Consider the following 117,598-nt stretch of genomic DNA (forward strand, 5'->3'; position numbering starts at 1 on the left):
CACGTTGGCGCTGCTGCTATTGTGCAACTCTTTGATGGAGGATCATAAAATAATTTTGAAAATTCATAAGCAGCATGTAGGAATTTATCTATTAAAACCAGGGCTGCATTGCTTAAGGCATTCCCCATATAGGCGGTCACCATATGGCGCCACCTCCCAGAATTTTTTTTTTTTAAATGCCGGTGGTAAATTTATCTATTTATGAAAATTAAAATCATAATTTATGTCTTAAAACCATTGTCTGATGTGTGTTGCGGTTTACGGGTTTACGAGGCTAAGGGTTAAACCTGGTTTATGGTCGCCGTAGTGATGCTGGCGCGAGGTGTGTGCACCAGAAAATGACTTCATCTCGGCTTTTGCTTATCCACAGATTATTTTGTTTATACGCCTCCTGGCGTTTCGGAGCATATTGCAACAAACAATGCGTTGAGCATAAATGTCTCTGTGCATGCTCGTAGTGTGTGCCATCTACAGAGGCCCGCACCACGGCGGCTCACGCGAGTATAAACAGAGCTTTACGGTTGTGGGGGGGTCGAACCCTTAACCTAACCTTAGAGCAGTGGGGAGCCTTTTGCCTAGGGCACCAAAATGGCTAGAGTCAGACCTAATTAAAACATTTCATAGATGCTCCCACTGTTCCTGCAGAACTAGCTGTCGTGGTTCATGACATATTCAACATATATGTACTGTACTCCAGAGCTCATCATTGTAATTCAGATAGAAAGAAACACAATGATGCTCCTGTCTTTTGCATTGGCTCTCTTTGCCATCATCTGAAAGCGCAGGCAGTAATGCCAAGTAGGTTAATAACATGCAGTGGATTAAGGTTTTAGTATTAGCTCTGCAATGCTGCTATACTAAAGAACCGGGAATAAAATAAACCAACGTATTTCCCCGACCTGAATCCCCGTCAAAACACAGTGACACACTCATTTCTGTCTGCGGCGCACAAAGCGAGCGAAGACGCCTTCGAATGACTTCAGAAGGTCCGCTATATTACATGAGTTAGTCATGGCTCATACTGAATTAAACATGGGAAGAAGAGTTCCTTTTTATCTGCAGCCAAAGTGCTAAATCTGACCACAGCAACTGATGCTCGCCCACTTCAAATCCCCCCTTTGATAGTGAAAGCGTAGGAGCTTCAAATGCATCAGTTTGTCCTCATTTTTTTAATGGGTTTTAGTCTCAAACGCAGGTTGACGTTTGCAGCTGAAGACAAAATTATACAAAAGAACTGTTGTTCCCTGCAGGGCAGGCGTGTCACATTTACGTTTGGGTTGCTCTTTCATAATTCTGTGTTTCCTGCACAGGTAGATTTAATCACCCAACAGCAGGGTTTCCCTCCAAATCATCTCTGTTGTTAAGGTGAAATATTAATTACAGTGGACACGAGGAGAGTGATGTCCCACTGTTCTTTGGAGTTGGATGATAGTTAGATAATAATGCTCTGTTCAGCCCAGAGATGTCACAGACGTGTGTCTTGGTTGACTCATCTTTGCTGGTGTGGAGTTGTGATATTTTTGGACAAGCCAGGATGAAAGCCCGGGGTCCCGTGGCTAATGAGATACCGAGGCAGTGGGAATGATGGTTTTAATTACTGCCCAGGACTGGTCTTAAAGGGGGTGGTTGCTGAAGAGCATGCTGAGTGTCCTAGGTTGGGAGTTCAGACCGATGCCAGTCATGCTGTGCCTGGCTGCCTTTGATGCTCGCTCCCCCTCTGCTTTATTCCCACATTGTGCTTATTAGATTCTTTTGCTGCTGATGCTTCACTGCACCTTTGTTCAAGCCAACGCTTCGGACAAAGAGAGGCATAACCACTGAGATTTCAACTTCAAAACCCCCAGAAAGTTCCAGTGATGCAGAAGGCAACTTAATCTTTTGTGGAAATTAAATGTGCAGGTCTCCCATTGTGCGGTGGCTCTCTGGCACACTGAGGAGACGGATGGTGAGTTTGCTTGGTGCGATATGTATTGTTGAAGAATCTAAAAGGGTTCGTATCCAACCATAAACTAAAACTAAAAATTGCTTCTGAAATGATGCAAAGTGAACTGGGGGGAGGATTCCTCCCCGCTGTCCACTCCCATTTCAGGGGAAGAGCTCGGCAGTAGATTCACAGGCATGGCTGCGAGTCCTCCGTCTCCTCGGCTGCTCCCAGCAGGAGGGTGTTGCTACGTGTCTGCTCTCTGTTCTCCTGCAGCCCAGCTGTGGACCAACCCTTGTTGACTTTTCGGAGATCACATGGCATCCTCGCTGTGGTCGGCTCCTGAGGGGGCTCTGCCTCTGCAGGACTCTGCTATGGTCAGCACCACCAGGGCCTCCTCCTTCTCCTCTTCTTCCTCCTGCTGCTGTCTTTACCCCCCCGCCTCTCCGAGGAAAAGGTTGGGCTGGCTGTTGTTTGGACACACCATGTATATTCACAAGCACAACATTTTAAAAATGCTTTCATGCAACAGTCAAAATGTTGCCATTACTTCCTCTTTCAGCAAACTGACAAATGATTGTTTTAAAGCTTCAGTAGGGAGAATATTTTTGGCATCATCGGGCAAAAATGCCGTAATAATCTTTCAGCACATTGTAATTCAAGTGTTCTGAGAGCTACAAGATGTTTATGAAAACATTTGAGGCGAGAAATAGGCATTACAGTAACAGAATATTGATTCATATTTGATCAGCGCTGCCTAGTTTGACCGTTTGATCAGAGTTTGCGAGTGATTGACAGCTGCTCAGAGACGGCAAGGCTCCAGCTCGGCTCTGATTGGTTGTTTACCTCCGGTCTGAAATCTTGCAGATGCCATTAGGAGAGTCTCGTGCACTACTGTCACGATATAGTGACTGTTTTATAAAAATAACTTTTTTTTAATCATATTTGCTCCATGTCTACCCACTGCTGCTTTAACTTGACTTTTTTAATTGTTTACTTTCTACCTTTACTTTATTCTGTGGACAAATCTAATGGTATCAATTCTTATTCTACCCACATTTCCTGTATCTGTATACACAAACAATCTTCAAACAAGTCAAGGCCACCAGAGGTTTTTCTTATCAAATGAACAGGAAACTATATTTGCCAAATAAATGGAAGCTGAATGGGATGTGTCCTTGAGGCTTGGGCTTGCAGGAAGTGTAGATAAGGGGTTGAATCGTCTATGAGAAAAAGTGCTCTGTGTTTGGAGAGCTGTGGTGATGATAATGTGTGAATACTTATAGTAGCAAAGTGTGTGTGCTTTCTTGAAGGATTGTTTTTATAGCTGTCTGGTTTGCTAGAAAGTGTTACTGAAAGGCATGGATGAGAAAGTGTTAAGGGTCGTATGTGATGGGCAAAAACAGCAGCAGTGTTACTTTAGGTCAGCCGAAAATGAAACATAAATATTAACAAGGCTAATAATGCTGCAACTTAACGTTACTCAATACTGAGCCACCCCACTCACCACCCCGGGGCATCACAAAGAATTGTTCAGCGGAAGCAGTGGAACCATGAGCCAGGGTCAGGTAAGTGTCACATGGTAAAAGCTAAAACCAAAACAGTAAAGATCTCACTAAACGCATGATTTAAAAGATAAACTACAGTATGAAACGGCGGTTTCACATACCTGCAGCAACACCAACACTACAACAGCATGCCAGGCAGAAGCAAGAGGACTGAACAGCAGTGTTGCCAGATCTCGCGAGAGAAACAAGCAACCATGTCTATAGAAACAAGCCCAAAAGAAGCAAAACTCCCCCTAAAAAAGCCCAGAACAAGCAAACTTACCTTCCTACCACAATATGAGAGAGAGAGGCGGCCACTTGATCACTTCATGTATGTATGTATGAATGAATATACTTTGGATTGCATGCATTTCATTTCATTTTTGCATACATTTGTAGCTTGTAACTTTGCATTTTTTGCATTTCACCAGATCGGCATGATGTGCTCGTATATCACACTTACAAAAATGGCAAACTGCCTTCGAATTGTCCTCCACTTGTGGGCAAATCCAATCTTTAAGTCCACTCTCTTTTTCACAGTCTTTTTTGCCATATTTCGCCCACTTAGTGCCTGGCATTGTTAGCTAAACTCCATCAACCCCGCGAAGATTTGTCTCACAACAACAGTGGCGGCAGTGCCGGTGAGCGACTGTAACAGGACACACTAGACCGGTATAGAGGAGAGAGACAAGAGCCCAAATTAGCAACTACACTTTAAACAAGCCCAAAAAAAAACACGACCACCAATATTTATAAGCGACTTTTCAGAAAAACAAAGATGCTCATAATAAGCAGACTTGGCAACTCTGCTTAACAGGCCCCAGTCTCCCCAGATATAACCTGGCCTGATTAGTGGGTTGGTGGAGGAGGAGTCAGATAAGGAGCTGCGTTCAAAAACTGCACACACTATTATTGGAACCAAATCATGAAAAAAATAGTTCCTTATCATAATCTATCCCTGGGTTTTAAATCGTCGACCTGACGATTTACACTTACTGCCAAGGCCTAAAAGTAGCAGATACAATAGGCACAGGTACCTGAGAGTTGGTAGCCCCTGAGGTAGGTGATGAAGGTTTGAGTGTTGTCCAGCGTTGGTACGGGTGGTCCCTCTCAGGGACGCCTCGCTGTTGCCAGGGGGAGCATGATCTGTACAATGTAGTTGACTTGCCTGGTATAGCTTCCATGTCTCTGACGTAGACAAACTGACCTTTTTTTAGGGGAATATCTTGCATTTAAAAGAAAAACTACAGTTTAAAATGATGGTTTCACATACCTACAGCAACACCAACACTACAACAGCATGCCAGGCTGAAGCAAAAGGACTCAACAGGCCCAGGTGCTTTATATAACCTGGCCTGATTAGTGGGTTGGTGGAGGAGGAGTCAGGTAAGGGGCTGCGTTCAAAAACTGCACACACTATTAGGGGAACCAAAAAAATGCATAGTGATCGTGAAAAAAATGGTTTCTTACCACATATTTATAATGGAGACAGAAACATGATTTCCGGCTTTGTTAGCGATGGAGCACATGTTGTCAAAATCACTGAGGTTCACCTCCGACAGCAGTCCTCCATCAGAAGGAGGAGATCACTTCCAAGCAGATTCTGAATGAAAAGGCCATAAAAGACGGTTTCATTGAAGTTTCTCCTACATTTATAGATGAAAACGTTTGTTGCCCTAAATAATTGATAAGCCATAATATGTACTCTATCTACATTGAATACAAAACAAGACAACTGAATTAAGAGATAGCTTTTCTTGCAGCAAGGACACCTAATGTGTGAATACGTGTTCCAACCATACAATACCTGCACTACCTGTCTGTTGATTCATGGGAAACCAAAGAATGTGGACAAACTTTTTTTGTTGACTATTTTCTTTCATCTTAAAAAAGTAGAATAATAATCACCCTCCCCTCCCTTCCCACAATAGTCCTACATTGCATAGTACAAAGATTCATCATTTTACAACAATACAGCAGAGTGCACTTATATACATTGCAATGCCATACTTGTATATTCAAGCCAGCAGCTGTTTCACATCTGCCTATCTCCAGCCCTGTGTATTCTAGCTAAAGATCGTTCCACGTACAGTATGTTCAGAAAAGACATCAACCACTGTGTACGGATGAGTGGACTAAGATTAAGAGATGCTTGCGTTTTTATTGAATAATACTGTACTTTTGAAATATGAAATATTATTAAAAGTGAAATAGTATTAAGTGAATACATCTGATACAGTCAACAGATGATAACTGACTCATCTCATCTTAGCTGCAGAATCTCTTGTTGCCGCCATCTTCACCTCCAGTGCGAACAAGAAACATCAGCTAAATCGCATTGATTAAAATTGAGTACATTGTACTATTTTTCTGCAGAAAACGGACAGATTCTGTTAAATTTGTTGTTTTTAATCTCATCTCACTGTGTTCCTTTACGTGATAGAACGCTGCGATCACCGACACGTATATAATAGGGCTGTCAAAGTTAATGCAATAATAACACGTTAACTCAAATTCTCTTAAGCGGGCTCAAAAATGTTAAAGGTTTTAAAGCCTGAGTGATGATGCTGGTATCATATGAAAGTAGAAAACCCTAAGGAATCCATCGGTATCAACCATGTAGCGAAGGAGGGTAAATAACGCTCCAAACTTGCACAAAATTTTGGCTAGGAAAAACGGTCATGGCCATTTTCAAAGGGGTCCCTTGACCTCTGACCTTAAGATATGTGAATGAAAATGGGTTCTATGGGTACCCACGAGTCTCCCCTTTACAGACATGCCCATTTATGATAATCACATGCAGTTTGGGGCAAGTCATAGTCAAGTCAGCACACTGACACACTGACAGCTGTTGTTGCCTGTTGGGCTGCAGTTTGCCGTGTTATGATTTGAGCATATTTTATCATATCTTATTTAGTGCTTATTCTTTGATCAATTCCAATAAAATATTTGACTTTTTTTGCAAACGCATCTCTGCCTCACCAGAAACGAATCTGTGTGCCTTATCCCTTTTATTCAAGGTGTTGTTGAGTATTTCCTGGGGTGCAAGTCCCCAGGTGGCGTTGTCGACTAGTCTACTTCCAACTTCCTGTCCCCACCACTCTTGCCACAAATAGAGCACCAGTTTGTTTTAGATTCAACTCACTGTTTGACTGCTTATTCTGCACGGGCTTAGAAACCCACGGTGCAAGTGTTTGTGTGTGTGATGCAGTCGGTGCCTGCGTCTTTTTAAGGGGGAGCACAGTGATGCAGAGCAGATTAGGTTCCACGGCAGGCAAGCGAATAATCTAATTTTGCTAACCCGCTTACTGATATCATGGCACCGTAGATCCTTATTATCCAGAATCCCCTCTTGTTCTGCTTTTGCAATCAGGAGCTCGAGCTTAATGGGACCACTGTGATTTTTGTCGAAACCGAAGCTTTGATCCTGTTTTGTTTTGAACGTTTGACACAGGAAGTGAATGCTATGAATATCATAATACAGATGACAGGGATGGTGATGGTGATGGTGGCATCCTCGGTTTGTGGTGATAATAAAGAAATGAATGAAGGGAGTGTGTTTTTTTGTGAAAGTGCAGCCAGTTTGATATACTAACCGTGTTGCATGTTTCCTTTCATCAGCTTTGGGGCCGTAGTATCTCACAGAGCGTGATTAGCGTACGCGTGGAATCCACACTGCTGGGGGGTTGCAGGGCAAAGCTTGAAGCCTGAAGCGCGTTCATAAACGTCCCTGGCAGGGTGCACCTTCCTCAGACCCACACCGCTCGACTCGCAGCCCCACACACTGGCCACGTTTTCCTCTTTTTTCTTTCATTCTGACTCTTTTTTTCAGTGGCCTTTGTTGTTTTTTAAGAGATTTTTTTTTCTATTTTACCAAAGCTTTTACAGTACTGGATGTCAGGTTCATATTGTTAAGCATTTGACAACATCGTGTGTAGTGTCGAATTGCATCTGTAACTGTTCATATGCTCATAGACACATACACCCGAGTGGATTTCTGTGTTTTACGTGGCTCTCAGTGTGACTTACTTCCCCTTTTTTTAACCACACAATCAGGCTTGATGATTCTAATGCCCCTTTCCCCTCCCAGGCTGGTCCATCAGGTGTGAATCTGTAATCACTCTTAGATCTCAGACATGAAAGACCTGCGTACTTCTTCCTAAAAATGCCCTCTGAGGTGCTGAAGTTCAGCTTCAAATGGTAGAATATGGAGAGGAGAAGAAAAGGTTGGTAGAGAAATAACAGCTTGTGATCAGGTACCTTTTGTAAAAGTATTCTCAACACTTGCATATCTGAATCATTTTTCATTATAGTCACAAGTTAAACTTCACAGGAAAGAAGATGACAACTTCATAAACAAGGCCTTCTTAGTCTTCTTTGGAGACATCATCATAAATGTGTCTCAATGCTTCATTCAACATTCAATACTTTTAGGAAAAATCATGGCCATAGTTTATTTTCATTCATACCCTCAGTCTGAATCCATCGAGGTCTTATTTACATGCCCCCTTATGGCTAATTTATTCAGCATTTATATAGTAAAAGGTTGAATCAACCATCACACTGTTTACCCACTAAGTGTTTAAACCTGACATTATGTAAAAGTACCATATCATATTAGAGTTTGTTTTATAATGTTGAACTGGACGTTATACAGTGTAGGCTACTATATACAGTAGGCTACTGGAAGTCAATGTGACATGTTGGGTAAATATTCTTACTATTATTGTGGTTCACACTGAGCTATGACTTCAAAGCTCAACTGGATATTTGTCAGTTTGTTGCTGATTTATAAAACATCAACAGTATCAGAGCCCTGAGTTTCATCAGAGACTCAGTGAAGTAGGTTTTGGAGTCTGTATAGATACTGTGCGGGCTTTGCTGACATCTAGTGGTCACAGTTGAGATTGTACTTTAAAAAAAAATCCACACACAACAGCACTGGGCTTAAAAAAGTAGACCATATGCTTTTCTGATTAATTATTTCAGCAACCCTTCAGTAATGTCAGTAACAGAAATGCACTAAAGTAGATGATTGTTCAGAGCAAAATGTCACAAGTAACTTGATCTGTGAGAGTTAAAGCAAGCCGATCCTGAAATGAGAAATATTTCAAAGATTACATGTCATTATTGTATTCACTTAGAACTTAATTACCAATGTAAGTTGATGTTGGCTTTTGTCTTTTTGAGTACAGAAAAATATGTAAGCAAAGTTTTGTGAGTCTCGTGGTGATTTGTAGCGATGGCTGTCCTCCATATTGGGGAGTAAAAGTGGGCTAAAATGTCACATTTTGGTTAGTAATAAGATTCATATGGGTCAACATCTTGGTACTGTTATTAACAACGGAGTATTAGGGCCATATTGAGGAAAAAAAAAAAATCTTAGATTTCAAGAATAAAGTCATAATATTAAAAGAATAAAGATATTATCAGAATAAAGTCATAAGTTTACGAGAAAAAGTTGTAATATTATGAGAATAAAGTCAAAAGTTTAAGGGAAAAAGTCATAAATTTACGAGAAAAAGTCGTAATATAAGAATAAAGTCATAGGTTCACAAAAAAAAGTTATAATTAATTATGAGAATAAAGTCTTAGGTTTACAAGAAACAAATCGTAATATGAGAATAAAGTCAGAGGTTTACGAGAAAAAAGTCAGAATATTATGAGAATAAAGTCATAAATTTACAAGAAAAAAGTCATAATATGAGAACAAAGTCATAAGCTTAAGAGAAAAAAAGTCGTAGTATTATGAGAATAATGTCATAATATTATAAAGTAGTATTTTATGAGTGTTATTATTTTAGAGCGGAAATAGAGCAGCCTGTGTGAAAATGAGGAACGTGGAGCATCTTGTGAAGTTATACTTTAGTATAGGTTTCAGAAATAACAAAATACTTATCTTTATCTTTATTTTTATCTTTTTGCAGCACCATATTATCATAAGTATCAGGACCTTGAAAAGATTGTGCAAGAAACTGCGTTTATTCCGAAAAAAAAAACACAAGAACCCGGGGGAAACTGACTCTTTTGTGGAGGAGGAAATTATTTTTTTTCTCGTAAATTTATGACTTTATTCTCGTAATATTAGTGTGTAGTATGTAGTACATATTATAATTTGACTTTATTCTTATTAAATTACAACTTTTTTCTCGTAATATTATGACTTTATTCTCAAAATCTCAGGTTTTTTTTCCCTCAATGTGGCCCTAATACTCTGTCATAGTTATTGCTGTTCCGAATGGTTCTAATAAACATTTGTTTATGTGGTACGTCATTTCGTTTTAAGTTAAATCACACATGCAAACATTACAAAATATCAAATTTATTTAGATTTCTTTTTTTTTTAGAAAAGATTGCACATGCACACCCACACAATAATTTGTAACCATCAATATAGGCTGATAATTCTTATCATAAAGCTAGCACACAATTGCAGACTTTTAAACGATATGGTCTTCAAGACACCATGGGGAAAGCTTGCACTGTTTGATTATAAAGTTAAATGTACAAAAAAGGCAGTTTGAAAATCAAGTATAAACATTTAAAAACAATTTTACAAATGGACAAAGTACAAAAAGAGCAACAGTCACTCAAAAATGAACAGAAGCAATGTCTGAAGACATGGTCCATAAATAGGAACAGGTGTACATCAGTTTACCGCAGGTCAACATGGCTGTTCGGCCGAGAATTGTACAGAAAGTATTACAGAATGTTTTGCATACATTCTTTTTTGGCAGTTTCAGTTCAACTCTTTGTGTGTAGAAAAAATAGGCTCGATTTTTCAGATACATGAGGATGAAATGGAAAACAAGAATGGTGTGAGGAAATAAAGGTGGACTGTTTCATTTCACGCACAAAGACGGGACATCTGCACAATCCTTTTGGGCAGCTTTGAAAATACATTGGCTTTCAATTCATCATACATTCACTACTCTACATTAAGGTGTAGATATATATATAGATATTGATATACAGTACTTGTATCCTGCACCAACCTAACTCGGGACACACTGAACAGGCATCGATGACAGATTGGCTTGAATAAACAGATCTAATAGATTTTGGGGTGGAGGGGCAGCGTAGAGGTAGCCTTGTGTCTCGCCGTCAACTACTGTGACCTTTAGTCTTCTAGTGAAGCCCAAAAGTGTTGCATGTTATGAATCAAATGCAGTACAATAACTGGACTTGCTGATGCTATATCACTTATATTTGTTCTGTTTACGTAACATGGTTTCCTTTGTAGAGTAGTCATTGTTTTAAATCAGATGTGCATCAGTGTGGCATCAAAAACAGTGAACTCAAATAAAAAAAAAAAGTCCCTTCATTCACTCCTCAAAAATTAGTACGCCCTTTTTCATTATCTATCTTCTAAGATAAAAAATATTTTCTTTTTTTGGGCTTGACTATAGATGATAGACTGTCAACAACAGGAGTCTTGGACGGCTATATGTAATATCTCTGGAAATCAAGACAGTCACACAATACCCTGCACGTCACAAGTCAGGATCTGCAAACAGATTTTGATGAAGTAGCAACAATAAAATGAATAGTAGGGCATGGAAGTGCACTACTGCTCTACTGGGCAAAGTACTAACCGTTGTGCGATTATAAGGCAAATACATGGAGGTTGGATCGACTATGCATTTCCATTCAGGCTGATTTTTAATGCAGAGACCCTGTAGTAGGTACAGTATGTGCTTGTTTTAGTAGGTGTCTGACATGTTTGTGAGGGGGGAACACTTGCCTCTATCACATAGACAAGGAGTTAATTCTGCTGATTTGTCACAGTATAGGCTACTGTGCAGCCGTTAAAGTACTGCATGCTCCAGGTCCTATCACATTGCATGCACTCTCATGGGGGTCAGGAGGGAATGTGCTGAAGTAAAGCATGCAAACCTCTCGTACAGTTTACTGTACGTGACTGGCTGTTTTGAACAAGTCCATCTTCGGATTCAAAAATGGACTCTCAATGTTTAATTGATCCCTCAGTGTTTGAATGACATTCTGATGTCCGTACACAGAGACAATGGTCAGACTCGTAATGGCGGCGGCGTATTAAGTGCCATCGGATTTGACCAGGTGCAAAAATGGAGAATGCCCCGGGGCCCTGTCTCTGTCTACAGCAAAACATCAGTCAGAGACTTGGAGGTAAGATACTCAATACTCGGCCGACACCACGACGTCTCGGGATCATAATATGAAATGCGTTATTGAAAATATGTAGTTGATACTGTTAACAAAATACAAATATCCTAGTATACAACAGATGTACAAGAATAAAGCATTTGCTAAGCTCACAAATGCCACCTGTCCACTGTGTTCCATTTTTTTTTGTAACACTACAAGGAGTCGAGAAGTTATTTTACAGCGCCAAGTCTTTGCAATAGTGTCTTCCCTTTGGAGAGCAGTCCCTTTTTCTTTTTGGAAGAGGAGTACATGTCCAGTGGGGCCCTGATGGGACTGCCGGGCCCCACGGTGGCCGGGCCGGAGCCAGGGATGCGTGGACGCACTGTGGGAGAGCCTGCTCTTCTGGGCGGACCCGATTTTTCCAGCGGAACCTAATGGGAGACCCGTAAGGGACAGTTGAGGGTGTTAAAAAGCCAGCCGTCTCTCACACCTCAGTCACTACTCCCCTCCTCCTCTTAAGTCCTTTCTGTCTCTTGGGGGCCACCATAGCTCTGAAGTCTATGGATATACACACTCCCTCCATCCCCCTCCCACTGTCACGTAGAAACAGTGTTTTTTGTTTTTTTATGAAGCTGCTAGGGATAAGCTACAACAACACAGAATTTTAAGCAATGACATTGACTAACTTCCACATCAATGTAAGGTGACACAACAATCCCCAACAATGGATATCAAGGGGCAGGGCAGTTCCTCTCACATCAACAGATACATTTGCATTTTGGGACAAGTGGGACATATTTATATCACATTCACTTTCCTTCCCCCTTAAATATATATATATATATAGAGATATTTACTGATACAACTGGGTTACAGAGAACTACTAGTCACTATTCCTTTTCTGTAATCATGAGCTAAAAGGCTCCTTTAAATTGCACTTTGGGAAGACAGATGGTCAAAGATTCCATTTATGTGATATCTGTATTTAACTATAGAATATGTGTGTTAAACACCAGAACATGTGACATATCAAAATCATTCTGCTTTGTTCAGTGTTTTATTATACTGAGTTTAAAGTGAGACGGTGTAACTTTTGAGAAAAGACACTTATAAATGAAAAGTTCTTCAGAAAAAAACGCGCCATCGCCCAATTCAACACACTCAGGGGTTTTTTTTTCTGCTACAGCGCTACTTGGTCTGGTATGACTAGTAGCTTATGGTGGCTAGTGTTAGCAAACATTTAGCAAACTTTCAGGTGGATATTGCTGTATAATGGACATTAATGTGTCAGTTTTCTGACTTCATGACTCTCCACCACTACGGCGCTACTGTTACGATAACTTAGCATTTTAGCGAAATGCTACAAAGTAGCGTAGCATTCGGTGCCTTCGAATGAAACTCGTGAGCTCGTGTTTAGTCGTGTACACGATACGCTTAGCGTTCAAGTGGCTAAGTCGTGAGAAGCAACGGCAATATTAACGTTACTGTCATTGTCTAGAAGCCACAGAGGCTAACAATTTAGCGGTTATAATAACATAACGACGGAGGAAAAAGAAGATTAGACTGTTGGGAATATCAACATTTTCCTCCGAAAAACAATGTACGACTAAAATTAGAATATATTAAGTAATTATGCACTGAAAAATTAACTTCATGGCTTTTCGACATTTCTGGCAACGTCAACAAACACGTCACAACTCGTGAACTCGGAGCTTTCACAAACTTTCCACTTCAGAGGTTGTGAATACCACAAGAGGGTTCATATGGACTCTTCTCGTGAACGCGGTAAACACGAGCCCATTTGAAGGCAGCTAAAATCTCATAATCGTCATTCGTAGAAGCCGCTCAGCAAAAGTCCGATAGTCTCACTTTAAACCAATAACTATCACTGTAGTTGGCAATCTAATTGATAGTTCATCTTCAAAATGAGCACTGATTTGAAAACCAAAATGCTAACTGATTTGATACAAATTGAATGAAAGATTTTTATGTTTCTCTTTGGGTTTTTTGCATAGAATTTTCTGGTTTTCTTTCTAGAATGCAGCATGCCACACTGCACTGAGAGTAGTGTAAATGTTAGTACCATTAATCAACAGTTAATTTAACTGAACGTTTTTGAAGGTACAGTAATTGTACAACAATGGCCTTTTAGCTTACCATGAGTTACAGCAGGAGACTTATTGCAGGAGACGGACATTGTCATGTACAACACTCAGAGAAACAACTGAAGATACCATACTTCTTGTCTAATGCATTGGCTGGGGTCACAATCTCCTACCAACAAACAGTACTGAGTGTTTTGGTGGAACAAAGAGGAAACTACCTAAAGGCATAGCAGCACTAAAGGAATGTCATATATAAAGTATACATGTTGCATACCAGAAGCTAAGGGTACCCATGTCATCTGCATTAGACGAGGGGAGCGTAATCGTGGTATCCTCAGTTGCTCACTTACGTGACGGAAACAGAGCCTTTAAGGTGTGAAATGAACACTCTTCTTCTGTTTTGCCAAGCGGGTGAGGAAAAGAAATAAAAAAAAAATATATGGTGATGGCATTTCAATAGTTTGCAATATGACAAAATGGCAAATTAGAACACAAGGAAAGAAATATCTGATGACACCTATTTATATTTCAACAATTTGCATTATTTGTTAAACACAAAAATAACATCACATATTTACAGTTAGTAAATAATTACTTCTGAAATTATTCTCTGATGGCAACATAGGCTAAGTGACCCTTTGCGTGCTACTTTACAAGAAAGCAATATACAAAACAAGGCGTTCAGGAGCAGATACAAAAGTTGTACTACACTAGACTTAATCTTTATATAAAATGTTCAAGAATTCATGCATCTGGACTATAGAACATGCTGCGCTACAGACTACATAGTTCATCTTTCAGTACAACAAAACTATTTTACTCTATTAGAAATTATTTGAGATCAAACACAGAATATATTCATAAAGCATCTGTTAGAATGCTAAATATGCATGTGCAAAAAAGTGTTAACTGCTGTTTTTTCAAGACATGACAACATGTAAAAAGTCACAGGAGCGTCCCACCCGCCCCCCTCCCCATTTTACTCTCATTGAGAATGCTTTATGAATACAGTAGATCCATGTATTATACAATGCACAACTTCCCCCCTTTCACAGCAGTAAACATGAAAAATAAAAGTACCTCTGTCAAGTATTAGTCTTAAAGTTTTATTTTTTTCATAGATCTTAGACATCTATTTATTTACAGTGTTAATGCTCCAAAGTCAGAAATCCCATTGTACTTCAATGAGACACGCACACACACACATACACGCACGCACACACACACACACACGCACGCACACACACACACACACGCACGCACAGACACGGTACTAAAGGAGATAGAGGGAACTGAAAGGAGTAAATGGATGACAGAGGGCTAGTACTGCGAAGGAGCATGTACCCTTTTGGTCTTTATCCGTGCAGGAGTGTCCTGGGGGTATCGAGATGGTGAGTCAGTGAGAAAAACCTCTACATCATCAGGCACTTCTTCTAGAAAGTTGGAAGGAACAAGTCCCTTGTGTCCATTGAGCTCGCCCTGAGGAGTACACAAGGACAGTGAGACCTCTGCTGGATTTGACTTTAGGTGTTACCCAACAGTTTAACAGTTTCTCCTCAGACTTTGAGGAGGTGCATAGAAGATGTCAAATTAAAGCGGTGATAGAGTTGAGAGATGGGAGGAACTGCTGACGCGAGAAGTCTTCATGTACACAAGCTTGTACGGTCGCCTTTTTATCAAAGAACCAGATATTTTCCAATGCAGTTGATGCTAGTGCTCCAACCGTGAGTCACATAACATTGTCTATGGGAAAAATTAATACTTCCAGAACCAGGGGCGCCCAAAATAACTCCTCCCGCTTCCTAACTCTACTGACCATTTGCTTCCTGGATAGTTTCACAATATATTAAAGGGGACCTATTATGCTTTTTTGCTTTCCTTCAATGGGTTATATAATTTTTGGTGCATAAGTTACAAAGCCCAAAGTCCACGCCAAAGGGAGCTACTCTCCCACAGAAACACTGCTCCTGAACTGCCTGAAACGCCTCGCTTGAAGTCCCGCCTTTTCTTCCATGACGTGATGATGTCACCAAGTAACACATTTAGAAAAAACGGCTAATTTGGAACGCCCTCAAACAAAGCTAGTTCATGCGGAGATGGAGCGGAGCCCAAAGAGTTTGGTTCGGTTGACCAATCACAACAGTGGGCCAGCTGACCAATCAGAGCAGACTGGGCTTTTTAACAGCGTTTTTTCATGTAAACATGTTCTAATAAAAACCCAAAACACAAGTATGCACCTGGAAATAAGCATAATATGTCCTATTTTAAACAATTTATTTATTTTTTTTTTAAATCATTTATATAGGTTTAAGTTATTGCCACAAGTTTAAATTAGTTCTACTTTGTTTCTGATATCCAAAGAAGTGTCACAAACTCCAGTCAGGGGCGTGAATCAGAGGTTTGTCATTGCAAAACATGCTATTACCTACGCCTTTGTCTTTTTATCAATGAACTATATTCTTTCTTGAAACCTCTTAAGATCCACACAGGTGTTTTCAGTTATTATGGCTGTTATACCTCTGCTCAGGGTGAAAGTGGGCCGGAGCTTTTTTGGTTATGTATTAAGTCACTAATCTTCATCTACCAACAAGAATAATAAAGGTGTAATTTGTCCCGCCCTAACAGACTCAGGAATCTGTCAATCAATTACTGTCTATACACGCCCACACAGCCCTGAGCAGAGCTCTAATCAGCCAGAAATAATCAACTGAAATCACCTGTGTGGGTGTTCAGAGGCTTTAAGCATTTGCTCCTCTTTTATACAGATGATTCAACAGGGAGAATTTCATGCATTACCCAAGCCCTGGAAGTGCTTAAACTAAATTTTTGTCGAAACAGAAAATGAACAACACTTTTACTGTACCTTAAATGAGTCCTCCCACTTCACAACGCTATGTTTGCACAGATGTGTTTTATGTAAAACTGTACCTACTGTAGTACATCTATAAGGATGTATTGAGCACTAAATAGTCAGGGGAAAAGAACAGAAACAGATGCTAAACAGACGTGGAAATAGAAGCGTTTAGCACTCACATAGTAAAAGCCATCTTCATCTATTTCACCAAAAACTGTGATGACGTCACCGGCACAGAAAGTCAGTTCAGCCTGCCAAAGAAGAAAGAGCCTTGAGATACGTTTGGCTTGTTGTACTTCTCTTGTTGTTTACAGCAGTAGAAGACTTTCTAAAACATCAAATGTACTGGGGTTTGATGAGTTTGAAATGCTGTGCTTCCTTCTCCAAATCAATGTGATGCATCTTGTCAATTCAGTCTCGGCGGACGGACTGTTGCAACTGTAAATGCATCAAATGTTGGAACTTTGAAGACAGGATTGCAACACACTGGGCACATCTGTCCTACGGGATTTTTTTTTCGAGAACAGACAAACCAAACATAGCGTATGTACAGTATGTAGGAGACAGGTCGACACAAAGGACCAAACCAAGGAGGGGAGATGCTGGCTCAGGCGATGCATGAGGGGCTGTATTCATGACCACCAGGGACAGAGGGCCGCGGCCCGTCATCTGAAGCCCACCTCCTCGTTTGCACTCCAACAAACGGGGGAGGAAACACACACAGAGCAGACAGTACCGTACCCTCCTCACCCTCACTCACCTCTTCATTCAGTCTGTTGCCCTCATACTGTGTCGGTGGCAGTGCCAATAGAAAGGTGAGAGTAAGTGAACGGGGGGGGATGGGGCAAAAAAAAACAGCACGGGAAAGTAATTCAATCCTCTAGCTCACACAATGCTAACTCCTCATTCAACCTCGCCTGTGTACATATTGCCCTGAATCGCACTTAAAGGAATAGTTTGACATCATCTTGCCAAGCGTTAGATAAGAAGATTGATACCACTCGTATGAAGCTAGGAGATGGTTAGCTTAGCTTGACATAAAGGCTGGAAGCAGGCAGAAACAGCGAGCTTGGTTCTGTCTGAAGGTAACACAATCTGCCAACAGCACCTCTAAAACTAAACTAATTAACACGTGCCATGTGCCAGACTATTTCTTAGCAGGGGGCAATTCTTGTTGTCAGCGTGTTGACGTCGGTGGTTGGCATGTATGCCGGAGTCAGCAGTGAATTAAGAGTGTTTACTGCAGTAGTACTGAGCTGTAGATTTAAGTTGCGCTTTCTGTTAGAAAGTAGTTTTAAGTTGGTTTTTGTACACTTTCCATTCATTGTTAATACAATTTTAGTTTTTGTTTGCACACATCCGTCGCCCGTCTCTCCTTCCTGGGTACATTTTATTGTTACTACCTCTATCCTGGACGAGCCCCCAATTGTTACGTTCCCCCGTTTACCATAGGAATAACATGTATGAATTTTGAAAATGGATGTAGTTCCTCTTTAAGCTTGCTAATTCCACTTTCATGTTATACTGGTTGAGAACACATGGGAGAAGTTTGCCTTCAGGTCTTTCTGCCAGAAGTCTCCTTAGGTTTAGGCAACAAACCTACTCGGTTGAGTTTAGGGGGAATCAATCTTCTCATCTAGCTCAGCAACAGAGTGAATAAACCTATTTTGCCAAAATGTCAAACTATTCCTTTAAATTCTGAATTGACTAACATAAACAAAACATTGAATATCCTCATCTTTGTGCCTTTGCACCTCACAATATGTTGTGCGTTGACAGCTTTTATGCATTTCTTAACATGATGGTGGTGACAGAGAATGAAGAAGACAGTGTGAACAGCTGTGAGCCACAAGAGGACAGACAGTACCTCTACATCAACGTTAGGGGAGCTCTCTCGGGGGTCGTAGTCGTACAGGGCCACCATTCTCCGCGTTGACATCGGATGTTGACGGCCACTCCGCCTGTTCCTCTCTACGGAGAGGAAAAGGAAGACAAGACAGAAAAGAAAAGAAAAAAATCAGTGGGAATAATGTGAAAACTTTACTGAACGATGTGATGACCAGTGACGATGCATAATGCAAGTCCAACAAGCTTTCCCATCTGATCATCTGGCTTAAGGTGAACTAATCCTATGTTTATAGTTAGGGAAAGCTTAGCGACAGGAAATATAGTGTAAATTAGCTAAAAGCAGTTCACAGATGAATAAGGATGGTGAGAGGTGAATAAAAGCAGTAAAGATGAAGCAGAAGAGCATCTCAGTGGACACAGACCTCTCTTGGACTTTCTGGACCTGCGATTTATTGAGCGGCCATCTTTGAAACGGTCACAGTTCACTTTACAGGAAAGCAGAAAAACAAGACGGAAGAGTATAGGAAAGGAGACGTGTGTCAGTAAAAGGCAGTTCAGTAGAGCATTCAGACACAGAGGGTAAAAGGGCAAAAAAAAACGATGTCTCACCTAACTTCTCCACAGGAGTGTTGAGTGGCAGGAAGCCCTGTTTAAGGAGCTGGTCCATCATGTCGTCATCCTCCGTTTGGATCTCAGAGACCATGTTACAGGGGATCAGACCCACGCGGTCTCGGACCTCCGCCCTGTAGAAGCCATCTGTGTCTTTATGCCCAAAGACCTAAAGGGACAACAAAGTGTCAGGGGACAGGATGGACACCATAATACCTGCAATTTGGATTGGCATTACTACTACTACAATCTACAAGTAATTCTGAAGGTACAAGCTAAGACCAGAGATGGGACCAAGTCATTGTTTTACAAGTCACAAGTAGGTCTCAAGTCTTTGCCCTCAAGTCCCAAATCAAGACTGACCTTGATGATCTGGCCCTCCTTGAATGGCAGCTCCTCATCAGCAGCGTCGGGGTTGGGCGACATGGACATGGGGTCGTAGTCGAACAGAGCCACAAACACACGGGTCATCTCCTCCGGCTCCGACTCCTCGTAGTAATCCAGGGAGCGCCGTCCCCGCCCCTGCCTGCGCCCGCCAAAGCCGTCTGAAACATAGAGGAGGCCTCTGCTGCTACTACCAGCCTTATACAGCCACGCTGGCTGTAGAGGCAATGAGAGCAGAAGATGTCTCTTTGTTAGAGCTGACAGGGGAGAGGGCGATGAGATGCATGTGTGAAAAAAGAGCCAGAGATCGAATGCGATAATTACGCTTTTTAGTTTTAATCTCTTTGAAAAATGTTGTATTCACACACTAAGAAGCAAAAGGATGCTTTTTTTTTTTTTAAAAGGCTCAATCGAAGCACATCGGGGTTCTTCGTTCACACATCTCTGCTTGCTGGCGTGAGTCTCTAAACACACTGATAGCACAGTACAACACAGCACAGACGGGAAACACAAGCAGATTTTGGGGGTGCAAAAGGGGAAAACTGAATGACTGTGCACACCAGGAGGACACAAGTAACACTGCACTATTGTTCATTGCTGTTTCACTGCCTTATCTCACAGAGGCTGATCAACATGCATGCGTTCCCGGGGATTGGACATGATCAAATGCAGGTGCACGGTCATGCTTTTTAGGCCACATCTGGAAACAATGTGCAGCGAAAGAAAAGGGCAACGTTCTCAAGGGAGATGACACATCAAATGCCCCAGCAGTTCCTGGCAGCGCAGATATCAGTGAGGGAGGAAGGGATGAACCTGATATCCGATCCCCATGCTTCTCATGGATCACCATGTTGAATGTTTCAATGGCAGATTGTAAGTCTGAATGATGGCTCAGAGATTTTGCAACCAACGCTAACCAAGCAACTGAAATATGTTTTTTTGGAAGATGTCAAATGTGTTTCAATGGTGTGAAACGTGTTTGATGAATGTGCAACCAAGTGATTCCAACAAGGCAGTCTTTCCTTCTCACTGTATTGTTAAGGGGTCATGCAAAATTAAAGCAAACGGGGCTACTGGCTCCTGGAGGCGGGAGGAGAAGGAAAAGAGGAGGTGGCGGAGAAGATAAGGAAGAGGAGGACGGGTTAAGTTGCGGTGGATATGGAGGGTGAGCGGGAAGAGTAGGAGTGAGTTGGGGTTTCTTGGGATTGAGGGTGTAGGAGTACATACAGGGAAGGGATTTTCATTCTCCAAAAAACGGGGAAAAGTGGCCAGTCTTGTCTTCCCCCGTCAGCTTTATTCAGCTAAGCTAAAGCTAAGCTAAACAAAGCCCAGCACAGAACCACCATTATCACTGCATGTGTTCAAGAACGACTCTTTGGCCTTTGTCAAGGTGAATTGTCAGCTGCGCCACATACCAGATTGATCCTCTGAGGACATAGATCGCCATATCCTGCGCCGAGCTACACTGCCATAGTAAACATCCTCCTTGACGGGTGAGAGGTTCCCCTCACTCCCCTCACTGTTACTGTCCATGGTGATCTCTACAGAAGACACCAATCACAACGTTACGGTCAGAGATCCCCCGCACACACACACTCTGCTCTACCCCATGGCCCATTCACTCATGCTGAGAACAGTAGGATGATGAGGTTGCCCTGAGGTGTGGGGGGGGAGGTGGGTATACAAGGCAACAGGTTTTCACTCTGGAGTCACTGGGTGTAAAACAGCAATGCTTGCACTGTTGCGGGGGAGGTTCAAATTGCGTGGTAAACATGTTAACCCACAGTAAACACAGGCATAGGGAGTGTAACTTTCCTGCATGTGAACATTTTGGCGAATCCAGCTCGTGAGGATGGACAGCTACGAGGCGCGCAAACGCCCCACAAAATAAAGGTCTACGTGGTTGTTTTAAAGCTCTATGGGCAGAGATGTACAGCTCGGCTCACATGGGTTAAGGGAAACACATGGTATAAATAGCACAAACATCAGTGGCCCTGCAGGTGGGGGGATGACGCGTCTCCTCGTGTGGTGACCTCACTAACCAATGGATGGGATGGGCCGCTGCTGAGGGGGGTTGCCGATGTGAACCCTCCCCGACCTCCCCGAGTGGTCCAGGCGGTCAGCGTTTCCATGCGACGGTGAGTTCCCAATGATCTTTAGAGTAAAAAACAAAAGGCGAGAGGTTAGAGCAACAAACCGCCTGCATCGTGAAGATAACACTTAAAAGAATCCCACAATCCTGTTAAACCAAATAAAAAACCATAAGAGCAAATGACTTCCATTTGTCCTTAGGGAGGCAAAATAATAGTAAAACAAATCCATAAAACAATAATGAAACCCAACAAACCATCAAAACAAGTAAATCAAATCAACCCCCAACACAACAACATGGACTGAGGGGAGGGGGGGTCAGGAAGGGTCAGATGTTTAGCTAAAGACCATTTGTTTGGTTTGTTTTGTTCTGTGCATGTCAGCTCCTTGATGAGAAAAGAAAGCAAATGGCAGCACAAAGAGACAGAAATGATGAGTAAAGAATAAAGAAGAAAGAACGACTGTGATGAGCCAGCTGTGATGAGGAGAAACAAGAGAAAGTGGAGTGTGATCGAGAATGGATATATGTGGTTAGATGAGCAAAGCCATTATAGCTTCAGCCTGGGGCTTTGTATTACAACAATCAAAACATTTAATAGATGAAAAAATGATGAAGGACATTTTTTTTTTGCTGAAACAAGTGAAAGAGACAAGCAAGAGATGATGTGTATGGGTTGAAGGCTAAATGAATCCCCGCAGGGCTGCAGAAGTCTCGATCTGGCCTTGAAGCAATGAAGATGCTGAGATGAAGAAGCGCCAAGCACAAGGTGGAGCGACACAGCTGCAGCTCTAGAGGGCGACACATGGAGAGCAACAAATGGAGGCCGGCAGGGGAAGAGAAGACGGGAGCAGTGCGTCCCCCCTCCCCCATGCACCGCACAGAGACTGTCCTCTTAATGGAACCTTTCCCCTCAAAGACATGAGAAGTCAAAACTTCTTCAAAGTTAAATGGCCTTTAGGTAATTGAAAGCTTTACTTTAAAATCCACCTGACATTCTGAGTACAAGCACTCAAAATAAAACATCAAATCAGACCGAACGTGAACATGTGAGCACTTGTCAGAAAATGAAAATGCCAAATGAAAGAAAGAAAAGAGGGAGGGGAGGGATAACCGTAAAGAAAAACAGACAACATTAAGAAAACAGAATGGCTGCAGCTTGCTGATGGAAAGTACAGCAGAAAGTCTGAATCACACACCAGCGGCTGGTCCCGGTTGAGCCTGGACAAAGACTGGGCCCTAGCCTCCCTGTGGGGGCTGTAATAGACCCTGTCCAGCTCGTTCAGCCGGCCCTCGCTCAGGGCCCCCTCCCTGGAGTAGTTTCGCTGCCCGGCCTCCCGACCAGGCCCAAAGTGCTCCCTGTTCCTAAAGTCCCCCGTGTGTACCGACTTGGCTGAAGTCACTGGGAGGTCAGAGTACTCCTCCTCCATGCTGCACTGGCGAGTCAGAGTTCTCTTACGGCCCATAGCCAGCGCCCGCCTCTCTACCGGGCCTTCACAGTGAATGATGTGAACGGGCCCCCGCATGGGGCTCCCGTGAGCGTAGTACCCTCGATATCCCCGGCCCAGAGAGCCTTCTTCCTCACTGCCGCAGTCCAAACCGCTGTCAGGACTCTTGGTGTTCTGTCGGTTGGGTCGCACCAGGCTGCGCTCGTCCGCGGTGTAGCAGTAACGGCTGTCGGTGAAGCGAGGGGAGGAGCGTTGGCGCTGCAGGTGGCGGGAGTTCTTGCCGGGGGCGTGGTGGTTGTCCTGGGGGTACATCCTCCGCTGAGTGTGCGGCGTTCCAGGCCGCCCGCCGTCTTCGAAGCACAGGCGCTGGCCCATGCCGTCCACGCAGTCCGACTCTTCCTCGGCCACCTCGGGGATGCTGTGGAGACGCTTGCTGCGGAGCGACTTCTGCTTCACCACCTCCCTCTGGAGGTCCCAGCAGTCCCTCTCCTCGGCTAAGTCCTGACGCTTGTAATACGCCTTCAGTCGCGACCGGGAGGCAAAAGTTCCACAATTTCACAGTTCAGTTAGTCAGTTCAATTCAAAAAGGTTCAGTTTAGATTTTTTTTGTGCGGAGGGTTGAAAAGTGTTTTTTTTTCGGAGGTTTTAGAACAGGCAGGAAACAACACAGTATGTGAATAGAACAAATGGGGGGGAAAGACAAAATAAAGACAGAATTAGTTATTTGTGGCAATGTAGTAAGACATGCAGTCTCATTCCGTGAGGAGGAAATGACATGCTCTGAACAGGAATCTGTGAAGGCTCAAAATGTGGAGCAACAACTGATAAACGGAGCGTGTGCACGGAGGTTAAATGTGGGAAAGGGAATGTCGCTTGTGAGAAATTAGAAATATCCAAACAAAAAGTAATGGTACATGTCCACAGGGACGTTGTTTATCGCGAGGGATTGCCTTGCTTCTCAGCACTGGACGCTTGATGGGCTGCCAAAAGACACAAGACACTAGGGACCTGATTGGACGACACGCTACCATAATGCATTGCATGGCTTCTTACATAGACGTGTGCAAAGGATGGGGGCTATGGACATGTACCATAAGGGACAGGCTTAGTTAGTGCCACGGGTGAGGGATAAATGTAAACATCAACATGAATGAAATGAAGTAATAAAAAAAAAAATACAAAATAAAAACATGAAGCTGAGAGTGGCAGAATCAGCTGCTCAGGACATACTGGATTAGGACACTTCTTTAGCAACAAACGTAGTGAAACATACACAACTTCCTTCAATGTGCTCACAGAAAACAACAACAGAAGCAAATTTGACAATTCATCTTATTACCTTATTTCCTTAATATCTAATTAAAATGATTATATCACTACTATACATATTTTAAAATAATACTGTTTTTACAGAAATATAAAGGGGGGATGGATAATGTGCAACAGTGATTTACAAATAGATGGCGATGACAAAAAAGAGGTGCAGCATTGGTGTATTTAAATATACCTGAATATACCAATGATTACCCCTCATGAACACCACATTGCTGTACACATTGACACAGGGATTACCTGACTAAATTGGTATTGACTTCTGGTAGCAAGTCTACTTTAAAGCCTCTGAACAGCCACACTGGTGTTTTCAGTTAATCTGGCTGATTAGACCTCTGACTGTGTGGGCGTGTACAGACTGTAATTGAGGGACATCTTCCTGAGTCTCCTGTTAGCTTTGTTGCACTTGTTAGGGCGGGACTAATTACACCTCTATCACTCTTATTGGTTGATGAAGATTCGTGACCTCATAGATTACCATCAACCTGAGCAGAGGTCTAATCAGCCGGAGTAACTGAAAACACTTGTTTGGGTTTACAGAGGGTTTAATACAGAGGACCAATCAACCACTACGGCACCCCTCACTCTCATAATAGGCTCGTTGGAGATGAGCCGGGACTGCGCAGCATCGATCACCGGCGATCGCCGCGCAATGCATACGGGTTAGATTTGTGTCCGACTTGATGCCGACTTGCTCTGACGTCATGCACACGTGGGCAACGATGACCTCATGAGATCGAGGCGGCCGCAGTTTTTAGAGTCAGGCGCCGCAGTTGCTCTCCACCGACTGCAAGAGACAGGACATGATGGGAAACGCCTGGCTGTCGCCTGATCAAAGAGCTTATTGGCTCTTAGTTTTGACAGCAAACACCACGTGTTGTAGAAAGTCCGAACTTTCTGTGTAATTGTAATATTTAATGATAGATTGTAGGCTATTAGTCTCATGTTGTGTAATAAAGAAGTCATCTGTAAACAAATCTTGTGTGGTTGATAATAATCATAATAATAATTATGATAATGAAGGTTATTCATATAGCACTTATCAAATCGAGTGCTCATTAAAAAGTGCTTTACAAGGCAGACATAAAAATTAAACTTCCTGTAAATTCATTGAATGCTGCTAGAAACGGCTGGAAACTGTCCGACTTGACCGCAGCTTTTTGTCACCACCCGCCTGCTGCTGCCGCCTGACGTCGTCTATTTTACAGGCGAGGCACAGTTCATCTCAATCGAGCCTAATAATATGATGCTTTTGTATCATGGTGGCATATTTACACCTTTACATCCACACATCCCCGCTGACAGACCAAATGAAGACAGGATCACGTTAAACATTTACATCAACAATAGAGAAATTAAACATTAGGACATGACAGACATAAACAAGCGTGAATATTTCCATTTAAGTACTCACTTAAATGAGATTCCCATGTGCACTTGATATGCCATGACCCTTTGATACCGTACAGTATGTTAAAAATGTGCACTTCAATATCACAGTCTAACATTTGACTTGTAACACTCCTTTTGGTTGCAGAATAAAGAGCATCAAAATGCAATGCAAACCATCAGTTTACAGCCTTCCCCTCTGGCATGCGGTACAGTTACAGTTATGTATACAGAGCCATTCCCATGAGCTCAGCCGTGATTGACTAAAGCAGTGCTGGAGGAGTGGGGGGGTGTGTAGGAGCAGGCTGGGGTGGGGGAGGCTGATTCAGCTAACACAAGGCAGGGGAGCTCAGCCGAGCAAAGCCACGTCGGGCCTGGGTGTAGAGCCTGTGAGAGAGACCCTCCCTCCCTAAACCCCGTCCTCTCCACCACCCCATCTCCTCCCCCTGGCCGCTACAGACTGAAGGTGTGCAGTACCTACCTTAAGAGTGTTGTGAGAGTTGATGCTGCGCCTACGGCCCTCCTCCAGCTGCATCTCAGAGTAAAGATCTTCCTCGTCCTCCTCCATTATGTCGGACAGGTCCGAACCGCGGCTGCTCTCTGTGTGGTACTCCTCACTGTGGCTGTAGTGGTGATGATGTTGCTAAGGGAAAACCAGAGAGAGAGTTTAAAGGGAGCGTATTAGGTAGTCACTTTTAGATTCTTATGTTTCTATCTTGTGAGGAAATGCTTACGCACTACAGAGACTCAGAATACCACAATGTTGTCACCTAAAGACTCTGACACCTCCATAAAAGTGCAGAAGCAGCTATAAACTCCAATCGGCTGGCCAACATACAGAACTATCTTTAGCTTCCGATATTGATGTATGTAAACAAGTTTGGCTGATTTCCACTCAAAACCGGAATGCGGTGTTCACAAAGATGTGTGTGTTGGTGAAAACTCTTGTATAGCTACACATTAGGCCTCATGCAAGAACTTTCTCTTACTTTTTTCGTGGCGTGAACTCGTACGAGTGTGCCACGTCAGATTCAGCAAACGCTCCTAACTTCAGATAACTGTGTAAATGAGCTGTGTAAACATGATGAATGCCACCTGTGTGTAAATGAGCGCGCGTTCGTGAGAATTGTGAATTAGCATAATTAAGGCCTCAATGATACCATATAAGGCTACGCGTCCTGCCCCATTCGTCTGTCTCTGTGAATATATCAGCACGCTGTCCAAAGACACGCTCTCCTCCAAGGGCCTGACGCGCATCCTAAAGAAGTTAAGTCAGCCATGACGCATGGTTACACTCCCCGGTGGCCTCATTATTTACAGAGACAAATTAACCTTCAATTAGTGCATATTTTAAGTCGTTTTGCAGTTTGAGATGTTCATATTCATATATTGTAGTGTTATACAATAGCAAATGTAATGTGTTATACATTTAGAATTGTATTATAATTTGAATTGCCGAGTCAAACAGGATAATGTCAACATAATTATTTAGTTTAATTTATATAGGATTTTCAAATTCAAAATTGCTACTAATGAAACATACAATCCATTAGTGAAAAAGGTTTGGATAACAGCAGACTAATTGCACATGACTCCTACGACAGGTCTGGACCACTCATAAATTGTGTTCGTGCCTAAGAAGAAATTCAAGATACGAGAAAATTGGTGAATGCAAGTGCAAGTTCTCCTGAATCACTCGTACAAGCCACTTCAGAACAAATCTGTTCATATGAGTTATTCTCGCATCAGGCCCATCGTGCACTAAAATGATGCAAAAGTTTTGCCAAAGTAAAATTTCAGGTAACTGGTTTCGTTAACAATTTTCTTCCTTCCCTTAAAAGTATTTGTAAAAATGATACAAGATTCTAGAAAATACAATAATAATATTGATGCAATACAAATGCAGAATTACTCATTAAGAGGGGCTTCAATTTGATATGATGGGATTTGCCTACATGTGTCGTTACTGATTCCACATTTTTCCCAGAAACAAGTGATACACATCTTCTGATTGTCTGCTTGCTGTGTTTTCTGTAACGTACCTGTCTGCCCAACTCTGAGCCTCTGAGGAACTCATCCACCGAGGCTCCTCTCCTCCTCGCATGAGGAGAGTCGTAGCCGTCCTCCTCCTCGTCAGAGTTGACTGGATGCAAGGAGTTACCTCGCTCACTAAAGATGTTCCTTTTCTCAACCTGGTAAAAGAAATGTTATTAAGATCAAAATAATTTAGTGTAACATTCCTACAATCATAATTTTTTTTCTCAAACAAGTGGGTGAGCTATTTCAACTTTCCACTAATGTAGTTTCATTATAATTTTCATACAGTTCTATCTTGAAACCAATACTTGTTGTGATGATGGCTTTTAAAGCAGGCTGATTTTCAGAAACAAGCGAAGTCATCTTATCATCCTGACAAATATTTCCATTTGTCTCATGAAAAATCTGATTTAAAGGGGAACTACGCCTATTTTCAAAATTCACATGAATTTTGAAAATGAGCGTAGTTCCCCTTTAAAGGCTCAATGTTAGATTCTATCACATGAAGATGAATACTGTTATAATATATCGTTTTTATATTTGATATAATAAATTCGCCACGCACCCGGTTGCCCTCGGCAAACACTCTCTGGGCAGCTTCCCTGGCCATGGCCTTGGCGATGGTGTTGGTGATGGGGACTCCCTGAGGCTGTGGCAGGATCCTCTGAGGAGAGGGCGATCGCCGTGGCTGGAAGTGCGGCGGCTCCAGGTTGGGTCCACGCATGGGGGGCAGCGGAGACGGGGATCGCTCCCAGGGCTGGGCTTTCCGCATGCCCACCTCATGCTCTTTGGTTTCTGGCTCTCTGGCACTTACTAACGGTTTGGACGTGGGCATGGGGTGGCGCTGGAAATGAGGAGGAGGAGGAGGGGGCTGGCAGACGGGCTGCGAGTGCGGTTGTGCGTGGGGCAGCGTGTGGGGCTGGGATCGAGGCAGAGGCTGCACCTGGGGCTGGGGGTGATTCGGGGGGTACGTTGACGGGTAAGGAGGGTGGGTTTGCGAGTGCACCGGATGGGGCGGCGGGTGGGTCATAGGTGCAGTGGTTCGGTGGGAGAGGCGCGGGGAGCCCAGGAGATTGTTCGGGATAATGGCCACGGGCGAGTCTTGGGACTCTCCTTGTGTGGATAACGTCCTTACAATGATTTCCCTGGCCTCCAGACACTGGATCCTGTTTAACTCCACGGTCACATAGTCTGCTGTGGGGTATAAGACCTCTGCTATCTGTATTCACAAAGGAAGCAGAAAGTCCTTACCAAAGGGCAATTCAGAATGTCAGCATGCAAAATACTTACTCTGAAACCCTCCCATCATACAAACTTCATGCATTTCTAGCTCTCATACCTGTTAGCTGAAGAGAAATACCTCATTATTAAAGAGGACCTATTACGCTTTTATGCTTTTTCCCTTTCCTTTAGTGTGTTATATCGTTTTTGTGCATGTAAAAGGTCTGCAAAGTTACAAAGCTCAAAGTCCACGTCAAAGGGAGTAACTCTCCTCCACAGAAACGCTGCTCCTGAACTGCCGGAAACGCCTTGCTGAAGTCCCGCCTTTTCTTCCGTAACGTGGTGATGTCACCAAGTAACACATTTGCATAATACCTGCCTAGCAGCTAGTTTGGCGTGCCCTTAAACAAAGCTAGTTAGAGCGGAGTCTGAAGAGTTTGGTGTGGTTGACCAATCACAACAATGGGCCAGCTGACCAATCAGAGCAGACTAGGCTTGATGGGAGGAGGGAGAGGAGCTTAAACAGAGCGTTTCAGACAAAGGATGAAAAAAGGTGCTCAGAACAGTCGGTATGGGAAAACTAAAGCGTTTTTTTGAACATTAAAGCATGTAAACAAATTCTAGTAGTAACCCAAAATAAAAGTATGGACCTGAAAATAAGCATAATAGGTCCTCTTTAAAATTAAAAATCCCTAAAAAGCACACAGATTTGTAGATGAGCTACAGAACTGACCACGTTTAAACCATAGCACTCACTTCAGGCCTGTTGGAAAATGGTCACTTTTTCTCTCTATGCAGCATGCTGATTTTGGCTTAAAATGAAACTGGACACCATCATGGTTGATAGACACATTTGCACACAAACACACAACAAAAACAATAGCTCTCTGTGGGAAAGGGGTGTCATACTGATGCCTGTTACAGCTCTCTTTTTTGCTCTTCAGTGATGCTTATCCATGAGGGCTGGATAGCAGCATTATATCGTTTCTCCAGGAGATGGCAATAGAGCACTACTCATAGAAGTCACCGTTGAGGAAGGCAAAACCTTATTCTAAGAACATATTATAAGCCTCCAAAAAGGGACTTAATGTGACATTTGGTACCTTTTGTCCCTTTGTGCACACGGCGTAGCCAATCACGCTGGCCCCGTTGGAGGTGCCTGAAGACGTCAGAAGCGGCGGCTTCCACCTGACCTGCAGGACCCCCGGCGTCTGACCACATTGAACCTGCACCTCCTGGGGAGGGAGAGGGGGCCCTGAGGAGCACAACACACACACTGGATAAGGAGAGAAAGAAAGACAGCTCAACAGCGGCTGAACCATTTCTGCCTATCTGATCAAAAAATAACGTGCTGACGTCGGTACTATGGACTTTCCACAGTACTATTCAATAATCATTTCACAGTGGTATGAAATAAGGCAGTTCTCATTCTAGGGGAACTGTATTAGATGTAATGCGTACAGCCTAACCTCGTGGTATTATCAAGAACTGTATTAGAAACATAATGTATACTAAATGATTTTAAACGCATTTTCAATTTCACTGAAATGAACAGCTGGTTTGTGCTGTGATGCACTGAGTCAGTGACAGCTGAATGTAGTATTTATGATCTTCCAAAATCTTCTATCCCGATATAGGTAATTTGAAATCTGAATAACAATATATATCACGGTATAGCATATTTTCTGGTAATTCAATAAATAAATAGTCTATATGAAATAACCACATGGTTGTGTAAACTCCTGTGTGAATTAAATACTTGACAAATGAAAAGTACTTTGTATTTTCTCATTTAATAAAGAACTTCAGTGCAAACATTTCAGATTTTCTGAGAAATTTGATTTAGTATGTGCATGTTATTATCAATTTAGGTCACTGGTACTAAATTATTAAAGACTGGAGTATTGATAAGCTCAATCAGCTTCAATCTGCTCTGTCCGCAGTCTCTCATCCACCGCCACTATGTTTACACAAGCACAGCGCGCTAGCTCGGCTAACACCATTAATTAGCAGTCTGTACATAGTCTAACTGTTGAGCTTAGTTTGCCACGTGTCTTAAAATTCTTGTAAACTAACGTATCAGCTGGCTGAGACAAAGCAGCCCCTCCTGTCTCTACCAGCAGTACCTGCAGGCAGTGAATCACATCAGCAGAGGGAGGAGGACAGAGGACAGGAGGAATGACTGATACTGAGTTCACTCAGGAATAATATTTACATTATTAACATTTTAGATTAGTTTCCACTAAGATATTATTGAGTTTATATAGTAATTTGCTGTTGTAAACATTACTGTTGCTGCTCTTGAAATATTTAGTTATATTTAAAATATAAATTAATTCAATCCTGTTCTGAATTTATTCTTTTTTAAATAATATATTAAAAAACAATTATTTAGTAATGAAAAAGAACCAATAAGAGTATCAATAAAAACCCTAATGATACCCATCCCGAATCATGATATCTTGATATGATTCCATTGAAAGATGATAAATTATCATATTGAACAGCCCTAATTTATTATATTCAAATATTGTAATTTGTAGAATGATTGATGCTCGTCTCTGTATGGGTTCACGGTGTGTTTATTTCCAGATTCATTCACATGCCTATCGGGTGCAGGCGTTACGTCGGTTGCAAAAGCCAAGTTTGCCAACATGCGACCATCAGTGTATGTACAGCAGTATCCTGTTGCCAGATTCTCGCTGACAATATTCTATGGAGCATTAAAAAAAATAACACAGTTTGCTATTTCCACAATCTGTCAGCACTGCCTGCATACTAAACAACATACCCATCTGTGCAGTGCTGCTGCTCCCCTGCAGTCACACAGTGAGAGAGAGCGAGCAGATGCAGTCAGCACTCAGCAGCAACGTGCGGCCGCTTGTGTGTGTCCGAGAATCTCCATCAACACAACATTTCTACACTGAGCGTCAACACACACACACAGAGTCTTGGAATGGCAGCAGTGGTTGTTTGGAGATTTAATTTCCTCTTAAACACGCCTGTCATAAACAAGGAGCTCCTCTGAGAACTGAAAGGAGTGCATGAATGAATATTTCAGTGGAGCCACTTTCATTAATATCGGACACAAACAGCAGACACTGATTTCCAGGACTAATATTAATAAAAAATGCTGCATCTCTAAGAAGTAATGAAGTCGTGCTGAGTGCGAAAGCCTAATATAGAGCCTCCAGACAATGTCCTCCCTATTGACAGCCGTCCGCCACCGATACCGACACTATTTCAGACGCCTCTAATTAACATGTTCAATAGATGGATCATTTAATGAACTCGCAGCATGTTAGCTTGTCAGCTGCCAAAAGAAAATGTCAATTCAAACTTCAGCCTCACTCTCTCTCAGCACCTCCCTTTATTCACTCCCTTTCTGCCTTTCTTCTATTCATTACTTGACTTCATAATCTCTCTGTTATGTCCCATTTGTCTCTCGTGTTCTCAACGGCTTCCATCTTAACAATGGGAGTTTTGGTCTCCTTAAGTTCCCATGTTGAATAAAGGTTAAATAGCACTTACTCATATAAAAAGCACCAATATGACATGTCCTGAACTATATTTTATCTACACTGTGACACGAATGTAGCTGGCTGTGGAGACAATCCCGTTTTATAACATTCTCACTTTAAAAGATTCCCTGTAGCTAGACAGTCAGGCTGTGAGACCCAAGTTAACGCTGGCAACAGCAGAGCATCGCCGGGCCTCATGGGAGAAGAAATCCCAGAGATCTGCGCTCACTATTTACACTAATTTGGCTTCCCGAGACACTGTTTCCAGTGTTAAAGCTCCATTCAGCAAATGCTTCTTCCATTTTTTTCTCATTGCACTTTTCTTTTTTTTTCTTTTTTCTACCATGCATGTGTCTTATCGCAGAAGTGCACACACACAAATCCTGGAGGGCAATCTAAAAGCGGCTGGGGAAAAATGAAAATGTTTGAGATGTTTGTCAGGTTTGTAAATGTAATGAGCTCGAAGCGTGTGGCTGAGTAAATAAATAGACTGCTGTTGTTGGATGTAAATTATCAGACTGCTTTCATTTTGAAATATCAGATGACTTTGAAAGTGAATATTAGACTACAAGAACAGCAATCAGATGGACGAGGGGAGCAATGTTATACGCCTTTATCATAAATACACATTTTATACAAATTCTTACAAACTGACTGCATTTGAAGACACTAACAAAACTAAGCCTTTGGTTCAGTTTGAGTGCTCTCATCAACCTTGTTTCCAGCCACAACCGGCACTTTGTTTACAGTGCAAAGGCTCTGATAAACCCTCTGTACATTACCTTCCCAGCACTAAACAGCAGACACACAAAGTTAGCGAGTAGCTTGTAAACATAGTGGAGTATTTTGCTGCTAAAGAGACAAATATTTTTTCTCAGGTATTAAAGAGACATAAAAGAAGCTAAGGAATGTTTGACTCATATTTGACAGGTGACCAAAGCCACGTTTTAGACTCTGTGAGGCTGTACTTAGGTAGGGCACTGCTTTTTTGCTAAATGCCAACATCAACCTGCTGATGTTAAAGGTGCTAAATATGCAATTGGGAGCATTTCTATTGCCTCTAAACGACTCTCAACATGGCAACAGTGACCCGGCAGGCTCGCAGCCAATGGTGCTAACATTGCTAACAGTGCAAGCAACGGCAAAAGCCAGTGGGGCACGCTCACATGCAAGAACATGCACTAAAAGCATGCACGGCCGGTGTTGAATTTGATTCCCCCTGTCGTGTTTCCCTCCTGTTAAAATGATAGCGACCCCCTCGGTGGTTCGGTTTAGGGATAAGGGTTGCTTCAGGTTTAGGTAGGGGGAAACATATCGTCGGGGAAACAGTATTCAACACAACACCGGCCCGGCAATGTCATCAAAGCACTGAGAAGCAGGTATATTGTTAATCATGTTCGCCATCTTCGTTTTGTGGGATTAGCATGCTAACATTTGCTAATTAGCTCTAAATAAAAAGCATAGCTGAGGCTGATGGGAAAGTCATTAGTTTTGAAGGAGTTTGTCATAAACTAAAGTGTTGGAAAATAAAAAAATTGGGGATCACCATACTAGAAGGTATTAGAATTAACCTATGAATGTGTGCACCAAATTTCATGGCAATCCATCCAATAATTTTCAGATAATTCAAAATACACCACAAATGACAACCTCACTGTATCGCTAGAGACAAAGCCAGGGGATCCCCAGAGTCACTAGGACAGATTCTCTCTCATTGATATCTGTACGAATGGCAATATTTCAGTCTGGACCAAAGCAGCAACAGACCAACATTTCCATCCCATGCTAGTGTGGCTAAAAATATCCCAGTAGGTCTAGCCGTGACTATACAACCACATAGAGAAAAGTCCCTGCTTTACTGTGGTTTACTGAGCAGATAAACGTGCTAATGTGAGTAATGCTTTAGAGGCTGACCTGCAGGCTGAGTGCAGAACTCCACAGAGATTTCCTTCTTCTCCCTCTGATCCATCGGAAGCTGCCAAGGCACCTGATGCGGCTGCGCCACAACCTTCACCTTGTAAACTGTCATGGGTTTCAGGTTAAAGAACTTGTACTTATAGCCCCCCGCCTTGACCATGTCGTACTCTGCGCCATTGAGTATGATGGTGTGACTGTAGTTGCTGCTGCTGGGCATCCACGAGAGCTCAGCAGAGACCTGCGTGATGCTGTCCACCCGCAGGTAGTAAGGTGCCACCACCACGTCCTTCCCCACGAGCAGAGTGCACCGGAGCTCGTCCGACGGGCCCCGGTCGGTGATGCTCTGCACGGAGATCCGGTAGGTGTTGGTGGCCAGATTGAGCTTTTCAAGAAGAGACTTTGTCCTGCCCCCGTAGGGGACACTCATGCGCAACTCCTTATCCACCAAGACATTGTAGCCACTGATGGAGCCCCAGCCCGGCGGTACCACGGGAGGATCCCAGCCGATGATCACGCTCTTGGCCAGTTGTTTAATCAGGTTGATGCGGCGGGGATAAGGCACAATGTCTTCACCGACCTCGTCAGTGCTGACGTCCAAGGTTCCCGTCCCGTTGCTGGAGGAGCCCAGGAGGTCCATGCCCAAGCTGCTGGTGCTTAGTTTACTGTCAGACAGCAGGCTGCTTATGCCCGTTACCGTTCCTGTGCCGACTTTCAGTCTCTGAGACCCCAGGCTACTGTGGTTGAGGTAGCCAGGTTCTTTAGCCACTGTGTCCCTGTGTTGGACAGAGGTTGTCTCCCCATCTTGGATAAAATCCACAAAATTGGATGGGACGAGTCCCCGCTGTCCGTCCAGCAGCTCTCCTGAGAAACAAAAGCGCATAGTTGGTATTGTGGTGATATTAAGGATAGAAGATTAAACAACACTAATGCAGGTCAGACCTTCGTAAAAGCCGTCCTCATCCATCGTCCCGTAAACGTAGAGGTACTTCCCTGCCACCAGGGGGAGTTCTGCCTCAGGATGCTCATTAGGCCCGTCATAAGGATTGTAACTACAGCGAAAAACATAAATGCACAATTCATGATTTTTTTTATGTCAACCATTCCAGTTCTCTAATATGTATGTCAAGGGAAATGATTTGCTGTGTGCTGCTTTGAAAATATGAAGTTTGTTTCTGTTTTTCATCTATTTATTCTGTGTTTTTTTCTTTTATAAATACGAGCTGAGGAGGACATTGTGGGTTGAAAGCTCTGGCCCAGTTTCACACATTTGTGCTCTGAGGATTCCAATTATTTTTTTGTGCTGACAGGTAATTTTCTTGAGAGATAGAAACACTGAATCATCTTTAAGACCACAGCCTACAGCTCTGTGAGAGAAAGCAAATAATCTCTACTAGATTTGTCCACACTGAGCAGCCAGTTCAGTTTGCTGTAGAGAGGTATGTAAAGGTGTTTTGGCTACCTCTCTTGTTAATTATCACCGTCTCTTAGAGCGGTCAACTGTTCGGGGGTTTGTGTTATGTTAGCACAAAGCTCCTGTTAACACTGAATATACAAAAATGCACTGAAACCACTAGAAATATAAGTTAAAGCACTACAAGGACTTTAACGAACTCGTTGGAAACAGTAAAGGTCTCATCCCACACCGATCTGATTACAAATTGCAGGAAGAGGTTGTATTTTTTTGTCTGTGTTCAGTGTTTCAAATGAAACAAGTGAATAACAGGTGAATAAGTAATTGTATGTTGTGTGTACGTACCTGTACCGAGCGATACACAGACGAACCTTCCCCGTGAACCTCGGTTTGGACCTGGTAGTTGAGCTGAGCTCTTTGTCCATCTAGAAAAACACAGTGACACAAATGATCCTATTTTCAACACCTTTCACTTCATATTCAGAAAATCAGAGTGGCAAGCTTTCTAAGTTGAAATGATTTTGCATCTTATGGAGGAAGAAGCAGATAAACTCATTTGAGTATACAGTAGACGGTGTAAAAGCAAAAACACTGGGTCTATCAATCCCAGTGTCTGTGCTCTGTAGTTCACTGAAAGTCTTCCAAAAAAAAAAGCACACAATATACATATGGCATAATATACAGTGAGCCGGTCATTATTGTGAAATAAACCCAGACAAGGCGATGCGGCACATCGACAACAATGACTTACTATTCAGCTTATTACCTGGCTACTTACTGAAGAAGTCAATAACTTGAGCCAGAGCCCGAAATCAGAACTGCGCCCATAGCAACGGTCTATTATATATAGAAACGGTCCGCTATAATGACCCTAGAATACCGTGATTGACCAATCAGAATCTAGTATTCAACAAAGCTGTGTAATTAATATATTTAAATTGTTCCCCTGGTGTACACTGAAAATATCTTCTATCTATCCCAAACAGTTGGCCGGCTCAGTAAAGCCGGGAAGCCTCCTGCATCCTGCTGCATGGATTTTCTCTTGTTCAGCCCAAACACATTACTTAGATTAAAATGAAGCAGCACTTTTTCCCCAAATTGTTACAAACTGCTGCTTAAAGATAACAAAGGGCCGGAGGCGTGGACTCGAGTCACATGACTTGGACTCGAATCAGACTCAGAGTCAGACTTTAACCTTTTGACTTCAAAATATATAATACCCTCCACCAAGACCAAATATTAGTATGTATTTAAAAAGTGTGCCATGACTCAATTCATGATTTCCCTTCATTTCCTGAATCAACTAATGTAACACTATTCATTCCCAGCAAGTCAACACTTTGTTTGAACCAATCCGACAGCATCAAATCAAGTTGCAGGAGAGAACCATGAAGAACTAACATTGCGTTATCGAGCGCCAGTTGAAAAAAATTATACCAAAGATGATTTTGTTTGCGTACAAAAACTATGCGGTGGTCAACAGAAAACAAATTGCAGTATGCAAAATGTGCGGGTTGAAAATGGCATTACGTCTGGTGAAGAGTGCATTGTGACTTGTTTGGGATTCAAAGCTTAGGACTCGGGACTTGAGTGCAATGTCTTGAGACTTACTTGCAAAGGAATGACTTAGTCCCACCTCTGCAAAGGTGAAGTAACAGATTGAACATTGATTAGTTGAGCTCACTTAATGCTCTTTAGGACCCTTGAATTTGGTTTTGTCACTTGCTGTTAGTGAAAGCTCCCATACCTGACAACAGGATTTAATTTGGGTCAACATGGCAGCTAAGTTGTTGGGGATTCTTCTCTATTGTAGCCCCACATTGCCATTTCGGATGTTTAGATAGTCTTGCCTCGTGCAGCTTGAAGTTTGTTCGATGTCATGCAAAGTGTAAATGGAGAAACGTGCATTAAAGCCAAAGACATATGGGATAGAAACGGACACTATCAGGTACCTCAGGGAGGAAGCCCCGCGCCGGGCTGCTGACTCGACCGCGAGTGAGGAATGTTGGCTTGACAGAGAGGAGCTCGGGCTTGTCTCCACTGATCTGGAGCGGTCGGATGAACTCCGATATCAAAGATCTGCTTGTTGGAGCCTCATTGCCTGTGGAACAAACAGAACGTCTCTCATCAGATCTTCACATCTTCACATCAAACCAAAAGAGAGAGAGAGAAAGCTGGTGTCATTTAGGTTGATATCTCACAGTACTGTACTCTTCTGTTGCCAATCATTTGTAACAACTAGGGCTGTCAATCGCTTAAAATATTTAATCGCGATTAAACGCACATTTTTTTATCTGTTCAAACTGCACCTTGAGGGAGATTTGTCAAGTATTTACTTCTCTTATCAACATGGAAGTGCTGTTTTATGCAAATGTATGTATATATTTAATATTGGAAATCGATTAACAACACAAAACAATGACAAATATTGTCCATAAACCCTCACAGGTACTGCATTTAGCATAAGAAATATGCTCAAATCATAACATGGCAAACTCAAGCCCAACAGGCAATAACAGCTGTCAGTGTGTCAGTGTGCTGACTTGACTATGACTTTTTTGTTATTTAATAAATTTAAAAGTTGAATTGTTGAAGGATACACACTACTGTAATTAGTGAAGCATTTGTGTTTTCACAAAAACAAGTCAAAAAACAAACAGAGAACAAGTTTTTCCAGCTATAGGCTATTTCTCACTACGATTGATTATTTCATTAACAGTTTGTGTTTACTGCAGATTAAGTCAGAAGCCTCTCAGACTTCTAATTTCAGCTGCAATTTGTTCACCTCATTGTGAGTGAAACTGACTCCTCTTCCAGTGCGGAGTTACTGCCAGCAGCTCTCACATGACAGAAATGATACATTTAGTGAGCGTGGGCTACATCAAGCAAAACTCATTTGGTTTAATTGATTAACTTCAGTCGTAAATGAGAAGTGGTTTCAGCCACTTGAAATGATGACAATAAATCAATATTACCATTTTCTTTGCTGAAAATACTTATCAGAGTAAAAAAAATAATAACTTCATCACAGCATAACGGCATCAATAAGATCCTAGACGTACCTTTTCCTATGGGGGCAGCCAGTCCATTAAGGAGCTGTGAGAGGGATTTGTTGGGCGACCCGGGAGATTCACACACAGTCAACGGCTCAGTGCTGAGGATATCAAACTTCCCCGCCTGGATCCGGAACTTCTCCAGCTCTTTTGACAGGAGGTTGAACTGCTCACTCTGAGACCGGCATTTCTCCTCCAGCTCACGGACTTTGGCCTGACGATGGTGAGGGAGGAGAGTCATCAAGAGAGGAGTGAGAGACAGAGAGAGAGACAGACAGACAGACAGACAGACAGATGGGCAGGGAGAGAAAGGATAGGAAACAAAGGGGAAAACAACAAAAGAGAAAATAAGGAAACCACAGGATGCAGGACTGAACACTGTGCACACAGAAACACTAGAGTACACACAGTAGAGTAGGTACGTATATACGATGCTATACGTCTACTATCTACACACAAATAGAAGACGGAATAAGGTTTACTTTATAACATATGGATTGGTCATTACAGAGAAAAACGTCTTAAAATGACTTTAACTACTATTGACAGTATACAAATCACATGCACAACTACAGTTAAAGCTCCAGTAGGTAACTTTGAGCAAATGTAATAAATAGTTATTTTTATAAAACTGTTACTATATCCTGACAGTAGTGCATGAGACGGATAATCTGTGAAAAAAAATCATGTTCCTAGTGCTCCTAATGGCATTTTGCAAGTTTCTAGTGGCCGAACCAAAACAACCAATCATAGTCGAGCAGTCTCTGGGCAGCTGAATCATTATTCTGTTACTGTAATGCCTATTGCTCGCCTCAAATGTTTTCAGAAAAATTAGAAAGTTTGTGATCCGGCCACCATGTTGAAAACAGTCAAGCAAAAAACAAGCACCGCCCACCGACCAGAGCAAACTTTTTCATTTTACACCTAAACAGTACACTACAAGATGTTTCTGAAAACATTTGAGGAGAGAAATAGGCATTACAGTAACAGAATATTGATTCATATTTGATCAGCGCTGCCTAGTTTGACCGTTTGACCGGAGTTTGTGAGTTTCGCGAGCAGTGATTGACAGCTGCTGTAGAGACTCCTTGACTCTGATTGGTTACTTTCCTTTGGTGCTATGAAATCTTACAAAACTCATTAGGAGCACCGGAGGACACGGAAGAACATGATTTTTTTTACAGATTATCTGTCTCATGCACTACTGGCAGGATATAGTGACAGTTTTATAAAAAAAACTTTATTTTATCATATTTGCTCAAAGTTACCGACTTCAGCTTTAATGCTATTGATACTGAAAATAAAAAAAGCCTCTTGCATCAAGGCAGTATGCATACCCAAACGGCACAGTGTCTTAGAGGATGAAGCTGATGATGTTTTATATATTTTTCTTATTGTCAAGTTATCCCTTGAAAAGACCAGAACCAACCAAGTATTGTCTTATTCCTCTGTGCCGTAGAGCTCCTTTGTTGTCCAAAGACTATTAAAAAAACATCAATGAGCCACACTGTTGCACTGGGTAACATGTTCCTTCATAATGATCAACATGGGCATTGTGGTTTATTTGAAGTCAAGCCCACATACTGTACACTGTCCTGCTGCTGTAAATACTCAGCAGAGCACCAAATGTGTATTCATCCGTAGCTAAAAATAGTCCCCAGCAAAAATAGTCCCCAGCAAATGCACTATTTACTTCTATTTACTTCTCTTTGCTAAAAACTACAGTGCCCAGCTGTTTCGGGGAAGTACTACACAATTTACAAATGAAAATATATATTTGTGACAATAGAGTGCAGCAGGGATGATGTATTTTTGTAGGCCAACCAGGGAGTTAGCATCAGCCTGGTTCCCTCAACAAAAAGCCAATGTGATTTTTCCATTTGGTTTTGAATTATTGCAGAAAATAAGTTCTGTGGGAAACAAACGTTTTTGTTCAGCAAGATAATCATCACAAATGAACACCAATTTGATGATTATTGAAGCGTAAATTCAATTGCCAGAAGTACAAAGCTAAGGTTAGGCTATAAACAAACTACACCACAATCACATGAGTGCGAGTATGCACTACGAGGCTGTAAAGGCGGATGTGTCGGTGTGATGACGTCTAGTCGTCTCATTTAGCCACTTACAGCCTTTTTTAAGGCACATAAAGGCTTCAAAATTGACGAGTGGGATATTTACAGACATATTTTACATCGTAGAACAAAACATTTAAGCTTAAGCTTGTGTTAACCACAGACCTTATTTCAGGCATCTAACTAAAGACCCATTCAAAAAAAAAACATTGTTTTCCAGACGAGGGAACCAGAAGTGCTAAAATGCTAACAGATTTCCGGGTTTTAGGACTCATTCCTGTAGCACTCCATACAGAATATCTGTTTTTAAAGATTTACATTGTGATTGGGAATGAATGGACCTGGGGCTGAAAGCCACAAACAGGGTAGGGAAGTTAAGTAAATATAGTTGGTCTCTGTCTTTTCATGGGATTTGTTAACAACGACAAATATATTAAATAACACCAGCCGTATACTTTAAGAGCAGGAAACTTAAGTGCACAAACTAACACCGACAAACTGAGCATCATTGTTTGGGCAGGTATAATGGAAATTCCAGGCGCTAAAGCGTGATTTCTCAAGTTGGATGATTGATCATCAGCCTCAAACTGACAACAAGCTGACCCACAGATGCTCTGGAGGACACTGGAGCTACCATGGAATTTTATTTAGCGCTGCCCAACACACAGCAACGCCCCCCTGCTACTACAGCACTACATGCTGTTCTGTTCATTTCATGCACACAGATTGTTGCTGGATAAAACATGCTGTTAGCACACAGACAACGAAGGGATTCCTGCACTTGTGAAATAGAATTAGTAAATCAAGAGGGATTAGTTTTAATGGCAACATACAGTTTCTCAGCTGTATGGCAAGAGGACAGTTATTAAAACACATGCTGAATAACAGACATGCAATGCTACAACGAAAAAAGGATCAGATGCACCACTGTTTGGCGATGTGATCCTTTTGATAACAATATACACTCAGAAAGCTTAATATCTACAGTATGCATCAATATAGAGATGCATCGACTAATATTTATGTACTCTAGATGAAAAACTAAAATATCTGCAAAACATAAAGACTTCTTTTATTGCAATGTATTTTACCAATCAAAAAGATTTGCTTAGCCTGATATGTTTTAATTGTTCACATCTAAAACACACACTTTGAACACGTGTTTGGTCTTATAAAGTTAAATTTGCACACCTCGATGTGTCGATGGGCTTTGATTATGTGGGATTGAGGTCGGTCACTGAGGCCCCAGGCATCCCTCTTTAATTGAAGTCGATCCATATTCTGAATCTTTTCATCAATTGTTAAGCGAGTGTCGCTGAATTTTTCTTTATGATCAAGACCAGTTTATGCTGTCAGTCATGTTCCCGACTTTCAAAAAGCTCTCCGCTTGTGAGTTTGCTTTGATGGGGGAAATGTGAAACAGAGCTGAGTGGGTAGTAAAAAGCCCAAGAAAAGAAGCAGCCCTGAATATTTCTGAAAACCAAAAAGCAAAGAGCACACATCAGATTAGTTTTGAACTGATGTATGCTTTGTGTTACCTTTTACCCTGAGAGTACCACTTGTATAATTTATCGTGTTTATCATCAATACAAAACTCAGATGATGAATAATTTTGTCTGTAATGTGGCGTTACATCACCATACCTCCTGGGCCAAAGTAAACATATTGACTATACTGGGAAAGGTGTCAAAAAAGATCAAGTAAATAAATAAAAACAGTTCTGAAATACCTGCATGCTGTCCAAGTGGTTCTGTATAAGCATAAACACACACCCATTCAGTAAAAAGAGATGTAGGAAAGAAATAAAGCACAATTACACATGTGATCACTCATACACATCTGGAAATTTGAGACTCACACATACATACGCATCACCTTTTTACAATGCTAATAGAAAGATGAAATTATAGATAGATAGATAGATAAAACTCTTCAGTTAAAATGTGTACAAGTCAATTGAACAATATTGTGACAAGAACATCTATATACTCAGCCCAGGATTCATATCTTAAAACATGAGAACTAAAAAGAAAAAGAGCATAAAGGTTCAGGTAGTGAGGTGAAGAAGAGCAGGAAATGGCTCTAGATCTACACAGGTCTGCCCCGGGGCTGACTAGTCCCTCATCCTCCAACAGAAACCACAGAAACACACACAGTCACCCACCTCCCCCACCCCCAGCCCAGAGTCCAGACGCTCACCTCTAACAGATGGACAGCGCCTTCATGTTCCTTTTTTGCCTCAACCTGAGCCTGGGAAACACAGGGTGCAGTGTTTCAGTTCACTTTCATTTATATTGCATTTAAGTTTCAGTTTAAAAACGCCAATGAAAAGCCTTTACAGACAAATAGGAAACACCTTTTCATTCATTGGCGCTCGGGGGTGAAAATGGTTGAAAAGAAAGCCATCGTCTCCGTCAGCACTACAGTATGTGAGGCCACTATGAACACAGTTTATTTCTTGACCTCACATTGAACATTTTCCAACAGATTTGAGCAATTCTCTTCTTTTCAACCACAACCAGCTCAAGATATTGCGGCCTTTCTTGCACCATTTTCACCTTTTATGTTTTTTTTAAACGTATTTAATTGTCAACATGAAACAATTACATGCATGCAAGAAAGTGAATATAATGAAGGAAGCATTTATATAAGTCAGTTTGCCACACTTACCTGTGAAGACCACTTGCAAGAGAGCATCTAATCAACCAGAGGTCTCAAACTACCAGCCTGAGGGCCAGATCCAGCACATAATAGAATTTACATCCAGCCCACAAATAAATGTTTTGTTATTCATCACTTTGGTTTTCCCCCCCCGATAGGAATCGTAGAAATCATTTCATTTTCTAGCACGGCTCCTCATCCAGCTATAACACCACTTAAAGAGGACCTATTATGCTTTTGTGCTTTTTCCCTTTCCTTTACTGCGTTATATCGTTATTTGTGCATGTAAAAGGACTGCAAAGTTACAAAGTCCACGCCAAAGGGAGTTACTCTCCCACACAGAAACACTGCTCCAGAACTGCCTGAAACGCCTTGCTTGAAGTCATGCCTTTTCTTCCGTAACCTGGTGATGTCACCAAGTAATAGATTTGCATAATACCTGCTTAGCGGCTAGTTTGGCACGCCCTCAAACAAAGCTAGTTAGAGCGGAGCTGGAGCAGAGTCTAAGGGGGTTTGGTTCGGTTGACCAATCACAACAGTGGGCCAGCTGGCCAATGCTCTGATTGGTCTGACTGGGCTTTTCGGGAGGGGCGGGGCCGGAGCTCAAACAGAGCGTTTCAGACAGAGGGTGAAAAGAGGTGCTGCAGCTCAGCCGTTACGAGAAAAATAAAGTGTTTTTGGAACATTAAAGCATGTAAACATGTTCTAGTAGAAACCCAAAATACAAGTATGCACCTGAAAATAAGTATAATAGTTCCTCTTTAAAACACAGCAATAGAGCTGAAACTTAATTCATGTTTAAGGGAATAGTTCACATTGACATTTTGGGGAAATACGATTATCCACTTTCTGGCTGAGAAGATTGATACCACTCTCATGTCTGTCTGTTCAGCATGAAGCTACAGCCAGCAACTGTTTAGTTTAGCTTAGCACAAAGGCTGGGAACTAGTCTGCCTCCGTTCAAAGGTGACAAAAAATCCACCTATCAACACCTCTAAAGCTCACTACTTCACATTATATCTCAAAACAAAGTATAGAAACAACAGTTTGTCCTTTTATGGGGGTATTTTTTGGCCCTGAGTAGTTACTATGCAACCAGCGGAGACTTCAGGAAGTTACCGGTGCCAGCCAAGGCCAATGGCTCTTTCTAAACCTAAAAGACAGGCTGATGTGAAGCATCGACGGTTTCAAGAGAAGTGGACTTTTTTTTCATGCAACTGCTTCAAGCATCACCTACACGCATTCTCAAGGATTAAAGGGTGTTCAAGTACACCCACCAGGTCACTGGCCCACAGGTTTGAGACCCATCACATATGTAAATTGTCCTGACATTATAATCCCAGATATCTCATCCTTCGACTGAAACCAGATTTATTTGTTGCTACAATATATTGCAATGCAGGCTGGTTATTATTTCTTTTTAAATGAGGATACTGTAGATGGTGATTCAAACAATGAACACGTTGCCAGGGTGTATGTTTGAATGGTTTCTTAAGTTATATCTAAGAATGTGCAAACAAATATAATTTTGAACACATTTTTAATTACGTTCCATCAATACTAAACTAAGGAGGCTGATGCATTCAAGAGGAATGAGGTTTGGGTATTATAGAGGCATTGAACTGTATAGAAACGTAGCATAATACACGCCATTTTTCTTATGGGAACTAGAAACATCTGTTGAGGAAAAAACAAGTGTTCCACATGAATATTAGAGCATCTGTGGACATTACAATTTCATAAATCTACTTTGCAGGCAATTAATTTGGGAGAATGCAGAGAGAGCAGCAGCCAGTGTCTGAAGGAAGATAAGGCAGTAATGAGCTTCTGTTAATGAGAGAAAGAAGCTGAGAACTCTGCCTGTGAAAGGCTGACTGTGAAGTTAGAGCAACACTACAGCGGCAACATCAACACTGTGGGTACACACACACACACACACACTGTTTCCAGAGAAAGGCACTGGTGACAATTCCTATCACGTTCACACTACAGTATCAGCGATCTCTCAGCCATCGCTTTGACATTACAGTCAGCTCCAGTGCACAGAGGAGGAGGCCCAACCATCAAATGGCCTGGGCCAGCATTTCTAAAAAAGTGTCATATCTACTCTGGGGTTTGAATGTTTGATTTGCTTGCTTGTAACAAACAAGAGGAGTGCTGCTGAAATGTTGAGCACTCAGGGTTTGAAGACATACTTGCCAACGCTCCCGGTTTTCCCAGGAGGGTTTTCCATTGCCCTCTCCTGGTTTCCTCCCGGGGTCACAATTCTCCTGCATTTCTCCCGATTTATGGCAATTTTTCACCCCCACTTATTTTCTTTTTCGTCATCATCTCAACCCGTTTATGGCGCTGTAGGTTACAGCGTGTATAAGCCCTACTGTTTCCACCTGGATTACATTAGAGCTACACCAAATGTCTTTTCCCAGCAGAGGAGGGCTGCTCACGACATCGTGGCGCGGTTTGAGCTGTGCTTGCTGTGCCGCAAGCCGTTGGAAATAACATGTTTCAGAGCGCAGTGATGCCGTTGTCGTGTTGTGTCTGAAAGGGCCTTCAGTGAGTGAGAGAAGGAGAAAAATAAATACTCAAGCAGTGGCAAAAATTAAATGATTGAATGAATGAAAACTAGGGCTGTCAAAGTTAACGTGGCAATAACGCGTTAACGCAAAATCGTTTTAACGGCAATCATCTCTTTAAGGTGTTAACACAATCGATCTCTCAGAGATTGTAGCGGGCTGTACTGGTATCATGTGAAACTAAAAAACCTAAGGAATCCATTGGTACCAACCATGTCATAGTAGCTTGTCGCCAAGGAGGTTAAATAACGCTCCAAACTTGTGCTAAATTTTGGCGAGGAAAAACTGGCATGGCCATTTTCAAAGGGGTCCCTTGACCTCTGACCTCAAGATATGTGAATGAAAATGGGTTCTATGGGTACCCACGAGTCTCCCCTTTACAGACATGCCCACTTTATGATGGTATGATTTATGATTTGAGCATATTTTTATTCTAAATGCAGTACCTGTGAGGGTTTCTGGACAATATTTGTCATTGTTTTGTGTTGTTAATTGATTTCCATTAACAAATATATACATACATTTGCATAAAGCAAGCATGTTTGCCCACTCCCATGTTGATAAGAGTATTAAATACTTGACAAATCTCCCTTTAAGGTACATTTTGATCAGATAAAAAATGTGGGATTAATTTGCGATGAATCGTGATCAACTATGGACAATCATGTGATTAATCCCGAATAAATATTTTAAGCGATTGACAGCCCTAACAAAAAATGATGAATTTTAGCCTAGTTTATACCAGAGATTTACAGAAGTTCACGCCAGAGTGGCAAATTATTCAGTTTTCTTTCCTGAGAATTAAGTTTCCTTAAAGTAAAATTAAAAGTAGGCCTATTTAACAAAAAAATGCTGTTGCAGTGAACTTGCTATTTTGTTATTTTTCTTCTTTAAAAGTCACCAAAATGCAGGAAACAAAGTCTCTGAAAGTCAGATTTTTCTGGAGGAGGACCCCAACAACCCCCCGCTTTGGTTGGTTGAAATCCCCCCTATTTTTAGGATCTCAAGGTTGGCAAGTATTGGAGAGCTGCTAGACAGCTGAAGGATGCACTGGGAGATCTCTAGTAGTGCCAGTGATGAGAAGTGAGTGCTACATCCTCTTTGCTCTGCTCTCTATAATACAGTCTTTGAGTTGACTTTCACCTTTGTCGGGTTGCTCAACAAAAAGCTCTTTGACACATGCACAGGCTGAGCAAACACAAAAAGCCCAAAAACCTCTGGTGCTGCGAGCGTCGCTTACCTTCTGAAGAACTTCAATCTCCTGCTGCTTTGCAGTGAGTACAGCCAAGGCCTGCTCATGCTCCAACTCTAGCTGCTGCCTCCGCTCTGCAGCCTCGCGCATATGCTGTCCGCAGGGGGTGCAGGGGTGGAGAGCCGGTAGGGAGGATTGTGGAGGGAGAGGGTGGAAGGGGGGGAAGCATAGAGAGGGCTGCTGTTAGTGGAACTAAAATCCAACGGCACTGAACCAACACAAAAATGCATCTCCTGTCATCTACTCCACACTCAGAGAGACACAACACAGGTGTTACATGTGCACACACACACACATCACACATAACAGAGGCTTGTTAACAACAGTGTACTGACCTTTATTTAAACCCCTTAAAAACAAGAGAGACATAAACTACGCCACAGCAAACGTGAGGACAGTTTATGTCAAATGATCTGCGGGGAGATCAAATTCTGCACAAAAAGGTGCTTATGGAAGAGGACTAGAGATGCTTTGCTGTGTGAACAAAAAACAAAAAAAACATCAATCCACAGTGAGGTTTGCTGCCCCCTTTAGGTAACACAATACCTGTTGGAAGTCCGGGTTACTGGGACTGTTTGAAAAGCTGTCCTCAGCGGTGTTGTCTTTGCGTGATCAATACAGGGGTTTTACGTTACATGAAAAGGGTGAGCAAACTCCGTAGCGTGCTCACGTTGTCTGTGGTCATCCATAACAACAAAAGAAGCCATACAATACGAGGGACTGAATGCTAAGCTCTTCATAACACAATATATATACGCCTGTGTCATCCAGTCACATCACTGCTCCCGCTATTATATGAATACTTGCGACACTGTCAGGTGAAGGAAGCGAATGACATTTCCATGCCACTGAGGTCTGAGATAGGTAATGTCATCAGACTTGTAGGTGACATTATCATCATGAAGGGTGACTCTCTATCTCCTCTTCCTCCCCCCTCCCGTCGTCTCATAAAAGCCAAACTCTTTGTCCTGCCTCATGCAATAAAGAATCACATTCCACAGTGCTGTGGTCGTGTAGCCAGGTGACCATTCGTATGTCTGGTGAGCAGCCCACGGATAAAGGGAGAGAGAAAGCACAGCCGCTGAGGTGGACAGAAAAGCATTCAGAATGGGATTCTGCTCCCTGACAGATGGACATAGCAGTGATACCTTATAAATCTAGCAGGGGGAGAGGGGATGGGGAAGGCGGGGAGGGACAGGACAGGTTAGGGAGGGTAGGACAACATGAAAGGGTGGAATAGGAAAGGAAAGGAAAGGAAAGGAAAGGAAAGGAAAGGAAAGGAAAGGAAAGGAAAGGGGGGCAGACTGCTCCAAGCTTCTACTCTCTCACAGCTCCTGGTCAGACCTCCCAACACGACACTGGAAGGCAACAGACATGTCAGGGACATTAGACAGCATAGCGGAAGATAATGGAGGCAGTGTAGCACAGGTAGGAGAAGGGGGGTACTGGGCTCCATAAAAAAAAACACCTGAATTAGGATCCCCCGGATAGATGGACTACTAGGACTAGATAGAAATGCACACAGTACTGAGAGGTCAAGCGTGCCCTTGGAGCTGGCTTCCTCACCTTGAGCACCTGCTCTAGGTTCTCCAGTTTGCCTTGGAGCTGGTTCCTCTCCCACAGGGCTAAATCTCTCTCCTGCGTCACAGCACCAAGGGTCTCTTTGAGCTGGGCATACTCAGACTTCACCTGTGCAGACAGAACAAGCAAGGAGCAGAGAGACGGAGTTTGAGAGTGCTACAGTTTATTTTTCTTTTAGGGCAAAACCAGGCTGTTCAAGTTTTAATCATTGCATTATATTTGGTTTATATACTGCCCTTTTTAGGAATACTTAGTAGGTTCATGTCTTTCTTGTGGTCATTCTCTTGCTCCCCGAACGAAAGAGGTTACCCTTTCAAGTTTTCTGGTATGCCCATTATCTCCTGTCACCCTACATTTTAATGAGCAAATTATGATTATGGATATTGTGTACTTTTACTCCGCTCCTTTTCTTCAAAACAAGCAGTTTTCTTTCTGTTTTGGAGCCACTTTAAGTGCAGGTGTCCTACCTGGATTTTTGCTGCATGGAGAAATTATTAAAGGTACCCTGTGGGGTTTTCTTGTAAACAAACAAAGCTATGTTTACAGTCAGTCTCATCATAATGCACTGGGTGTATCCTTGAAGCCTGAGTACTTTTTGAATACCTTTTCTTCCTCATAAAACCTTTGCAAAGCCGACTTTTTAAAATAGTTATTTGAAATTGTTTACATCCATGGTAGCTTAGCATGTTAGCTTCCCTGCATTGTTACTTTTATTTGGCACATTGCTGCGACCCGACGGCCAGCGTAACTGTGTGAAACCATTAGTGGTGAAACTATCGTGCGCATGCTCGAGATACCAATAAAATGGGGGCCTACTCATCAAAACATTGTAACTAGTGGTCAAAAATAGGGATGTCACGATACCAGACATTTAGTAGTCGATACCAACATCAGAGAAATTCCACAATTCTCGATACCAATTCGATACCACAGTAAAAACAAAAGTAAAACAATAAATCCCATGTACTTCAACATCCACAACATTATTGTCGTTTGCATACTGTTTTTTGTTAAAGAGTTAAACAGGTTATAATTCCCTCTCTATTATCTATTTCATATTGCTGTGAAAACATCTCCTTCAATCAAACTGTATTTATTATAAGTTTCTCGCAAAAACATTTTACAAGATTACATTTGAACACATCATGATAACGTTAGAATTTACCTTTGCCCAATATTAATTTTACTGAATAGAGCCTGAACGCATCATAATGTAAATGAATGGCACCTCACTTGTTGAAATCGGCAGGACGAGAGCTAGTTAACGTTAGCTGTTACCAGCACAGTCCTGCACGGAGCTAACTGCTAACGTTAACTAGCTCTGGTCCTGCCGATTTCAACACAGATTTGTTGTTCGCAATGTAGCATTATCAGGGACAAAATAGGGTGTGTCCCCTGGACGCGTCGATAGTGAGTTTACTACGTCCAAAACACATTTTCTATCGTCCCTGGGACGCTGTTAGTCTCGAGCCCTCTAGAAAAACGAGTAGTATCACATATTCACAATATTGGCATTGACTTGGTACCGAAGTATCTGTTTACTCTAAGAAACTAAAGATGGAGGAGACAGTGTTACAGAGTCATCATCTCACAAACAAAGCAATATAACCAGCTGTCTTTATACTAAATATCTGCGTTATTTTGAATAAAATAATAAAGCTATTCAAGTTTCTCGCAAAAAAACTACATTTTACAAGATTACATTTGAACACTGAATGGAGCCTGAATGCATCATAATGTAATTTAATGGCAATGGCTTGTTGAAATCAGCAGGATGAGACAACCAGTGACAACGATATCTAAGCACTTGCAGCCGTGGCTCAATTAACGGTTTGCCGCCTGTTTCCTTTATTCAAGGCTGGACAAAATGTATGATCCAATTCAATAACACCACAAAGCCTCCCAATTGAGCTTTTTTTCTTTTAACCTCTTTTCATACTATATGAACAAAAACTGAACCTGATATGCCTCTTAAAAGGTAAAGCCGTCGCTTTGGACTGAATTCTATGGTAGAGCTGTTCCTATTTTTCTGGTAGTCGCTGCTGATTTTAAGCTACTATGCTGTAAAAAACGATTTGCTTTAATGCCACCTAAAGCATTCGAAGCATTTAAAACAGGCAGAAACCGTTACAGGCCAGATGTGGGAGCCGGCTGCTTTCGGTGATAAAAGCCTTTAAATATTATAATAATGCAGGAGAAACATAATTCAGTGGCCGTAGACCAAAACATTAATAAATTATTCATGCTTCATTGTTAACCAAGCACTAAGCATTCGATTGACTGAAGCAATTGCACATTATATTAACACTGTACACCAATTCAACACCAATGAGGTCTGTACTGCCATTATGAACAATATATGAAAAATGCCTATTTCTACATATTCTTCATAATCGGCCTCCCACAGACCAGTCCTATTGGTACTTAAGAGGCAGTATTTTTCAATCAGGTTTTTAAAGGCCCCTAATCGGCAGCGAGATGACTGGTTCCTGTAGTCGTAATGTGGCACAGCCCCTTCCTCAGAGCAGCCATGAATGACTAATGATTCCTTGAGGAGGGCGTTTCAACAAACACCAGCAAAGCAAAACACAAACAGAAACCAGCGAGTCTGCCTCTGAACCGCCCGCCTCTACACAGCAAAAACTATCTGCATGGATAGGAGCGACTGTCAGACTTAATGGAGACGGATCGAACGGAACTGTATTGGATTCAGGAGAAGCAGGTCAATAGTCTATTATGGGGAGAGGGAGGTGCCGCTTGTAGCCCCTCCTAGTTCATTCAGAGACGATAGGATCAGAACACGGGGGTGTAAGCGAGGGCTAATATCCGCACTGCCCTGCAGGCTGCTGCTCTCATATCCGTCAGTGTGATAACAGTTCAGGATAGCTGCTCCAAGAGCCACCCAAGACCCGATAAGACGTCAATAACCAGCAGCCCACCCTCCTTCACCCCGAAAGCAACTACCTGTCAATCAGCTCCTTCAGGAAATTGCCTTCCTGTCCTTAGAGAGAGGCCTGGTGCTCTCTGTTTGTTGATCTACTTTAGCTGCGTGTTATCAGCTCTGAAGGCCTTCAAGGTCTCGGGGCTAAAAGGAAGGTGAGGGTGTTTTAATAGAATCGGAGGCTCGTTGCTTTCATTTCTATGCTGAGAATTGGAGAAACGGCTCCATCTATCCGGCATCCTAGGGCAGTTTTGACTAAGTTTTAGCGTGACCCAGAAAGTCATCTGGCAGAGAGTTAATGTAAAGACCAGAGAGGCCGTGGCCTATGAAGAAACAAGACGGAGAGTCTACAGCCACGTTAGCAGCTCTGTGAGGTAGGGATGTGGCAGTGAGGAGATTTTCCCAGCGGTTAATAAACTTGTGACAACACCGGTGTTACCGATCACACCGCACATTTTACAAGAAAAGATGACGGTCAATATGTATAGCACGCTTACTTTGATCTTTAACGTCGGGTCACTGCGGGGCCGCAGGTTTCCACCCGGCGCTGCTCTGCCATGCACACCGGCTGTGACCGCTCCTGCTGGACTTTTTGTTAAGACTTTATACTATGTTGTGTTTATCTATTTAGTGGTTTATTAGTTCTGAATGGTCTAGAGGATTTTGGTTTCTAGGTTATGGGGGGTTCTGTTATATTCCTTGTTTCATTCGTTGAGTGTTTCCTGTTTTATTTATTTACTCACCGTGTGTGTCATGTCTGGTTTTACTTCCTGCCTTTGTGTTTTCCCGCCTTAGTGATTGTCTGCCGCGCCCTGATTTGTTCCACCTGTGCCTCATCATCCTGCTCTCCTTGTGTGTTTAGTCTGGTTTTCCCCTGCTTTATTGTCAGTTCGTCATTGCTCCTCATGTGTAGTGTTTCACCCTTGTCTGAGGGGTTTTCCAGTGTTTTATAGTTCAAGTTTTCTCCTTGTGACTTCACTTTTTGGATTGGCTTTTTGTAACCTGCCTGCCGGATCACTTGCATTTTTGTTCTACATAAGTTTTTCATTAACAAATCATTGAACTCTGCCTGCTGCCTCCTCGTCCTTATCTGCGTTTAGGTCCAATGCCATGAATGCCTGTACCACATTTCATGGCAATCCATTCAATAGTTGTCGACACACGTCACTCAAAACCTCTTCGTGGTGCTTGAGGAAAAAGTCAGGGGGTCACTAAAGTCATTAGGATCCATCCTCTGGGAACCATGAATATCTGTACCAAAATTCACAACAACTCATCCAATAGCTGTCATTCACTAAAAAAACTAAATGTCAACCTCATAGTGGCACTACAGGAAAAATCATTTGATCACCAAAATCACTAGGATTAATTTTCTGGTGACAATGAATGTCAATCCATCCAATAGTTGTGGTATTTCACTCTGGACAAAAGTGACTGACCGACTGACAGACCAACATTGTCATCCATAGAGCCACGCTGCCAGCATGGCTATAAACAGACTTTAAGTCTACTCACAGGACAGATACGAGCAATCATTACAAGTGTGAAAGGAGCAGTACTGAGATGAATACAGTGCATACTCAAGAAGTCAAAACCAAGGCCTTTTCGCCTCTTACCTTCTCATACTCAGATGTCTTGTGGCTATTGTTGAACAACTGGAGGTTCAAGTGTTTGTTCTCCTGGAGGAAATCTTGGAGCTCATTCTCCTAGACAAAAGAGGCAGAAAGAAAACAGTGTTTAGAACTCAAGAAGTCACCGTGATTAGACCGGAGCACAGCACTCAACCCGAGCACGTTGTCAGCGATAGCACATGCATTATTCATCTGAGGAGACTGCTCGAGGTTCTCCACGTTCTCGAAGCTGCCTGCCATTTTAGTCAGTACAGTGTAACAATAATAATAATAATAATGTCATAATACTAGCTTTTATGTCAATGTCTCAAACATACTGGAACAGATGTAATCAGACACCATGAAAGTGTTGTTCTTCACCGCTCTCTGAGAGTGGATGCAAATCAAACATGTATTCTGATACCTTCCTAACCACACACACACACACACACACACACAAAGAGCATCATTTCCCCACTCTCTCTCTTTCCAAGTGTGTTGAGCCGAGAGTGAAAAAAAAAAATCCCCTCATTGCAGAGGAGGAAAACGTAATTACATTCAATCAACAGTCGTGAGGCGTGCCGTGGATGCAATTTGCAGTGTCAACTGGAGAGTTCTCTGAGATGTGCAATCCACCGCAGCTACAGCAGCAGCAGCACGTAGGCCAAGTGTTGTTCTTGTGGGGAGCTAAGAAACCTACTGGCTCATGCATGATACATTTACTGTAAATATACAGTGTTGCTTAATGGCTGGCGATGGGGAGCCTGCTCCTTCCCCCCCTTATGTTTTACTTATGAAGGATGTTTCAGAGGGCAAATGGAGACAGGAGTAAAGATAAAAATCCATGCGAGGGTGCACATGTTAACAGACCAGTGATGTCCATAAAGCAGCATTGTAAAATATTTTCCCAGACCACATTTTGACATGTCACAGTGGGAGAATCACACAGTAAATAATAAAATAAATGATAGCTGAATTCCATGTATCTGCTTCAGTTTCAGGGTCCTGGTACTGTGCATGCGGGCTCACTGTCACACCGTCACTGGGACACTTGAATGCAACAGGGCCATTGTTAATATTATTAGTAGCACCTGTGCTTTTCCCGCCATAAGTCAAAATGTCTGCTGTGAAAAGGTCTATTGTTTGTGATGAAGTCATTTGCATTTATGCTGCATTCAAGACAACTCGGAACTTTGAATATTTCTGACCTCCTACTAGGAAAAGTACATAATATTCACACCAGATGAGGAGAAATACTGTCAAGGACGAGCAGTGATAAGTAAACAACAGCCTGAAGACCAAAGTCACAACTGAGATCTGCTGCTTTTCTATTCAATTCATTTCTGTCACGTCCCCCCCAAAAAATTATTGGCATTTCAACCTGCGTCAATTGTGTCCAGTCAATTTTAATGCTTCCCGTACAAGCACTAGATTGCATTGGCATTCCTATTCATATCCATTGATCCTTCAATTCGGAGCTAATGTGGGCTGGCTAAAGCCTCCAGGTGTTCATTCTGAAGGACAAACAGCTAGAGAGAGCTCCCATTTTACTGTGTGCACACTGATGAGCACTGTGGACTGAAATACTTTTGCTGTTGATTCAAGCATTTCAACACGACTGCCGTCCTCATTGAAAATCCTTTTTGGAATTTGGATGCGACAGCACACGCGTAGTGCTGCAAACCAAATTGTCTTGAGCACAGAGAATCAGCTGTTTCTTTGTCCTGCATTGTCGACGTGTTAACGCTTTAAACAGATCAGTGTACGTCATAATCCCTTGGCAAGACACATTTTTATGGAGAGCCTGTGAGCCCAGTGGTGGAGAGAATCCCATGCAGAATACACTGTGGCCTATATTGAGCTGCCTCCAACATTATTCAGCTGAGATTTTTTTGCTGAGGTGTGATTTGCCATTTGAGATTTGCTTTAAATACTAACACCAATGTACATATGCACGGCATAAAGTCAGTTTGATTAATGATTTGTAATACTTTAGAGACTGATTATTGTGTAGACACGAACAGTCTTTTTGGTGATTTGTGTGCCAGGATAGTTTCATGAATAACAACGCACTATTAGGCCTGGGGCAGCAGAGTACCTGGGTCACTCCTGTTTCTGAAAGCAGTGCTGAGGCAGTTGTGTTTGGTCCAGACTTGATCTGACTCAGCCTGGTGTGCCGGAGCTGTGTGTTTAATTTCGACAAGCCTGACAGATGAATCAACTCTGCCATTTAGCACAGGAGCGAAGCAAACATGTCACCCACTTACTCTCTGCTCTGTGGACTCAGTGTAAGCAGCAGCATTTGCTCTTGTTCAGTATAGACGACAGCCACTATCACTATTCCTTTTCAGCCTGACCCTTCCTCTGTTTCTTTATCCAGACCATCTGATCTACTGTGAGGACTAAATGTATATATATTGCATGGGGCTCTGAACTCGGCCCTCTTGACTACTGGCTGCTTGTAACATTTATGACATTGAGATAGGAATATTATAAGGTATAAACTAGAGCTGTCAAAGTTAACGTGATAATAATTTGAACGCCTCTAATTAACTTAACGTAACTTGCAATTGTGAAGGTTGTAGCGGGCTTTAAAGCTAGAGTGAAGATACTGGTATCATATGAAATTAAAAAAACCTAATGAATCCATTGGTACCAATCATGTCATACTAGCTTGTTGCAAAGGAGGCTAAATAACACTCCAAACTTATGCTAAATTTTGTCGAGGAAAAATTGCCATGGCCACTTTCTTAAAGGGGTCCCTTGACCTCTGACCTCAAGATATGTGAATGAAAATGGGTTCTATGAGTACCCACGAGTCTCCCCTTTACAGACATGCCCACTTTATGATAATCACATGCAGTTTAGGGCAAGTCATAGTCAAGTCAGCACACTGACACACTGACAGCTGTTGTTGTCTGTTGGGCTGCAGTTTGCCATGTTTTGATTTGAGCATATATTTTTTATGCTAAATGCAGTACGTGTGAGGGTTTCTGGACAATATTTGTCATTGTTTTGTGTTAATTGATTTCCAATAATAAATATATACATACATTTACATAAAGCAAGCATATTTGCCCACTCCCATGTTGATAAGGGTATTAAATACTTCACAAATCTCCCTTTAAGATACATTTTGAACAAATACAAAATGTGCAATTTATTTGCGATTGATAGCGATTAACTATGGACAATCATGCGATTAAATATTTTAATCGATTGACAGCCCTAGTATAAACCTTTTGCTGTATAAGTAAATTTGGGGACTTGGGGTTTTCAAGTGTAAAGTTGAACTGTACTGACTTCAGGTGCACAGTGTAAAAAAAGTATATATTGCATTTCCCTTACACAGGGCTGGTGGCCCTCTGCATACCGTTTATGTTTAAGTTTCTCTTAAGCATTGCACACTAGGGGTGTAAATCACCAGTTTCATCATGATACGATATTATATAGACACGTTGGACAACAGTATGATATTTGTCAATATCACAAAGTCTGCCACGATACGATTTCGTTTTGACTCCAATCAGGGGCCTGCGATCGATATGAGATGATGTCATATGCCCATTTAACACAATCAGTTACATTTATATCAACTCACAAAAAGCAGCTATGTTTTGACAATTTTATTACTGGGCTCTTTCAGACATTTAAAAGAAGAAACAATGTATTATTTTTAATAAAAACAATAAAAATAGACCTCCTGTTGGTCACTGTAAAGTGCCACATTTGTCATGTTTAAGCACTATTTGGACGCTGGACGGAAATGGTGACACAGACGTGCCATGGGAATTTCAAAATAAAGGCGTACCTTGATGTATCAATGTTTTCACTTTGTATCGATGTTATTGGATCGTTGATCATTGAATCGATAAATCAACCCATATCGATGTATCATTACACCTCTATTGCACACCATGGTGTACATAAATAAACGTACCACAAACACACAGTACAAAGCCATCTCAAAGATGTGCAACACATTTACAGGATGCATATCTGAATTTACTGTCCTGTGTAAAATGCAAAACAAAAATGCATGCCATGTGTCCAAGCAATAAGAGCTGCCAATCCCGCGTCTGACAGAAGGTGTTTGTGCTTACAAACAGCTCATAATGAAAGCTAAGCTGGCATTTCACTAGCAGCTACTGAGCTACATTTGAGCGCGCAGCTCCACAGTCAGTCCAGTCTCTGGACTTGTTGAGTCTGCCTGCTGTCTGCCTCGGTGTTAATCTTCGATTAGCACCGATACATATTGGAGCTACGCTGGCACAGCAGATGCTTGTCGCCATGGTAACAGGCCTTAAATGCTAGCAGAGGCATGCTCCTCTGATGGTCTGCAGTTATATACCCGACACCGAGGAAGGTGGAGGTGTCAGATGGCTATGCCAGTGCAGACACTTAGTGTTTATATACACGACAGCTGAACTCACTGTGAGGAGATGTGGCATTAATAGCAGCCTAGAAATGAAAGTATATATATTCCTGTATATGCTGTCAGTGTTTGGTAAATAGACCACCAGCAGAGAGTCGCCAACAGCTGCACCTATTTCTGTCCATGCACTCTTTACTTCAACCTGAGAGGGACAAAAACAGAGGAGAGACAGAGAGGTGAGCCAGTTAAGACCAAACAGGGAGTGACATTACTGTCAACTCGCCATCCCCTCACAATAGCGCTCATTGGTCTTGTCTGTGTTTGTGTCTCTGTTCTCGGAGCTCAGCTCGAGAGGAGATAAGAGCTGTGCTGCAGTCTGTGGAGACCAGCCTGCCATTTCTGCACGCCATTTGGGGACAGTTTGTCCTTTGGGTAGCGTCCCCCGGACTCAGCCGGCTGACAATGGGCGAGGAAGAGGAAGTGCTGCTGTGGGCAGGGGACGCGAGAGGAGGGCAGCGAAGAAAACTGTCCTAATGGAGTGTTTATTTGGAGCAGAGAGCCACACACAAAGACAGCTCGTCTACAGAAGAGGGCTTGGGGGCAACGAGGGAATGAATTCAAATAGTCCAGGACCAAAGAGTGCCATTTAAATTACTGCTGAATCTCTCCAGCTCCTGCCTTTCATCGGAACAAATCCCACTCCAGGCTATCTGCACATCTCTGCGCCCACTTCTGCTTCTACAGGTTGCAAACATGTTTCATTTTTATGTAGTGCTAAACTTCAACACTCATGAAGCAGCTTTTATATCCCTGTATTGTTTTTTTCCAACTCCCAAACCACAGAGCGTACAGGCCTACAAATGGCTGCACTTACACATTCTCTAAAATTCAACTGAAATTAAACTCAACATTTTGCTGCAGAGCCCACGGGGACCCCACTACCGGAACATCACAGCAGTTAGATGTCATTCTCTCTCAGAATAAACTGAAACAGAAGCTGAGCAGAGCTCTCCATCTCGCTATAATATAATATAAAGTGATTCATTATTCTGCTTAGTGGGGCTCCTGTAACTGTAATGGTAAAACCCCTCAGACCAGAACCATCCACTTAAGCTTTATTTGTGCTGTGATTTACAACTCTGATGTTCCCCCTGCTGTGAGAGACTGATGGAGCCTGATGACTCCTCTTATTTAAGATACAGTACATTTCCCCACTAAAATAAATCCAACGAAGCAGGGGAATAATTGCCACATGCTGCTCAATGGTTACTTCAGCGTACCTGACATTTAGCCCCAGCACCACCTAACAATAAAAGTTAAATAATGCACACAGTCCTATGTGACCTGCCTACACTGCATCATTTCAGGCAAACTCTTCTTAACACAAACGCCAACACAGCCACAGTGTTTAACCACCCAAACCAACAGAATCACTGACGGCCATGATGGGACACATTCAGCACTTCACTCCAGTCTATCATGAACTCTGCAAATGATGAAACAGATGCATTTGAACTTGATGCATGACTGATGTGTGAATAGTTGCATTATTTACATCAGCTTCCAGTCTTTTCTTCAATGATGTATTGGTGTGTAAAGTGGTGCAGGAATGAGTCCTAAAACCCTGAAATGAGTTAGCATACTAGCGTACTTCCGGTGCCCTTGTCTCGGGTATGGGGTTTTAGTTAGATGCCTGAAATAAGGTCTGTGGTTAAAACACGCTTAAGAGAATTGAACGTTTTGTTCTAGGATATAAAATACGTCAGTAAATATCCCACTTGTGAATTCTGAAGCCTTAATGTGTCTTACAATAGGTGGTTACTAACAGGTGGTGCTGACTCGTCCGCCTTTACAGCCTCGTTGTGTATACTAGCACTCATGCAACTGTGGTGTAGTTTGTTTATAGCCTAACGTTAGCTTTTTACATCTGGTGATTGCATTCACACTTCAAAAATCATAAAAGTGGTGTTCATTTGTGGAGATTATCTTGCTGAACAAAACGTGTAAGTATCATAAACATGTGTTCGCCACAGAGCTTATTTTCTGCAATTATCCTAAACTCAATAGAAAAATCCCATTGGCTTTTTGTCGAGGGAACCAGGGAGATGCTAACTTCCAGGTTTGCCTACAAAAATACGTCATCCCTGCACCACTCTATCACTATCTGTTATTGAAGCCCTCCGCAGTTAGCAAAAATGTGCACAATGCCACCCATGTGTTCTCAACACATGCACAACATACAAACAATACATGGAACCCACTCATCAAAACATTACTCTACAGCACCACTAGAGGTCAAAGACTCCACAGGTTACCCAGCAGTCTACGGTTAACATGTTAGGTGACCTGGCTGACCACTGCTGGGCCATTCCCATCATCAAAAGAAACAAACATATTGATGTATATATAACTTAAAACGTCAAGAGGAGACGTGTAAAAAAGAAAAGCATGTTTTTTTTTTCTTCTCAGCAGGTTCTCTCATCTTTTATTTCCTTCTCTTTGCCTTTTGTCCTGAGTCAAGGCCTCTCCAGCAGGCGGGATGACATTTCTGGGGCACTATGAGAAAATGTCCTTCAAAAAGGCAACGACCGCGTCTTGTACGAAAATACAAGACTTGTGTAACATATCTCTGACCTTTTACAGTGGTGACCATTACTTAAAAAACACACAAATGGTGCTCTGTACTGCTGTATAGTTAAAAAACAGCAGGGTTGTACAGCGCTCCATGAGCTATGTGTATCCAGGAGAAAGAAACCAAAATAACCACTGCCTGAGGGTACCACCGATGTACACAGTGATATCCTTATATACGTCATAGTATTTCTTCTGTTTGTGCATGATCACGCTCTGCAAATACTCCTACAGCTGCAAAGTGTATCTCTCATTCTTAAATGTATTCCCCATGCTAACAAAACCCAACCCACAGATACTGCAACTCGCACTTAACTGCTCCCATTTTTCAATTTCAGTCATCACCGCCTGAGAACCAAGCTATCATTACAGTAGACCGCCACTCATTTTCTCAGGGGACGTGTGTGTGTGTGATGATAGCGGGACAAGGCTCTCAGGTACAAATCAATTTGAGCGTCCGTCCTATCGCTCAGAGGCCACGGTATATTTTTGGAGCACTTACCAAAGTCTGACATGTTTGATTCTTTTTCTTCACCTCCGCCTCAAGTGCTTCACACTCCTTCCTTCTGGTGCTGATCTCAGTCTCCTGGGGAGGGAGAAAAAAGAAGCAGAGGACAGCTGCTATGATTTGTCAGGAACAGAAGCTTCCTGAGAGAACTCAGTGAAACTAGACAGAGAAAGAGGGAGCAGGAGCATTTCATTATTCAGCAGTATTTAGGTGTGTGTGTGTGTGTGTGTGTGTGTGTGTGTGTGTTTCAGCAACACACAGAGAGATTTCCAGAGATTATCTAATAGATATTATTCTTATTTTTGAAAACAGACAGGAGGTTGGAATGATTTCTGAGGTTCAAATGTTGAGGATGTACGGTGTGGTCCTCTAGGAATAATGTGATGAAGAGGATCAAACAAGACTAGCCGTGCTAGTGGCTCTGTGAGGTTGTACTTAGGCTAAAGAGCATAGAAGCAAAAAGACGTAACTCTGGTATTTTTTTGACAACCGCTGCCGCCATTTTGGACTGAAAATGCGTATTATATTAATAATGTTTTTATTGTTCAACACAGGCTATTTGGGTAGAGACATTAAATATGACAAAAGAATAGAAATCATTTTGTTTTACTTTTGTACGGCACTTTTTAGGCAGATGTTTTACCGGCGTCCGGTAGTCGCTTTCAGTCCAAAATGGCAGAAGCGTAGCTTTGCTGCTGGGCGCTGATTTGGCAATGGAACGTACAATTGACTTTCACTTCTTGGTAATGTATGTTCTTTACTTAGGCGCAGAGGTGCTTTAAACTAAAAGCTACCATCAGCATGCTAACATGCTTCCAATGCTAACAGGCTAATGTTTAGCAAGTATAATGTTTACCGTGCTCAACATCTTAGTTAAAGATAGGGGTGGTCAGTTTTTCAAAAACACTTTTTTATTTGTTGAAATTCTCATTACATCCCGACAGGTATCAATAATTTAAATGCTCTGACAAAAAAATTAAAAAAATCCAGTATCACAGGACTGAAATAACTGTCCATCCTCCTGAATGAAATGATTGGACGGGCTACCTGCATGTCTACCTTCCGGCCTGCACACACATTACGCTTCACTGAAGTCTTCCACAAGCTGCTAGCTTGACAACTGTGAGTACTAACAATAGTCATGTTCGTGGTTTACGTTCATTATGAAGGGACGGACTGTCAGTGTTGCTGTCTTGACGATTTTCTCGCTAGATTTAGAGACTTTTGGAGCTAATGCTGCTGGCTACTTTCATTGGAAAAGAGTAGGCAACACTGGGCTGTTTTTTTTCGGTTGGATATTTTTTTAAATGTAGCATACTCTTGCTAGTTTCTTAAGATTACCAACCCTAGCTTTAGTTAAAGCATGTTAGCATGCTAGAATTAGTCGATGGGAATGTCATTAATTTAATTAGCAGGTTTTTAGTTATAAACCAAAGTATTAGCGTGGCTAATAACTTTAACAACTCGCATATTGTTTTGGAGTCTGAAGACTTTTTTCCCAGCAGACACATCTACTTGACAAAGCAGCAAAAGCACAGGTGCTACTAATGACACTAACGACGGCTCTGTTTCACGTTACAAGAAAACGACGCAGGCGAAAAGACCCAACTCTTAGAAGGTCTATTCTGTCTCACATGTGAATTAGATATAAACTGTATATCCTGTATATTATTGCCTGTTTTTTTAATGCCTGTTATGTTTCCATCAAGCAGCCATTGAGGCAACTGAGTTGACAACTCAATGCTACGTTGACAACTCAGTCTTTATCCCCATTTTTCACATATAGTTAGTTATTGAATCTGTTGATCTTTATTTACGTGTCATCGCAGGAACAGCACAGATGTAACTAATAACCTTAACGATGGTTATGTTCCTTAGTAAGTCACACTAGCAGAGCACTAGCACTGATACGTCTACATGCAGCCTTAATTAATGCTACTAATTACACCTGTGCTTCTTCAGCACACTCTACATCCTGCACTCTACATGCAAATGAATATATATGTATAAACTGTAACTAAAGGGTTTAAATATGTTTGTACATGCACTGTAGATTGCACAGAGTTCAGCCAGTGCCTAGCTGACACCCTAATGTTCCCTCATGAGGTTTTTGAATGCCCATTATGTTTCCATCAAGCAGCCGAATTACTGAGCTGACAGCTGAATTACAATGAAAAGAAGTTCTTCACAATGTGCGATTAGAGCCAAAACATGACTAAAGTCTGCCACAGTTTCCAGGGAGAATGACTTGTTTAGTCTATCAGCGTTCTTCAGAGGATTCACCACCACTGGCTTCTCAGTAGGGAGACGGCTAGAAACGGGATATCCTCATCAAAGCCGCCTGTGTTTTTCTGCCCTGCTCTGGATATGCCACATCTCCTTGTCACTCCACTCTAATCAGGAGGTTAACACTTTCTGGCAAGCTGGGATGTATTCAGCAGTGAAGGGTAGACCTATTTAAACAGAGAATACACACCTTCTTTATGGCCCATTCATTGAATGCATATAGACAACTATTGCACTGCTCTTACAGCACAGAATACATGAAATTGTTACATCACCGACCGCATCCTCTGTTTATGAGCTCTCGATCAGTGGACGAGGAGCAGCCTTGCTATGGACTGGAGTGAAAGTGCAGCTGGATGTTCCAAGATTAGCGTATAGAATTAAACAGGATTTTATCTGTGTCAGTGTGTGCTACCAGCGCACACACACACACACACACACACACACACGCACACACAAACACACACTCGGGTAGCATGGCACCACGTGTCCCTGAGCACGGCTAAAATAAGCACCAGCGGAGCCACCAGAAGCCCAAAGCACACAATACATGCTGCATGTGAGAATGCATGAATGTGCACTTCATCACAGAAACGCTCACAGCTTGATTTGACTTTGAATATACTATATATATATATATATATATATATATGTATATATATATATATACATATATATATATTGGAATCCATTCAAATGGAAGAGTTCAGCTGGTTCAACTCTTATATATTCAATAAGACAGTGAGCATTAGGGTCAGAGAGCAGGACGAACGGAAGGAAGAGGAATAAGCTTAGACCCTTTTCGAGGTCTGTAACCTTGTGGTGACAGATGGTATGATTATATCTTTGACCCCTTATCTGTCGTAGCTGGTCCACCAGTGATCCTGCTCAACTATACAGTATGTACAGTATGTGTTAGCATCCGCTCTAGTTAGATTTTTTATTGTTTCGAGGACGAAATCCCTCACATGGACAGAAAGATGTGGAGAATAAATGTCCTCTGAAGCGAGGATTTCATGGTTAAAGGTGCAGTATGTAGGATTTGGTGGCATCTAGTGGAGAGGTTCCAGATTGCAACCAACTGAAACTTCTCCCGTGTGCCAAGCGTGTAGTAGAACTACGGTGCCCGACGCAAAAACGCAAATGGCCTTATCTAGAGGCAATGTTTGGTTTGTCCGTTTTGGGCTACTGTAGAAACATGGCAGCCGGCTCCATGAAGAGGATCTGCTCCTTATGTATATATAAACGGCTCATTCTAAGGCAGGGATCTCCAACAAGAAGCTTGCGAGCCACCAGCAGCAGCAGTAGTGGCTCTCTAAAGGTTCAAAGAATATGTACAAACATTTGATAACACAAATTCCCTTTGCAATCCAGTTTAAATTTCTCTCCAGTCTTTCCGGCTGGTAGCAGTCTCCAAACAGAGAAGGTAAAGGAGCTGGAAACAACGCTTAAAAGACAACAGTCTCTGTTTACCAAACTGATGAAGAAGGCCAACGCAGTAACAGAGGCTTCGTTTAGTGGCACACATCCTAACGAAACACAAAAAGCCTTGCTTATGGCGGGATTGTAATAGAGGTAATGACTGCGGCGGCTGAAATGTTATTAAAGGACATAAAAGAAAGATGTACAACTTGGTGATATGAGTAGCTCAAGGCCACTTTCATTTGATCAAATTAGCTCTTAGAGGAAAAAAGGTTGGAGATCCCTATTCTAAGGTAACGAAAACACAATGATTCTTATTTTCAGATGATTATACACTAAAGAAAACAAACGTATTAATATTATACAGCATTTCTGCCAATAAATCCCCCTAAGTGCTACACACTGTTCCTTTCAATACCCCATTAGGATGCAGAGTTCAGAAAAGGTATAGTTATGGTTTTAAAAGTAAAGTGATGTTCAATTTTTTTATGTTTTTGGATTTGTTTAAAGTTAGGATAAGAGTTAGTGTTAAGCTTAAACTTCTTAGGAATACATTTTACAAAACTGTTCAACCAAAAGCCACAATAGACACAAGTTCCAGCTTCCAGTTAGTGGTCAGTATCTCTACTATAAAATGGGGAAATCACAGCTGGTGTTCCAGTAAATATTCATGCTTGAGAGGTGATTCATTGACTTATCCAGCTGGGAGTGATATTAACCACTGCAGGTGTTTGTAACTGTAATTTCTATAGGATTCCTAACACCTAAAACTCCATAGTTCTTGCTAACTTTACAGTCAACAGAAGCATATGCAAAGATGAATGAAATGCTAAAAAACTATGAAATGAGTAAAAAAGATTGGACGTGTTCAAAAAAGTCCACATATACACAATATACACGAACACGTTGACTCAAAACGATTTCCTTTGAGTGAATCACACAGAGCCTCCGCAGACAGCTTGCCATCTCCCATGTGGGCTGGTATCTAATGTGTACGGTCTTCAGAACCAGACACACACACACACACACACACACACACACACACACACACACACACACACAGATCTCAGGCTTGCTGAGGCCCATTTGTTTGGAGCACATTTGCCAATGTTCAATTAAAAATCCCTCTGATAAAAGATTCAAATGGCTGCCATTGTGAGTAATGAGCTCCTGTATAAGTGAAGAGGCGTTTACTGCACAGCAGATGAAGACAGATGAGTAAGACCATCCCCTTAGGCTGGATCCAGCATTCGTGCCTCAGTGGCACTAATGCAAATGCATGCACAAGAGAGGTGCACCCAGAGCCATCTATTCTACCTCCATGTCTCTTATGTACTACAGTATAAGCAGCAGGAATTTCACACTCTGTTGTACGACAGAACATCTTTGAAAATCAATTTTCTTGACAAACTTGTCTCCAGAGAAGGTTAGGTTTTGGTTTTAGGTCAAGAACAAAAGTAAAACTCTATTAATTTTTTTTACAGAATCTGACAATATTTGGTAATTAATCAATGAGCCAATAAACAGAAAATTAATCAACGAACAAAAATTCCAAATATTCTTAGTTTCCAGCTTTTCAAATATGAGGAAAATGAGTACCGTCATGTTTTCAGAATCTTGGCATCGACTTGGTAGCGAATTATCGGTTCTTATTACACGGCTGTGTTGAATACTCGATTTTGATTGGTCAATCACGGCGTTCTGCGGTCTGTAATTTCTTTATACAGTAACAGACCGTTGCTATGTATAGCAGACCGTTGCTATGTATAGCAGACTGTTACTATGTATAGCAGACCGTTGCTATGTATAGCAGACCGTTGCTATGTATAGCAGACCGTTGCTATGTATAGCAGACCGTTACTATGGGCGCAGTTCTGATGTCGTACTCTGGCAGACCGTTTTTGTGTCAAATTATTGATTTCTTAAGTTAGTAGCTGTGTAATAAGCGGGATAATGTACAGCTAGCAGGTCATTGTTGTGAAAGAATCCCCTTCAGGGCGATGAGAGACCCCTCCACGTGGCATCCCCCTATTGGGGATTACATACTTTATCATTATTTTATATACATTATCCCTTACTTGTGACATCCTTGCTACAAATATATACCTCCACAAGTGGCTATTTGCTTCAAGTTTCTATTCCACACTTGTGTTTACCTTTTAAAAATAAGCTCACAAAACACACCTGAAGCTCTGGCTTGACTACTAATCATTATTTACTATACTTGCACTAAATCAGTTAGCAAAACGTTTTGCAAAAGAAAGCAACTGGAGCCTCAGAGCCTCAGCTGTGGGAGCCCTGAACACGTCCGTCTTGGTGTTCAGCACCATGGAGAGCTCCCCTGGGACAACAGCAGCAGCATGTGGGGTAGATACTGTCTCAGGTTCACTTCAACTATTTTTGATGCTGCTGCTAACTCTCCACTGTGAGTTCAATGCACGGCAACATCTTGATGAAATGAGGTGCACATGCTACAGTATCATCTCTGCGATGACTAATTAACAGGGAAGGCTTTCCCCATCCTATTCTCAGCGTTCGGTCTTCTGATCTTTTGTAGTTGGGAAAGCTCTGTGTATAATCTCTGGCGAGCAGGGTAACCTCATTACTCTCTCTCTCTCTTTCTCTCTCTCTTTCATCCCTTGTTGTGTTGAATATGCATGATGCGTAATGATGGGTAATAATCCTGCCTATGGCTGAGCAAAAAAAAAAAAACTGCTAACGTTTTCTACCAGAGGTCGATTCTACGCGAACAGCAGATATCTGATGGAGATATCAAATACAGACAGGAGTCTCCTCTTTAAAGCAGCCTTCTTTAAGAAATACGCAGGCACACAGTGTGCTACAACTCAGCTGAGCTACATTACAATAAAACTGATGGAAAGAAAAAGCACTTGACTTTTTACACGGAGTAGTTATGCTCAGAACCAAACAGTACATCACCCTCTAACTGTGGCACATAGTGTAGCTTTACAGCTAATTTGTTGCCTCTCAAAATGTCAGCGGTGCTCCCTGAGATATATATATTGTCCCGAGACACTTTTTTTCTTGTTATTATGTTTCTTTTCTCCAGCCGAGCCGCAGCCAAAGGACAGGCCATTAAGGAGGCTGGAGGAAAGACTTGACCAATGTTGTCAGGGTCTTTAAGAGAGGATTCCCCTCTGTTACCAGCTCCACTTAGCATCATGTAGGATACAGCTATACTGCACATACTGCTGGCCCAGACACACAGTAATCTAGTGCAGCACAGCAAGCACTTGCGATTTCAAATCATTTGAAATGGCAGAGTAAGTTACATAACCTCCCCACAGCTTAGGTCTGCTGTGTGCGCAGGCACAGATGCTCGCACTCCGCTAATACTGTACTCTCCTGCCGCCTGCGAGCGTGAATCTGTGTGTATGTTTGAGTGTATGCAGCGTGTATGCACAGCAACACGCAGACTGACAGCTGAATCACACGTTTGCAGGAAAAACAAGTGTAAATCCCAGAGGTCAACAAGTACATTCCTCCACAAATACACGCAGAGAGGAAACGGTAAAGAGTGAGGTGAGGGGGGGGGGAAACAGAGTGATAGTGAATGAAAGCATGAGAGAGAGATACGTAAAAAGCGGCGAGGCCTAGATATGAATGCAAATGAAAAAAAAACGGGAGAATGGGCAAAATGAAAAATGGGATGGAGGCAGGATTTACCGTCTAAGCTCCTCAGCTCTGCAGCATTTTGTCCCGGGTATAAGACCTCAGCGAGGCGTCCTCTATCAGGCATATTAAACATCATGCAGCAGCGGCAAAAAAAAAAGGAGTAGCCTAGTCTGGATTCCACTTCCGCTCCGTCTTTCTCTCTCTCTCTCTCTTTTTTTTTCTCTTTCACACTCTATCTCCCCACCACCAGGATCCACAGGCATCGGCGCGCTGCAGAATCAGAAATGAAGCTGCCACTATCACCGGGGTCTGACCTCTCTGAGCCACCGAACGCTACACTGCCTGCCTGCTGATGACTTGTGAGTCTAACGTGCTACTACTGAAGAGCACAGAGGGCGGAGAAGGAGAGGAGAAGAATGGCAGGGGAGAAGAGAATGAATGATAATGAATGAAGAAGAAAAAAACAGAAAGAGGAACTATTCTGCTATTATCACAGGTCTGTATAATAAAAAGGTGTGATGAAAGGAGCAGAACAAAAACTAGGATCTAAATGAAAATGTGAGGTTGTTGGAATAGGAGGCTAATTTGAAAGAGCAGGCTCAGTGTGTGTGTGAGAGGCTCCAGGGAGAGGACTGTAAATCTGATAATCCCACTGCATGAACACAAAGATGTCAGATGAGACTTTTACCTTAATGGAAACTAAACAATGACTCATGCTGCCACAACAGACTCTTACTGAGATAAAGGGAGGGTGCTGTGCAGTGCCGTGATATCTATTCATGACAATGCCGGATTCAATACGGCACCGTCGTATAGAGAAACTACTGTATGATCGGAGAATAAACAGGTTTTATTTTGGCAGCTGAAGCCATTTTGCTGACTAAAGGTCCACAGAGAACATCTGATGATTACTGCTGCAACCAAGCAAATGCTGGAGGCCCACTGCCCACTCAGACAGACACGGAGGCTTACTCATCCCCAGCTGGATTTGCTGGCCGAGCTTCTGCAGACTGTCATTCGGTTCACATGGTAACCTTCATCTCTCGTGGCAGCGCAGTAAACGCCTCGTAACAAAAAGACGGTTCTCGTAAACACGCACCACCTCTGCAGCTTTTTATTGTGACTGTTGTCTAGAGAAAACTCACCCAAACATCAACCACACCAGTACACAGTGCTGGCTGAGGTGTGCGTGGGAACTACAAGAAGTTGTTTTATCTGTATGGATTGTAAACTTTGGGGATTGACTCCCTGCGCCACAAAGATGAGGCGGTGGGTTGTTGGCGGGATAGTTCAAGTGTTTTGGGATTGTATGAGGTACTTATCCATAGTCAGTGTATTACCTACAGTAGATGATGGTTGGCATGCAGTTTGGAGAAACAGACAGGAGTTACCGCACGGAAGCAAAGCAATGTACTGCTGTGGAAGGGCAGCAAAATGTATTTTAACCACCTAAAAGAAAGACCCACCTCAAAAACAAATCGATATCAGTTTAAGTGTACGCTATATTTACAATATTTTCACCGGTTTACCATGCTGTGAGACAGCTATACAGTCTATGTGTCCAACAGGGAACTGAAGCCGTTATGCTCTCGCCAAAGCAACCAGGCTTCATTGAAAAATACAGTAATTTTACCTCACAGAACACGGGAGTTGTTGGTCTATCGCTGCCTCGATCTGTTAGTTTGTTTGTGTTATTGTGTGACTTTGATTAGTTCGGATTCACCAAAGTCACACAGACAAACTAACCAATCGAGGCAGCGGTAGACCAGCAGTAACCCACGTGTTCTGTGAGGTAAAACTACACGTTTTTTTCAATGGAGTCTTGTGAATTTGGCGAGAGCATAGATGGATACAACGGCTTCAGTTCCCCTCAGAAAGGGCTGTCTGACATCAAGTTAAAGCGGTGAAAATATTCTAAATATAGCGTACACTTTAACTAATATTGATTTTTTTAGGTGTATAAAACACATTTTGCTGTCGGCCCCGTCCACAGCAGTACAATGCTTCCGTGCTTTAACTCCTGTCTGTTTCTCAAAACTGGGGGCGTGCCGACGCCGATACACTGACTATGGATAACTACCTTATACAACCCCACTTCAAAACACCAGAATTATCCCCTTAATCCTGTGTTATTCCTTTTCATTAGAGACTGCAGAACACGGTGCTTGATAATAGTGCAGAGATCTATAGAGCTTCACAGCTAGCTTAGTCACATGCTGGAAACCAGGAGCAATACATGCCAGGAGGGCACCCAAGCATCTATATTTCAGTCTCTCCAGGAATTTTTGATCAAGGGAGAAAATTATTGCAAATTCAACCAATCCCCTGAATATTTGCAAGTGCTGCACATGTTGGGAAAAACGGGTAAAAATGGAAGAATGACTCTATTTTTGTTCCCAATTTAAAGCCATTTTTCATGTACTACTACACTACTATATATTCCGGGGAAAAAAATAAATAAATAAATAAAACCAATGCTCAAACTAAAGTGCTTTCTCAGACAGAGCTCTCTCGCCACAAACAAGTGTTACTAAAAACATACCCTATTTTTTTTCCTTGCAATTTCTTTCTGACAGAAAAAGCTGCAAATTGCATCCCAATTTTCTTTTAACAGTCCCTGCGAAATCAATCACTTTTGGCCAGATTCACAATAAGAGCTGTGAGATCCTGTTGGGACTGATATTTCAAAATATAAACAACCCAGCAAGCAATTTACAGAAATGAATGCCGTGGTGGCCAAAATAATTATCCAAGGCCCAATTTCAGAAGAAGATGGTGGGCAGCACCCACGGACAGCTCCAGAACTACACTCAGCTTGCATTCACATTAGGCTTTCAGTGTTGGTGCGGACCGTCAATTGAAGGTCAAAATGTGTACTGTAATATTTCACTGTCAAAAGACAACATGCTGAAAGCCATTACAAGAGATGTATATAGCATCACTTGGTTGGAGGAGTTGAGGCACCCAGATGGCCTGTGTGTAAATACGCAACACTGAATCCAGTGTTTCTCATTAGAGTGGCCAGTAGCCGTGCAGGTAGATGAGCCACTGAGATGATGGACTGTTCTCTGAGCGGTCCAGACAGAGTGTTCAACCCTCAGGAGGCAGTGTCAACATTGGAAACTGAGCAGGGGAGCAAACACGGGAGAACAAAATGAACCATGAATCAAGATCCACTAATACGATGCATCTGTACACACAGGAAGTCAAGGTTCTTGTGTGGCGCAGCTAACACATTAGCAACAGTACAGGCCTCGGTTCAATCTTTTTAGCAGCCTGTTGGCCACAGATACAGGCACAAAGAGCATTACTTGGCATTAAAGGAGACTTATTGTGCTCATTTTCAGGTGCATACTTGTATTTTGGGTTTCTACTAGAACATATTTACATGCTTTAAAGTTCAAAAAACGCTTTATTTTCCTCATACCCGCTGTGCTGCAGCACCTCTTTTCACCCGCTGTCTGAAACGCTCTGTTTGAGCTCCTGCCCCCTCCCCAACCCCTCCTGAAAAGCCCTGTCTGCTCTGATTGGTCAGCCCAACCAAACTCTTCGGACTCCGCTCCAGCTTCGCTCTAACTAGCTTTGTTGGAAGTCGTGCCAAACTGGCCGCTAGGCAGGTATTATGCAAAAGTATTACTTGGTGACATCACCACGTTACAGAAGAAAAGGCAGGACTTCAAGAAGGCATTTCAGGCAGTTAAGGAGCAGTGTTTCTGTAGGGGAGAGTAACTCCCTTTGGTGTGGACTTTGGGCTTTGTAACTTTGCAGACCTTTGCACAAAAAAGCATGAAGAAAAAACGATATAACACATTAAAGGAAAGGGAAATAGCACAAAAGCATAATAGGTCCTCTTTAACACAATGTAATTTTATTAGGTGATTTAAATGACAAAATTACTTTTTATGTTGGGCATCAGGGCTCTTTTGTAAACGTGAGCCTGGAAACACCTGTCCTTCATTTCATTGTCTGTAATGCTTATACATGATTTGATTTGCTGTCAGTTAAAATATCTATGAAATAAATAAGCTTTTAGTATCTGTAAGTATGCTTAATATGTGTTGCACACTATTGTCAGAGGTAACAATCACTATATGCTATATTTCAATTTCAAATATGTGAATAAATAATATAGATCCATTGTTGAAAACTTTCTAAAGTACATTGCTCTACAATATGTTATCATAAATATATGATCTGGCCAAATGTGTCTGGATTGCAATGATTTTGTAATGTTGCCCTGCAGGCATTTAAAGTCATATTTCCTGCTGTCGAACTGGATATGCACTATAAATAACACAATATTTCATTAAACAGCATTCCATATAAATTACAGACAGATTACAAGCTCAACCAGACATATCAGAAACAGCCATGTCTTGGTAAAAAAAAAAAGGTCTAGGAGAAAAAATAAGTAAAAGGAGCAGCCATCTATCCCGTCATGCTGTCTACTTTGCCAGAATCACTCACTCCCTGTCTGCGGGGAGTTGTGCTCTCACATCTGCGCCCCTCTCAGCCAGAAGCCAACAGAGAAAGAGAATCTCACAAACCTGCCATGATCAAATTAATTCACATCGAACATGGCTGCCTGTTTGTCTGCACACTTGGGCCCCAACCAGATAAGCTGATTACAACACAAAATATTACATGCTGTCCTATTTGTTCTGATCCAGTGTTATCCCGATGTCTCTGGTAATGCAAAATCACTGACCTATGAAATGTCAAGGTAGACTAAGATGGATAATTATGAGGTGTATACAGTGATCCTTCAGATCCAAACTGGGGCAGCCTTTGGCACGAATGGGACTGTTTCAGCTGTGAGAATTATGTCCAATCATTTCATCTGCACCTGTAATTTACAAAATGATTGAGGAGAACAGGGACTCCTTCTTTCACGTACTGGATTACCACCTGTGCTCTACTGTATCAGACAGCAATAACACCTCTGTGTTGATGCTGTTGTGATTCATAGCATTAGTGCAGCAGACTTTGATACACAGTCTGACTAACCAGCACAAGCTCTGATGGTACATCTCACAGACTGTATATAAAGATGAACAACATGACAGCTCCCCAAAAATGAAGCCAAAACATCTCAGTCGCCCCCTGCTGGCTGGCTGCAGTATAGGTCATTTATCCCGCCTCCTCCATGTTAGCGGATTGGTCATGGGCCAAATTAAGTCAAAAGTACACGTCAAATCATTTTTTTCCAAAGATCATTATCAGGTCATTTTAGGTCGTTCTTATCACGCTAATGTATGTTCAAGTGTTCGTTCTTCGGAGAAGTTTGGTTTAAATTAGTTGATGCTATAAAAAGGGGGTGAGATGTCATGATTGACAGCTGTGATTGACAGCTGCTCTGAGGGAAGTAGTGGTGCAACCAGAAGCTCTGAATTGTACGAGAGAGGAGTTGTAACTTTAACTTTCTGTAACCATCACGAGTCTGTGTAACAGAATGTGTCAGTTTGATCATAAATGTAGTTATAGAGATATTAGGGTTAGTTGTTGTGTCTTTCTAGCCAAACAGCTACCATTGTAACATTGTAACAGCTAGGTGGCTCACGCTAGCAAGCTGTGGCCGTGCTCAGCTCGTGATTGGCTCGTGCGGGTGTGTGGGCGGGACCTTGATACCGCGGCTCCAGCTCCCCCGATCAAAGAGTATAGAAGCAGAGAGACGAAACTCCGGTGTTTTTTAATTTTTTTACAACAGCCGTTGTAAAAAATGGACTGAAAACGCTTATTATATTTCTAATATTTTATTGTTCGCCACAGGACATTTCGGTAGAATATGACAATAGAGTAGAAATTATTTTGTTTTACTTTTGTATGGCACTTTTTAGGCAGACGTTTTACTGGCGTCCGGTAGTCGCTTTCAGCTGAAAATGGCAGAAGCTTAGCTTTGCTGCTGGGCGCTGATGTTGCAACGAAACGAACAATTGACTTTCACTTCTTGGCAAGATACGTTCTTTGACCCGATCACTACTGCGTAGACTCTGGCTCCAAATGACATCAAAAACTCAAGATGGCAGCTCCTGTATCCGGGATATTTTGGCTTCACTTCTGTAGAGTGGGTGTAAGTGGAGATGCGTCGCCCATCTATAAATACAGTCTATGATACGTCTCCTTTCTTTGCCTCAGTCTAGGCTCAAAATTCAACAGAATGTAATGACAAACTCTTATCAAACGCTAATTCTACAGTAGCTGCTGCTAATTTAGCCGTCTTCCTGCCCCACACAGCGAGAGATCGGGCTGTTATAGGCGATGGGGCTGTCACCAGCTGAGGTGGCCTGTCTCCCGCTTTGATCCTCGGCCAGAGCCGCAGACATATGCTGCTCCATCCTGCAGGGAGGAGCTGTACTGGATGCAGGGAACAGCTCTCCACTGCCTCTCCATTCATTAACTACATTTCAACAGCTGGCGACCAATTAGTTTGCTCTCCAGATTGCAAAACCAATATAACGAGCACACCTTAACTTTTATATCCTTTTGCCAAAAGGGGAACAAACTTAATGTTGGCAAAATATATTTTGCTGTAAACAGTCAAGAGCTGGCATGTTTTGACACTGGATTGTTTCCATTTAATTCAGGCGGAGACTGAGCAGATCCTTGTTTTTCCTAACTTGAACCTTTAGCACCAGGTAAAAACATCCCCCCCTCAACCCAATCTTCAATGCGTGCCAAGAGCTGCTGTCAGCCTGGCCCCACAGCAGTGTCCATTAATGGGTCTTTCATGCCGGAGAAAGGAAAACGGAGAGGAAGGTCGTACGTGGTCTGGTGTGGAGGATCATCTGCTTGTAAAACGTGCGAGTTAGAGAGGCTGCCCATCTGTGAATTGATCATTATGAGGTGTCAGACTTGGCTTTTGGCCTCAGCAAAGAAGCAGACAGACTCTGATGTGAGGAGTTTTCACATTAGGGGTGCGGGTGAAGAGATCCTGTGTCCAGTAATGGGAGACAGGTGGTGCCCAGGAGGAGATAAAGAGTGAGGTTCTCGCCCCGCAGGAGTACTGGCACAATCGCGGCAGAAACAGACGCCTTTTGCCTCCCATCTGGGGCATATTCTCTAACCATCACTGCCAATTTACAGGACACTCAATTACTGGTCATTACCTGAGCAAGGACTCGTTCTTTACGGCATCCAAGTGCCAAATCATACAGATGGAGAAACTAAATAATTCCAGCACTGGATACAGACAAATTCGATTCAGCTCTATTATTATCATAATGTTTGCAATACAATCTGTAGGGGAGGCGTAGGAAAACAGAACAGACAGCGAGGTCAATAAAAAAGACGAGACACAACAAACAGACACACAAAGTGCCAGAGCTTGTATGTATGTATGTGTGAGAGTATTTCATTGTGCCATCAAGGACATTTCAAAAAAATTAATTGATTAATTGAACAGCATTATATATTTACATAACATATTTGTATTGTTGAAAATTTGACCTGATGATAGAAATCATAGTCCCAGTCATGGGATCACCAAATTTCATTGCAATCCATCAAGTAGCTGCTGAGATATTTCTGCCTGGACTAAACTGTCCGACTGACGTTGCCAACATTGCCATTCATAGAACCATGACCCTAGCATGGCTAAAAAATAATTCTATATATCAAAGTAACCTTTATAGCACTTCAAATTATTTGATATTTTAAAGCAAAAAAAATGCTCAGGGAATTCAGTTAATGGAGCAAAACGTACAGTACATAACCTTCCATGGCAGCTGGATTCTCGCAATGTTGCGAGATCATGCCAAAATCGCGGGATCAAATGTCAGACAAAAATCAATCTCGTCGGGCTTCAAGTAATGCCTTTGTGTCCGGCAAGCAAAATCACGGGCCAATCAGCGTCCTGTGAGGAGCTACTAGCAGCTACGGGCGTGGCTTAGGTGTGAGAGACCCGGTGAGACCATAGTGTGAGACGACCAAGCCCCCAGGAAGTGTGCCGGGCTTTAAGGTAAATTTTCGTAGCGGTGGAATTACAACTTCTGTGTCCTTCACGTGATGCCATTTGGCAAAAGAAACACTTTTTCCCATAGACTTACATTGGGAAAGAGACATCTGTAACTCAGCGGATAATCTTAGGTAAATCAACTTCCCAGCACAAATTAGATCCTAAAAGCTGTAAAATCTAAGTCACTAAAAGCTGAATCCAGAGTTATTTCCCTTCCTCCAGCCCCAGACTGAGGGCTGGGAGGCGGGGTTAAAGGAAACGCCAGTGCGCCTGCTCTATGGGCCCAATGGATACGGAAGATCACCAGGAAAATCCAGGTACTTTAGCACTCGGCAGTCGAGCCATTCTGGCTTCATGCGCCACTGAGCAACTCTCATAGGAATGAATGGGAGCCCGCCACCAATGCTGTATCCAGATGCTAGATGCTGCAATAGCATCAGGGATATCAGAACTGGAGAGTATTTCTTCATTGGAAGAAGTTTCGTATTTGTTAGTTTGATTGACAGATGGTTCATCCAATCACCTGCCAAGTATTGTTTTGAAAGAGCCTGCCCTTTTCCAAACAGTTTCCAATGACAGCTTCTCAGATGGTGCTGTGAAACAAACCATCTGACGGGTCAGGTTAAAACGTTCTCAGGAGTATTTCAGAAAATCTACACACAAACTTTCACGTACACTCACAGACACGGTGGTCACAAATGAGGAGGCGTCCCCGCTGAGGCTCAATTGGGAACAAATGACTTATTTTTACAGCAGAGAGCCGTGTAACTCCAGGGTAAATGAGCACTGCAAATCTGAAACTAATTTTGTTTCGGCCTGTGGCTCCCCAGAAGCTACGGTGAGGTAAATTTTGTAATCAGCGGACCTTTCCTGCATGAGACAGGTGACGTTTTTGTCAAACTGAATAGGAGTTAAGATTAATATGAAGTCTGCTGTGCACGACCGACAGCGTGACAGAAAGTGAGTCGTCGTGCGGGAGCGGCGGAGTCCGGCATTAGCATATAAACAACAGCCTGGAGTAGCTGGCTGCTGCTGCACAAGGCTTGATTGTCAATATGCTCGCTGGTCCTCATCCAGGGATCAGAGAGGAGCTGTCAGGACTTTGATTCCTGTGCACAGGGGAGAGGATAAACAGCTGAAAAACAACACTCCAACCTGTCAATCACTGGACTCTCCGTTTCTATCACCCTGGACTCCAATTTGATATTCAGCAGGACATAAAAAGAACTCCAATTTAGCTTTTTGCTTTGGAGAAATTGACTCAGAAGGGTCCTAAACAGACGAGTGGATGGGAGACAGAGAGAGGCTGGACTAATATCTTTGTGCCTCAGCAACAGTCGCAACGGGCTTTCCCAGATCTAATTCCCTGCACCAATTTTTTACCAGCAGTGAGGTTAATTACCGAAGTTATTATTTAATTTCTGTATTCAACAAACAACAGAAAACACGCCATCTCAGGTCAAATTAGAACTGTATGAAAGGCCAACATAATTTTATGCTTCCTGCCACAAAAGGTGACAACATAAACCTGGAGACCGCCAGACAGAGCAGTGTAAAATGTGTGTGTATGTGTGATTCTCAGGACAGACACCACTGTAGCGCCATCAATTTCTGCTGCCTCCACTCAGCAGGGGCTGGCTGATGCTGGTTTGGAGGGAACAGAGCCAACGTTAGCACTGATCCAAGCACTTTATGCTACTGGAACTCACTACAAATAACTTGAACAGGCCCCTCATACAGTAACACAGCAGCTAGTATGTTGAACACGACAAGCACGTCCGAGTTTGCACAGATATTGTGTCATCCTTTTAGCACGCAGTGAGAAAAATGTATAGCGTTTGATGGTTGCTTCTATCAAAGCACAGTCCAGCACAAGCAGTGAATACAGAATAAGCCATACTCTACCCTTTGGTGTAACACAGGACCACACTGATTATCTTCCCACTGAGAACACTTAAGCAAATGTTGCACCGCTCTCAGCAGTTACCATGGCTGCATTTTGTGCTGGCAAGGCAAAAGTTTGCATTTGAAGCTGAAGAGATGCTGTTTTTTGTTTTTGTTTTTTTTGCAAAAGGTTTTTACATCTACATACAAGTTGATGCAAAACTTAACTCTGCTGAGATTCTTATTTCTCCACGCAGAATACAGAGCCACATCAAAAGTGCTTCTGTGCAGTCTTGAAGGGAACAGACTGCGCTGCTGTGGATTGTTTTATCATACAGAAAGTCTCCATGTCTTTCAAAGCGGTTTTCATGCTTTGAAAATAAAGCAACAGAAGGAATAAGATAGCTAGACTGTGTGCGTGTGTGTGTGTGTGTGTGTGTGTGTGTGTGTGTGGCTGTGTGAGTGAAAGAGAGCGTGACATTACTTCTCTGATATCCCGGCTCATTCAATTAAAACTCTGAACTCCTTCAAATATCTGTCTGAGGCTCATTTACCACCTTAATAGAGTCTCAGCTAAATGTTGATATCTGAGGTTCAGCTGGTGCGAGATGTCAAAGCAGACGCGCTCTCGACGCACCGAGTGGACCTGAATGGAACATAATGGGCTTTTAATTTGCGGGACATAATTTGCCTGTAATTTCTCTCTTCCAATGCCAAGGTTATTAGGATGTGTGCTGCTGAAACTGCAGAAAATGACACACAACATGGTTTAGTATTTACTACGCTAACTAAACTACAACTCTTATATAGGAATAGTTCCATATTTTGGGAGATAAGCTTATTTGCTTTCTCGCCAACAGAGAAGGTGGACACCATTCTGCTCATTAAGTTACAACCAGCAGCCCGACGGCGAATCTGACCGACATTACTGTCTTTAAGAGGCAGTAGCGGGCTCAGTCTAGCTAGAGTCAAGCTGGAGCGAAGATTAGCTACTGATATCATAGGAAACTAGACAACCTAGGGATTCTATTGGTACCAACTATGTCATGCTACCATGTCGGGAAGGAAGCCAAATAACGCTCCAAAGTTAGACTAAATTTAGGCGAGGAAAAACTGCCATGGCCATTTTCAAAGGGGTCCCTTGACCTCTGACCTCAAGATATGTGAATGAAAATGGCTTCTATGGGTACCCACGAGTCTCCACTTTACAGACATGCTCACTTTATGATAATCACAGGATAATTGCAGTATAAATGTGTTATTCTAAAATATTATGCTATTCTAAAATGGTATTTGAATATTTCTGCATACTGGGGTCCCTAAACAGTCTTAGAATTGCATAAATTGGATATCACTGTAAAGCTGAGACTCTTGTGGATCCAATGAGCCCAACTGTATTCACGTATAATGATGTTAGTTCCCATAGTAGCCATTTCATTGTAGTGAGACCATTTTATGAAATTTGACCTCACTGTATAAAATGACCTGTGATGACCTCTAGGATAATCACAGCCTCATGAAACTTTACAACCACAAACTAGAGACCTAGGGCATTCAGAGGATGGATGGCTTTCCTAGGTAGATTGACAATAAGGGGGTTTCTGAGCAGTTTCCAGAACAGAAAGGCTCGACATCCAAAATGCATTCAAGGTCTTGGTGTCTTTATGTGGTATTTTGGAGGTATTTTTGTCGGTTTTCATCAATTCTCGAATGATAAAAAATATTAAATTTAGCACCAAATCTGTGTAACAAATGGTATCAATCCCAAATGTTGCTTCCCAGTTGCTTCAACAACTTATGGGACATAATTGAGCACGGTAATGGCCATCATATACTCTTATCATAATTTTAAAAGCCCATATACACAATTTATTTAATCAATTAATTAATGAATTCATGTTTATTTCTGATTCATGGCTAGAACAACTTGACACACAGTGCTGAGCTGCATCGCAAATTAATCCTCAGGTTCGCAGCTTTCAGTTGATGTACACTACTTTTATGTGAACATACTGTATACTGTTGACCTGCTATCTCCCCCTAAAGACCCCTTGTACCTGCCTAAAAAGGACAAAAACGGGGATATGTGGGTCTCTTAGGGTTAGCATATCTAAGCATTTTAAAATTGTAGCTACAATGTTAACATGCTATTTTAACAATGGATCAATAATTTTTAAATTTTTAAAGTGACCATCATAATAGGTACTTTTGACACAACATTCTACTGCTAATACTTTTGTACTCTCACTTTTGAACACAGGACTTTAACTTGTAATGGAGTACATTAACATTGTTATTGCTCCTATAAACACTCAATATTTCTTCCATTACTGTTTGTTTTAGCACTATTTGTATAAATTACACCAAATCATCAAACATACAGTACACTTATATGCGTAGAGAACATACAATACAATATGATTATGGTCTGCTAGAGAGACTTTATCATTATCAGTAGATGGCATATTAGGAATTCAAGGCACATTCAAGGCTCTGTTAAACCTGCAGAGAGCACAGTGAGCGTTACAGACTGTGTCCATTCCGAGGTCCGATATTTCTGAAAATACAACCGTCTACTTTGCAATTAAGATGAGGCAGAGCACGCAGGAAGCTCGCTGACAACAAAGGACAGATCATCCTCTCTTCTTCCGCTGGCCCCCTCTGACCTGCCTTCACACTCCAGTACACCGGGAGAGAGAACCACGCTGCACGCCGGCGGCAATACACAGCTTTTACCGACTCCCAAAAACACAGACCGCTGTAATTTGGTATACAAACAAATCAGTGCACCATGCATTCTCCTTTACCTCAAAACGACTATGAACTGAGATGGGAACAAAGAGGGGGGTTGGGGGGGTCGGGGTAAAACAGACAGACGGAGAAAGAGATGAAAACGGGAGAGAAAGGGAGGACGAGGAGGGAGAGTGATTGGTAGCTGGCTGCCGTTCTCGCCCGGTGGCCCCACGGCTGATGTACAGGGTTGCGTAATGGGTCTGCATGCAGCGTGAAGCGCAGCAAACAGGGCTTCAGCACATGTAGCTGAAGAGACCACTCAAGCCTTCTGGGGAAGGGAAGTTATTTCAGTGAGCACATACATACACAGGATGAGACAGCCGTGTTTTGACACAGTGCGCTAAAAATAGCACATTCTTAATAGAAAACAGTCAAATCCAGGCTGGCACGAGAGGGGAGGGATAAAACATCTCTTCCAAAGACAGTCCCGAGAGCTGAACTGGGGGGGCATGGTAAATAAGAGGAGAGCGACCCGTTGCAGGGCGAACCACTCTGAAAACATCTCACTGAGACTGTGATCCCACCTGACACGCGTGCGTCCGTCGCCACGCAGCCGCGATCGCATACAACAAACGAACCAAAGCAATTAAGAATCAGCATGAACAAGTTTCGCGGATCTTGTTATGCAATTCCCAGCCTGTGGCGCCGTGTGTTAGGAAATGGCGGCGGACAGGCCTGTTGTGTTTTTTCTGCTTGCACATATATGGCCATTAATCACGCTCGGTCTCTTTGCTCTTTTTCTATTTCCAGAGAAGCGGAGGCCCGAGGGCGGCGGACCTACGGCGCCGCGGCACGTGCAAGGCTGGACTTCAGCATCGCTGCAAATGTCACACAATGTTAGCTCGTTCACTGGAGGGCAGGCTACGGTGAGGACAATCTATAAATGGCACCTTTGCACCTAACTCTTTATAGAGGTAATGTTCGCTAATGCTTTGATGTGACACTCAACCCCTTCTGCTAAAATAATGACGTCGAACGTTTTGCGATTTCTCCTTTTTTAGAAGTGCATCTGATGAATGTATAAATGCTCTCCTGAAGCGCCTCGGTTGCAGTTGAGAGAATCGGTTGCCCGAGTAAATGCAAAATACACTCAGGGTTTAGCGGTGCAAAAACACCAGCTGCATTCCCACCCTGCAGGGAACAAGAGGGAATACCGATGTGTACAGGTATTTCTGTAAACACACAGACAGAGCATGTAGATCAGGACACACGAACAGGTATTTTGTGTGTTCGAGCCACATAAAAGAAGACTTCCCTCTCTCCTCTCTCCTCTCTCTCTCTCCTCACTCTCTCGGGTGCATGAGAGGAGATTTCTGCAGGGTGTGTTGGAGTGTGAGTCATCGTCAGCGCAGAGAGAGAAAGAGGGGAGAGGCATTCTTTAAGTCGAAGGCAGTGCTTATGGCAGCAATGCAGCAAGGAAATACAACCCTCCCTGGCTCTTTAAGAGGGTTGAAATCCAAAACAAATATCAAACAACAACAGCAGGTAAAGAACTCCCAGCTGGTAGATGCATCACGGCGGCTCCAATGTAGCCTATTGAATGATCAGAGCGTCAGACACTGATGGGGTCAGGCCGAAGCTTAATGTTTGAATAATGATGAGTGACTTTCCATCGTGGTCATGTTACTGTAATGGAGACAGCTCTGCACACGCCACTGTAGTTTCACAAAGTATGACACAGTGCAGAGTGGAGGGTAAAAATATTCCCCAGAACAAATTCAGTAAATTACATCTTCAAAGTGTTCCGAGCTGAAACAATCAGTCGATTCATTGATTAGTTGATTGACTGAAAATAATCAGGAACAATTTTGATAATTGTTTCATCGCTTAAAGGTAAGTAGGTAGGTGTAACATTTCGGTGGATCTATTAGCAGAAATGGAATATAATATTCATAACTATGTTCTCATTAGTGTATAATCGTTGTGTTTTCGTTTGCTTAGAATGAGTCCTTCATATCTACATAGGGAGCAGGTCCTCTTCACGAAGTATGCCATGTTGCACCGGCATATTTGTACAGTAGCCCAGAACGAACAAACCAAACACTGGCTCTAGAGAGAGTCTGTCACGTCACATGCTTGTCAAACTGCGGTAACGTGAGCCACAGAGTGCAAAACCGTGGTACCGCCAGCCGCCGTCTGACTTCTGTTGCTCTTAAAGTAGTGTTATTATGGTAAGGATGGCCTCTGAGCGAGGCAAACAGTGTTACCACGGTTTTGCACTTGGCGGCTCATGTTCTTGGAAGTCTTGGAAAGACTAGATGCCGCCAAATCCTACACACTGTACCTTTAAGTCAATTACTAAGCAAAAACTCCAACATCTCCAATAAGAGGATTTGCTGCTTTTTATCTGTTTTTATATTATTATTGTAAACTGAATATTTTTGGATATTGGACTTTTGGTCAGACAAAATGAAGACAGGAACTTGTGATGGACATTTTTCACAACTGCCGAACGTTTTATAGACTAAAAGAATAAACGATTAATCCAAAAAATAATCAGATGAATCAATAATGACAATGGCAGCAGCCCAGCTCGTTTGCATGACATTTGCACAAAATGCAAAACATTCATCATATATCATATTCATGTATCATCAGAGTCATTCCTGAAGGACTGCACTGGAAGATGCTGGGGCTATCTCACACTACTGGCGGAATTTCTTAAGAATTAAGACTATGAGATTTGTTAAAGTCAATATTTTCCACAGTAAACAGTTCTAGCTTTTACATAATAAAATGACTTAATGACCCAAACTCAATTTGTCAATGAAATGTTAAACTCAACAAGCAATTATTATTTTATACAAATGGGAGTCTTTTTAACAGCAGTAGGATTCCAGCAGGTCTTTTTATCAAAGAGCAATTGCTCAAAAAGAACTTGTCAGAAGAGTGTCTGACGCTGACAGAGGCTGGCTACCTGTCCCATTGTGAAAACATCAAACAGACACTATTCAATGCTCTTGCTGCTCATACCTTCAGAATTTCCTCACCCACACTGTACAAAGTTTACATTTCCCAAAGCGCTCTCTCTCGCCTGGCCTCGCCTTACCTTCTCCCACACAGAGACGGTGCAAGCCTTAAAGACCAGTTCCCTCATATCCAGACAAGCGGCGGGTAACAAATGGTAGCTTTCTGTCTCCTCCGGTCTCCACAAGTGCGTAGCGGAGATGGTGAAACAGACGGACCTCTCTTCACAGAATTCTGAAACCGCAGCACACGTCTGCAACCTGACTCTGAAGTTCAGCTCAAGTCCATTCTGCAAGTGCAATCCAAGCCTGCGGATTAAATTACTTCATGCTGCAATAGCTCCAGTCACCCAATAATACACCATCACACAATGACACAGTAAATTAATATGAACTCAAGGCCAGCATAACTACTACATGAGGTAAAGGGCAGCTTCTTTATTCAGCAGTGGTAAAAAGAAAAAGAAATAGTGCCTCTTTTGACAATGTAAACAGACTCCCAGACATTTTCTGGTCTTTCTCTAACTCTCTAAGGGAGTGCAAGTTCAATATTGAGTCCCTGATAGGTGGCTTGGTGCCATATTTTGCTCTGTGAGACCTCTGTCAGGCTACACTTGAGTACATTTAAATGCAGCTCTACGAATGGGAGATTGGCTCCTTGCCATCTTTTTTTGGATGCCAATAAAATATACAACATATATGTATTTATTCACTCGGATTTTGCTCGAATCAGCATATTTACAGGACTTTCCCGAGCTGGCTCTCGATTCACTGGAAAGCAGTGTGATACCTAAGACATCAACTGGAAAGAAAAAACTGAGAAAGAGAGCGTAAAGGAGAGGGGGAGCGATGCAATCTAAGCAAATGACCCAGAAAACAACCTTTTTCTGGTGAACTCAAGTCATGTCAGCGGTGTGAGTCATCCCAAGTCGGCCTGTCAGGACCACTTGCCCCTCACACTCATCCCAAAGCAGCTCCTACTAAGAACAAAACCTCACAGAGGACAGCATCTCAAATGCAGCGAGAGGCAGGAGTCTAAACTTCAACAACAAGCTCACAGAGAGAAAAAACGAAGCCTAACCGCTGAACAAAACGCTCTGATGAACAAGCAGTCCCTACTGAGACAAAGGAGCAATTCGAGGAAGCAAGAGAGGGTTATAGAGGGATACAATAACAACACTCCAGACACAGCTCATCGCAACTCTTCTGACACCGCGAGTGGCCGGCTTATCAGTCAGCTCCTCTGTCTGCATGAGAAACGCTGGCAGCCATCGTTGGCCTTTAATTCCACCCAGGCACCAATCTAATTAAGGGGCACTAGACTGAGCACAATCGCCCACCTCCTCATCATTTACCATTACACAAATAAAGCTGGTAAGCATATTCTACAAATGTGCATATTCATGAAATAAAAGACAAAAAAATAAAAAAAGCTTACAGTATTAAGAGCACTGAGCACAAAGTTATTTTTTTGCAATCTCCACTGTCAACTGTCTAATAAAGCCAAGAAATGCCAAAAACACTTTGGGTCAAAGTGGACTCAGCCTACAGCTCGTATGGCGAAGACGAGAACAGCGGGGTTCATTTTTCTAGTGCTATTGCTGAATAGCTGGGAACAGTCTGTGGAAATACTGGATTTAAACATTGGTACCCCCAAACAAAGATGTTCTCACAACTGTGAGATCACTGCTTTTGAAGATGCAAATTGCTGCGCAATAACAGGTACAAAGTAGAATTACCGCCTCATGGTTGTATGCCTCCACCAACAAGTTAAGTTGCACTTTATATCCATGTTTGTCCAAAATGTTATCACTACATCATTTTATCGTGTTAGACATTCGTGTGAAATTGTCATAATTAGCATATGAATTCTTGAGTTACGGCCAAAAATGTGTTTTGTGAGGTCACAGTGACCTTGACCTTTGACCACCAAATTCTAATCAGTTCATCCTCGAATCCAAGTGGACATATGCGCCAGATTTGAAGAAATTCCCCTCCAGGTGTTCCTAAGATATCGCTCTCACGAGAATGGACCAGACGGACGTATGGACAACCCGAAAACATAATGGCTAATGTTTGTATTAGTATTTTCCCCTAAGATTTGCAATGAGAGGTCTACAGTATGTTACAGAGTCGCAGAGCAACAGGCGAAGCACTGAGGTCACAAAGAGGGCTATGTGAGGCTGTACTGAGGCACAGCGGTGCTTTAAACGCAATGCTAACATCAAAATGCTATTAATGACAATGGTAACATGCTGATGTTTACAGTAGTAGGTATCATGTTTACCATGTTCACCAGTTTAGCATGTTAACATGCTAACATCTGAAACAGTGTGTAACATTTAGGGGGTATCCAATGTCAGAAATGGAATATAATATTAATAAGTTTGTTGTGTTTGCGTTAGCTTAGAATGAGCCGTTTATATCTACATAGGGAGCGGGTCCTCTTCACGGAGCCGACCGCCATGTTTCTACAGTAGCCCAAAACGGACAAACCAAACACTGGCTCTTGATCTATTCACGTTTTTGCGTTGTAGTTCTCCTACACGCTTCGCACACGGGGGAAGTTTGAGTTGGTTGCAATCTGAAACCTCACCACCAGATCCGACACGCTGCACCTTTAATTCCAACTAAACATAGCCTCCAGCTGAGGCTACAGGAATGTCAGCCAAAATGCTCAGTACCAAAAAAAATTTTAAAAGAATGGATAAACCGCACTCTGGGTTAAAGGTTGAGGAACTGCCCCTTTAAACTGCTCTCTTACTTGACAGTGCAGCTTGGGGACTTCAATGACAGGCATTGTAATTAGCCAGCGCATAATGGCAATGACCTTATTAAGCTGCTGCTGGGTCACAAGCAGATTTAGGTTACCAAAACACATGAGCTACCTATTATCCTTCTTTTTTTTTATCAGGTACTGTCTGCTCATACCTTTTTTTTCTTTTATCTCAGCTGGCACATGAGTGCACATACTGTAGATGCACAAAGTCAGATCTTTCTTTAGGACAGCGAGTATCAATATTTATGCACTGGCTGAGTCCATAAATACCAGTGGCCGGTCCAAAAAATCAATGCACGCCTGCTACATATTTTAATCTGCCTATGAAGGTCACATTACTCCCAACAACGCCTGAGAGGGCGAAGCACACACACACACACACACACTCGACTAGATCAGCCAGCACGTTTTGCATTCACGCCACCCTGACCCTGCCCCAGTTCAACTAATGTCACCGAGACACGTACTGTATTAAAGAGTGTAGAAACAGCCATAAATGGATTACAAACGCCATCATACGGCAGATGCTCTAGCTGCGTCTGAGACGGCTGTGTTCTCAAGGTTTAGCCCTGTGTAACTCGTGTACATTATAGATGAGGCAGAGGAGAAGGGGAGTGTTCAGTGGAGCACTATCAGTTACCAGAAGGCCAATCTGAATCTCCCCCGTCATGACTAAACTCTATTTCAGAGCCACGGGGGTGACACAGCAACAAGCTCAGCCTTCCCTGCAGGCAGCTGTAAACTTAAGGCACAACTCTCCGGCCTCCACGGAGCTGCTGCGAAACGAAAAAAAAAAAAAAACTCTGGTGTTCTCATTTCTAAAACTGAGGGGACTGCCAAAGTGATTCCTGCCACCGCATGAATTTGTCACTTTGCTAACAGGGCTTATGAAAGTTAGATGAACATTTTACGATCTTGTTAAAACTGGTTACATTATTAAAAGGGCACATTCATCCTGCGAGGCGAGAAAGGGAGCCCGTAGCAGATTGAAATTTTAATAAGCTCAAACGCGGTGGCTAGAGATTGAGAAACTTGGCAGAGATTTAGCTTTGAAATCCTCAATATGGGCATGAGATGATTTAGCCTCATTGTATCATGCATGCACTCAAGCGGGTCAAAAGACAGGGGATTCTGCAAACCTGTGATAAACCCATTAACCGGCTTAGCTCCAGACACTTCCCCAGTATTTTAATCTGTGTGATATGAAGCAATGTTACTACTGCTATTTTTAATGTAGTCCCTTTTAGCTCGGTGTAATGCGATACTATCAGGACAGTGTGTTTTTACAGGTTGTACTTAACATCACTGTACTGGCATGTTGTTATCTCAAAGCTGCATGTTTTTTTTCTTCCTACGTGGTAGCAGAATGAATGAATACAGAGCGAGCGGCGTGATGCTACAGCCCACGGCCATCATGACAGACCAGACTATGGATGAAGGCGGCTGGTGTCAGCAGGCTCAGAAACACCTGACCCTGGAGGAGACTGGAACGGACTCTCTCTCCCTCTCTCTGCTATCTGCGATAAGGCTGCGGGATAAACGGTATCTTAGCATCATAAGTGTACCGTTATCTGCTAAGGTAAAGGGCCAGCCATTTACTACATACAGTGCTGCTGTGTGTGTGTGTACGTTTGTGTGTGTGTGTGTGTGTGTGTTTGCCCTTGTCCCGATGTGTGCGAGCTGGCACCAGACACTCTGTGTGTGTTATATCATGCCATACATTCCTCCAGCTCCTTGAAGAATCTGTTACAGCAGAGAGGCAATGGGCCTCGTTCCAACAGCAACACAGTCTTACAGTTTACATCAGTCGGGAAATAAGGCAGGAGTGAGACCCATGTTTACTGATTATGAATGATAACACATTTTCTCTGTGCACTGATTAGTGGCAATTTGAATGTTTAAATTTGAAATATTTTTAAGCCATATCTAAAGTAAAACTAATACTAAACATTCACCGTTACAGCAAATTTTACTTGTTTATTCTAAGAAATATCATTGCAAATTGAATTGGGTAGTTTTTGGTTCCTTGGAGGGGTGGAATGCAGAGCTATTATTGGTATCTGTTTACGTCATAAAAGTATTCATATCTTTATTCAGATTTATAAATACACCAAAAGTTAGAAATAATTTAAATTGCTTTATTTTGGTGTTAAATTGTTTTCTACTGCCATATACACTCACCGGCCACTTTATTAGGTACAAGGTGTACCTAATAAAGTGGCCGGTGCTAGTACCGGTCGGTCTTCTGCTGCTGTAGCCCATCTGCTTCAAGGTTGGACGTGTTGTGCATTCAGAGATGGTATTCTGCATACCTTGGTTGTAACGAGTGGTTATTTGAGTTACTGTTGCCTTTCTATCATCTCGAACCACTCTGCCCATTCTCCTCTGACCTCTGACATCAACAAGGCATTTTCGTCCACACAACTGCCGCTCACTGGATATTTTCTCTTTTTCGGACCATTCTCTGTAAACCCTAGAGATGGTTGTGCGTGAAAATCCCAGTAGATCAGCAGTTTTTGAAATACTCAAACCAGCCCGTCTGGCACCAACAACCATGCCACGTTCAAAGTCACTTAAATCCCCTTTCTTCCCCATTCTGATGCTCGGTTTGAACTTCAGCAAGTCGTCTTCACCACGTCTAGATGCCTAAATGCATTGAGTTGCTGCCATGTGATCGGCTGATTAGCTATTTGTGTTGACAAGCAATTGAACAGGTGTGCCTAATAAAGTGGCCGGTGAGTGTATGTTCCTCATATGTATTATGTACATAGGTGCTCAAACAGAGCGTTTCAGAGACAGAGGGTGAAAAGAGACGGTATTTGAAAAATAAAGTTTTTTTTGAACATTAAAGCCTGTAAACATGTTCTAGTAGAAACCCAAAATACAAGTATGAACCTGATAATAAGCATAACATGTCCTCTTTAAATAGTTTTCTACTGCCATTTACTGTATACTCCTCATATGTATTATGTATCTTATAAGTATAACTGCCAAAAAATCTACAAAATAACATACAGTACTGAACCATTTACCTAAATTAATCAAATAATATATCATCAAAAAAAGCCTTCATTGAATAAAAGCTGTGTAAGTGTTTACAATCAGGGAGGAAATGAATAATGGAAACACAACAGGAGGGATGAAAGTGGGAAAATACAAATCAGAATTGCAGTGGGCCATATTGCATACATTTTTTCTTCTTTAAATTGCAGTTTGATTGTGTTTGTAATGGTGGTCAAAATCGTCTATGATAAAAAATTCTAAAGCTATTGACAAGAAAGCTCAGTGGGTCGTATTGCATAATTAATAGAGGCACGAGATGATTTAGCCTCATTGTATCATGCATGCACTCAAGCGGGTCAAAAGATGGGGGATTCTGCAAACCGGTGATAAATCCATTAACCAGCTTAAAATGCATATTGCAATGGGACGAAGTCCAGATGGAAATAAAGTTAGTTTGAAGTGTCTGTGAAAAAAATGACACCTGTGCAACATCAGTCAAATTGTATCCTGTACAGCCCAACAAATCTGGTGAAGAGTAGTAATTATGGTAGTACTGGTACTAACAGTACTGAGAATAAACGTTGCTGAATATCTGAATGTTGAACTGAAAACTATCTCAGTGCTTTTATAAACAATCACTGCAGATCTAGCAAGAATAGATGTGACAGAAACATAAACACACATGTTCCAATCTAACTGCAGATTCTCACACACGCTGCACAATGTAAACTAATCCCTCTTTAGCGGTATTTGGCAGACCACTACGGTCGTAAACAAACACATCAGTATCAATTAGAAACCAGGGCGACCCCTGTGCGTCAGTAAAGACGATCACTGATAACTAGTCAGTCCGCTGGAGGAGCGGGAAGGGCTGCTGAGTGAATGTTGTGTAGCAAAAGCAGTGTGCGGTCCTGGGTCAGCCAGCAGCATCTGAGCGTTAATAAGGGGGGTAATTGAATTAGAGGATCAGTGGAGGCCTGTAGTGTGGGCGCCACACGGCTCTAATTTCATTACAAGTGATGTAAACATGAGGTTGGCCCCCCAGTGCGGAGGCCTCCCGCATCAATACATGCACAAACACACAAAAATACAATGTTCACATACAGTATTAATAACAAAACCACAAATCTACACCGGCGTAACATCCAGCACCACCATGCAGAGATTTCAGCCTGTGTTCAAGTGATGAAGTGATAAATGTGAATCAGGGGGAAAATCTGCAGTATGTGGCACAAGAAAAGCAGGAACACAGCATCAGCTGTTCAAAATGTCATTAAATCTTGTGCAGCAGAACGGCGGCTCAGCGGTTAGCACTGTTGTCTCATAGCGAGATCGATTCTCAGCCCTTCTGTGTTTATGTTTTTTCTGAAAATGAATAAATGATAAATCTGGCATTGATGGTTGTGTAGGCGAGAGCACATGAGACATTAAGTTGACACCGGGGAATGTTTTTAGTTCTGTTCGTTCAGAAGAACATGATGGGCACCCACAATCTATGACATCCGTACTGCAGAAGTGAATCTGCGTGATGCATATTTATGATCAGCACTCGAATGTGCCTCGGCCCGATGATTCACTTGACCATCAAACTGAGCGCGGCCTAGTCAAACCCGTAGGCTCGACTGTAGGCCTCCTTCCGCTGATGAATAGTTATGAGGGCAGGAGTTAACCAAGGAGAAACTGTTCCCATCCCTAATAAGTCTTTCCCCTTCGCTATCTCGGCTGTGACAATGAGACACTCCCAGGGACGGACGGGTAATGGGTCACATCCTCAGCTTTTCAACATGCAGGTGGGCCAGTCAGAGCAGCAGGAAGAAAACCGACGGATATAGAGACAGAAATAGTCTCCTGCAAAGGTACGAAGAGAACTGCATAGCCTAAACTCTTTGCCAAAACATCATACTTCATCGGGCAGTAAATCTTCTCTACTTTAAACAGCATATCTGTTCACGTAACTCACATCTATCAAATGCTCAATGCTGAAAAATGCTCAAACCTTGTTCAGACCAGTCTTTGACAGATGCGCCCGTTTTATTTTTTGACACCCTGGAGAGCCGGCCAATTTACCTCACAAGTTTACCCCTGCAGCGGAGCAGGAGGATGAGGACAGACGTGTCAGGTAGAGAAACATCCCACCTCCGCGGCAGTTCATGTTTTTCAAAAAGCAATACTATGTAACTGAGACCAGCAGGATCACGGACGATCCCGACCGACTTTACTGTCTTTCAGAGGCTATAGCAGGCTCAGTTTTAGAGGCTGAGTAATGCTACAAAGTTAGGCTAAATTTAGGCGAGGAAAAACTGGCATGGCCATTTTCACAGGGGTCCCTTGACCATGAAAATGGGTTTTATGGGTACCCACGAGTCTCCCCTTTACATACATGCCAACTTTATGATCATAACATGTAGTTTGGGGCAAAAACCATGCAGTTTTTTGAATGCAGTATAAATGTGTTATTTTCGCCTTTTCTAGAAATGGTGTGTTTGAATATTTCTGCATGCTGAGGTCCCTAAACAGTCTTTGAATTTGCATAAATTGGGTATCACTGTAAAGCTGAGACGCTTGTGGATCCAATGAGTCCAATTGTATTGAATGTGACTGAAACATAAGATTATATTCCTGTGACTGCATTTTCCCCAAAAACTGTAGGTGCATAATTTATAGGCAGGAAAGTGACTGAAGACGAAGAAGAGAAGGGCTTCTTTCTTCTGCCACTTTCCTTGATCTGGAAAACTCCTGCAGTCATACACTACAAAGTGGAAGACGTTGATGTAAATGTCAGCTTTTGCAGAATAACAACTATAACTGTGAAATTCCCTTTTTAGCACAAATCTGCATGCTTAAAGGAGGACAGAAAGGGTACAAAATCTCTAGGACAAAGTTTAAAAAAAACGTCACTTTTATCAAGATTGCTGACAGGAAAACACCCACGCTGCATGAGACGGGAAGATGTTACAGCTGCAGACAGCTGTGTACACGAGGAAGATACCTTTACCGGGGTGCGTCTGCGGTTTGTTGATTGCATCTCCATCATAAGATAACAGAGCTGCAGGCTAATGGAGCTTGCTGTAGGAGTGCCTCATGCTCTGTCAGTTTTTCATTACCACCACACTCTTACGCAGGACCATTCCGTATTGATAATTACTGATGCTTTACGCTAATCTTTCAGGATCCATAATCAGCTGTTTTTCCACTTCAAGGAACCAACAACACCACCTCCACCCCCTCACCAATACCCCTGATCCTCCCAGTCCATTTCTCTGTTGACAGAGCGGTGCAAAACACCGGCTTAATGATGCACGTTGACTTAAAAAGCGCTCGTTTCCCAGCAACCGCCACAGGTACGAGGGAAGAGCTTTTGTGTGACCAGACTTAGTTCAAGGATGTTATAATTATCAGAAAATTTAGGGGCTGAATGGAGGCAACAACCGCCGAGTAATAATACCATAAACTCCATAATTCACACTGAACATTGGGCCTCATACAGGAAGCGATATAAAAACAAATGTTCTCTTAGTTTTGTTCATATCCATGATCTAAGTTCTTCTTCTTACAGCATCTTTTGGTGGCATCTCTCCAATTCTTGGGCATGTGCTGGAGTATTTTCACACGGCACAACACTTGCCCTTATATAGTGTTTAGGGGGCGTTACCCATGCTAATACCTGCCCATATAGTGTTTAAGGGTGTTACCTATGCTAATACCTGTCTATATAGTGTTTAGGGGTGTTACCTATGGTAATACCTGCCTATATAGTGTGTAAGGGTGTTACCTATGCTAATACCTGTCTATATAGTGTTTAGGGGTGTTACCTATGGTAATACCTGCCTATATAGTGTGTAAGGGTGTTACCTATGCTAATACCTGTCTATATAGTGTTTAGGGGTGTTACCTATGTTAATACCTGCCTATATAGTGTTTAGGGGCGTTACCTATGCTAATAACTGCCTATATAGTGTTTAGGGGATGTCACCCATGCTAATACCTTCCCATATAGTGTTTAGGGGTGTTACCTATGTTAATACCTGCCTATATAGTGTGTAAGGGTGTTACCTATGCTAATACCTGCCTATATAGTGTTTAAGGGTGTTACCTATGCTAATACATGTCTATATAGTGTTTAGGGGCGTTACCTATGGTAATACATGCCTATATAGTGTTTAGGGGCGTTACCTATGCTAATACCTGCCCATATAGCGTTTAAGGGCGTTACCTATGCTAATACCTGTCTATATAGCGTTTAAGGGCGTTACCTATGCTAATACCTGCCCATATAGTGTTTAAGGGCGTTACCTATGCTAATACCTGTCTATATAGCGTTTAGGGGCGTTACCTATGTTAATACCTGTCTATATAGTGTTTAAGGGTGTTACCTATGCTAATACCTGTCTATATAGTGTTTAAGGGTGTTACCTATTCTAATACCTTCCCATATAGTGTTTAGGGGTGTTACCTATGCTAATACCTGTCTATATAGTGTTTAGGGGCGTTACCTATGCTAATACCTGTCTATATAGTGTTTAAAGGCGTTACCTATGCTAATACCTGCCCATATAGCGTTTAAGGGCATATACCTATGCTAATACCTGCCCATATAGCGTTTAAGGGCGTTACCTATGCTAATACCTGTCTATATAGTGTTTAAGGGTGTTACCTATGTCAATACCTGTCTATATAGTGTTTAAGGGTGTTACCTATGTTAATACCTGCCTATATAGTGTTTAAGGGTGTTACCCATGTTAATACCTGCCTATATAGTGTGTAAGGGTGTTACCTATGCTAATACCTGCCTATATAGTGTTTAAGGGTGTTACCTATGCTAATACCTGTCTATATAGTGTTTAGGGGCGTTACCTATGCTAATACATGCCTATATAGTGTTTAGGGGCGTTACCTATGCTAATACCTGCCCATATAGCGTTTAAGGGCGTTACCTATGCTAATACCTGTCTATATAGTGTTTAGGGGCGTTACCTATGCTAATACCTGTCTATATAGCGTTTAAGGGCGTTACCTATGCTAATACCTGCCCATATAGCGTTTAAGGGCGTTACCTATACTAATACCTGCCCATATAGTGTTTAGGGGCGTTACCTATGCTAATACCTGCCCATATAGCGTTTAAGGGCGTTACCTATGCTAATACCTGTCTATATAGCGTTTAGGGGCGTTACCTATGCTAACACCTGTCTATATAGTGTTTAGGGGCGTTACCTATGCTAACACCTGTCTATATAGTGTTTAGGGGCGTTACCTATGCTAATACCTGTCTATATAGTGTTTAAGGGCATTACCTATGCTAATACCTGTCTATATAGTGTTTAGGAGCGTTACCTATGCTAACACCTGTCTATATAGTGTTTAAAGGCGTTACCTATGCTAATACCTGCCCATATAGCGTTTAAGGGCGTATACCTATGCTAATACCTGCCCATATAGCGTTTAAGGGCGTTACCTATGCTAATACCTGCCTATATAGTGTTTAGGGGCGTTACCTATGCTAACACCTGTATATATAGTGTTTAGGGGTGTTACCTATGCTAACACCTGTCTATATAGTGTTTAGGGGGCATTACCTATGCTAATACCTTCCCATATAGTGTTTGGGGGTGTTACCTATGCTAATACCTGTCTATATAGTGTTTAAGGGTGTTACCTATGCTAATACCTGCCTATATAGTGTTTAAGGGCGTTACCTATGCTAATACCTGCCTATATAGTGTTTAAGGGTGTTACCTATGCTAATACCTGTCTATATAGTGTTTAGGGGCGTTACCTATGCTAATACCTGCCTATATAGTGTTTAAGGGCGTTACCTATGCTAATACCTGCCTATATAGTGTTTAGGGGCATTACCTATGTTAATACCTGTCTATATAGTGTGTAAGGGTGTTACCTATGCTAATACCTGCCTATATAGTGTTTAAGGGCGTTACCTATGCTAATACCTGCCTATATAGTGTTTAGGGGCATTACCTATGCTAATACCTGTCTATATAGTGTGTAAGGGTGTTACCTATGCTAATACCTGCCTATATAGTGTGTAAGGGTGTTACCTATGCTAATACCTGCTTATATAGTGTTTAAGGGCGTTACCTATGCTAATACCTGCCTATATAGTGTTTAGGGGCATTACCTATGTTAATACCTGTCTATATAGTGTGTAAGGGTGTTACCTATGCTAATACCTGTCTATATAGTGTTTAAGGGTGTTACCTATGTTAATACATGCCTATATAGCATTTAAGGGCGTTACCTATGCTAATACCTGTCTATATAGTGTTTAAGGGTGTTACCTATGTTAATACATGCCTATATAGCGTTTAGGGGCGTTACCTATGCTAATACCTGCCTATATAGTGTTTAAGGGCGTTACCTATGCTAATACCTGTCTATATAGTGTTTAGGGGCGTTACCTATGCTAACACCTGTCTATATAGTGTTGAGGGGCGTTACCTATGCTAACACCTGTCTATATAGTGTTTAAAGGCGTTACCTATGTTAATACCTGCCCATATAGCGTTTAAGGGCGTTACCTATGCTAATACCTGCCCATATAGCGTTTAAGGGCGTTACCTATGCTAATACCTGTATATATAGTGTTTAGGTGTGTTACCTATGGTAATACCTGTCTATATAGTGTTTAGGGGTGTTACCTATGTTAATACCTGTCTATATAGCGTTTAAGGGCGTTACCTATGCTAATACCTGTATATATAGTGTTTAGGGGTGTTACCTATGGTAATACCTGTCTATATAGTGTTTAGGGGTGTTACCTATGCTAATACCTGTCTATATAGTGTTTAAGGGCGTTACCTATGCTAATACCTGTATATATAGTGTTTAGGGGTGTTACCTATGGTAATACCTGTCTATATAGTGTTGAGGGGTGTTACCTATGTTAATACATGTCTATATAGTGTTGAGGGGCGTTACCTATGCTAACACCTGCCTATATAGTGTTTAGGGGCGTCACCTATGTTAATACCTGCCTATATAGCGTTTAGGGGCGTTACCTATGTTAATACATGCCTATATAGCGTTTAGGGGCGTTACCTATGTTAATACATGCCTATATAGTGCTTAGGGTGCTTTACCTACAACAACTATCGGCCACTAGCCTTCAATATACTATAAAGTGGGATTCATCATTCAGCACACCTGGGTGAGAGCACATTTGGATGGTTAAGAACATTTGGTGCATCTGGAGTTGACTACTCTCATTTATTCTCTTAACACAAAATTAAGAGAAATTTAAGAAAATGTTGCAGCAAGAGGATGTGTCAAAGCATGTACAGGCAAATGCATGATTAAATGTCCTTTACACAGAATTGTTACAGGACAGTTTGACAAAAAATATTATTATTCATATTTGGTTGCTTTGAAAATTCTGCTGCACACGACTGAAATGGCAGGCGATCCCTTAAGACATGTTGACAAGCTAATTATCAAGTGGCCCTGTCACAAGCAGGCGGAGAGTTTAAAAATAAAGTTCACAACACCCTCATTATGTAAACAATCCCAGTCAGTGGTGCTAACCTCGCACCCCTATACACTACAGATGACATACTTTGACAAGAAGGCCACGCTCTCACTCAAGAAGGTTTGAGGGTTGTGAAAGGCGTACGAGAGTATCGTGTGTTCCTGTAGGTTCGCCCAATATATCCAAACCAAAACCAGGAAACATGAAAAGAGAAAGATGACACAGACAACACCTTTGTTAGTTTCTAACGTCTCCATTACTGCCAATGAAATGTCAGGTCACTAGGAAATGTCACTTAAATTGACTGTTCATTAACACGTAAGAAAAAGCTGCTAATAACAAAGCTTCTGTTTACGGTTCAGCCAACAGATGTCACCCATAACGTTGCCCTCTGTGAAAACAACAGTCTGGTAAGTGCTGAGGGGACACAGGAGAGAAAGCCAGCATCCTCACACACACACACACACACACACGACTCATCCCCTTTGCGGAAGCAGCAGCACACTGAGGTCTAATCGATGCAGCTCATTCATATTGAACCACCGACGTCAGGGGAAGCCGGGGGAATTACAAGCAGCCTCCGCTGTGATATCGCAGCCTAGAGGAAGCCTGAAGGAAGACGACGCCAGCTTCGCTCTGGAAACCCGCCGTTTACTGGCCACGTCATTTTCAACAACATGGCTGCTGGGTCTCCTCGCTCAACAGGAAATGACACCGAACAGGTACAACCGTACTTAAACCAGATTGTTAAAAAAAACAATACGCCATGTTTGAGATATTTAAGCATTATCTTAGCTGTGAGAAAATGAACCATCCAGCCTTGATGAGCAGCCATGTAGACCTATTTACAGTATTGTATATATATCTATACAATCTCCTACACAAAACCGATGCTACAAACTATAGGGTGGGGCGATATGATGGTATATATGGTGCAACGGTAGAAATGTGTCCACCGATAGATTTGGAAATACCCTGTGTGTTCCAATACCCATAGTACCATACTCTTTAGTATGCCAGAAATAGATTTAGTATGTCCTAATACATAGTATGTCAAATGCAGTATGCCAAAAATACCAGGATGTCCTGCTACATCCGGTCGCATTTTGCCAGATTATCTACTGGCTATTCTGACCCATAATCCTCTGCTCAGGGGATATATGAGCAAGAGGGTCAAAGTTCAAGGCGCAATGTTACGACTAAGTAGTATGTCCCAATTGTATGCATACTGCATGCAACAGTACATACTTTGCAAGAGAAGCTGCAGTACGTACTAAAAGTAATATAGAAAAAGTATGCGATTTGGGGCGCGGCAACCATTTCCACTAAAGTAACAAATCTTGCATGATCTTGATATTCTCGCGTGATCTCGCAAATCCAGCTGCCTCGCAACGTGATTTGGGCAGTAATGGAGGAGAGTGAAGTTACAGTGTAGCAGGAGGCATCCGAACCAACACAAGACATGATTACCAGACATTTGCACACTGTAGTATATTTTGACAGTGTTTTGTCAGCTTGAAATAAAAGATGAGCAAATCCTGCAGAAAAAATATCAAGTCTTGTTTTCTTTTGGTATACTCTAAAATACAAATAAGTTAGATTTTTTTATTGCACTGACTGAAGTCAGGCTGATATTTATTTGCACCTGTAGGCTAACACTTATTGTTGTCATTCATGAGGGAAATATGTATGATTTGTAACTTAAAATTATGCAAAGTTAGTCAACCGGCCGGTCTGCAAGCAAATTCCTGTAGGCTGGGTCTCCTCCTCACAGGGATGAGGTGAACACACAGACCTTTAAGTTAAGAGGCATTGTCTCCTGACTTCTCCCTGACACGGTCAGCGGTCATGAAACACAGAGAAAACTGCCACTTTGACCCCAATTAATCCCAATGATGACTCTAAATGAACCAGGCAGCAGCGAGCACAGCTCATTTCAAAATTAAACCAACAACTGGAGGAAAAAATAACTCATGGTTCACAAGTTCACAATCCAAAGCAGAGAGAGGAGCATGAAAGCGGGACAATCGCTGAAAGCAAATGCCTCCGCAGCGGTCTTCAGCTGTAATGGACCATGCATCCAGTCCAGCATCAACAAGCCTTTACCTCCCTTTCACACAGACAGACAACTCACCAGCAACTTCTGCTTTAGCCTTTGGTGGCTCAGAGTGTCCGGGTTGAGTCTCAGAGATCCGTTGTCCAAATGCTGCACACCACGGAGCTGGAGGGGCAAAACTTCATTTCTCAGCTGTGTGGGGGGAAACAGAAAAGAAAACGATTATAATAAAATCATTTAAAGCATTTCAGTCAAATCCATATAGTAATAATAATACTGTGCATTTTCTCAGGAAACAAAACCTGTCCACCATGGTTAGTTATCCGATTAACAATGCTAGTTTTACAGTTTTGATTGTGCAAACTTATTCCACATAACCCTTCACCGCTGCTGATGAGTGGCCGCTCAGAACCAGCAGGTGGTCCGAGTGGAAAGACAGCCAACAGCTACACTCATGCAGTGAAAACAGTGTGTTCCCTGTTGTCTCCCCTGTGTCGCCCTTCATTGATCTTCACAGGTTCAGTCAGACAATAGAAGTATCTACTGGACTACCTGCCCACCTGCTGCTTAGAGCACATGTTGGACACAGCATTCCACTAAACTTTGCTTACAAGGAAAATAAAGTTACTGGTGTGCAATCTAGTTAAAAAACTACTAGGGCTGTCAAAGTTAACGCGATAATAATGCGTTAACGTCATTTCTTTACCGCAATAACAGAACTGGCGATTTCTAGGTAAATTTTGACAAAGAAAAACTGATATGGCCATTGTCAAAGCGGTCCCTTGACCTCTGACCTCAAGATATAGGAATGAAAATGGGTTCTATGGGTACCCACGAGTCTCCCCTTTACAGACATGCCCACTTTATGATAATCACATGCAGTTTGGGGCAAGTTATAGTCAAGTCAACACACTGACACACTGACAGCTGTTGTTGCCTGTTGGGCTTGAGTTTACCATGTTATGATTTGAGCATATTTTGTATGCTAAATGCAGTACCTGTGAGGGTTTCTGTGGACAATATTTGTCATTGTTTCGTGTTGTTAATTGATTTCCAATAATAAATATATACATACATTTGCATAAAGCAGCATATTTCTCCACTCCCATGTTGATAAGAGTATTAAATACTTGACAAATCACCATTTAAGGTACATTTTGAACAGATAAAAAATGTGTGATTAAATATTTTAATCGATTGACAGCCCTAAAAATAACGTGATAAAAATAGAAAAAAAATGTTTTTATGATGACTCAGCTGTAAAATCAAATCAAAAGTCCTGATGGGCCGTGCTTGTAAATCTGTGCATGTCACAAGACATCAACATCCCAGTCATCCAGATACTTCACAAAGCTCTGTTTACTCTCATTCCAAAATCTGCAAACAACCAAGCAACATGTTGACCTAGTGTATCAATGAAAAACAACACTTAAGCACTCATTCAACCAGATACTTACAAACCCACACAAGTATAAGATGCCAACGAGGTAAAATAACATCCTCTCTCCATGTTCAGCCACTTAGCCAGCAGCGCTGATAGCACTACCTAAACTGCATGTTATTGCCAAGCTAGTAGAGCTGGCTGGAAATAATAATGCCCCCTATTAAATTATTCATGGCTCCAGTCAGGTGGAACCAGATGCTGCTTTTGTGTCATAGAGGGAGAGCTGTAACTCGACTCATGCGTGGAAGGCCATCGCTGCATGGAGGTAAAGGCTTCATGGAACAAGCGTGGATGCTGCTGGGCCACAAACAAAACACGGGATGTCATGACACTCGCTCGGCTGTTTCCATGTGACATTTTCCTGACAGAGGACGACGGTTCAGTAGGTTGGTCCGAACAGGGGCGAAGCCTGAGGTGCTGCTCTCAGTTCACCCAACCCTGTGTTGGTGTCGCTGTACCCCCACCCTGACATTTGTGGCCATGTGGCCAGAAGATGACCTTTTTTTTGTCCATGCCATGCGTTAGTGCTGAATACTAATGCTATGGTGCTGTGTGCCCGCCACTCATGGGAACAAGCAGTGCTATTTATAGCCACATGTCCCCAGCTGCACATCTCCAACCCGGGGCCAATGGGCAATTAGTGTTTGTTTCTAATGGCAGGAGGCAGTGCCGTAACCTCCCTGACGCAAACAGACATCTGGACAAAGACGGTCTCTGTCCTGTTGTCCCATACCGCCGCTGCAAGGTACAACTCCTAAAGCCATGTAGCCCCCCCCCCCCCATCTCTCCCTTGAACTCTGACCTCAAGATATCAAGGCATTCCCACCATAACTTGATGGAGAAAAGGCAGAAATTGGTGCAGAAAAATTCACCAGAATGCAGGAAATGATGTGTTTGACGCTCAAAATTCCCAAGGGGAGGACCTCAGACCCTCACTTAATATGTGTCCTCAATGTTGAAACGAAACCTATGTCCTTGACTGTACATGTCACATTCTCATTAGCGGCTGAGCCCCCCTAAAGGTCTGGTCATAGAATCGCCCCTGGTGCTGAGAGTCGCCATTCACTCTGGAAACAAGGTGATTTATTTACCTACTCATGCAATAATTTGTTAACCTGACCCAACAGATGGTTTGTTACACAGAACCATCTGAGAAGCCGTCATTGGAAACGGTCTGGAAAAGGACAGGCACTTTCAAAATATACTTGGCAGGTGATTGGATGAACCATCTGTCAATCAAACGTTTGCCGAAGCCAGTCGGCGGAAGGACAAAAACATCTTTTCCATCGAGAAAAGCCTTCAGTGTCGTTCTTTGCTCTGCTTTCAATGAAGGAATACTCTCCAGTTCAGATATAACTAATGTTATTGCAGGACCTAGGCTAAACTCTTCAGGAGTCGCCATTGTTGTTTAAAACGAACAGTAGCTCTGTGTCGTCTCACACACCTAAACCACACCCGTAGCTGCCAGTAGCTCCTTACAGGACGCTGATTGGTCAGTGATCTGGCTTGCCGGACAGAAAGGCATTACTTGAAGCCTGACAAGATGGATTTTTGTGTGATATGTGATCCCACAATTCACCCATGATTTCGTAACATCACGGGAATCCAGAGGAAAAAATTATGTTCCTCTGTGTCCTCCTAGTGCTCCTAATGCCATTTGCAAGATTTCAACGTGACCAAAAGAAAACAACCAATCAGAGCCGAGCAGTCTCTACAGCAGCTGTCAATCACTGCTCGCGAAACTCCGCAAACTCCGATCAAACGGTCAAACTAGGCAACGCTGATCAAATATGAATCAAGATACTGTTACTGTAATGCCTATTTCTCTCCTCAAATGTTTTCAGAAACATCTCGTAGTGTACTGTTTAGCTGTAAAATGAGATAGTTTGCTCCGGCCGGTGGGTGGTGCATGGCGGCGGGTTACAAACTTTTTCATTGTACACACACAACAGTACATTAAAATATGTTAAGGCGAGGTGAGATTATCTTTCTCATGCACTACTGTCAGGATATGGTGACATTCATAAAGATATCTTTATATATGTCATTTGAATAAATATCTAATTGCGATTAATTCCATGGTTAATCACGATTAATCTGTTTTTCTGTTTTCTTGAAAAATACCTTTAAGTGATTTTCAGAATGTTTGCCTTTTAAATTTCCGTCAATTAATCAATTATTCAACAACTCATTGCACTTATATTTCTTAATGATGACTACAATTTTTGAGAGGTAACATTCACAAACATTTCATCGCTGTGTAGGTGATCTGATCGGATGACATTTCAGAACAGTGTGGGCTCATTATTTGTGATAATTGTCAGAGTCGAGATTTCTGAGTATGAATATTCCATGCAGGCATTTCTAATTAAGCAAAATTAGACACTGCTTGTTTTTCCCAGCATACAGGCATTACCACAACCCCACGTTGGGCTGTAGCCCTGGACTGTCAGCAACTCTGAGAAAATACCGTATATTATGATCTATCTGGCTTAGCGGGTATAATGAGTCAGTTTGGGAGTCTGTATGTCATGACGGCCTCTTTAATTCATTTTAGTCAGGGCAAAGCTAATTCAATCCACCTTATTACAGCTTCTTCATGCAATTACCCTGTGCCCCTGTTCATTGATGGGCCAGCATCGAGGCAGCGGATTGGACAGCAGGCTCACCATGCCCACAGAGACCTATAACATAGAACAATGTAGCGTGCCCCATCATACAGTTAACAAAGATGAATCACTGCAAAAAAAAGAAATCGTTGTGCTGCAGCGCCCACTGCACAGCACAGCTTTTTTTTTTTCTTTCTAGTAATCTGCTGTGAAATTCCACTTGATCGGGACATTAGAATCAATTACGTCCTCGCATAAACACAAAGCGTTAACTCTGGAGCGCATTAGCATTCCATTAATCATCCTCAACATTAAAAGTGGTGTAGAAACAGCAAGTGTGCCTTGAACCGACCGGCACAGTGTGTCTGTAGCACTGCCTGCCAATAACATGTTATCAAAGAGAGTGCAATTAACCTCCGGCATGGTGGACAATACACAGAGTAGAGCGTGTTCGTATAAAGGACATGAACATGGGACATAGTGTTCAACAACCACCTCAGACATCAGAGGACCCGGCTCTTGTTGTCAACTGTAAGCTGAATAAATCAAATGCACCGGGGTTTACATCACTCTGTAGAGCCTTTTTTTTTTTGAGTAAAATATAATTAAGCAAGTTCGGGTTAAATGAACTTATGCGACATGAAACTGAACACAATTATGCTTTTTAAAGAAAATAAAAAATGTGTGTGAACAAAGCAGATGCAGTAGGCAAAACCTGTGAGCAGAAAGGCAGAGACAGAGACCGAGATTGAACCTGTGGAGATAAGCTTTTTTATTACAAAGCAAATCCTGACAAATAATCATCACTGCCTGTGGATTTTGGCAAGATCCACATAATCATCCCCAGCCCCCGCCCTCGGGCGGGATCGTCCACCTTTCAGAACGGAGCTGAGCTGAACTGAGCTGACCACAAACACAGACTTTCTGACGGCTCAGAAATATATAGATATATAGTTATTTATTTATTAGGACTGTCAAAGGTAACGCGACAATAACGCGACAATAACGCGACAATAACGCGACAATAACGCGTTAACGCAAATTCGTTTTACTGCCACTAATTTCTTTAACGCATTAACACATTCGATCTTTCGGAGGTTGCAGCGCTCAGTTTTAAAGCTAAAGTGAAAATACTGGTATCATATGAAACTAGAAAACTTAAGGAATCCATTGGAACCATGTCATACTAGCTTGTCACAAAGAATTAACGCTCCAAACTTACGCTACATTTTGGTAAGGAAAAACTGGCTTGACTATTTTCAAAGGGGTCCCTTGACCTCTGACCTCAAGATATGTGAATGAAAATGGGTTCTATGGGTACCCACGAGTCTCCCCTTTATAGACATGCCCACTTTATGATAATCACATGCAGTTTGGGGCAAGTCATAGTCAAGTCAGCACACTGACACACTGACAGCTGTTGTTGCCTGTTGGGCTTCAGTTTACCATGTTATGATTGGAGCATATTTATTATTCTAAATGCAGTACCTGTGAGGGTTTCTGGACAATATTTGTCATTGTTTTGTGTTGTTAAATTGATTTCCAATAATAAATATATTCATACATTTGCATAAAGCAAGCACATTTGTCCACTCCCATGTTGATAAGAGTATTAAATACTTGACAAATCTCCCTTTAAGGTACATTTTGATCAGATAAAAAATGTGTTAATTGTGATTAACTATGGATAATCATCACGATTAACTATTTTAATCGATTGACAGCCCCAATATGATGTTGTCCTACTTATTGACTTCTTTTCCTGCACTGATTCCTATAAATACAGTCAATGACCTGTCCACAGGGCTGCACAATTATCGTGGCCAAAAGAATTCCCGATAACAATATTATCACAATATCTATAGAAAATTTTAAGAAAAACAATATTGATATCAGTCAAATTTATCTTTAACTTTGTTTACTGTGAGAGAGAGAGTCTGGAACCATAACTACATATACGTATATAATGATTTAAGAGCCGCTAGATTATTAAGACGATATTATCACATGTGTATTATTAACATTATATCCATTGGTCATTTTTAAATATCACGGTTATCGTCAATACCGGTATATCGCGACACCCCTAGTCCATAACAGTGTAACACTGATGAAGCTAAAGCATTAGCATGATAAGCTCTGTATTACCAGGGTAAAGCCTGCAGCTTTAATGCAAACATTTGTTGCCTGTCACAGCTGTCGGACACATCTGTAAACTGGAGTGGAAAAGAAAAAATAGCACCACCTATTGAACCACTACAACTAAACTTCTGGGGGCTCGTCTAATCTCGTGCTGTTTACACCAGATCAGTGTTGTCCATCTGACTGAGTGGACAGCCCTGATCAACTCCAGGAACAATCAATTATGAATGCAGTCAGATCCCTGAGGTGATTACCGGCTACTCTCCTCTGACCTCCAGAGAAGTCGGCAGCCAGCCCCTCGCGGTCGCCTGAGACCGGCTACAGCGGTCCGTCAAACTGCCCACATGACGACAGCTGGCACAACATATCTACTTACACTACATTTCGGCTGCGGGAGCTGTGGCGTAACACAAACATGTGCTGTAAACATGTAAAAATACAAACTACAACACTCACACGCTGGTGTAAAGACACATGCATGTAGATACACATAGACATGAACGTGTACACGCTGAACATGTGTGTAGAGCGGATCAAATGTGGGGGCTTATATAGCACAAAACATCTACCTAAATCTGCCCTCGCATGAAAACACCCTCTGGACACAGAAGAGACACATGCTTGCTTTGTCATGCACGGGACAGTCCGACAATCAGAGCGAGTGATGCTGCTGCTGCTGACAATGATAATGCACTTTCACTCCCGAGTCTCCCAGAGCCATCTTTACAGAGATTTCCCAGTGAAGATGGTGTTACGTAACAGCGGCCGTGGCCCCTGCTGTTCATATCACTAATGCCTCACACTGTGGCGGGGGTCACGTGCGTTATCCAGGACACATCCAGGAGCCAGCAGCAGCAGTGTTCCAGCTGTTACTACAGCCTAGCCTCAGTCACTCAGGAGGACCATGCTGAGCCATGCTCCTCTCACACTGCTACATCGTCTGCTGAGCAGCCATGTTCAGCACCTCAGCAGCACTCCTCCTTTCACTACTGTCTCTCCAACACCGGCACCGGAGACAACGCTTCATGTACTACCCATACTATTTAGCTTACAAATACGAGGAGACGCTGATGCAATCTTATGGGATTTCAACTAGGCAACCCAATCACATCCTGAAGGGGAATGGCATTATAAAGAAAAGAAATGCATTTTCCAACTTTGTTACCAACTGCTGGCTGTGTACACATCTAGATTGCCCAAAAAGGTTGCTAATTGTGTCACCATCCGATGATGCAAACGCTAACAACTAGAGCTCTCTATCGATTAAAATATTTAATCAGCAATTAATTGCAAATTAATAACACATTTTTTATCTGTTCAAAATGTACCTTAAAGGGAGATTTGTCAAGTATTTAATACTTTTATCAACATGGGAATGAGTAAATAGCTTTATGCAAATGTATGTATATATTTATTACTGGAAATCAATTAACAACACAAAATAATGACAAATATTGTCCAGAAACCTGCATAAAACAATATGCTCAAATCCTAACCTGGCAAACTCAAGTCCAACCGGCAACAACAGCCGTCAGTGTGTCAGTGTTCTGACTTGACTATGACTTGCCCCAAACTGCATGTGATTATCATAAAGTGGGCATGTCTGTGTGAGACTCGTGGGAAAATAGTTTTTCCTCGCCAAAATTTAGCGTAAGTTTGTCTCCTTCGCAACAAGCCAGTATGACATGGTTGGTACCAATGGAGTTTTGTAGTTTTCATATGATGCCAGTAACTCTAGCTCTACTGAGCCCGCCACAACCTCTGAAAATCGCAAGTTGCGTTAATGTGTAATAAACAAATTTGCGTTTATATATACAGTATATGGCTCACTTGAGCTGTCAGAAAGTCTGTGTGGAATGGCATGGAAAATAGAGCACAAGTTTGGAGCATTATTTACCCTCTTTATCAACAAGCTAGTATGACAGGGTTGATACCAATGGATTCCTTAGGTTTTTTCTAGTTTCATGTGACACCAGTGTCTTCACTCTGGCTTTAAAACTGAGCCTGCTCTACAACCTAAAAATCGCAAATGTCAGAAAATGGTGAAAACTGTCGATCAGTGTTTCCAAAAGCCCAAGATGACGTCCTCAACTGTCTTGTTTTGTCCGCAACTCAAATATATTCAGTTTAGTATCATAGAGGAGTAAAGAAGCCAGAAAATATTCATATTTAAGAAGCTGGAATCAGAGAATTTTCAACAGATTAATTGATTATCAAAGTAGCTGGCGATTAATTCAACAGTTGACAACTAATCGATTAATCCATGAATCGGTATAAAATCAGTGAGCAGACGCTTTTTAATTCAATTTCAGTATAGTTTTCTGTGACTCCAAACAAAATGCAGTAAACCCCACCCATCTGGTGCTACCAGAGGGGGGAAAATAAACACTAAGAATTTTATGCAAATATTATTTGACCCAGGGCTGGATTTAAATAAAAAAAAAAAAAAGCTCAACAGTACTCTCCCCCACCACCAACACACACCGACCCCCTTCCTTCCTCTCTCTCTCTCTCTCTCTCTCCGACTCATCGCAGAGAGAAAACTAATCTAGGTTAGGAATATGAATACCTCTGTCTCCTGTGCATAGTGAAGATAAAAAGTCACTTGCCGGCAGCTCAGGGATAACCAGTGAAATGATGAATGGCCGTGCCTGCTTGTCAAGGTGGACAGGAGGAGCTACGGTGTGAATGGGAGTGTGTGAGTACTCTCTCACATCCGAGGTGAGAGTGACAGCCCTAATTATGGAAGCTCTTCAAATGAGTGACCTTGGGAGGCAGCAGAAACATCCACACCTGTGCACACACACACACACACACACAACATATTTTCACACAGTTCATCCTCCACTGTTTATTCCCCCTGCCACCCTCTGCTCTCATGACTGCCACCTATAGGAGCTTGTCTCGATGCAAACTGAGCTCTGTAGTTGATGACACAACATACAGAAACACTCATATTGTTGTCTATTAATGCCCTCGACGACCCACAGTGTCAATTTTTACACAAACACTCAAGGACACCTTTTTGGTATGTGGAAGAAAAACACCAAACCACACAGTGTCAGCTGTTGTCTCAACAGTCTCCACTGACATACAACACTGATGGATGATCAAATTGTTCAATATCAGACGACTGCTGTCTACCAATTAGCATTCATGCCTCCAATTCATTAACTTCAATCACCCTGATGATTTTTTCTCAAGTTATAACTAACACATCTCCTCTGCATGTACAGAAAGCGCCATCAGACAGGCATGGATGGCAGTAATGACCAACGTCGACCCCAAAAAAAAAAATCATGTTATATCACCCCCAGATGATAAACACGCTGCTCCTGCTGTGCACACTGAAGTATTCTTTTAAAAACACAATGCATGATGTTTTCAGTTATAGGACAAGAAAACTCAATGCAACAATATGACAGTCACTGCATGCAAATGATGTGCAATGTCCTCTGGCTCTTCCTCTGTGCTGTCAAACCCTGGATATCCTGCACATTCAGGTGCATCCATCTCTTGAGTAAATGCATATGAAAGGTAAGGGGGGCTACAGTAAACCACATGAGTGCATTTCAATGATTGCAGCCGCTAAGAAGACACTAAGACGTGTTATGATGATCCTTATCCCTCCAGCATCATCAGCAGCAGCAGCAGCAGCATCAGCATCAGCATCAGCATCAGCAGCAGCACAGGGATCCTGCAGCAGAGGCAGCAACAACAATCCTTCGTTCAGAAAAACACACACAAGGCTTGACAGTAGATGGTACAGTACCTTAGCAGCGGCGGTTAAAGCACCGATGCAGTGGCAGGTGTTTCCTCCTGCACTGGGAGGATGGGAAAGCAGCGTAACCGGGGACGACGGCTATGGCAGCTCTGTAGCATAAAATGGTTCATCAATGCTCAGGCAGAAAGAGGCACAGCCAGGCAGCGCAGGGAGAGAGAGAGAGAGAGAGAGAGAGACAGAGAGAGAGAGAGAGAGAGAGAGAGAGAGGGAGAGAGAGAGAGAGACAGCCAGCGAGCATCATTCAGCTCACACTACCATGGCTGTGCAGCAGAGCACACACACACCAACACGCCCCCTTTCTCTCTCTCTCTCTCTCTCTCTCTCTCTCTGTCTCTCTCTCACACACACACACACACACACACACACACACACGCTTAGTCACACAGACACGCAGGGGTGCAGAGGCAGTGCAGTGCGCAGCAGCACTGAGCAGCAGCGCTCCCTCTCCAGGATGCCTTTCGTCTCCCTTAATCAGAATTGGTCATTCTCCGTCCTATTCTCAGCAGTCACAGACAATCCTGTCAATAAAGCCTTCCAGCCACGTGCTCCCGCCGTCCCGCCTGCCCACCTAACCGCCACTGATGAGCAGCCATGATTGAAGCTGGCAAGGTCATGTGAGGTTCCAACCCCCCCCTTGGTCTCAGCTCCGAGTTTTGTTGCAGTTTTGTTTTTTTTTTATTGCAAGCCGATACAGGGACTCTGCCTCGTCACGGGTCATTATGCCACAGAGGAGGCTACCCGGAGGCTCAGCTTCACAAACCCTCACCCACTGAACGGTGCCAGACCAATCAGCTATCACAAACAGCAGCTGCACCATTACCATCCAATCACAGATCGGGGAATCAAGTGCAGAAGGGTATTAAAGGGGATTATTTGGGCCATCCTGGGTGTTTTTTTCACTACAGGGAGACTTGGATGGGAGAGCGGCGCGCGGCGTGTGCAGTGTGGCTGCCCTCTGTGGCTGACAGCGACGCTGCACTCTGTTGTGGGGAAAAAAAAAAAAGGAGAGAGGAGGAGCAGGAGCCCAAAACAGATATGCTTTCCTCAGCGTGGATGCCTAGCAACCACAGCAGCTCCTTACCTCTGTTTGGAGCCGTCCCTCCCCCCCCTCCACACACCGGCGGGACCCTCTCTCTGCAATCCCTACTGAAAGCTTATCTTGCACAGCGACCTCACACGCGGCTGATGTCAAATGTTCCCCGCCTGTGTCCACTACCTGGTGTGTGAACACTAAACAGGGGGAGGTGCTGAGCTCTGGCGACGAGCAGGAAGCACACCTGATGTTTTCACTATAACATCAGCTGCTATGGGCAACTGTAGTGCTGTAGATGAGATCACCTCTAGGGCCTTTAGGAAATGAACTAAACCCATAACACAGCAGGAATTAAAAGTAGAACTGCAAGCGCTACACTTCTTTGATCATTTTGACAAGGGAACTGCGTTTAGGAATCTGTTTTTACTCTACTATTTATGAATGTAGAAGTGATGAATGACCTTCAAAATGTTCAGTGTGTCTCCATCAGTGCTTGAAGTGGAAAAAAAGAAGTGCCGGTACTCTACTTATTCACATGTCGGTATCAGCGATCTCTGTCGATTTATGTATTATTACTTTAAGCTTGTTATACTGTGTCAGTCATAATCAGCTGTGATTCTATTGCTATGTTATTATAATTGGGATATGCATCTTCTATAGTAGGTCTATAATACTCCAACTGGAACACTGTAGAGTTAAGGTGGTGTGTTTGTATATAGTGTTAATAGTTAAAGTGCTTTCCTGTGTTATTTGTAGCCTATATATTACTCCATAATATATTATAGGTCGCCTATAGGCTGGAATCAACAGCAGCCAGCCAGACAGGCAGGTATGCATGCAGAGCTGAGGTGTGTGAGCGCTTCATTCAGGTTTTAGGAGCAGTGTCCCAGTCAGGATATTCCTACATGTTATGCAGCAGGATAGAGAGACACATTCTGAATTTCTACAGTGAATAAAAGATACCAGGAGATATTGGGTTTGGGGGTCGTCCCCCAAGAAAATTTGAAGGTTTTTGACTTAAAACTACTGTTATAACGAACAGTTACTTTACAAATAGGACGTGAACGTTATAAATGACTGCACACTCGCTCTCACCCCCGTGCCGTGCCGTCCCTCAGCCCGTCAAGATTTTCTCCACAGTTTTTATGTTCCTACGACTTGCATACGTGCAAAAAATGCTGGCGCAGCGCCGTTATGAAGCGCCATTATGAATCTCTCAGAGAACCTGATCTGGAGAGGGTAGAGAAGAGTTCCGACAGCTTTTGAGAAGTGACGGTACGCAAGAAAAAGTCACGGTATGCCAAGGAGTAAAATGAAGAAGTGCCGGTACTGTGTATCGTTGAGTACTGGCCCACTTCAAGCACTGATCTCCATGAAGGACAATAATGTCGTCCTTCATTTCTAGGTCTATTGCATACAGTCAAATACTGCAGCTATGTGCTTTCAACGTTTGGGTAAAGTGGAAAAGAAAAAAAAGCCATTTTAATTAAATCATTAACTGTTAACGTCAAGCTGCAAATAATGTCTGAGCCAAGTGGGATCAAGGCGACTGTTCTCTGGGGAGGGCAGCTCCATGTAAGGTGCATCAACTAGCTGGTATTTCTTTTTTTTTAAATAATGATTCAGAGGATGGCTGCTGCCTACCTTCGAATGTTAAAGGGAGCTAAACCTGTTCGGACAGCTGTCAGAGGATGTCAGGAGGCCGACAAGGAGCTCCAGGCCTGCCTTTACTCAGCTGGCCGAGACACGTTTGGAGGTGTGAACAACTGTTTTGACATTCCCTTTTGTGAAGGCTTCTGCAGATTAACAAAAACTGAGGCGCAACAACAACAACAAATACAACAACAACAACAACAACAACAACAACACGAGGAGCTAAGGTAGCTCATATATTGAGAGGCGCGTATAAAAAGGAATAAAGAACTGATGTTTTGCAGATAAATATTGATGCAGTCAGACAAGATCTACACGAGATATCTTGAGACAAAAAAATAATTAATAACTTGTATATGATGACCAAACAGGCCTTCATTATTAAATTCACAATAGTCTGATTACCAAAATCTCTGATAGCCTCCATGAGATAATGACACGCATTTTATATCAATATAAAACTTCCTGCCGGGTTCATCACATCCACATACATGCTAGCCTCTGTGGCTCCAGACCAGTGGCACTGACTTCAGACATGCAGTAATGAAGTTCTTTGTACAGCAGGTCCTGTCCTGCCTCCTGCTGTTTGCCTGCAGAGTGAACTACTGATGCTGTCCATAACAGCCCCAACTGAGCACTAGCACGCCTCTAGTTTCTACATCACAGCCCTGTCTGAAGACTTTGGCTGCCAAACAAGCAGCCGTGAGCGCGGCGAGTCTGCTGAAATGACGCACGCGCGTTTCTCAATGGATTGTGGATTTTCTAAATAGGCAAAGGCTGCATGTGACAACAAACGCCTGCTACTCTCTTTGCAGGCACCTGATAAGGCTTCATACTCTCCTCTCCTAATCGCCCTATTAGCAAATAACTGTGAACGGGAGGAATAGGGCCCACCGAGAGGACAGTGTGCCAATAATAACCTTGATCTATCATTTTAAGGCAGTGGAGACAAGTACTGACTTTAAGAAGTACCCATAAGAACGTTCTACTTGAAGCATATTAGCAGCATGCATTGTTTGGGAGTTAAAACTCTCCAGAGACCCTCTTTTTTGTAGTTTGGAGAAAACAGACGTAATGGAAACGTGTTCACATATTAAGATAAGTCATGGTTGTTAAAGGTGCTATATGCGAGATTGGGAGTATTTCTATGGCCTCCACACGGCTCTCACCATGGCGGCAGCTGAGCCGGCGGCTCGTAACTAACGGTGCTAACAGTGAAAACAATCTCAGGGTGAACTTGAGGGTGGATGCTACGTTGCCACGACAGCGTAGTCGGTCGGGATGCCGTTATCAGATGCAACCGCCGTATGAGAGCAGTGCAGAGCGGTGGCTAGCGGGGCAAGCTCACAAAGGCACACTGCAGCCGGCCCGGCTATATCAACAAAGCACAGAGAAACTCGGATTACAACTCACACAGAGCGAGAGCGACTTCACTCTCTGCTCAGGTAGACATTACTCCTCTATATCTTTACATAGCAAATTTCGCTGCTATATTAATGCTCTGAATATCATATAAAGAACACCTTTAACTCATATTTTTAAGGCGGCAGTAGAACTAACATGTTAAAGTTGAACCAGCATAAAATGATTTACAGCGTAGGCCTACCCTTCTAAAATCCACCACCCATTTCCACATCCCCAAGCAGGTTCTCACAGTGACACACACACACAACACAAAAACACACACACACCACCCCCTGATGACAGACTGACTGTTAATCTGCACATGGACACTGATATAAGCTACTATTTAACCCAGCTGCAATTTGCACATCTGGATAATAAACGCATTTCATTATGTATCATCTGATTTCTGTACTGCGGATGCTCGAACAGCAATTTAAAATCAGTTCGGCTCTCTTAAACTGGCTCTTAATAGTGTGTCTATTGTACACAGGAATGCACTACCAGTAGTTCAATGCCACGACAATTAATGTGAAGACAAATGTCAGTGCTTCTACCTGAAGATAGCTCCTCAGCATCGTGTTTGTCTTTGTGGTGTATTATGTTTGCTTTCTCCCTGACGTTCATACTCTTTTAACCTGCACCTCTTATGTATGTCATTTTATGGTTACAAATAAGGTTAAGTTAAGTCGGTAAGTAGGTATTCTGCAAATAGAAACATACATGTTTAGGCGTGGGTATCTACTATTATAAACTAATGCAAAACATGTAGCAAACCTGCCCAAATGCAATTAATTTGAAGAGGATGTATTTAGTAAAATGCATATTACATAATGGCATGTTGGGTAATCTCTCTGTAAACAAGCAAACACCACTTACTGTAAATAATAAAGCATTACAATATCTTGTTTGTTTGGTGGCTAAATCGTCCGCATAAAGAGGTGAAAATATAATTAGTGAGTGCCACATATGGTTGCATCTGTTAATGATGAGCCTTGGTGACAGTACAGAGCCTTGGTGGCCGAGAAGAGTGCAGACTGAGGTCACATTGTGGCTTCAGGCACCAACAAGTGCTGATCCCGCCAGTGTCCAGACAACGACTGAATCAAAGCTTATTCATGGAAAGCCTTACAATCCAAACACACCATAAGCTCACCTTATCTGTGCATCTCATCCGGCTGTTCTTCTTCGCTGTGGCTAACCTTTGTTGTCTCTGGCTCCACGCTACTTCCCACTGAGACTGTTTCAGGAGTTTCTCCACCTTACAAGTCTTCTGACAACCCATTGTCCCCTGGCACACATAAAAAAAAAGCAGATGTCAAGTTAAGCCATGCATCAATCCCATTACATCTCAATGATACATCCCCTGTTTGTTACAACAAGCAATAACCTACCATGACAGAACGGTTTGCATGCTTCCCCGAACGCTTGTCATGGTCAGCAGCGGCGGGTGATGTCATAACTCCAGCATGTTCAGATTATAAATATCTGTATTCGGCAGAGTTACATAATAATGGATGTTGGATTACTGTCAGTACACACAGACAGAAGAGACGGCACATCTGCCACAGGAAATACACGAAACTACAGCTAAAATTACATTTTGGTGATTAAAAAAAAAACAGGCAAGGGCTGCATTTCAGAAATGTTTAGAGGATATGTTCATTTAATAAATAATCCTATTTTGTTAGTTTTTGTACATGAAATTAAAAAGATTATTGTATCAGTTTTAAACGGCGTCAACGTAGAAATGATGAGAAGTGTAGGTTTTATTTTGCTTCATTAAATCTACAAGTTTTTCAAATGTATGGCTTGTTAAATACCATGATATTTAAAGGTAAGAATACATTTAGATTGTCTACATAATTGAACTACAGCGTACAATTCAAATGTTCATTGATCTTAAAATCGTGATTCACAGTAGCTGTGGGCTGGAATTCAACTACAGTCTAATAACACTCTGCAAAATCCAGTAGATTTGTTTAATATTTTACTACCACCCACCTCTGACGCAGGATAAGCCGGACTCCAGCAGAAACCAGGCAGCAATTAAAACGTCCAGCGGTCCGGTCATCAGTTCCAGTACAGTCTCCACTGGGTCACCCAGGCCAGCGTTCTCCAAAAAGCCACTGTAGATGAGACTATTTTCCCTCCCTGTCAGCTCCAATCCCAGTTAGACCAAGCTCTTTATTGTACTGTTATCACTTTAAGAGCAGAGACATATCTCATACAGTGCACACAGTAACAGAAAAAGATTTATACCGCCTTCAAAATGCGATGAGAGTCGAGATGTGACGCCTCCTGCATCAGTTAGAGAGACTGCTGCAGTGTGAGGTTCACTGTTTTCTTTTGTTTGTTGCCCGTTTAGTCATTCCCAACAGCCTTCTGTATTTCATTATGTAAGAGTCTCCAACAGCTTTTTATAAATGAAGGCCAGGAAGGTTACATCTGCACACACACGAGAAGTTGACGCAACTGTACACACAGGCTCTAATTTGGGATCTGCTGTAGTCAGAGTGTAACAGGGTTTGTACAGTGAAAGATTCCAACTTGCCAAATATCCAGTAGTGTAGGTTTAGTGGCTTGGGCGCCCTGCTGGTGGCTGCGATACTTTGCCAGTCCATGAGAGATGACATGTTGTGACAAGAGGTGGCTAGAGTAGCCCAAAACTCAGGGCCGGCTTAAGGCATAAGTCATATAGGCGGTCACTTAGGGTGCCACCTTTTGGGGGGCGCTGATCGCCCTCTAAAATAATAATAATGATAATAATATATATATGTATATATATTGTTTTTTTTAAATGTTGGTAGGCACTCTTCCTCATTTTCTGCATTGAGGTAACAAATGAAAAAATCAATAAAGTAAGAAAGAAAAACACTTTTCACCCTTGTAAGTCTCTTTCTCATACTTTTTCATCTGCCCAGCCACAATTATTTGTTAAAGATAGGGTCGACGAAGTTGGAAAGCTAATTCCAAGGCAACGCCCCCCACACACATGCACGAGCACCGCTGCTTCATAACTAGTTCACAGACACAGAGCAGAGAGAGGACCTCAACTCAATAACGCTACCTCATGACAAGTAACCGCGGCAGTGCTACTTTTGGCTTTTGGTTTTCTCTTCCATTCTCCAGTAAACTTGAGGTGGCGACGCCTGAGTTCAGGCTGGTGCACGAGCAGGGAGTAGAGTACGAGCAGGGAGGCATCTGATTGGTTCTTTCCAAGCGGACCGTGAAGCAGTGATTGGTAGACGTTTTTACAGGATTACAGCAGCTACAGATGACGGCTCTTTTCCGGTCCTTTTTCAGAGCTCATATGTAATGGATCGCTGTCGGGCTGTAAAGACCATTTTAACCAATATAACAAACAGTGTATACTGGTTTAAACATCGTCAACCCTGCCTTTAATAAAAGTGTAAATTATAGTGAAACTGACTAAACACTTTTAAGCCAACAATATCAGGGACCAATTGTTTATTTATATTATAATAAATACAGTTATTTATGAATTTATAAAATCATAATTTTTGTCTTAAAACCATTGTGATGTCTGATGGTTCTGGGGGGTTGAACCATAATCCTAACCCTAATAAAGCAGCGCAGGGAGCGGGGGAGGCGCCAAATCTCGCCTATAGGGCACCAAAGGGATAGAGTTGGCCTTGTCAAGACTGTAGCCTACACAAGTAAAAGTCCTGTTACAGTAGAACAAAGAGTAGTCATCAAAATAACTACTTGAACTGCCTGAAAAAAAATGATTTGAGTAGCTAGTAACTTACCTTTTCGCCACTTCTTTTTCTTTATGTGGATATGACTGCCATCATCTCAACCACAGCTGGTCTCCTTCAGGTAAAGCTAAAGAAAAAAGTACAATTCGCTCAAAATCTTTACAATTTTTACAAGTTAAATTGGTCATATAAGGGGATATACTGCACTTGACAAACTAGCGCACTGCACATGCGCACATGGTGTTGCAGCTCATTCTGAGCGGTAGCTCAATTTGCCATAACACCTGTTTCTGAGTCATGGCTGTAGGTCTACACTACATCCAATAGGTGGCAGTAATGCAACATGAAGGATGCCAACTGTGCAAAATGTGCAGAGGCTGTAGAAAAATAAGAAAAATATATATAACATTTATAATATTTATTACTGTGAGCAATAATAAATATTGTAAATATTACATATATTTTTCTTTTTCTGTATAGGCTCCCATGTTTTGCTTTACAGCCTCTGTTGCAAAGTAGGAGTTG

At 42.4% G+C, this 117,598-nt stretch overlaps 1 protein-coding gene across 6 annotated transcripts; it reads right to left on the reverse strand.

The window, feature by feature from the left end:
• Positions 1 to 9,770: 9,770 nt before the first annotated feature.
• rimbp2 (RIMS binding protein 2) lies at positions 9,771 to 114,634 on the reverse strand. Of its 6 annotated transcripts, none has more exons than XM_037777957.1 (28): positions 114,508 to 114,634; positions 99,361 to 99,474; positions 61,015 to 61,098; positions 53,513 to 53,602; positions 48,941 to 49,063; positions 47,363 to 47,467; positions 43,088 to 43,138; positions 42,618 to 42,638; positions 38,823 to 39,027; positions 37,713 to 37,861; positions 36,106 to 36,185; positions 35,289 to 35,398; positions 34,347 to 35,210; positions 30,015 to 30,166; positions 28,256 to 28,909; positions 27,696 to 27,845; positions 26,135 to 26,296; positions 22,684 to 23,451; positions 21,438 to 21,549; positions 20,811 to 20,936; positions 19,375 to 19,556; positions 19,012 to 19,180; positions 18,825 to 18,887; positions 18,422 to 18,525; positions 17,315 to 17,341; positions 16,734 to 16,805; positions 15,045 to 15,179; positions 9,771 to 12,026 (listed from the first exon to the last, which is right to left on the reverse strand). In XM_037777957.1, exons 1-28 carry the CDS (start codon positions 114,523 to 114,525, stop codon positions 11,826 to 11,828), a joined length of 5,091 nt encoding a protein of 1,696 aa, XP_037633885.1. In that variant the 5' UTR covers positions 114,526 to 114,634; the 3' UTR covers positions 9,771 to 11,825. The 6 variants fall into 6 exon arrangements, with proteins under 6 accessions (XP_037633885.1, XP_037633889.1, XP_037633890.1 ...); XM_037777961.1 differs by lacking the exon at positions 114,508 to 114,634 and adding an exon at positions 109,250 to 109,337 and having other exon boundaries at positions 30,015 to 30,187; XM_037777962.1 differs by lacking the exon at positions 22,684 to 23,451 and having other exon boundaries at positions 30,015 to 30,187.
• Between the last annotated feature and the right edge of the window lie 2,964 nt (positions 114,635 to 117,598).

This window comes from Sebastes umbrosus, chromosome 8 (genome assembly GCF_015220745.1).
Source record: "Sebastes umbrosus isolate fSebUmb1 chromosome 8, fSebUmb1.pri, whole genome shotgun sequence".
Classification (NCBI taxonomy): domain Eukaryota; kingdom Metazoa; phylum Chordata; class Actinopteri; order Perciformes; family Sebastidae; genus Sebastes; species Sebastes umbrosus.

Bases quoted from the DNA above. Each gene is read 5' to 3' on its own strand.
- rimbp2 (XM_037777957.1), bottom strand. The intron at 47,468-48,940 runs GTGAGGAAGCCA...CCCTGCGGACAG, and splicing joins ACCTAGAGCAGGTGCTCAAG to CATATGCGCGAGGCTGCAGA. The intron at 30,167-34,346 runs GTCAGCCTCTAA...TGTGCTCCTCAG, and splicing joins GTTCTGCACTCAGCCTGCAG to GGCCCCCTCTCCCTCCCCAG.